Raw genomic sequence first — 141,558 nt, forward strand, 5'->3', positions numbered from 1 at the left:
CTCTTTTACATGTAGTAGTTAGCGCTGTGATTCATGAGTGGAGAGCCTCGGAGGGAGGCTGAGAGAAAAGGAGGAGGAGGAGGGAGAGGATGGGAGACAGAGACAGATTGCAGCATTTAACAGGCCGCCCTGGGGAGTCGCTGAAGGTGATAGAGAGAGAGAAAGACACATATGGAAGGAGAGGGAGGCAAAATAGAGAGAAAGAGACATGCACTGTAGCAAGAGGGTAATGATTAAAAAAAAACACACACTGCCACGGTGAGAAACATTGGAACGTACAGCGGTCTTTTCAGGATGCTGGCAGAAATAGAGTCCAGATGGACGGGCACGCGCGCACACACACACACACACATGCTTGTTCTGTAAACACACACACACATACAGAAGCTACAGACACACACCGCCTCCCTCGACTCCCTCCTCCTCCTCCACCTCCTCCTCCTCTTCTCACACAGTGCGATGCACTTCATTTACAACAAGGTTTTCCTTTGGGGGGATTCACCTCTCCAAGCTGTTTTCTTCACACTTCTGTCACATTTCCTGTCTCTGTGTTCACAGCCGTCTCTTCTCTAGCGTCCCCTGATCTCACAGCCGAGTTTTCGCCGAATAAACATTCCATTTTTTCTTCACACATGGTTCCCAGAGAGCAGTTTGTAATATCTCAGCGATGATTAAAAACCTAAGGCAGCCCACTCTTCCTTTGTCTTACACAAGCTAAATTTATTAGTCATGTGGTTGATTTATTGTCTTTTTTCTGTCACATAATTAATATTTGGGCTATAAACTGTGAGACATTAGTGAAAAATTGGACTAATCTAATCTAATCAATCATTGGTAAAAGAATGTATAGCATCTCTGTTCATTCCGTTATTGACTGCGCATGACGTTAACAGAGAGACATAAAACCACTACAAAGTGGCCCAGTGGCCTAAGTACAAAACATATAAAGAAGCGCAAAACTGCTACAAGGAGACAGTAAGACAGTAAAAGACAACAAAAAGACAAAAAAATGTACAAATTAACTTCAAAAAAACAATAAACGGTCACTACAAATAGATACAAAACCACTATGAGGAGAAAGAAAAGAACGACTAAAAAGGCAAAAGACAAACCACATACAAAAAGATACAAAACAACTATAAAACACAAAAGATGTGACAACTTTAAGATTTGAAAACAAATATGAAAAGACACAAACAGACAATATGTGCAAAAAAGATATATGACAACTAGTGGATGATACAAAACAGCTGGAATAAAAACATAACTACTATAAGATTAGAAAAAAATACACCAAGTGTAAGATGATAGAAAACTTTGACAAAATACTAAACTACGACAAGAACGTACAAAATATAACAACAAAAAGTCTGAAAGAGATCGAAAAACAACCTACTAAAACGATTAGCGCTGTTTAGCAAAGTGGGGAAAATAAATAGAAAATGGCCGTATTATCGTTAAGCTAACGTTTACGTTTGCACACAGACGCATACAATTTCTTTCTTTTTAAATTAATCTTAAGTCAGTTAAACTCTGTTTAAATGATGAACTGGTCCAATATTACTGCAGACAATCCTAATGAGGTTTTTAATTGCTAAGTAAAATGTCTCCACAATGAACACGAGACAACAAGATTCATGTGCAGCATTAACGGGACAATGAGGAGATTATGCAGCACGGGCAGCGTAATAAATATGTGTCAACACGAGGTGACGTCCTGGACTCGTTACAGATTGGTCAACAGGGAGGAAGCATTATTCGCAAAAAAAAAAGGGACATTGGGTTTTTGTGCAGAAAATCCTCCTCTTTTCTTTTTTTCCTTTTACATAACATTTTATCTGCCACATCCACCATCGTTTTCACGAGTGCTTACATTTTTAGCCCGAGTGGACTCATGCTCTTCGCTCCTTATCTCCTCCGCTGCACTCTACCCTTCAATTTTACACCCACCCAGTTGTTGAAGCCGTCTCATCCGCCGCTGTATTTACCCAGTCACTGTCCTCCTCCTCCTCGCTTCTCGCTCCTCTGTCCAGCTCTCTGTTTGGCTTTGGCGGCCAGATGTGCGTCATCACCGAGTTTGCGATGCTGAACATCTGCTCGCAACGTTGCCCTTACTGTACTTTAAGTGGATCAAGCTGTTAAGCTCTGAATGCTCGGTGCAGCATTCTTGTCCATTCAAACCGATACTTTTAGAGCCTAAAGTCAGAGTTTCTAATGGACTAACAATGGGCTTGAGGTTCTCGTGATCTTCACACTCATGTGTAATTTGAGTTAGAGCTGGACTTTGACCTGTAATGGAGGCTGATGGTCTATAAGATCCAGTCTGATGGACAGAACAAGGGCTATAATGGACACAACGGCCATAAGATTAAGTTTTTATCCTGGATAAAGGGTATTATTTAATGGACCTTCAGCTTTAGAGCTAAATGACAACTGAAGTGCTGCATGCATCTACGCTTTAGGTCCACTTACATTATCTCCATCCCTTTTTTTTCCCCCCATAAAACTGAACAATTGCATCCAAGTATGAGATCAACTTTGTGGCACACACTAGCTAACGTTAACATTTAATCTTCCACCAATACAAAAAGAAATACGAGAACAGCCTCGCTTCTGGTGCATTCAGCCCCTCGCGTCCACGCTGCTCCTTTGACCGTGTGACCACTTTAATTTTTTAAACCTGGGCCCATTCTTCCATCTGTTATGGCAGCTCTGCTCCCCTCAGCCTCTGTTCTCAAGCCACAGCAGTCTCTTCATGCTGAAACACACCGTACCTGCCCACTAAAAATAGCACAATGCCGGTTAATGGCTTTATATAAGTCAGTGGGTGTGGGTCTGCGCGGTGAGAATGATTCAGAGATGACTCCTGAGGGTAGATGGGGATAATAGCAGGTTTTGTGTGACGCAACTTGGCAACAATGAAAGAGCATGAAAGGATGCACCTAAGTATAGAATCTAGAGTTAAGGAAAAGTCTTTCTGTTTTATTGATGTATTGTTCGCATGTAGATGTAATTTGTTTTGCATGTATCTACTCTAAATGTAAAGTTTTGGACATTTTTCAAACCAACCAGCTAATTAAGCCAAACACCCAACCCTCCAGGTAATCCTAACTAAACCAACCAAGGTTCCAACCAACCCAATCAAATTAAACCAACCCATCAACCTGACCAAACCCAAGCATCCAACTAACTAACCGAACCTAATTACTCAACCAACTAAGCCAAATAGCCCAACCAGACAGCCAAGCACCCAACCACCCTGTCAGTCCTAACTAAACCAACCAACCTAACCAAACTGAACCAACCAAGTTTCAAATCAGGCCAACAAGCCAAACCAAACCAATCAAGCATCCAGCTAACCAACCAAGCTCAATGAGTCAAACCAGGCATGCCCAACTAAACTACAAACCTGCTAACTTAGCCAAACACCCAACTATCCAGGTAATACTAGCTAAACCAACCAAGGTTCCAACCAACCCAATCAAATTAAACCAACCCATCAACCTGACCAAACCCAAGCGTCCAGCTAACTAATCAAACCCAACTACTCAACCAACTAAGCCAAGTAGTCCAACCAGACCAGCCAAGCACCGAACCATCCAGGCAATCCCAATTAAACCAACCAACCAACCAAGTTTCAAATCAGGCCAACAAGCAAAACTAAACCAATCAAGCATCCAGCTAACTAACCAAATGCAAAGAATCAAACAAACCCAAACAACCAAACTAAAATGACTAGCCAAAGAAAAACAACCAAAATCCAAACAACCATTCAGCCTCCCCAAAAAACAAATCAACCCAACCAAACTCAAGTAAATGCACTAACCAAACTAAACCCAATTAAACCAACAAACCCAATTAAACCAAATCAACTAAACAAACCAACTAACCAATCCCAACCAACCAAACCCAACTAAAAAAAAGACCAGTAAGAGCTTGCTGTTGGCAAATGTTCCAGTTTCTCAAACATTTGGATTTGCATATGTTTATATGGTAAATAGCTTTTGGCTTTGTTTTTCATGAGACAACACAAAACCTATACCTGGAAACAAAGTAAACGCTTATGTAAGCATCATTATCATATCCTAAGTCCTAGTTTATAGGCTAAAGTGGAGGGAATCAGGGGGTTTTATGGTGCATTTTCCTCTTCAAAGACATTCTCTTGATTCATAGGGGATGAATAAGTGCAAGGTGTGGTAATAGAGAGGACAGCCAGTGCTAGCTTTGACATATATGAGGTAATTAGTCATTAATATTCAAACCCCACACACCCCTGTCATCAAATATTCACATTTGAGTCTTTGATAGCAGATACTGTCTCCAACCATTGGAAAATGGGAGCAAATGATTGGGTAGAAGGCAAACGAAGGGGACAAGATTGTGATAAGATGGTACAACAGCTCATGTGTTCTGACAGCACATATCTGGGTTTCAGTTAATGGACAAACACGTCCTGAGCTTGCCCCTTCTCTCAGCTTTAGCGTGTGTCTCTGTCCACCTTTGAAAGGTGTCTCCTTTGAGAACACACATTCCTTCAGCCGCACACTCACGCTGGGCTTAGTGCTGCACTTGCTGTCAGAGCGAGGAAGGAGCAAGAGGCTGCAGAAAGCCTCTAAAAGCTCAGCAGAAATGTATTTATAGACGGAAATAAAAGGATTATACCTCCACGAAGGAGTGGGGTGGGGGGAAACCAGTGATTTCCAGACATGCCAGATGCTGTGCGATCTCAGTCGGAGGGAAAGCGGGGGTGGGAAGGAGGATGCAAAAAGAGAGAGACTGACGGATTCATAGAGACGGACTGACAAAGAGAAACAAGGGCTGGCACTTTCTCACTTTTACTGCACCACTTTCAGATTGGCCTCGGAGCTTCGTCAGACCCTGGTAATTATACCCTGCCAGCTTGCTTGGAATAGGGCAGGTTTTAGTGAGGGTGGAAGCCTGCTAAGTGTTAATTACTGGCATAATGAGAAAGCTACCTCTGCTTATACTATATGAAGACGTGTTTGGATTACCGGGCTTATTCTGAAAGTATTAAAAAAACATGACTTATTTTTAAAGCCGTTCCTGCTTTTAGGGAGCGAACAGGGACAAAGAGAAAATCCACCAAACAGCTGTCAAAAGTGAAGCCCATGCCAAACATGTATTACATAACGTCTCAAAACTCATTTCAGTCCCTACATATTCCATTCATGCGCTTACAAATTAAACTCTATCCCCATCCTCCTCTATCTCTGTTTCCTCTCTTCTCTTTTTTGACTTCTTCTACGCCTCACGCCGTGCAGATGTTAGCTCCCGGATGTGCTCATGCAAGTGTTAATACCCTGCCCGAGCCACTCACTGTTGCTAAGGAGAATACAGTGAAGCCTTTAGAGGGAAAAAAAGAAGCACAGAGACTAAGAGAGATAGAAAGAGATGTGTTTGAATAGAAGCTCATGAAAATAAAAGAGGAGGAAATGAGGCAGTGGATGACAAGATCTCAGCTGAGGATACAAGCTGTCAAAGCAGATTCAAGGTGCATTGGTACGACAGCTCGTCGCCATGACTTCATTGGGGCTGTATGTATATTTTGTTAGTTGTGGCTATGGCTGGATTCACGAGAGAAGGCAGAAATCTTGCTGGAATTAGTAATCGTTTCGTATTTGATTGGTCGATTCATGAAACATCAAGCCTGATCTTTTAATATACACTTTTTCTCATCCATTACCCACATTTTATTTACTTAGAGTAACTTGATACTGGAGTGATACAGAGTGACTTGAAAATTCCACCTAGCTCGCCAACGCGCTGTCCTTGTGATTCACTTTGAAGTGCCACAAGAGGGAGCCGTCATATTTCGTAATTATTTTGCAATCACTGTGGATAATCGCGACGTTAAATTTATTGTCCAAAGACCACTGAGGGACCACCGGGCTCTTCTCCACCGAAGGCACTACCGGCTCATCTGCGCGCATCACCTCTGTTTCGGATGATTTTGACCGAAAAGGTTCTACGTAACACATTCTTATTACGTAAGAGTTGCAGTACCTGTTCCAAACAGCAGGAGGTGGTTGTCTGTATTCTCTACATGAAAAGGGGACGTACGGCTCATCTCCTCGCGCCACCTCCGTTTTGGACTATTTTTGACCAAAGAGGATTCATGTTACACATTCCCACAAGTGTAGAGTTGCAGTACCTTTTTCAAACAGAAAGAGGTAGTAGTCTGTATTCGCTACATGAAAAGGGAACCTTTCTCTACTGAAGACACAACCAGCTAACGGCTCATCTGCTTGTGTCACCTCTGTTTTGGACGATTTTTTTACCAAAAAGGTTGCATGTAACACACATTCCAACAGTAGTAGAGTTACAGTATGAGAAGAAGTCATGTTTGCACCACCACATGCTTACTAACCTATAGCTAATGCAGCTGCCAATTGTTAGAACGTTGTAGAAGAAGGCAGCAGACGCATTGACATTGCTGCTCATCATTATTTTTAGTGGAATGGAAGAGGAGGCAAAAAATCGGGACATTAACAATTACCATTTGGAATTTACCACGATGGAATTACAAAATGTTGTGATCTATGCCGAGAATCAAAAATACATTTGTTGTGAGACTATACTAGTTACTGTTTTAATGCAGTGTTTGAAATTGCCTGAAAAATCACAATTAGATATTTTTCTCCTAAATTCTTTGGTGCTACTAAGTGGGGAAGATGGCAGGCGATTTATGTCTGGTTTCATTTTTTGATTTAAAACCACTATCGAGACAGAAAAGATGGACTAAATGTGAATCACATCTGAGCAAAATTGGCATCGCCATTGAAATATCTCTTTCCGGATCCAGGTCGAATTGTGATATATTTAGCTGTTATTGCTAAGTATGTCCGAGTCCATGTGATATAAACGTATACCTGTGTATGTGTGTGTTCTATACGGCACAGGAGAAGGCTTCTTGCTCCACTTAGTGCCCCATCCATTGGGATTGTGCCACAGCAGCAGTCTAATGCGTGAGGTCATGGGGTCAGCTCATCTCCCGTCCAAATGGTGTGCATTAGAGGTATAGCAGCAGCACGCATGGATGGCCGCCAGAGATTACAGTCTTTCAAAGTGAGGCGCTAAACAAGCGCGTTGTTCGTGCATGAGAGATTCACCATATAAGGCCACATATGGACGTTCTGCCAGGGACTTAGATTCTGTTGGTTGTCAAAGCAAATTCGGCACAAATGAATGAGTGAGAGTTCAACTTGTAGTTTCAATATTTGGTCAGATAAAATGTGCGAAAGTTAAGCTCCTAATCGCATGGTCACGTCGACAAAGGTTTGGGTTAGGTTTGGGCTAGTTTTTGTCCCTCCAATCTGCATTCAGATGCATTTGATGCAGGTCATCAAAAACAAAACTTTATTATAATATTAAATCATCATCACTATTGTTATTATGATTAAGAACCCAAAGGTCCCAGCGGAGCCATTTCCTACTTCTGTAACTGTAGCAGGGAAAATAATCGTACTACGGGGAGTTCCGCGACTGTACTTTTATTGATGTGGAATAATGTGACACATTATCTTTAGTTCACATAACGTACTATAGATTTGTTGTAGAACGGTTTTCCTGCTGCAGTCAATGTAAAAAACAAAAAGCTTCAGGAATCAAAAAAAAAAAATCAAAAAAGGAATCAGCTTGTAATTGACTATTTTTTATAACGTAAAAAACTATTTTTTAGCTTCTTAAATTTGAATACTTTCTGGTTTGTTTTCTCCACGGAACAAAGAAATAGTTAAAACTGAATAATTTAAGTTTTTAGATGTTTTATAGACCGGTTAGATCGATTATTAATTGATAACTTAGTGAGTTGACAACTGTTTTGATCATCAGTTCATCGTTTTAAGTGTTTTTATTGGTCATTTTCAAAAAAAATTCTAACATTTTTAACCTCCTAAATGTAAATATTCCGTGGTATTTTTCCTCCATATGACAGAAGGAGAAAAAGCTTTGTAGATATTGGACTTTATGCCGATATATCGGGAGTGCGTGGGTCAATAACCAATACCGATATTAATTTTCTTTGTTGTGCAAAATAACTACAAAATAATACTGTTTTAGTTATTAGTCATATCAGGCAATTTTGCGAGTGTTTGCCAACATCCCATAAACAATAGAGCTGCAACGGTTAATCGATTACTAATCGATTACTAAATAAATTGTCGTGGTTTGAGTGTCAAGTTTTCAAGATTTTTCAGCTTCTTAAATGGGAACATTTTCTGCTTTCTTTAAAAATCCTCCGTCATTTTGGGTGTTTTTTGGTGGACAAAACAAGACATTCGAGAACATCAGCATTTTCAGGTTTGGTGAACATTTCCTGACATTTTACGGACCAAACAAGTACTCTTTTCCTTTGCTGCTTAGACGCAGTTTTTTTTAATTTTTTTAAAAGTTCCCTTTTATACACACTTTAATTCTTTTATTTTTATTCCATATCTGTACTCATTTTTACTCCAGATCTACAAGGTTTAGCCCTTATATCGATATATTATACATAAGTATGTAAGTTTGTTGTTGAAGCAGCAAAATGCAGTGAGGGGGGAAAATAATTATTATTTGGGGGGGGGGAAAAAACCTCCATTTTGTGGATCCTAACATATCTGCACCCCTCCCACCCTCGGAGGTTCCCAGGCACCGGGGAAACCCTCCCGCTGCTGCAGCAGCAGTCTGCAGATGTTCATGTGTGAGCTGCTCATTGCAGTACTGCTGTTACTGCTGCTGCTGTCACACTTGGGACCAAAGCCAAACCAAGACTAGAGCGCGCTGCGCTAAAACATCTTGTTCTGGTTCTGGTTCTCCACCGCACCTTCTCTGGCTGCTTCTGCTGCTGCTTGTGGTGGTGGTGGTGGTGGTGGACTTATATTAACCCACGCTGAGTCCAAACAGGTGCATTATGTTAGAAATAATACTAATAAAATAATACATACAGACATAGATACTGTTGCGCGCACAGACAGGTTGACGCTGTGAGCGCACGCCACATGCACTCACCTCGCTCATCTTTGGAAGTGTGCGCCGCGGGAGTTGAGAGCAGCTGAGGTGGACTTTGGTCTTCTGCTGCTGCCGGTGCTCAGTCTGTGCTCAGTCTGTGGTCCTGGTCCGCGCTCAGTGCTCAGTGTCCCGGTGTGAGGAAACCGCGGAGCTGCGCTGTGACTGAAGAGGAAGAGGAAGAGGAAACACACGAGACTGCGTTTGTGTCAGAGTGAATGAGTGAGTGAGTGAATGTGTGGAGGCTCCGGCAGAGAGTGAAGCAGTGAACTGACAGAGTGAAGTGATGAGCTGCTCTCTCTCTCTCTCTCTCTCGCTCTCTCTCTCACTCTCTCTCCCCCCTCCCTGGCTTGACTCTCTCTCTCGCTCTCTCTGACTCTCTCTCTGAGGCTCTCTTTCTTTTTAGACTAGACTCTTCCTCCCTCTTCCTGTTCCTTAGACTGTTCTTCTCTCTCTTTCTCTCTCTCCCTGACTGTCTATCTCTCACTCTCTCAGATTGTCTCTTTCTTTTTAATCTATCTCTCTCCTTCATTCTTAGTCTCTCCCTCTCTGTCTCTCTGTCTCTCTCACTCTCTGGTTTGGTCAAGAATAATTGTGTTTTGTTTGTTTGTTTTGGAGTGCGTCTTCACAACAATAGACCAATAAATGACTTGTTATAGGTCAAAGGTCTCTCTCTCTAAATCAACAATTCTGACTTAAACTGCTTTCATTTAATCGTCGCTAGATGAGCTTGTCTTCCTAAACGTTATGTGAGGCTGCTGCAATGTGTTTTTAACTGTCAAAAAAAATGTATTCCACTATTTCTAATAACTGAGTGTACCACAAGAGGGCGATAACGTCTTCCTGTAAAAGCTCTGGGAAACTTTAAGTCATAAACATGTCACACATATTCCGCAATGACAGTTTTAAATCGATTACATTTAAACCAAAATTGTCGGGATTTGTGTCAATCTAAATGTCGATTGAAGTGATGAGCCCATATTCTTGGATCACTAACTTTAAACATAAAGAATATTTGGCTTTTACTTTTTCTACGTTTTCTAACCTCTAACAAAAGTTTTAAGAGCCTGTTTCTTCTAAAAAGGAGCTTCCCCCATAGGGCCACAAGAGGGCATTAACGTCCTTTTACTGCAACGTCACAAGCAATATATACACTTAATCATTTTAGAGTTATTAGAACATAAACTGTACTATTTTTTTTTTTTAATTTCTGCTTCTTAAATGAATCCCTCAAGGATAATTCACAATTAAACCAAATGCATCTCAATCTGCTTTTGCTTAAATGTTGATTGATGAGCTCCTATTCATAACTTCATACATAAAGAATACATTAACCTTTCCCTCAGGTCAGGTAAAAAGTCAATTTTTTTGTTTTTTTTCAAGCCACAAGAGGGCGTTATTGTCCTTTTCTAAAAGCTCTGGCTAACTTTCACTCATTTACTACAGCGTCAAAAACAGACAAAAAAAATGAGGATGTGGCATTTTCATGCACTAGTTTTGGAGCTGTAATGTAATAACACTTTTCTAGTATTTGCTTCTAACGTGAAATATAAGAGAATTTCAACTCTTGTTTTCACCAGAATAACTGAATAATCACCATTTAGAACCTATAACAAATTTAAAAAGAGGACATGGGGTTTCAGATGCTCCCTTACAGCCACAAGAGGGCGATAACGTCACAACCATCACAAATCAAATCTGTCCAGTGTTCATGCAGAGACGTACAAAGTACAAAAAAAACCAAAAACACTATCATCATCTTTTTTTTGTTGTTTGTGTTTATTTATTTCTAATGTGTTTTTATTTTTATTTCATTTTTTTTTTCATTTTTTCAAATCTGTCCACAAAGTCATATTAGTCACTACTATGTTAGATCAGGTTTCCCTCACTGCAATGGCAGTCAACTACACAAGAGCCCAAACCCAGCACGGCCCCCCCGACTCGTTCAAAAACAAACAAAACAAAAACAAAAATCACCCATTAATACTGCGATGACGAGAGTCGTGTCCTTTTGGTAAAAATAATCCCTGATTTAAAATCAGGAGATGAAGGTGCAATTTTTTTTTTTTCCACAGCTGAAAAAATTCTTAAGGGCGCCACATCGTGTTGAGATGAGAGTGCAAATTTAAAGAAGCCGATGTCTGATAAGTTTCTGTTGATTTTTCTCGATGTTTCAGAGCCTAAAGGGATAGTTCGGGCTTTTAGAAGTCCGTGTGTTACATACAGTTCCATTAGAGTCTGCTCTTTAAGGGAAGGAGGCTGGAAAATCAGATTATTATTATTATTATTATATTTTCTCAACATATCTTAACGTGCATAATCGCAGACAGCTCACAAAGTTACTCTGCTGCAGATCAGCTGTTAGGGATCATAGTTGATTTAATCAGTTTAATGTTTTTTTTTTTTTTTTAACTCAGCTTCTCAAATGTGACTAATATCTGGTTTCTTTGCTCCAAACAACAAATAAATCATCATATAACATCATGACTTCATGACATCATCATAACTTAGAGATTTGGGAAACATTTTAGGACATTTCATGGACGAGGGAGTGAATCAAATCATCTACAGACTCACTGACTGGGAAGAACAGTTATTGCAGCCATGTCATATCAATGTCCTGTTTACAACACACTGACCTCATACAACACCCCCAACAAAAACTATCCCTTTAAATATGATCAAATCAGCATATTATGAAATGTTATGGGGGAGGAAAATTAGGAAAACGTCAATATTACTTTGAATACAGTAAATTATTGTGCAATTTTTTTTCACTCTAGGAAGATCCGCACTTTTACATTCAAATGTTACGTAGACAAAAGTTAATTTTCACCGTTAAACACGTTAAAATATTCCGGCAGGCTGTTTTATTCCCGTCTGCCACCGGGAGGAGTAGAAGGGACCATTGCTCAGGTTTGTGCTCTCTTTTAAAAAAACAAAAAAACACAACATCTCTAGTGCTATCTGTACAACATTCAACAACACATTTCAATTGATTTTTTTTTTTTTACTCTGTTTTTAACCGTAAAGCCAAAAACAATAATAATAATAATTATCATCATTATAAGAAGAGCATTTTTCCATCTCGACGGCATCGAACAAACACCACAAAAAAAAACTGAAATAAAAGTCTAATAATAATAATAACAACAACAACAATAACAATAATAAAGGCCTCAATACCAGATAGTACGCGTCACCTTCAAGTGGTGCTAGAGAAGATCGACAAGTTTTTACGGACGAGCGAGGGACAAGGAGGGAGGAGCAAGCAAGAGAGCGAGGAAATGAGGGAAGAAGAGAGGACGGGTGGATGATTGAGTTTATTTTAAAGTTGCTACAAACTTTAGTGTCACGTTGGACGTGTTTTGGCACCTCATAAGATTAAATATTAGTTAGTCTTGGACTTTGGGCTTTGGTTTACAGAGGGTCAGTGTGAAGACCAAAAAGTGGTCCAACCCTACGTCAATAAGGATTAATATATTTTCTTATTCGTCTAAAGGTTAGGTAGTCATTTCTGTCAAAAAGGTCTAGCCACGCTAGGTTGTAAATTAGGCCTAGTGAACTTGTTTAAGGCCGAATCTGGCCTGGAGGGAAGGAGGGAAGGGAGGAAGGATGGAAGAGTCGGGAGGTGAAAGATCGCGAAAATGTGCCGAGGTGATGAAGGAAAAGAATGGATGAAGAGAGGAGGGATGAGAGAGAGTGTTGACGTGTGCTAAGTGCTTTTGGTGAGTTTTTACAAAATACACCAGGAAGTGCTTGAGACAGAAGGCACGGTGGCGTTGACAGTAGTTGTTACGGAGACACCACTAAGGGACTTTCACTACAGAACTCATAAGGTGCTCTAAGAGGAGACGGAACTTAAACACATCAACAATGCACATGAAATTGTGGTTTTAGTCGAAAGATGTCCCATTGAAAAGTAGTCATGAGTAGATGCCACCCCACAGGTATCATTTTCAAAATTTACGCTGGGGTGTCACCTACGAGTTGACCACGTTTGGAAGTTTGGAAAACATCAAAGCAAACGTATCTCGGCCTAATTTAAATGGTTTAATGGGTTTAAATGGGGTTAAATTCTGGTTCTTTACAGATCAGACTCGACCCTAACCCAACGGGGAACACCAAAAGTGTGGACTCAGAATTCAGCAACTGTATCCACTCACATGCTCTGTGTGTGGAGGATAACATGAATTCTTAAAGCAATATGTTGAAAAACACAACATTTATGCTTTTAGAAAGAGGTCAGAACAGACCAAACACTGGACATAGGCTAGGTAATGATAATAAATTGCCGTTTTTTTTAATTTATCATCACAGCAAAATAATTGATCTCCTTAAAGACCAGCTCGGTGGTCCGATATTCGATGCACTGTCCAGACAGACTTTTGCTAATCGATGGGGCTAATTCTACTGAAACCACAACTTTACACGTTCAAAAAGAACCAAACAAACGAACAAAAAGTGACGACTTCCGTTGAACAAAATGTTTGGTCTATCGATAAAATCAAAATAAAGACAACTACTTTGGGAACTCAAACCTTGCACAGTGCTCTGTAATGTAGACATTCCAACTAGTCTTAGCTCAGGAACATTATAATCAATATTACCTATATTGATAACCTTTTCTGTAAGAATCTTGAAATGAAAATAAACACACACATTTTTTTTTTTCTTCTTGTCTTTACAAAAGCTACACTATCTACTGGGATGTCTATGCATTTGTTAGTGTTTTAATTATTACTCCTACCATTGTCTTTTCTTTTCTTATTAAAACAAAAAAAGAAGAAGAGAGGGAATCTACTCATCTAAAAGACACTGTACCCAGAGAGTACGGTCTGTTTCTCAGGTTTAGTCCTGTTTGGCAGGCATTTCATTCTCTACCTTGTCTCTTCTCTCCTATTGAAGAAAAAAAAAATAATTCAAATTGTTTTCTTGACACAGTTGCAAAGTCGCAGTCTCTTTAAAAACAATGTGTCAGTTGATTGTGTTCTGGGGCTCGAGCGACGTCCCTACAGCCCTCAAACCGACTCCCGCTTTTTGTGGTTTAGTTTTTCTTTGACGCGCAGCTACGCCGACCTCAAGTTGTCTTGGCAACTCTAACCCACATCCAGCACCATTGTAAACACTACATTTTTAACTATGACCCACACCTTTTTTTTTTTTTTAAATCTGCTGGGCCTTTGACCTCTTTCATTGCATTGTACATCTTGTATATCACCTACTCTTTTATTTATTATTTTTTTGTTCTTTTCAAATCGAGCCACAAACAGCTGCTGTCTGCGTCAGGACATCACGCTGCCGTGTGGCATTTCTTTTACGTCACTATTCACAACAATCTAGAACCACTTTTTAACAAATATACTGTACTTAAATTGTTTTAAACTTGTATATTCAGATAAAACAAAATGACCTATCGTGAGCTGAGGAAAAACAGAGACTCTCTTGATAACATACAGTACGTGAACAGGCACTAACTGAAAAGGAAGCCAAAAAAAATAATAACTTCTTTCGGTTTTTCTTGAGGACAATCATCTAGGAACACTTTTCAGACAAACAAGGCAGTGATATACAGTTGAAAGAAAGCACACAGCCTGCAACAGTTACCTCACGCCTTAAATTAATACCAAATAGCTTAGCTGAGGTTCACAGCTTGAAACGCCAGATCCTCCACATCTTTACACATTGAGGAGGAACTTGAAGCTTAAGGTTTTCAAACTGTTCAGCGGTCAGTCAGGAGAGCGTCTCTTCACAGTCAACTTCATAAGTATGACTATAGTATTCTGCCATGAACAGTCCTTTATAATTGTGAAATGAATGCATTGCAGTGCATTCTGGAATGATGCAGGCTCTGCCCGAGGTTTTCTGCTTTTACTTTTCAAACAGGAGGTCAGCCTTAAAAAAAAAAAAAAATCATCTGACAGAAAAGGGAAAAAAAAGTGGTCTAGAAATCCTGAAAAGATGCAGCCATGCTCTTGTTTTTACAGGACATCTACCATATGTTGAGGTGGACCACACTGTCAAGACTGAAGACAAATCATTTTGGAGGGAATGTAACAGCTGTGATCCTTCCATCTTTTCCTAAATTCCCTGCAACTTCTTTAGAAATAAAAGCATAAAGGGGGGAATTCTTCATTTGACTTAAAAGCCCCTTTCTTTCTGCAAAGCCTCCTGCTGATACTTCAGTTATATTTCAGTTATATTTAACCTCCTCGATTCAGTCATCCGAAATCCCGTTCAAATTCTTTCCTCCTCTTCCATCATGTGGTTGGAGCTAAGGATTGGTGAAAGAGCAAGGGACATCCTCAGATCCTGATCTTGTGAATCTTCCAAACTGCTGTTTTCCAAATGTTCTTCCAGTTCCTCTTCTTGGTCTTCCTCATCCTCTTCCTCCTCCTCCTCATCCTCGTCCTCTAACTTCTCATTCAGCCCCAGACTGTCCATTACATTCTTGGATGCTGAGGCCATGTTGTAGTCTGGGAGGTCAAGACTATGATCCAGATGTTCTGTTTTATCCTCAGAGACCCCATTGAGGGTCTGGGCCATGGTTGAGGACCATCCCCCAAGTGGTGCCTGGGACCCAGCATTACTTTCATGCCTCCATAACCCCAAGGAATCCAGTTCGGAGTGATCCATTCGGGGCTTGGTGGCCTTTGGGGGCCCATTATTTTCTATGATAGTGGAAGAGCTTCTTTTGCGTCTAGATTTACTGGTGTGGTTGACCTGCAAGTGCATAGCCATCAGCTCTGCAGAAGATGTACGGAAAGAGCAGAACAAACACTGGCTCAGTTTCACCCCTGATGAGCTATCACCACCATCAACAACTCCTCCTTCCCCAACACTCATGACACCATCTTCTTCCATTTCTCCAAGGCCAGGCGAGGGACGACGGGAGAGATCCAAGGGTTCAAACCCTCCACCTTGAGTTGAAGGTGCAGGCCCTTCCTTGTCACTTGAGGGTTGGACCATTCGGCTCGTAGTAAGGGGCTTACGCCGAGACACTTTAGGGGCCTTTGGTGGGGGAGACTCTCTAATCCAGCCACCTTCCATTCCTCCCTGGTAAAGAGCTCCCATCACCCCAGACAGATACCTGTATTGGGTCTCCAAGTCAACATCCCTTAGTGCAGCCAAGGCCTTTTGATGCTCGCGTTGGTCTGGAAGCCCCAGGAGCCAGGACTGTTGACTTGGCCGAGACGAGGCCTGGTCTGCTGGACCTCGGTTGAGTGGACCGTGGTTTATTTGGGATCGGCGCTGCTTGACCAACCCAGGGGTTCCAGAGGTCAAACTGTTGATGGTGGAGGTTAGGCCGGTGGAGGAGTTGGATGAGGCTGACAGGGCATTGCGTTGCTCCCTGTGGTGCCGCTGGAGATGGTACTTCAGCGAGCCTGATTGGGTTCCCGCATAGTCACAGTGCGGACACTTGTAGGGTCTCTCCCCTGGAAAAAATAGGATTGAGAAAACTACCATTAGAAATGGACACAAGTAGCAATTATCAGGCAAATTTACCAATTGGTTAAAAACTGCCTTTTGAAGAATTTATATCCAGTCTAAAACATTTGTTAGAACATAGCAATAACTAGTATTTAAAAAGCTGTATTTTGCAAATTGATACATTGTCATTGAAGTGGTCTTGAGTGAGAGATGTAGTTACACATTTCATAGGGAGATGGCAGTATTCCATCACTGAACAACAATTAGACTACTGGGAAAAGGAGGAGGGGGCATCATGCTGGAGGCAAATCAACACCAGAATGTACACTGCATTAGAAAAGCATAAATTATCTTATTCACAGGAACAAAAAGCAGAAGAATGAAGATTTATTGAGTGTAGATGTGGCTGTGTGAACAGTTGGATTTTGTTTCTGGAGTAAATTACAATGATGGTATGAAAGTCCTGATTGTATTTCAAGGGGACAGTAATATCAAGAGAGTATTATTATAATTTAATGCCTTCACTTAAATTACTGACCATGTGGTAATCACTTGATGGCAATGAGTTGCAGTAGTGTGTGAGGAAAAAGTGCTGTATGATTTTGTGAATAATACAAGTGTGCTGTGATGGATCCTGCCAAGTGTAGATGAGCACCCATGATGGAAGTACTAAATAGGTTTCATTTAATGCATTTTTGGGCACTGTCTCACTGAAAAGATTTGGATGAGGCCCATTTTGCAATAGCTGGAGATTGAAAATAGGAGTGAGTTCGTAGTTTTGATCAAATACATCAAGCAAAAGCAAATAATAAAAGACAATGACTCATGCTAATGAAGAAATATGAGTATGGATCGTTAATTTACAAGTGTGAGTAAGTGCTCAAGAGAGTCACCATTTTTCTTTATAGTCCTAATCACTTTCACAAAATGATCAGATAGTAATGCTACGTTTAGTTTTCTAAAATCTTGGGCATGCCCGGTTGAAAATTGGTCTCCCCTGCAGTCAGAATAATTTAGAAATTATCTCAGGTGAATTTAATTGGAACAGTTACAGATTGTCTTGCTTGAAAGACCAGGTCAGGGGATGTGAATCCCAGAAAGGATTATGTGTTATTATGGAGAAATCTGTGAGCATATATGCTGAACTGCCAAACTGTATTCACTTCTTGCTCCAATCAGACCTTTTTCTCTTTCAGTGCTGAAGTTACTATAAAAATGAAAAAAAAACAGAAGTGAGCCTTTACAGGGATTTTACCGGTTTTATTCCCTGAGGGACTCGATATATATTTAAAAAAAAAAAATAATAATAATAATGTTAATATACCCTCAAGCAGGGCACTTAAGCAGGAGTTGCTCCACTGGAGCTGCTCAATTGGCAGCAGTGGAGGGCTATGATTAGCTCTGGCCATCTCTCTAAGGTGATGTGTAAAAAAAAAAAAGAAAAAAGAAAACCGTTCCGGGGATTTGTAAAGGTTGAAAAAAAGTCCATGTGGCTTGTTAAACTCACAACAGTTTCTCACCTGTGTGAACTCTTAGGTGCACTTTAAGGTGGTGTGACGAGCGGAAGGCTTTACCACAGTAGGGGCAGTCTTTTATCCCTCTACCACGCACTCGCTCCCTGATGGGAACTGAAGGTATCGAGGAGACTGCCGTCAAGCCATTTTCTCCTGCGAGTGGAGTTAGAAAAAAATGTAAAGATAATAGCTGGTGTTAAGGGCCCCTTTGAGAGCTTATATTTACAACAGAGAAGCAATATAAAATAATATACTCTGGTGAGAATAGCACCTTGAGTTGTGTGCAAATAAACACAACTCAACAGACCAAATAGGAAAAGTAGATGTGATTTGTACCTTTGAAGCTTGAGATGACAGAGTGAAACCCTGTGGCTGCACTTGGTTGTTGTGATCCACCACCATGTAGTTTTGATTCCTGTCTCACTTCTCCGGCATGTTGGGATCCACTACTGTGTAGCTGAGACTCCTGTCTTGCTTCACTGCTGCCTCCTCTTCCTAGCCCCGCTCCTCTTCTACTACTGCTTCCCTCCTCCTCACCGCCTGCTCCTTTCTGGGGTCTTTGAGCGTGGACCCGAGCATGAACGACAACCTGCTGGAAACTGCGAAAAAGCTTCCCACAGTCTGGGCATTCCCATGGTCCTCCTGCTGCTCCAGACTGCTCTCTTGACTCCAGGCCTGCAAGGTACGCTCTGACTTGGTCAGACTCGGTGATCACTGAGCTCCGACCCTGGCCTCGCTGGCCTTGCTGTTGCTGTTGCTGCTGCTGCTGCTGTTGCTGCTGCTGTTGCTGCTGCTGCTGCTGCTGCTGAGCAACTGCAAGGCTGCGAGCCACCAGTTGCCACCATGTTGCCTGTTCCCCTCCTTCAGATACTGATGCTGTAGCGTCGCTTGAGCTTCGAGCTGCTCCCCCTCGTCTTCCTGGGTCGCCTCCTCCTGGGCCACCAAGCCCACCACCACCATTTCCCATCTCTGCCACCTGAGCCACTGCTTGAAGTCTCTCCATGCAGCTGGCCCCACTGCCATCACTGGGAAGCCCAAGGTAGCCTAAGATGGCTGACTTACTTGAGCCCATCTCTAGTCTGCCTCCACTGCTCCTGTCTGACCTCCCCCCTCTGCCACCTCCTCGCTGAGCCATAAGGAGACTAGAGTAGAGGGCATTGAGGGAGTGATTACTTCCAGAGCCTTTGGCCTGCTGCTCAGCAGTCCCTGGTCCCCCAAGAATTCCCAGCCCAGCTTTGAGCCCAAGCTTGTTGAGATGTACTTTCATGTGATTTTTGAGGAACCAAGGCTCCTTGAAGCCACGGCCACATACCTTGCACTTGTGGTCCAGGGAGTCTTTGTGCTTTCGCATATGTCCCTTGAGGAACCAAGACTGGGTAAACCGCTGTCCACAGGTATCACAGCGAAATGCTGGCAGTGAAGAGGATGCAGCCGCTGTGGCAGCTGACGTCACCTGTGGGGTGCTTGGGGTTGGGGCTGGAGTGTGAGATGGGGTGGGAACAGGAGTGTCGGGGGTTGCGATAATGGGCCTCGAATTGAAAGCCAGTGGCAGAGCAGGTACCTCGGGAGAAGGGTGGCACTCTTGCAAATGGGATGCCAGGCTCTCTTCTTGACTGGCAGAGAAAGGACAAAGAGTGCATTTATACGGGTTATGGAGAATGCGGACATGGCGTGCCAACTCTGAGGCTGTGCGGAATTTGCCTTTGCAGGCATGACAGCGAAATGTCGTTGCTGTGGGCGTAGATGCACCCTCCCCTATGGTAGAATAGGGAGAGGTCACAGAGACAGGATCCTCTGTAAGTGGAGGGGTCAGTGGTGTGCTATCATCCAGTAAAAAGTTTGGGTTGTTGTCTGTCTGTAGACCTTCGTCAAAACCTTTGACCCCGCCATCAACATCCTCTTCCTCTGTGAGATGCTGGATGAGTGTCCCTGGCAGTAAACGCTGGTTTGTGTGACTTCTGTGATTCTGTATTATGTCTTTGTGGTTCTGTTGGACCTTGAGGTGCTGCTTTAGCGGCGCTGAGGGAAGTCCAGACCGGTAGAGGGCTGTAGCCCTGCGGTCTCTGTCAAGACTATGAGCGCGGGCATGAAGAGACAAAATACTTTGGAATCTAAATCTCTTCCCACACACGTGACAGGGAAACCTGAGTGCAGGCCCTGATGAGGCCCCTCCCACTCCAGGTATTGCCCTGGTAACAGTATCCTTCTGGAAAAGCTGGAGATCTAGCTCTTCGCTGGAGTTTCCACTCTGTCCAGAGGACAGGGCCAGCTCCAGGGCTCCAAACCCAAGGAGTGGTGCTGATGGAGTAGCCGGAGGAGAGGTATCCAAACAAGGGCTGCATCCAGCTTCTTGTCCACCACTTCCTGGAAACAGAGCCACCGCTGGGGTCGGGGATGGTGGAACTCCATCCAGCCCTTCCTCATCGTCCTCTTCGTCAATAATGTGGTGATTAATAATGTTGTCGTTCTCGTGGAGAGGGGAGGGAGAGAGGGGGAAATAGGGCGTGGTGTCCGGGCTCTGAGGAGAAGGTTCGGGGCTGTGAACAGCCAGGAGAATGGGGCTGTCGGGTAGAGAGAGCTGCGTGTGGGGGGACGACGCCTGGGGGCTGTGGTCTAGGGAGGGCAGTGTTGGGGGAGACTGGGGCTGCTCACAGGAAAGCGACAACACACATTCTGGTGGAGAATCCATCCTCTGTAGGTGCAAAACACAGACAAGGGACATACGTTTAGCGAAGTTACAGTGTTGGAAAACCAGACGATCTATTACATATTGACAGATCCAAAAATAGCTGAAAAAAGAGACAATCGTGTTGAATTATTCATACACCTGCAAGAATGTGTGCGTGTATATGCAAACAGTGAAGAATTACCTTCACTGTGTGTGATATTATGCCATTCTTTGTTGTCTCGGCTGATGGGGGACACACTTCTGCTGCGGCCTCCTTTGATTTTCTAGGGACAAAAAATAAAGAAAAACAAATGAATGCAAGACTGAACTTAAATATGAGGTGCATTAAAGTGGCTGCTATTTAACTAAACACATGAGTTACATAAGCAATATCAGTGTCAGTGTAGGCGTAAATGCCTTTGCAATATTTAGTGATGAACCACAGGTGTGGGATTTTGAGGATTTAAAAGGCAGTTTCACATCAAGAGTCTTCATCATAAATGCAGAGAATCAAATACGCTCTAATTATCACCGTGGATGTTTTTTCTTTTTTTTAAAAATGTAAGTAAAAAAGCAAATCTGAAGGTATGAATGCTACATTTCTACATACAGTAGGTTGTAGATGATGTGCACACACTTCACAGTGTAACAGGTGCACACCTGTTTATGTGTTCACACAGCACTCCAGCATAATGTTACCACCATATGGGGCGATTATTGCGAGTGTGAACACGCATATCAGCGTCTGTCTGTGCGTGTGTGCGTTTAGGAGTTAAGGGCACCACCACCACAGGACATGGACTGTCCCAAACAGGATGGGTGCGCAATGTTTTGACTTCCCCTCACGCCCTTCCTGTGCACTCACACAGTAGCAGCATTTTCTTTTTGCGTATATCTGGATTGTAACGACACAGACGGTCACATACAGGCATTATTTCTTTAATCTGCTCCCTGGGTGTGGTGGCTCTGACCTTATGCAGTGCTTAGTCACGGTAACTTGTTTTAAGGAATATACAAATAACTGCTTCTTCTTCTTCTTCTTCTTCTCTTTTCTGTACAGCAACCCAACGCATAACAACAGTCAGCAAAAAATGTAATGTGTGATATACAGCCAACTAAGCACACAGGCATTTTTGGGCAAACACGCGCACACACCCTGAATATTCTGAGAGCACAGCAGTTTGTATCAGTTAGACTGGATTTAGGCACATGGGGCTGGGTCCGTCTGCTTTTTTTTCTTTTTTTGAGGAGTTGAAACGAAAACAAAAGGTCATCAGTCATTGTGGCAAAACAATGGAACATCTGTGTTCGCAGGTGTGTCGCCCACATTTGTGTTTTCGCACGGTGGCACGGTCACTTAAGTGTTTATATGATCTGTTAGATTAGTGTGTGTGTGTGTGTGTGTCACTGTGCCTGGATGACAAAGAGATTCTCATGTAGCCAGTTGACATTTTAGCTCAGCTATGACTCACAGGGATATCACACCATATCAATCACATAAACAGACACACAACCACAGACACACACACACACTGAGTCCTTTCTTAATCCACCATTATTGTTCCTCTCTCCCTGTCTTCCTTTGCCTTTCTGTCTTTCTTTCTCCCCCTGATTCATACTCCTCCCATCCCCCTCTCATTCTCTCGCTCCCTCCCTCCGTCTATTATTCACTAATTTTCTTTCATTCTCTCCCCCTCTCTCCCTCACTCTCTCTCTCTTTCTCTCCCGCAGTGTTGCCAGTTGGCCAAGTGCCAGGGAATGCTGATATCAGCTGGTAGATTGGGCCCTGCCAACATGGCGAAGAGCAAAAAAAGAGGCAGACAGAGGGAAAGAAAGAACGACAGAGAGAGAGCGACGGAGAGAAAGATACAGTGCGGTTACAAACTGAGCAGTGAGCATGAAAAAAAAAAAATACTGTCAGAAGCCGTGAGACTGAAAATGATTTAACGTGATTGCCAACATGGTGTTGAGAGGAGGGGGAGAAAATAAAAAAAGGGTAAAGAGGCAGACGTGCTGGAACACAGAGTCGGGGAGAAACAACAGTGGTATGACATGAACAGAGAGAGAGAGGGAGGGAGAACAAAAAACATTTAAAAAAAGTAGACACTGAAAATATACAAGCAGACGCACAGAGAGGGGAGAGGAAAGACAAATGTATCTGAGGCATTGTTGAGTCTGATTGCATTATCATATGAATATCAGCATCGCTATGCATTGTTCGCTGGCCGTCGAGCCGCCAACCCTCTCATGCCAATAAAAAAATTTGGTTAGATGGAGAGATGAGGTGCAGCAAAGGATGCAGGGAAATGGGGTGTGGGGGGATGGGGCGACTTCAATCATCCGTGTCCAGACATAGCTGGTGACGTGTTTGTCCACATCATTAAAGATCGGAAATTGCACAGAAATTGACAGAACAGTCACACAATGAGGCACCGGCTACTGTAGGAAGATGTGATGCACATTCAATGCTTGAAAAGCAAAGTTTTTGGTTTAAATGATACAGTTTAAAACTGATCGCACAATAGAAAAGTCAATATAATCTGAGTTTATAATGATCCCTTTTGGCATGCATGGATGCAGTTTTTTTGGCGGAAAAATCACAGTTCGCTTCCCAGCACAAAGGAACTGTGTTATTCTCTGTCCAACACAAAGAAAATAATAGCGTTTACCTGCTTTCAGTTGTGTTATTTGGGTAGTTATTATGACACAAAACCAGCATCTTTTGCTAAAAGCTGCTTGTTTACGACAGTGACTAAGCAATAATGACATCTGAAACTGTTTGGGACATGAATGTTGTCTATTGCCTCTTGATAAAAATATATATTTGGACACATTCAATAAAACATTTCAACGTAGTTTGTATCACAATGTGTGTGTGTGTCATTAAAAACTACAGACGTCATCATTAGCCAACTCGTAGCCAATGGGCTAATGGGCTAGTTTTGCTTATTGGTAATTTGCTAAATTAAAATGTTTGGTGTAGTGTTGACATACTTGAACCTGGCTACTAAAATTAACACATTAGCAATAGTGTTAGCATGTGGCTCACAGCACAAAAGCCTCAGGGATAATGGTAGAGAAAGCTACTCTCCATTTATGGTCCACAATTTGTGCTCTATGTTGTGAATAAATAGAGAAATCCTGCACTTTTAACTTTTCTTATTGTGATGTATCGCTATATTTCAAATACATTGATTATAACAGAATCGTAATCGATATTATTGGCATCATGTATCGTGCGTATCACGAGGTACCCCGTGATTCCCACCCCATCATATTTTCACTTTTTTTGTACCTGCTTTCCCTCCTCACACGGAATTTATCAGTGTTTGTTAAGCTGTACAAAAACCACAATTTACCTTTTTTTTTTTTTTACAGTATAACCAGCTTCAAAGTAAACTTTACTGTTGGAGCTTCAACCAAGATGTTGACTTTATGGTAATTGCTGTGTGTTTCTGTGATAACCTGAGTTCCACCTTTTAAATTACAGAACAAACATTCATTTTTATTTATTTATTTATTTATTTTTTGGGCTCAGTTATCGCCCCGCAGCCTTTTTTAAATACTGATAACTACTCCAACACTTGTATGACTAAGTAACCCCCACTTAATGCATAATACACACACACATTGTGATACATCACATCCATGATAAATGGCTGCCAAGGGAGTAGGAGCACAATATGTTCAGACAAGTTTATATTTGGGGGGGGTTCTGGGATCATTGTGTAAATATACACTGAGTGGTAGAGCTTTATTGTGAAAGACAGTCGGAGCAGGTCTGTGCATGCCGGCATGCTACACATCGCCGCCGCCACACTACACATCATAATTGTAAATGTGAGGGCGTGAACAGCTTTCATTTAGTGCTTTATACACACATACACACTGTTCCAGTGTGTATGTGTGGGCTGGGAGTGCTATAGCTGCTCAGCTCTATGTTAATGATCGGAGTGTAAATACACGCCATATACTGGATGTTAACCTTTATGCCTCGACAGTGGCGCGATATGGACTCACGGCCCGCCGTTTTAAGTTAGCGTAATCACGTTGATGAGCTTTTAGCCGTGCAATATCCATAGATTCTGTAACGTTAATGATGATTATAGACTGTTTAATGCAAAATCTCTTCAGAAACAAGCTAATCATGGCACTGCTCCGCTAAATATGTGTCATTTTCTTAGCCTTTGACCTCTCGTAGCACTTGTCAATGGTTGTTTTCATTCATGCCTGTGTTGGTGCGTGTGTGTGTGTGTTGTACACATCCTCCTCCATTAACCTTAAAAAAAGCCTCTTCAAGGTTTAAGGCCTCAAGAAAAGTGTGTAACTGGCAGCTCTCTCTGTGTGTGTTTTGGACCTTTTTCTGGCATAAACACTGACCGTGTCAGGATCAGTAGTTCCCATCAAGACCAAAACCTGCTCCTAATGAGACCGAACCTTATTTCTGAGGAAATGTTTAGGGCTAGGATTTGAATTGTTGTTAAGGTTAGGCTTTGTTTAGGCTGTCCAAGTAAGTGAAAGTCGATGCTAAGAAGAATAGCTGTCAAACGTGTGTTTCCTGTGAATCCTCACAAGAAATCCCCCATCTATCTTTCCGCCGCACTACTCGGACTCATGTGACAAAGTGTTGGAGATGAGGTGTCCTTCGGGTATGAATGGGTGCATGAGAAGCCTGACCGCAAAAAAATTTGTATGAAGAAAGGGAATGAATCACCGAGCGGCGAGGAGAAGGGAGTTCTCTCTCACTCTCTCTGTGAGGTACAGTATAATTTGGACCTGTGGTTTTTTTTTATCGCATGGTCACGTGGCGAACTTCCCCACAGACGGTATTCATTTCCTTTACTTCACCTTTCCCTGAACCCCCTGCTTCACTCGCTTCTTGGTCTGCGCTCTCATCTCCAGCTCCAGCAGTGATGAGGGGGGAAACCTCCCACTGTGTGCCCGACACTTAACTGTGAAGAAGCGTCTGGTGGATTCCTTGAACAGAAAAACTTTGCTTTATCCCCTCTTTTTTTTTTTCAACCTCCACTTAGGAGGTTATGTTCTTGGCCGCTTTTGTCTGTCTCTGTTTGTGAGCAGCATAACTCAAATAGTCGAGGACAAATTTTGTTGAAGTTTTCTGGGAAGTAGGTCATGGCCCATGGATGAAGTTGTAAAATTTTGGTCACTTGATTGTATTGACACTGGGAAACTACTGCCTCATCCACACGAATACAGAACTTTCTCTTGACTTTTTTTTAAATGTTTTAATTTTGGCTTCCTTTTTGGATTTGGATGCCCTTCCTGACGCAATCCACTGGGATCAATTTAGTGTCTCAAATTAACAATGAGCAATGGGGTTTGAGTAACTTGCTAAGGGGTACCCCAGCCCTCGACCTGGCGTAGACTAAAACCGCCAATGGGCTATCCAACTTTCCCAATACAATCTTTTTTGTTCTTAACGTTTTCTGTAAACGTGGCATTGTTTCAATGAATTTGGGCCTTAAAAACTTTAGTGTATATACTTATATAGGCCTGGATGTGGCGCTGTAACGCTGCCACAGAAACACACCCAAAAAAGGAGGAGGAGATGTTGAGTATGAGCATAAAGCTACCAGGACTAGTACACCCTCGTACATGGCAAAAGACACCGCAATTATGCGGATAAACAAATTTAGCTCTTGTCATGCGAAAACGTGTTGTTTGCTAGCATAGTTCATGTCAGTCATACCACATTCGAATTGTATCACAATAATCGCAATAAGATGCTGTATCAAGCTACTGTAATTCATGGCACTGTTGGGGTAGAGCTGTCTATCAAAAATTGATGGTGGAGCTGATTTTAGCACTAAGATTGTGCAAGGCATTAGTTATCTGTCCTTTGACTCGCATATTCCCTTTAGCTCTTTCATGTTTTGCTAGATCCAAAAGTCAAAAATTGACTAAAAAAGTCCCACTGATGCCACTTTCTGCTCCCCTCTTCCCTGCTTTTGCCCTCCAACCTTACCGCTTAATTTATCCTACTCTACCACTCCCTGCTCTCCTTAACTGTCAAGCTGTTGCTTAAGCTCTTTCTCAATGAATTCCTCCTCCAGCAGAGCAACATAAGCAGTAGCAGCGCGCTGAAACTGGGAGCGACGCGGCAGAGCTGCCAGATCTGAGCGGTGGAAACATCACAGCGTCTTGGCGGCGAGACGAGACTCTCGCTCCCAGTCATACAGGCCGCGCTAAGTCTGAGGGGAGAAGCCGAATGCATAAATCCTAAAAGGATCACCTGCAGGAGCTGAGAAAGGACAAGCGCCTACCTACTTCTTCACAGATCTAAATTTGTACCAAAAACCCATCAGATAATTCATGTTCCATTACATAAAGAGCACTAAGACACCCACTACCCACAAACCCCAGGGACGCTGACCCCTCACTGTGACCTCCTTGTGGAATATCACATATATCAGACATGTGGGCACCTACAAGAACCTTAATCTGGAGAAAATAGTAACTGTTAACACAGGCTGATTCTTTGTTCAACCCAGGGGAAATATGCAGAACATGTGCTCTCCTACTTAGAAACACACGGTTAAATATAATGTACTGTAGTTATATATAGATATATCTATATATATAGATAAATGAGAAGGGTCAGCACTTAAATCTTCACTCTGCGTAAATCAACGCAATGTTCGGGCCGTGTGTATACGACGGTATTTGAGCCGTAAGGTAAAAACAGCTTTTGACCACACTGAAGGGAAAAGGCAATACTCTGTTAAATATGAGCGTAACGGCACTCACTTTAACACACTTCTTTTAAAAAGCTTTCACAGGGTTCCACTAAGCTGCACACACAAAAAAGAAAACGGAAAAGAAAGAGCAGAGTTTGATACGAGGTTTCAAAAAACACAAAAAAATCTACTGCATACTTTAACTCCTCCACTGAGTCAGCCAATTCTTGTATAAAAGAGAGCGTTAAAGTTGAATTGTCGGTTTCGTCAAGTTACAAAATTTGTAAGGATACAGCCTTTGACAAAGGTGTGTTGGTCAACTTTAGCTTTTTACTCACTTAGAGGCCATTCTCTGCTCAACGTCTCCCAGTGCCAGAACCAGCGTGGCGCTATCTTTTGTGTTTTTGAATGATGAAGCACATTTACTGCAACAATCCCTGCCAGGTCAAGGACTGGGGTTCCCCGGAGCAAGGTACCCAATCGTCATTGCTAATTGGACACTCTAAATTGATCCCAGTGGGTTGCGTCAGGAAGGGCATCCGGCATAAAAATCTGTGGCAACCACTAGACAGACCCCTGGACACTTTAAATTGACCCCAGACCTGGGGGGGGGGGTCCCAAGCCCGGTAAATGAAATCTCTGCCAATTAAAAATATGAGTATCATCCGCTGTCGCAGTCGTCACAAACTTAAAGATGCCACGAGGACGGCAGATGTTTGACGAGATGTCTTTATGACTGACCCTAGTTCATCGTTACTACTTAAACTTGCTGATTCTGTCAGTTTAAGTCACTGACCGTCATTTAATTCTAGACCTCTCACAGTGTTCTCACTTTACCTGCTCTACAACCTTTCAGACATAATCTGAAGCCCACCTAATGATTGTAAAGCACTCTGGAACTTCTCCCGGTCAAATTTTCCGAGTCCAAGCATGAAAAAGTTCCAGCTAATTAACGATGAGCAAGTGGATTAGGGCTCAAGCCTCAAGTCTCACCGGGATTTTGGGGAATGGACATTCTTCTGTTGTGAACGCGCCTGACAATTAGCCGCCGCCGCATGGCAAACTCCGAAGGATGTCCGAGCCCCAATAATCTGGACGTTTCCCTGAGTCTATCTGCTTTACATAATGCGAGGACGCAGGTTTGGGTGCAGTGAGAGACATCTTTGTGTCTCGAGTAGGTCCTCTTCAGTCACTGTTGCGGGTGGGACGCAAATTACCTCCCCTCAGAGCCAGTATACGCTGACCGGCCACTTTATTAGGTACACAAGAGGCTGTCTTTCTACAGTTGTGCGTTAGAGATGTCTTCAAACCTTGTGTCTTGGCATCAACAAAGTATTTGATGGCTTTTTGGGAACATCCACTGTAAACTCTTGATATCGTGTTGACTTGCTCCCATGTGATTTGCTGATTAGAGTGAACAGGTGTACCTAATAAAGTGGCAGACGAATGCAAGGTCAACAGGTTTTTTTAGAGATCGAATAATACCGTTTATTTGTGCTTTTTCACGTGAAAACTTAATGTGATTAACAAAGATTGCCTGTCTTTCACATCTGGGGTCAAATACCATAATAATATGAGATGAGTGCATATAGCTGTCTGTCACAGGTGGGTTTCAAGTCCCTCCCTGGCCATAAATAATTATATTACAAAACCAAAGCTGCAGGCCGTACAAAATGTCACGGAGGGCTGTGATTGGCCTGTTGGCTGGACTTTGGACATCACCCCTTCACTGTCCACTTTTACAACTCATCTTAAAACCCATTTTTATTCTTTGGCTTTCAACTCAGTAGAGACATTGGTTTTATCTTTTTTATAGTTATAGTATGACATAGTATTTTTATGACTTGTTTATTTGTGTTGTTTTTATACTTTCTGTAGTATTTTACTGTTTTATTGTTTGTTCTTAGGTCTATTAGGTCTCACGTTTTTTTTATAGTTTATTGGTTTTATTTATCTCCGCTGTACAGCACTTTGTTTCAGCTGCTGTTTTTAAAGTTGGATTGGATTGGATCGTAAAGACAACGTTAAAAAAGTGTCTGTTTCCTGCTTTTTGAGAGGAGAGTTGACCACCGTCAACCTGTGTGTGGCCTACTGTAGAGAAAGGTTCAAAACTAAACACAACAGTCACAAGTGGCGTACTATTTAAGTAAGACGCTAATACGCTCTAAATACGCGCTAATCCTGGGCAGCCAGCGAGAACTCTCCACAGTCTGAAAATGTCACCGTGCAGTAGATTCTGCCTAACTGAGGGCAAGCAGGTGCCTCTCCCACAGCGCACTAATGACCCAATTATATCAATCAGAAGCCTTGATTGGTGCTACACTCCTCTTTCTCTCTCTCTCCCTACAGTCTTTCTCTTTCTCTCGTCGGCACACAACCGCTTCCCCAAGAGCCACCTGGACGGGGCTGCGCGCGCGCACGTACATTCGTTTGCCCCCTCAAGTGCGGTACAGTATGTACAAAGATTGGGGAGGAGGCGGTGTTAGTGGAGGAGGTGGAGGAGGAGGATGCTACTTGAAGACAAATAAAAGAGAAGTCTGAATGAAGAAGGAGAGAATTGGGCAACTTCTTTAAAGGTACAGTGTGTAAGACCTCGCAGTGAAGTTGCAGGTTCCCATGTTAACGCATGTTGGAGAAACATAAAAGTTGGTAATCATAAGATTGTGAAATGATTGTGAAACCAAAATGGCGATCTTCTGGGGTAACGAGCAACAAAAAGGTATAAAAATGAAGTGCAAATACATTCCGTAGGTGGCGCCACGGTCTACGTCACCGCAGTTGGGACCCACCTGTAGCCGGTAATATAATATGGCGTCTTGCTCTTAGCGTAGGAACGTCGCTGTTTTGCGCGTTTTAGTCATGTGATTTTTAATTTATCGCCAACTTTTCCCTCAAGCATAAAAACCTTAATGCGATGTTTCAAGACTCATTCAATTAATGAATGATTTTACAGCTTTTGGCCTCGATGATCTTCAGATTTTTTTTTTTTTTTAATTTGTCTTATTTGTCTTGCTTTTATCTGTCCAAACGTTTACAAACACTGAACTTTATAATATAAACTTTTGGATGAGCATGTATCCAATGTTTGGGAACAAAATTGGATGATGCCAGTCAATAATCGTTGCATTGGGAACAAAAGACATCATTATATCATCATATAGACACTTTAGAGTAAAATGAATTTAGTTTATATTTTAATAAGCACTGAATCCAAGGCGTTTTTCCTTCTGCTTTCCTTTCCTGGACAAAGTGAACAGCAGGTGATACTGTTCACTGTATTGTTTTGGCATTCTTTTACATTCATTTATGTATTTGTGTACTTCTCCTTTAGTGCCGACATTAAACCTTTATCTTGACCTTTAAGACTGCATGACACCGCCAAAAAAAAATCAATAATTATCACAATAAATTGGATTTTAAAGAAACCAGTTCGTCGTGGGTTTTGAACTGGACAGAAACGTCTGCCTCACTGACGTCACAAACTGGCAATCACTGCTATGTTCAGTTAGTTTGCGCCGCTTATACACAATTTATCGATTAATACAGAAGACAATTGCTTCACGATACACATTGTTATTGAATGAATTCCCAGCCGTGAGAAAAAAAATCATGTTTTTTTTTAAAAATTAATTTCACATGTTTGTGTTGTTTATTTATTAAAACATAACATGTCCTTTCACTTTTTTTAAAACTCATACAAATGAGGGGGAAATGCAACGCATTAAAGTGGGTTTTAATGAGTCCACAGGACAGCTCTGCTCTCAACCTACTTCCACACGCTCTGAAAAGTATGACATTTTGGGATGTGGTGTAAAAATAGGGCATTTCAGGGTCTTTAAACCTATTCCAGCGGCTGTGGAGAAGGCGACGGGAGTGTCTGTGGTCAGGGCAGATGACACGTCTGCGCCTTATCTCAAGAGGAATTTCCTCCTTCAGCCGCTGTGATGTGCGTCAATAACGTGCAACCATTTTCAGTCGCTCTTTCCCCTCTTCCCTCTCTCGCGGCCATCTCAATTAGAGGCACGTTAATGGAATAAATAACCGTCAACAAACAATGCACTCATGAAAACAAACCCCCCCAACAACAAAAAGAAACCCTGCGCGCACACAGATGCTGCGGATGTCTCCAAAAAAAACCGCCATTAAAAGCCACAAACAGTGGTGGATAGTAGTTATGTTTTTTTTGGGGAGGTGAAGTCGTGTTTGTGTGTCATGTCAGCGTATCTCTCTCACTCACTCACTCACTCTCTCTCGCTCTCGCTCTCCCCTGCTCCATTTTGTTCTTAAATTTTCTATACAAAAGATTAAGGGAGGGGAAAAAGACGAGTGAGCGAGAGCAGAGCGGAGCAGAGGAGAGGGGAGAAGGACGGGAGGAGGAAAAGAAAAAAAGTGCCATCATGGATTTCATCTTGCCAATCCAACCATGAACCGACATCACTCCCAGGAAAAAGAAAACACACACCAGTGTCCGGAAAAACACACGTTTTTAAAGCAAACTTAGCACAGATTTTGGCAGCGTGCGCCACACACACACACACACACACACGCGTACATCGCAACAACGTAGACTTACTACGCTACTTTGTGAGCTTTGAGGTGATGTTAGGACAAGTAGTAAAAGCGTTGTAGTGAAGGAAGTGTGCGGGGGAAAACACAAGGTTTTATTTCACAGCCTGCGGGTGCGTTTTTTTTTTTTTACGCGCACACGAAAGTGACGGTGGGCTTATCTCGGAAAACAATGCGCTACACACACACAATGCCCCAGTGTGTGCCCGACAAAAGAATTAGTCCCGCTAATCGCGTCTATCTGCAAATTACGCCGTTTCTGAATTAAACTTGCCAACACGCAGAAATCCACTTTTTAACGCCCGGACAAAACGTCTGCGGCGTATCGAAATATGCTCCGTTACGCACCGACAACTTGTGCCTCTTTTTTCTTCTTCCTCCAGTAAATAGCGACTCTTTTTTTTTACCTCCCAGGTTTGAAACAAGGAAACACTGTGACCCTCCTCGTCTTCTCTAACCTGCTACAAACACGACATTTCGCAGAAAGGGGCCGATTTCCCTCGCGAACGCAACTTTCAAAGTTACGCAAATAAAAGAATATACACATTTAACGACTCCGGAGTGACTTTTTCATGCGCTCGCGGTGGTTTTCAACTCGCACTTGGCGTCAGATTGACTTGATAGATCCGCTACATCTCACATTTCTTGCGGATAAATCGCGTCATTTCTTTTTTTTTTTTTTTTTGCTTCCTCATTTATATCTATTTTTTTTTTGTCACGTCACGGGTGTGCAAGCGAGGGCTCGCGGGGAGCTCCATCCATGTCGACCACGCGCGCACATACACCGGCTTCCACATACATGACACATACGTAAAGTGGTCCGGAGCGCGCGGTGCAGGTCACACACACACACACACACACACACATACATGCATCATGCCAGTCACTCCACATGCAAGTGCGTGCGCGTACGCACACATCTACGCCAAAAAAAAAACCCTCCACAAACACCCAAACTGAGGAATAAAGCAACAACAACAACTACTACTACATTGTCCATTCTCCTGCGTCTTCCTCGTGGAGGAAAAAATAAAACCCCCACTCAAAATGAACAACGCGTGAAAATGTTTTGACAACCACGCGCGCGGTGCACAAAAGTGCGCACGTAAACACAAGTGTTGGATAAAAATTGTGAGTAGATAGATGAAGATTTAGAGGGAGATATATATGTTGAAAGTAAAGACTCAGTGTACTTACGGGAGAGGCGGCGAGGAGATTAATGACACGACACGTCATGATTACGTTTCACTTGAATTAAATACATTACGAGTTGGGAAAAAAATGGAAATCAGGGTTGTATACAAGCATACGCCGTTTCCCCCTCCCTCCCTCTGTTTGGTCACCCTCTCTCTCTCTCTCTCTCTCTCCCTCCTCCTCCTTTTCTTTCTCTCCTTTCTTCTTGCAATTTTTTTTCCTCCCATTTATTGTACAGGAGTGAGTGAGTGAATAGAGAGAGAGAGGGAGAGAAAGGCAGGGGAGAGTAGGAGGGAGAGTGATGTAGGTTGGAAATGTTAATTATAATCTCAGCACGGGCACCATTTTACAACGCTGTCATCTCCTCACATTTGTAGCCTAAATATGGCATCTGTGGTAGAGGGGAGGGAGGGAGGCACGGGGGTGACACTTCACTTCAGAGAGACAGTTTTTTTTTTTAAATGTAAGGATGTGGGTTGGGGAGGGAGCGAAAAAAGTTTCATATTTAAAAGAAGTGATGATGGGGAGGAGGTTGGATGCTGTGGTGGGGATTGGGATACCCCGGAAGCACATGGAGTTGCACAGTTAGCAGAATGGTACGTTCCAGTTGTACTGTAGACAGAGGTGTAACCCCGAGATGGCTGTTCCATTTGGAAGTGGTGATAATTAATTATAAGAGTATCTTGGAACCCTATGTGGGGGGTTGATTACTGTAGGTTGCATACAACAATTCCCACTTCCGACTAAAACTATTAGTACTTGTATTTGGATGTTCAGATGCGTAAACCGGGAAGTCGTAGCAACCTCACCAAACCCTGACATGGGACTCCAAGATGGCTGTTCTGTCGGTACTGAGATCGTCAGTAGTGTGATTAATTTTAAGAGTATCTAGGAATCCTATATCGGGGGTTGATTAGGTTGCAAACGACAATTCCAACTTCCGACTGCAACTGCAATGCCATATTCAGCTCTACCAGTAGATAAATCGACATTACAACAACGTGGTAACATGTTAACGTATGACATGTAGCAAGTGCTACTAGCGCAACTAACAGTATGACTAGCGGAGTGTTTTTCAAATGGCATCCATCTTGGAATCTTGTGTCTGTGTTTGTTGGGTAGTTTCCGAGTCGGAGATACGACTATGGGCGGGCATTCCGGTTGAAAGAACGCCTCAATTAGCAACAACGCACCATTAGCAAAGTATTTGGATGTTCAAATTTCCAAAACCCGGTTCTCGTAGCTTCCCTCAGATCTGAGATCATCAAAAGTGTAATTAATAGCTTGGAATCCTATGTAGGGTTGATTAGGTTGGGACTTGAATGTACCGTCATTGCTGGGGTTTTTTTTTTAGCAATACCAGACAACAAAACAAATAAACACGAGTGGAAATTGAACCTCCTTGGTGGAGGAAACACATTTTGGCTGAAGATCTCAAAAACAAGCTGACAGACACAAATCTCTGGCTGCTTTCACATCCTGCTGACCCAGAATGAGATTATAATCTCTAACTGTCTCTTACCACCTGATGAAGTCAAGGCCTCACTTCTCCTATTTAGCTCTCGGATCTAAGAAAACAAGTGTTTTCCCTTATTCTCTTCACCAACTAATCACTCACGACAAGGCTGCAGGAGCTCCACAACCCACAGTTCAATGGGAAAATGCGTCTGCGTTGCGTAGTTGTCTGTCTGAAATGGTAAAAATGAAGTTTTTCTTCATCTGTGATCATACAAATATTGTTTTATGTCAAGAAAATGTAACCACGTCACCGAAACCGCCCTTTTCACAGGGCGTAGGTGACGTTTTTTTGTGTTTTCAGTCTCCTTCATCTCTTTTGTTCACATGAGTGAATTTTGGGCTCCGTCAGCCGATGTAGCCAAAATAGTTGAGTATAATCAGCAGCAAGACAAACATGAACAAAGGAGAACTACCATATGTGGTAAAGGTCCGAGTTTATGGTCTGTTTGCTTAGATGTTAACAAATGACAGCTAATGGCTGTGGTTTGAAGTGACCATGATTAGTAGAACCTGCAGTTATTCTGAGAAGAAAATAAGTCAAAAAATGTCTTCTAAATAGCCGACATATCCTCAAGGGGTGTATCTATAATATGAAGTATACAGTAATATATATATTTGGGGTATATCTCCCCCTGGTGGTTCAGCGTGCTTTTTCTAGTATGTTTCTGCACTGACACAGTTTTCTGCTTAAGTGGACAAGAGTTTTTTTGGGGGGGAAACCTCACGGTACGATACGCGATACATGGTCCACGAGACCAACAGTGTCCCAATACAACGATTCTGTGATAATCAACACATCGCGAGACAATTCTATAGCGATACATCACAATATCTGTATAAACTGAAGAAGACTAAACGTTAACGTGAAAAGTTAATAAAGATAAAGATATGGTTTGAGTCTGGTGTGGAAGAACTTGACTGACCTCAACCCCATCAAGCATCTTTGGGATGAACTGGAACAGGGATTGTGAGCCAGGCCTTCTTGTCCAACACCACTGTCTGACCTCGTAAATGTTCTACAGAATGAATGGACACAAATTCCCATAGAAACACTTCAATCTTGAGGAAAGTCTTCCAAGAAGTTTGGAAGCTGTTATAGCTACAAAAGAACCCTCTGAGGACCATCATGATATTCAGGCTGTCTGGATTTTTTTTTATGATTTTTATGGCTGTAGAATTGTCAAAAAGAATGTTCAATGAGTGAGTGCTTCTGCTACTTTTTCCAAGATAACTTTCACTTTTTCAACCCTTTAGAAATGACGGTACTGAGAAGCTGACTTCACGCTGGTGAATCTCGTCTGTGGTTGGACGGTCTTTCTGCTGAAGTCCGAAAGGCTACCGTAATGACAAGTATATGGGCGCCCATCCATCCATCTTCTACCACTTTATCCTCCACATAGGGGTCACGCAGGGGTGCTGTGGTTAGGGTTAGTGCAGAAGGCGGGGTCACACCCTGGACAGATTGCCAGTCCATAGTTTTTGAATTTTCTAGAATTCCAAATTCTGACGACAAACGACAAATAGTCTCCGTTTGTGTAACGTTCAGGCGTCCAAACGCTCATGTCCATATTGTGAACCTGTGTATGTGGTGACGTCCACTTTTTGTCAGATTTGTGACCCACTCTGTGTTAGTGAGTGGTAGGTATTGTATGTCGTGATAAATGCAGTTTTAAGTGGCACTGCTGTTGGTGTTCTGTGTCTTTCTTCCTCCTCGGACACTCGAGTTTCAGTCCGTCTGGCCGTGTGAAAATACTCAGTCTTAACACGTCCCGTCATGATGTGTCAGAGTTGACAAATTGGCAGTAAAAGTGTGCTGCTCACTCACTGAGGACTGTAATTTGGAGAAAACTAAAGCAGCAGTAGCCAGGATTGTTGAAAACAATGTTGGTAGTACAGTCCCATCTTCAGGTCATTAAAGCTGCAGTGCGTATGTTTCGGTTGTTTTTGTTGTTGATGTTTTTATGCTGCATCCCCCTCTGGAAACAGGCTGTGTCAAGCAAAACTATCAGTCCTGACAGAGGGGGCGGAGACAAGAACGACCACGCGTATAATTCAATTCTGAAAACTCTTGGCGGAGACTTGTGTTGCTTTATCGGCACCATGTTGCTGTCTGGACATAAAATAAGACAAACACTGCTGTAAAAACACAGAGAGAGTCATGTGGAGAAAATGGTTTGAATTTAATTTATTTGCTTATATTTAAAAAGCTGAAGCAGTTTTGTGCTCCTCCCATCACATTTAAACACCACAAATGATCTAAGACAATCTTGTTATGTTTGAAACAGTTTTAACAAAACTATTTTCATAATCAATTAATACATTTTAGTGTTTATTTTCAAATAATTTATACAAGTTCTCTGATTTTTCGGCTTCTTAAATGTGAATATTTTCTGTTTTCTAACTGAATCATCAATTTGAGGTTTTGGAAACACGAAAAACATTTTTCTGACATTTTACAGACCAAAGATTGAGAAAATAATCGTTAATTGCACTCGGAATTTATTGTCCATCTTTGTTTAAATTTTTTAGGTTTCTTTGCAGGGTATGCAGTCGTTCCCAATGCTTTTTTTCAAAAGTAAATAAAACGTACTTAATTTTTAGAAGTAAAAGTATTAAAAAGTGAGGAGTTATGATTGAGCCATGGCAGCTCAGTGGTAGGGCGAGTTGTCTTTCAACTGGAAGGTTGGGGGTTCAATTCCTGGCTCTGCTTGTCTATATGCGTCCTTGAGCAAGACACCGTGTTGCAGCGTGTGATTGGATGAATGGGTGAAGAACTGTAGTGTAAAGCAGCTCATCAAGACTAGAAAAGCTCTATGTAAATACAGACCATAATACCAACTCTTCTTCTGATTTTATTTGGTAGTAACGCGTGACAAAGACAGTTAGAGGAAATATAGTGGCGTAAAAGTGAAAGTTGCTAGAAATATAAATAACAAAGTAAAGTACAGATAATGTGAATTTTGTACTTAAGTACAGTAATGAAGTGTTTGTACTTTGTTACATTTCACACTGGTGATTTCCGCGTTGCCATGGTTACTATTTGTCGGCAGCAGCTTCGGGTTAGCGTGAGGAGCTAACGTGTCGCCGCGCTACAATGGCTACAACCACAACACTGTTTTTTTTTTCTTCCTCTGACACGTCTGCGGGACGTCACAGTGGGGGCGTGGTTAAATCCTCAATTCCACCTTTTGCGATGGAGATCTCGATCCGCCTAACAGTTACGACAAAAAGTCGCCTACCGCCGCTTTAAACCAGTCAGAATGTCTCGTTTTCTCAGGATCCATACGAACTTTCCACCCGAATCAAAGTGAATCCCGTGCTCCGATTTTCTCCTCAACTCAATCTTAATCCGGATGATCTCGATCCGGGACGCACAGCCGCCCTGTACGTGTTTCTATCGCTATGAAAGGATGAACGCTGATCTCTTGAATTTGCCATAATCTGCTCCATCACTAGCACAAGAAAAAAAGCGCCGAGTTCCCCACAGAATACATGAGTCGGCTCATAGTCTGTGAGGAACTCGCATGAGTGAGCGTTTTTTTTTTTGAGTGTGGTTTTTTTTTCAGCACAAGGGCAAACGACAACAACTTTAAAGAGAGGCAAAAAAAAAAAAAGGCGAGAGTATGAACTCGACAAACGTGGGCCGGGGATGTGAGTGGAGTGGAGAAGCCCGCGCGCCTCTTCCACCACCTCTCGGCCTCGATCAAAGAGAGTGAGATGCAGCGACAGAGAAAATTACCTTTTCATATTTTTCTTTGCCTCGTCCGCTCACTTTTAAACGCTTTGATATCGCTCTCTAATCCCAGCCGAGCCGAGCTTGCTTCCTTTTCTTTTTTTCTCTCTAAAAATATCAGATTAATGAACATGTGAATGTGTGTGTGTCAGTGAAGGAGTGAAAAGGCCATGGTTCTTTTCGGTTCTCTGTTAATATTTCAGATGTGGTGATGATGACGACGGTGATGTGTGAAGGTAGAAATTCCAATGTCTTTGCTGACGCAGGACGTATCTCGTGGATCGGCCATTGTGAGGCTGCTATTGTGTATCTGAGATCGACTAAGTCTGTGGCACGTGTTTGTGTGTGCGCGACATTTTGCATGTCAGCAGCTTGTGTGTGTGTGTGTGTGTGTGTGTTTAAGTGCACGCTCTGGCTGGCAATGTGTGTCTGTGCCACTGTACTCAGTGTGTGTGTTCTTGTATTTGTCGCCTCCTTAGGACCTTTTCTGTCCTCGTCAGGACCAGTAGTCCTCATGGAGACCGGAACCCGGATCCAAATGAGGCAGAACCCTAATTTCTGAGGAACTGGTTCACATTTGAATTGTTATTGTTAAGGTGAGCGGAAGTCAGTGCAGTGTCCTAAGAAGAATAGCTGCACAAACCCTTGTGTGTGTGTGTTCTTGTATTTGATTCCTCTTGAGTACTGTATCTGCCATGAGCACTGGCCTGGTTTGGACCAGCAACCCTCATGGAGACCAAAACCTGGTCCCAATGAGGCAGAACCTTATTTCTGAAGAGCTGGTTAAGGTTAGGGATAAGGCTTTGCTAAGGGTGTCCAAGTGAATGGAACACTGACCTTGTCAGGACCAGTAGACATCTAGAGACCAAAACCTGGTCTTAATGACGTAGAGCATGCATTCTAAGGAACTGGCTAAGATTTGAATTGTGGTTATGGTTGTGGTAATAGTTAAGCATTAACTGGTTATGGTTAAAGTTTGGGATTAGGCTTTGTTTAGGCTGTGTGTTTGTTTGTTTGTTCGGACCTTTTTTCTGACCTTGTGAGGACCAGTAGTTCTCATGGAGACCAAAACTAATGAGGCAGAACCTCATTTATGGTTAATGTAGTGTCCTAAGAAGAATAGCTGCACAAACCCGTGTGTTCTTGTATGTGTTGTCTCTTCAGGACATTTTTCTGGCATGAACAATGGCCTTGTCAGGACCAGTAGTCCTCGAGAAACCAAAACCTGGTCCCAATGAGGCATTTCTGCTAAGATTTGAATTTTGGTTAGGTATGGGTTCAGAGTTAGACATTAACTGGTTATGGTTAGGTATACGGCTTTGTTTAGTTAGTCCAAATGAATGGAAGTCAACTCAGAGTCCTAATTAGAACAGCCACCACAAACCTGTGCTTGTTTGTGTGTGAATTTGTTGTCCCTTTAGGACATTTCTCTGGCATCAACACTGGCCTTGTTTGGACCAACAGTCCTCCAGAGACCAAAACCTGGTCCTAATGAGGCAGATTGTAATTTCTGAGGCACTGGCTTAGATTTGAATGGAGGTTATGGCTCAGAAATGAACTGGCTGTGGATGAGGTTGGCGGTAAGGCTTTGTTTAGGGTGTCCAAAAATCAGTGGAAGTCCTTAAAAAGAGATGCTGCTCAAACCTCCGTGTGTGTGTGCGTGCGTGTGTGTGTGTGTGTGTGTGTGTGTGTTTTGAGCTCAGTCATATGTATGCGTGTGTTGTTTTTTTTTTGCTGCCACAGTGGCATCATCACCGCCCCTGACGCTTTGATTGTTTTCTCCGCCGCAGCAGAAATGCACCAATTAATATGCAGAGAGTGAGTGAGACAGGCACACACACACTTATACACTCACACACACACACACACAAAAACAGCCGTGAGGGAGGGAGACAAGCAGGGAGGTGTGATGAGAGAGAAGTGGGGGTAGGAGAGATGGTACAGAGAGAAAGAATAGGGGAGATGAAATGAAAGATGAGGGGAAGTGAGTGTGTGTGTGTGTGTGTGTGAGAGAGAGAGAGATGGAGTGAGATAAGGGGTGAGGGTGAAGGGGAGGAGGGGATGAAATCTGATAGATGTTTGAGTAACAACAAGAGATGGGGAGAGAGTGAGGGATGAGGCTGAGGGGAGGGAGGGAGGGAGGGAGGAGACGGATCAATATGTACATATTCAGTGAGATATGGTGGGAAATCAATCGGGAGGAGGAATTGATCTGGGCGGAGGAGGGAAGGGAGGAGACGACGGAGGAGGAGGAGGAGGAGGAGTGCAGAGGTGGAGTGATATGTGGCTACGGCTGCTGTCCTTTTTGTCGCAGTGTCAGGGTATTGATACTGTAATACACTCCCACCCTCACACACACACACACACACAGTCACCACAACTCTCACCCCCATCACAATGCTGCCGTGACAACGGCTGTCGAGGCGACGCCTACTGGCACAATGCAGCCACAATACTGAGGGCACTGAAGCATCACACACACACATACTCACACACAGAGAGAGGGAGAGAGAGAGAGAGAGAGTAAGGGAAGGCCATGAAAGAAAGAAAAAAATGAAGGAGGGAATGAACAAAAAGGCGGGTGAGAAGTGGAGATTAAGAGGGAGGAAGATGGAGGGATAAAATTGGGTGTGAGAGGGAAGAGGTAGAAGATGTGGACTGATGGAGAGGGAGGGAGGAAGGAAGGAAGAGAGGTGAAGGAGGAGAGATATGGCAGGATAATATTACATGTGTAAAACGCCTGCAGGCTGTGTGTGTGTGTGTGTGTGCGTAATGGCGTTCATGGCGGCGGTGAAGGTTGTGTGAGTGATGAGTGATGTATGAATGCGCGCCCGTGTGTGCAAACAACAAGGAGTTTATGAGAATCCATGTTGGATAACAAATATGCGACGGCGACGGCGCACGTGTACTCGTATTTATACTGTACACACACACCTGTATTTTTAGATCCCGCCGTGTGTGTGTGTGTGTGTGTGAGAGACACTGAAACGCACCTGTAGGGTTCATCAGTTAAAGGCTGTGTTGGAATTTTCAGGTTATTTTGTCAAAAAATGGCTTCACACATCACAAGGTTCTACATACGCATGCGCCGATAAATCCATGAATGAGTGTCGTCGAAGTGATAAAGACACAACATTTCTTAAACACATCAAAAGTTTGCACTTTTGACGGTTTGTCAAGAAAGAAAACAAAAAGTGAGAAGACGTCTGTTGACAAAGTCCATGCTAAGAACTCCAAAATGTAGTAAACAAAAACAAACAAGAATAAAAATGCACCTGACATCGAAACATTGAAACCTGCCAAATATGTAGCAAAAAAGTCCAAAAAAATCGCAAAGAAATCTAAAATTGTGACCCTTTTTTGCATTCACATAATCACAGCCGAATACTTCCTTAAAATGCAAAACAAAAACTTGCATAATTACAGTTGGTGAGGACAAAAAAAAACCGAAATTAAAAGGCGTGCGGCATCTGTCAAAGTGTTCCTGAGAGAATTCCTTAACACAAAAAAAGTCCTAAAATTCAAAATACCAAAATCAGCCAAATACCTCGTTAAAAATGCCAAATATATCGCAATATTCCAGTCACTCAAAAAAGGTCACGAGTTTTCAATCAGTTTTCAATAAATGCCATCGTATAAAATGTCACCGGAAAAAAAAAAAACAACCCAAAATTATTAATTTCATAGCCTGACACATTCTAAAAAACAAAAACTGCCATCAAATACCATTGCACACAAAAAAATCCTAAGATTAGCGTAATGTGGCGTAAGAAAGCCAAATAAATCACCATATTACAAAAGGTCACGTCGTCTTAATCATGCCAGTAAATGCCATCGTACGAAATGTCTCAATTCACACAAAATAACATCACGAAAACGTCCAAAAATGGCCTAATATGATGTAAAAAAATACCAAATATGTCGCAATATTGCAGTCGGTTGAAAGAACTAACAAAATAAAATGTAATGTGTTGAATAAATGACAAAAAAAACTGCCCTAAAACAACCAAAATGACAAAAATAGTAAAAAAAGTTTAGTCATGTTTGCGGCCCTTACGTCTATATCTTATAATATGCTTATGTCACGTTCTTCCTCTGAAATACTGAAATAAAGTGGGGGGAAAAAAACCACAAAAAAATCAGTGTTTGTTTAGATATTCGGTGAATAAAAAGCAGATAAATAAAAATAAAAGTATACGTGGTCTTGTATTACTGTATCTCCCCACAAACACGCTCCCTCATTTACAAAGGAAACGCTTGGCTGGCTGCCTGTAAGTCAGTTTATCCGCGTGAGATGACCAACGTCCTTCTCTCTTTCTCTTTTTTTTTCCTTCCCCTCTTGTCTCCACCTCACTCCACACACTCACACACATCTCATACAGTGTGTGTGTGTGTTTGTATGATCTATAGTTCCCTCCCTCCCTCCCTCTCTCTCCCTCCTCTCCCTCTCCCTCCCTCACCCTAACCCTTCTTAATATGATGTAAAAAGCTAATCGCATGCAAATGTCTGTTGTCCCGGTAACCAGGCCTGAAAAATCCCTTTGATGTTTCCCCCGACTCATTCTCTTCACGTTCTCTTTGTTCGCCACAGTCTCGCTGCTTTGTCAACATCCCCCCTTTTTACCCCACTCTCTCTCTCTCTCTCTCCTTCATCCATGCTGCAGCTCTCTCAGCCCTCTCTTAGTTCTCTCCATTGGAGGAAAAAAAAGAAAAGTTCTAAGTCTACTTTGTGTCTCCCTCTCTCTCTCTCTCTCTAAGCCCCCTCTCTATTCTTATTCTCTCATTTTTTCTCTCCCCTTGACTGTGCCTCTCTGTCTGTCTGCCCCTTCGCCCTCACTCATTTCCCATCATTCCCACCTACTGTCTCCTGCCCTTCTCTCTCTCCCTCTCTCTGTGTTCTGCCCCTTCCTGTTGCCCCCTCCCCTTCCTCCCTTTATCTCTCATTCCTCTCTCTCCGTGTCGCTCACATGCACAGATGGACACACACACACACACACACACACGTCCCCTCCCCTTCCCTCCTTTAGAGAATTTGATCCCTGGAACTATTTGATATGGCGCTGCACTGTAGTTATCTAATCATTCCGCTTTTCTTTTTTTTTTTTCCCCCCGTCTTCTTTTTCTTTTTCTTTTTCGGTGGAGGTGGCGGTGGCGGTGACGGTGGCGGCACAGCTGGCTCTTCAGAGTCGAGACCCCGCTCATTACAGGCGGTGAGAGGTTTGCGAGGTTACGGGCCTTGTTACACGTGTGGAGCGCGACCCCTTTAAGAGTGATATATGTTAAAAAAAATAAATAAAAAGGGGCGGGGATCGGTATCGGTCCGATACTGGTCAAAATCACCGGATCGGATATCGGACAGATGAATCCGAATATCCTACATATGTATCGCATGCTTATGCACAAAATCGGTATATAGAAGCGGACTGATATCGGTATCAGTATATACTCTTGAGGTCTTCTGGTAGCGGTATCGTCCAGTCTATACATTATATATATGTATATATATATATATATATATATATATATATATATATATACATGTAAGTCTATATATATCATGTCTGAAATATTAGAACAGCCAGCTCAGCGGTAGAGCGAGTCGTCCTTGGGAAAGACACTTGTGAAAAGCGGCATTGAGTGATCATCAAGACTAGAAAGGCGCTATATAAATATTGGTAAATTGGTTTAATTAAAACCAATCTGACCGGGGCTTTTTTCAAAGGGCGAGAGCACAGACGCGTGATAAATGGATGCCGATCAGCACGGACGCCACAGCTCCACAGCTCGTTCTGCGGTGGAAGACGGATGGACGGATACTAGAAAATAGAGCGAAGTAGAGCTCTGCGCCCATGTACTTAAATTCTAGTTATAGACGAGAGAAACAGGCTTTGGCTTCAGACTTACCTTCAGGACGTTTGTGACGTCAGCGTCTCAGCACCGTAATTCCCGAACGGGTGAATAACTGCCAGATATCTAAAGTGAAAGTGTCTTAGAAAAAAGGGGCAGAAGCACTCTTTTTTTGACGATTCTACAGCCATAAAATCTGGACCCGGCACAAACCAAAACAGAGTTTAAGGCACATGAATGAAAGTTTTAATTGTGAAAATACTGGCTGCCCTTGTTGTCATCAAGCCAGTATTCCAATTTAAACATTTTTCTTTGAATCTCTGATGACACATTGCAGTCAACATCATGCACTTCTTACGTATCACACCTTTAACTGAGCCTTTCTTGAATTGTTTCCATCCAGTTTTAATTCGACACCAAATAAAAGTAAAAGAAACAGTACAATTGTCAAGTAAGCATAACATGCATTTTGTCTTTTTAAACATTCCTTCAAACATAAAAATGTAAACATCAGGTCACGATAGAAAAAAAGGAGCAGGAGAAAAGTTTCTATCCATTAATACTGCCTCGATTAAAAAATAAAAGAAGTGAGGGATCCTGCATATGACAATCTATACCGCAGTAAGAATGAAAGATGGTGTTCATTACATCGCTTCCAATATAACGCAATGTACCAAACAGCTAAAGGCTATGAAGTATACGGGCAGAGGAGAAGGAGGTGGTGGTGGTGGTGGTGGTGGGGGTTGGGGGGTTCGTTCTACGAGCCAACAAATTACATATTGATTCAGAAACGGCTCAATAGCCATTTGCAATTTCTGAATTTGGATGCAGATATGGAACGTGCTAAATCTGATCGCGGTGACAAACTGCTGCCGCGTGCAGACGAGAGCGTGGCCCTCCCGCCGCTGCCGCCGCTGCTCTCATATTGTACCTGAAGGTGACGCGTGTGCTATACTGTACCACCACGTCCTTAAGTGGATGCTGATTGGTCGAATCTTTGCCGTCATAAAACATGAAGTCGTACATGAAATAATAACAAAACCATTTTTTCTGGCTGCGACATCTTAAAAGGACATATGTGGGACTATATATATATATATGTACACACACACACACACACGTATATGTAGTGTGGGAATCAGCAATAACATGTTTTTCTTCTCCACAGTGGTAAAGGTTAAGTTGCTACAGAAGTGGAAGTTATTTTTATCTTTTGCTCTATTCATTTTGAGATATTTGAGAGAAATAAACATGGATTGGATAAGTAGATTTATATGTCTTTACTACTTCTGGGAAGTGGACAGTTCAAGGTTTCAGTCGCGTTTCCATCTTGGTACAATTCGGTTTGGTACAGTACGATACAGTACGTGTACTGGTACACTGACAACAGACAACGGTTTGTTGCTATTTTCACCACCGAGAACAGACTGCGGTCGCAAATCTGTCGCCCAATCAGCTGACTGTCGTGAGTCTACCGTTAACTCGGTACCCCAAGGGAATGGTGCCAAAAAAATGGAACGGTTTGGACTGGTTATTTTGGGACTATTAACGATGGGAACACGCAAAAATTAGGTACCGAACCAAACTGTTCCACTCGGTGAAAATGAGGAGCCGTGCTAAATCTGACCTGCTAAACATGCATACCTGATCCCTCACTGTAATCCATGTCAGTACTGTTCTACCTGGAACTTGAGCAGTCAACACCATGACAAAATTTAGCTATGTTTTAGCCTTTAGCCTAGCTTAGCCCTATCAATGAAAGCAGAGTAAACAGCTGGCTAGCTTTCTGAAAAGTCACAAAATCCACCAGCTAGCACTGCTACATAAAACACTTTAGTTTTGGCATCTCCAAAAACACTGTGGTTTTATCTTCAGAGCTTTATGGTGCCGTAGGTTAGGCTAACCTGCTAGCCGCCCACACATTAACATGACGTAATCTCTTGAAAAGAATGTGTAAAATTTGTAAAAGGTAGTAAAATTCATATAATGTAGTCTTGTCAGTGTTTTGTTAAGTACTTGGCTAACATTAGCAGATATCGTTTTAGAGGGCGGTTTAGGTGCTAGTGGGTGTCTTTTTTGTTATCTTTGGGCATACTACACTTTCCATCTGCCTCCAGGCTTAATGCTAAGCTACGCTAACCAGCTGTTTGCTGGAGCTTCACTTGTCATGTGATATCAATCCTCTCCTCTTACACATGTAATGTAAAACATGCTAATCTCAAAATCTATAAGTAAAACTCTGTTTGTGTGTGTGTGGGGGGGGTTCTTTGTGTGAAACGACCTCAAAAGTCAGATTTGATCAAATTTCACGAAGGACAATCGGATGCGATTCATGTTTTCCGGCGACAAGGACGGAACCAGTAAAACTGGATTATATATGTGGCACATAAACAGATCCACCTTTGTCCGCTGTGCACGGAGCCCTCGCGCACGAGAGCGAAATGTAACGACAATACCTCTTTGTACACAAATCAACATTGCACAGACACCCTTTTTTTTTTGTTTTTATACCTTTGGATTACACAATTATAGCATCTTATACTGAAAGGTATGCTGTTAAAGTCATTCATGGAACTCAAAGTACACCAATCAATGACATAAGTTACAAAATACTAAATACACATTTTTTTGTTTTCCTTTAGCTTAGACAAACACATATAGGTTATGATGCCCTGTGTGTGTGTGTGTGTGTTTTCTGTCGTCGAGGCAGCGCGTACTGTACGTGCTCGGCTGTAACCTTTGCCCGTCGTTGATTTAGCCGCCGTACCGACCTCTGAAATGGCTGCAGTGAGAATGTGCGAGCATGTGGATGTGAACAGTGTCTCCACTGTCCTGTAACAATAAGAATGACTGCATGTGTGTGTGTGTGTGTGTGTGTGTGTGTGTGTGCTCACACCACCCCTGCCTCATTTACATAGATGCAATCACACCTAGGCTATGCCACTCTTTTTTCTTTTTTTCACACACACACACACACACACACAGAGGCAGGAAAACAAATCTCCAGTCATGCCGCTCGGCGATGTGAAAATGACAAAGTACATAATACATTCTAAATCTGCAATCCTGCGATGGATTTACGGCCTACATATTACTTCCTGTTTATTATCAGACGCTGGTGCATGTGATGCGTTGACTCGGCCCGGCCCCGTGCAGTCAGTGGTTCAGACCAAGTGGTTTGGCCTAGTGGGAAGCCGCGGGGCAGACAATGGCAGCTCTGTGTGGCTCAAGTGCCTCTGGTGTCAATGACTCTGCCAGAAACTGAGACTGGCAGATCCAAAATGGCGGAGGGCAGAGAGCCCTGCTGGTGCTTGTCATGCCGTTGAACGGGCGGGTACTTTTTTTTTTATTTTTATCCTCTTTGGACGCGGCGTTTTCTTTCATATGAGGGCCGGGGCAGGGGTAAAAAGCCGGAGCAGTGCTGCTCCCACTAATCTGCTGTTTGTTTCAAGAGGTGTGTGGGGAGAGAGAGCGAGAGAAGAAGGAGGAGAGCAAGTAGTGTGGGAGAAGTTCAAATAAAAGTCCCAGAGTCCTCTTGCTCCCTGAAGTCCAGTTTGGCTCGACCACAGGTGAAATAGAGATGTTTGAATCATCAGAAGGTCCAGTTTCTGATTGTTGGGGAGTTGTAAAACAATTATTTTCATAATCAGTTAATCATTTATCGTCCATATAACGTCAGAAACTGTGTCCAAACTTCGAAATAATGACGATTTGTTTTGTCCACAAACCAAAGTGATGCGATTGTAATGATTTTATTTTGTTATAAGAGGCAAAGAAACCGGAAAATATTCACATATTGACTTTTTTTTTTCTTATTTTAGCCTTAAAAGGGCCAGAAAATGTCTTGTGAGTAACTGTGGAGAATAACTTTGAATGTCTAGCAGGGATTTACAATTCACTGCATGTTAAAATAGTGCATTAACAATTAAAAACAAGGAAAAAAAACACTGATATTGCTAAATATGACCAGATCGCTGGTGACACAGACTCTGATTCGCCAGGTTCTTGCAACAGCACGGGCGAAATGACCGTAATAACCGCACGCTGTGCTTTGACGCACAACTTCTCAGCTTTCAGAAACCGTTGGGAGTTTTCCGCTAGCACAAACTGTCGCGTAATTACGGTGTCCTCTGCGATATGCTCGGTGTTAAAGGGTTAATCATGAAAAAACATTAACACACTTAATCAATATTATACCCTAGGACCGACATTGCAATATTAGAATAATATCTTGTCACATGAAAAAAATAATCTGAAATTGCCACCAGATTAAAAATCTGAAAGGCTAAATCGTGTGGTTTAAGGAGAAAAGAAGAGAGTATCATCTGCGTAGAGGAGTGTTGAACTACAGTAAGCTTCATTGTCACGTTAGGAAATGAATGTTAAATTCAACATTTTTAAAACTTAATCCCGCTTTGGAGTTTGTTGAGTCAAATACTGTTTAAATGAAGTTATAACAGAGTGACTGATTTTGTAGATCAGTCATGGGACCGAATACTCCGCGAGTTTTGTATAAAACCAATGACGTCTTTGATTTAATTGACCCCTTTTTCTTTTTTCTTTTTTTTTAACGGACTTGTTTTTCACGTATCGCAACGACATCGCTTAAAAAAAAACAACCACAAAAAAAATAAAACAAAGTGACTTACTTTTTTTTTTGTCGTGACGACAGTTACACGGCGGTGGAGGGAGACTGACTCTGAGGAGAGGAAACAGAAACAGTCACATTGTAGATTCCGTGCTTAAGCATGCGTACATACCCAGTGTGTGTGTGTGTGTGTGTGTGTGTGCGCGCACGGGCGGGCGAACCCTCCCTCTGTTGTTGAATATGTGCATATCGCTGTCTGTGTGTTTGCCCTATCTGTTTGTGCCGCGTGTGTCCGTCTGTCTGTCAATCTGCTCGCCGCACAGTCTGTTTGCCAATCTGTCATTTTCTGTTTGCTAGATAAGGAGATTGAGGGATTGTGTGTGTGCGTGTGCGTGCGTGTGCGTGTGCGTGTGTGTGTGTGTAGGCAGAGCAAATTCATTTAAACTCTATCATGGTCATGCCATTCAGGTCCTGCCGTTTGCCTACAGCCGAGAAGACGCACACATTCCTCACAAACACACAGGAATGCATGTCATGTTGTTTTTGTTTAAAGTCGCCTCACTTTCATCAGGACAACTCTTTGTTTATAGGAATCACATTTTTATGTGACAGGTCCACATGTGCAATAGAAGAAATGTGTCATTTTCTAAATGCCCCTTTATCAGCGACGTCTTTTAAAAACTAATTGATGAGGTATTTTATTAATTGCTCATCTGCTGGAGTTCTCACACTCAACCATCTCTGGCGTGGACAGAGGAGGGTCCGAAAAGGAGAAAAATAGCACTTCACTTTGGGTGGACATGGAGAAGAAGAAGAAGAATGTGCAGATTGTTTCAAACATGACAGAAAGGCAACGGCTCAACCTTGACACGGTTCCTAATGTGCCTAATAAAGTGGCCGGGGGAGTGCGTGTACTGTGAAAAGACGCGTCACGTCAGCAGTCGAGGCGAACTGACTGCTGATTATAAAAGGAAACATTTCAGGAATCTGAGGTCAACGACCATGTGATTGCAACATCTCCAGTCTCCGAGTCCAGCTGGGAAGCTTTTGTTGCGCGATGTCCCGTCTTTGTTTGACTCTCTTTCCAACTTTATTTCTAAAGCACTTTAAAACAGCCAGAGTAAGTGCATTCTGGGTTGTTTTTATATGAAAAGCACAGGACTCTACAATCTATGATATAAATCATTTCCTTCTGGTCAAACGACCACATCGTCTCTTTCGCTTCCCTGGAAGCCAAGCTCCACCCACGATTGGGCGATAGAAGAACGACCGGTGTCTCTTCAAACGCCCGCAGTCTGTTCTCATACAGAGTTTGGACGTCTTTGGACGGCCACAAACAGAGCAGGACACAAAGAGCCGCTGGACGTCCTCCATTGTTTTGTTTTGCGTCGCGTTCGCTGTTGACGTCGCGCTGGTAAAGAAACCGTCTCGGGGCTTTGCCGTTCCCAGACTGAACCGTACCGCGATGGAAACACGACATAGATGTAAGTCGGAACGTTTCCACAGGAATAATGTGGACGTCGTCGTACTGGTCATATTCAGTGTGCAACATTTCAGTTTTAAGAATTACTGCTCCTTCTTGTTCTTTGAGCGTAACATATGATAATAGTTGTTTTACATGACATTTTTTGTCTCCAAACCTGGCTGTCGACATGACGACGGCAGTGTTTTGATTTAGATATTTCAAACCAAACATTTAGTTTAGGTTAGCTGTCAACAGAATCTAATTGAACAAGTTCAGATTTTTTTCAGAATAAAAGCTCTGGACTTGATTTTTTGTCACTGGCGGGCCAGTTTTGGCCCACGGGCCGCCGACTTTCCACCTTTAAAAATGATCATATGATAGATGTTTGAAGACGTTGTGCATTCACTGTGTTGTGCTGAGAGGGTTCGAGTGAGGAGACTTTTTTTTAACCCACCTGTGAGAAGCTCGCTGAGCCGGAGCTTCTCTTGAGGTCCCTCCCAGACGCCGGGGATCCCCCCTCCTTCTGACTGCCCACAGAGGAGGAGTCTGAGCAGCTACTGTGGACTGAGAGAGAGACACAGGGTGTGTGTGTGTGTTTGTGAGTGAGAGACAGCGTAGTGGTGTGTGTGTGTGTGTGTGTGTGTGGGTTAACAGACGGTGTAACTAGCAGTGCAAAGAAAGACACGTCTCTTTTTTTGCTTCACTACGTTCCAGTAATGACACCATCCTGCATTCAGGCGTGATTCCCATTTCTCATGCCAGGATTGTTTCCTATATACATTGCACACACATAAACCTACATATCTCTATATATGTGATTTAATCATGTAAAAACCACTGTGTCATAATGTCTACTTGAAATTGAAGAGACAAAGAGAGAGGAGTCAGCGTGAGACGGCTTTTTTCTCCCCCCCCTCTCTCTCTCCTCATCCCGTTCAATGAATTTCTCACACCATGTTCTGTCCCACAGGACAATTCATGCATTGAGACCCTGAGCTGCTGCTGCTGCTGCTGCTGCTGCTCAACGAGCCACCTGGTGACCAGTATGTGCAATTACACCCGCACATGAATGGGAACTGACTTTAGCTCCAGGGCGACAAACTGTGGCCTGTGAAGAGCAGATAGAGAGTGTGGATTCTGAGGGAGTGGGTGTTTCTACTTGACTTAAAAATATAGTTTAACCCTGTAGATGCAGGTTATTCCTCCTCCTCCTCCCAAGGAGTATAATAATGGTTTTCTGTGATTAGACACACATTTGGACCATCAGGACCAGGTGATGCGTCCACAAATCCAGGATTTCATTTAGTTCAATCACTTTTTCTTATAAGAATAATAGTGATTAACACGTAAAAGTGTAGGAATCTGTTCTCCGTTTGATGTCGCTGTTAAAAAGCCCTTTCAGGTTGGAAACACTGGAGTCGCTGCTGCTGCTGCTGCTGCGTACCGTAAGTTCGTGTCACTTAAGGCAAATCCGAACAAAGGATTTCAAACACCGCAGTCACAACATGTCAGATTGGGAGTTAATAATGGAGGCGGCGGTGGATCAACAACTCCTGTGTGCATTGGTGTAAAATCGCTAATTTTCTCTATGGACTTTGGAGCAGGGGAGAGAGCGCACTTCTTAAATCTTTACTTTCTGACCACAGGAGCGCCTGCCGGCACCTGAACTACACCTTAAAACAACAATTTTGCCCGTTCAGGGTCACATTTTTATTCCAAATGCTTTTCTTTCAGCACAATTCCCCCCCAAAAAACTGTGCAGGTGTTTTACCTCTGTCATTGAGGCTGTAGATGGAGTCCAGCTCTGAGCCTGGACTCCCCGTCGCGTCCAGCAGCAGTTTACTGGAGATGCCCATGCAGAGAGACTCCTTCAGGCACAATTCTGGAGTTCAATAAAAGAGCAGAAATTAACATAATTCCAGGTCTATGGGTGATTTTATGTGCTTTTATTTCAAAAGGGCAAGAACTTGCTCCGACAGGGGAAGCGCGGTTTGTTTATCGCTCGGCGAGGTGAGAGCGACTGTTTAAACACAGAGTAACTGTGCGAGGGAAATGTGTCTGTGCCTCGCTCTCCTCCAGCTGCAGCGCATCCACAGTGTGATACTGTAATTTAAGCCAACTGCAGGAGGAAGCGGCGCTGAGACGTGAGCTTTCATAGACACACAGAGATGGATATACTCTATGACATGTGATACTGATGCATGGGAACTTGTGCTTGGAAGGGAATCTGAAAATCAAACGGCAGACTGGACCACTGCTGGTTATTTTTATCTCTCGAACCGAGATGAGAAGAAGCTGCTTTTTCATACTTTTAAAACCCAAAGTAAAACAAGTTTGAGCGGCCGAGCCGCTGATTTAACTGAAGCTCCACTGTGTTTTGACTCATGTTTTCCCCCGCGCTGTTGACATTTAGGCGGAAATTTAGCAACGTGTGGCCTTTAAACATCCTGCTTCACGATGAGTAAGAGCTGGAAAATGGGTGGGGTCAAAGGTCAAACAGAGCGAAGAGTTTACAAAAAGTCGGCGTCTGTATTATAACATAATTAGAGCTTGGAATTCTTATCAATTCAGTTAAAAATGCAGGAAAAACTGTGGAAAAAGTAGCTTTAGTTAAGTTTTTTTGTAATTACTAAATATTTCTAGACGTTTAAAGTGATGAATTTAATATTTTCAAAGATGTTTTCATATTTCAAATGTCATATTTCACTGTATTTATCATAATTAAATTAAACATTTCAAACCTGAACAGCATTTATTTGTCAAAAAGAACTTCAAATCCATACATAGATATAGATATAAATTAGGTGTCGGCATTGGCCTCAAAAATCCAAATTTAGATCTTGATGGTTTAAATGTTTCAGTTAACAAAATATCCGTGTTTGCTTACATTAAACAGTCATTAATATTCCATTTTATGGATTACAGCTAAATATCAGACCCTAAATGACATTTGTTTGTCATAAAATGTGATCAATAATTGCTCAACACTCGGGGTCAGAGGTCACAGCGTACCTGTGTTGTTGATGGCGTGCGTCCACAGCAGGTGTGCGACGTCGTGAGTCCACGCCTCCTTGTCTTCCCGGTTGCGCGCTTGCAGCGTGACGCAGTCTTTGGTGCGAGGAGCCTGACGCACCCACACTTCAAACTTTAGCCCGTCCTCGCCGACGCTCTGAGTCAGACCCATTTCACCCGTCTGTGGAGGGAGAATTTGGAAACGTCAGTGAACAAGATCGAAGAACCTTCTTCTTCACCTGCTTGGAGCTGTTGCCATCTTACATAATCATGACAAAATTCATCCTTGTCTCAAAGGGACTAGAGAGCTCCCCCTACAGTTTTGGAGTACATATACATCCATCCATCGTCTACCTCTTTATCCTCCCTTCCAGTCGCCTGTCCATTGTTTTCAACGGAGTTGACAAATACAAGCCCGTGAAGCCATGTCTGTGCCGGTTGGCGTCCGTTTTGCACACTTCTGTTAATCATTTCTCGTCATACGGAGAGAAAAAAAAAGTCGGCCCGATGTTTACTCGTGCGTGGCTCGGTCAAACAGTCGTTTCCTCTTCCTCGCTTCCATCGACAACAGTTTTCTCTCTTCTTTCTCGCCGGCTCTGCCAAGATCCATCCGTCCATCCAGGGTCGTGGGGGTGCTATGCCAATCTCAGCTGGCATAGGGCGATAGGCGGGGTCACACCCTGGACAGATCGCCAGTCAGACAACCATTCACTCTCACACCTATGGACAATTTAGAGCAAGGGTCCCCACTTTTTTCCAGTGAGGGCCACATAACTTTTCCCTTCTCTGATGGGGGGGCCAGTCAGTTTGTAACAGAAAAAGTGTGACGATCACAGGGGTGCCTAAATGTAAACATTCATTGTTTGAACGCACCTGGTGATTGTACTCGCCAACAGACTCACGGCATTAAAGATCTTTCTTCTTTCTTCTCGGGACACACCTCCTCCACGACAACATTCAAACATTTCTTGACAAACTCTCCCTCAGTGAAAGGTTTACCGCAGCTTGCTAACAGAAGCTGGCCCGAACTGATGATTGGTTCAGCTGAGTTTGGCGTACAAATGTAGCCTGCTGAGCTAACGGTCCACTTTGTAGCTTAGGGAGTTTGTCTGCTCGCATTTGGCCTTGCAAGCTATCATACTTTGTCTTTGTGACGGGATTCATAATGTCGGCGCAATTTATTGGGGGGGGGGCGTTCTATGACTGGGGTAAAGTGAGGTCGTAGTAGCAACATTTTTTTTAGTGTGGCTCACAATTCAATTCAAATGAGCGTCATTGACGTAAGGAAACATTTCCAGGGATTCAGTCAGGCAAGCCCACTTCACCCCAGTGTTCCATGCATGCTTTAGTCTCGATTGCGTGAAAAAATGCGTCTCTGGTATTGTTCAGGGGGCCGGGTCATATGTGGAGGCGGGCCGTGTCTGGCCCCCGGGCCATAGTTTGGGGACAACTGATTTAGAGTGTCCAATTTACCTCATCCCCAAATCTGCATGTCTTTGGACTGTAGGAAGAAAGTGGATAACCCGGAGAAAACCCACGTACACACAGGGGAAATCATACAAGCGACCACGTTGCGAACACAACCAATATGACCCAATTTGAAATCGGGACGCAACTAAAAGATGAAGCAAAAGTGGAAAATATGACACTATGTTTGTGTGTCGCCGCTCACTTTGATGCTGTGTTTGTAGCTGTAGGCGACGCGTCCCGGCCCGGGGCTCTTCTGCTTGGCGAAGATGACGACATGCTGGTAGAGGAAAACGTTCCTCGCGCCGGCCCGCTTCCGCCGAGCGCCGCCGCACACCATCAGCTCGCCCTGCCGCACCAGCTCCCCGCGCTCCGCCACAGGGATCTGGAATCAAATATTACACACACATTAGGATGTACTAATGTTGACATTAACGAGCCATATATCCTGAAATGGAGATCGGATTGCCCTTTTATTGCCAGTGGGTTGAAGAGATTATCCTGGTTTCCACTCAAGTTTTATTTGATTTATCAATTGAACTGAAACAAGTCGAAAAACTGGAATTACTGACTAGTAGATACAGTATGTGTTTCTGATGACCAATGCAGAGGCACAGATTTCGTAATGTAAGCTTGTCGATTGAAAAAGGAAATTTGATCTTCAGGAGACTATAATCATGATAAAGTCACCTTGACATTTGGCCTTTGGTCACCCAAATTTGAACATTTGTTCCTTAGATCTAAGGAACCATCTCTGCCAAATTTGAAAGAATTCTTCTCAAACTACGGCATCCATGAGGCAATAAGTTAACAGTTGACTCAATCTGTGATCATTGGCTGTCCAAATCTGTCCAAAATTCCTTGAAATGTTGTGGATTGGACAAACAATCCAAACACTCTCATGATGCTCTTACGCTAGCGCATTCAAGTTGCCTCCAGTCCAGATATGATGACCATTTCTTGAAGATGTTCTGACTATATCAAACTCAAGGTCACAATGACCTTAATGTTGGACCTTCAAACACCAAAATCCAAGTCTGCATGAACATTTGTACCAATTTTTTTAAGGATTCTCTCAAGTTTAAGTGAATGTTTGTGCAACATGTGATGGAATTTCCTTCGAGGTCACCGCGACCCTCAACCTTCAAGCACCAAAATCTGCTCGGTTCATGTTGGCATCCAAGTGAACATTTTCGTACCAGATCATAAAGAAATTCCTTTCGAGCTTTCTTGAGGTGTCGCTTTTACGAGATCATTCATATGTTCTGTGAGATTAGCACTGACCTTGACCTTCTACCTTCTCTAAGTCTTTTCAGTTCATCTTTGAGTCCAAGTGAACGTTTGTACCAAATTGTCAGAGGATTCCCTTGAGGTATTTGTGAGATTGTGAGGTCTCATGTGAGTTCACGCAGAGCTTACTTTTGACCTTTCACCACTACAATCTGTTAAGTTCTTTCTTGGACAGCCCCAGATCGTAGGATTGCCTGGAGGTCTTTCCGTTGTCACGTTTAGAGGGCAAAAACTCGCTCGATCTGCGATCTTTGGGTGTCCACATCTGTTAAGTTCTATATTGAGTTTAAGTCAACGTTTATACCAAATTGTCACAGGATTATGTGTGAGATTGCGTTTGCAGGGGAAAGAATTTTACACTGAGCTTTTTTTTTTACAATCTGTTCATTTCTTTGGGTCCAAGTGAACGTTTTTGAACCAAGATTTTACAGACGTTCTTGTCACGTTTTCTTGAGACGTTGCTCTCACAAGATTAAGAATTAAGGTTCTGTGAGATCAGCACTTAGCGAACGTTTGCACCAAATATTCAAAGGATTCTCTGGAGGTCTTTGTGAGCTGTTGCGTCTACAGGGGAAAAGCTAACTCAATCTACGATCTTTGGCTGTCCAAAATTCGTGCTTTCTTGAGTCCAAGTGAACATTTGTACAAAGTGAGATTTCCTCAAGGTGTTATTGAAATATCGAGTTCAAAATAATTCCTGAAAAACAACAGATAACATTTGAATTTTTCAAAAAAAACACAAACACATTTATCTTTTGACATGAGCTGTAATTGCTTTTGTTATAGAAATAAAAAAAACCTCCTCCTTTCACTTACTCAAACTTTCAGTTTGCAACAACTTTAGTCGCCGCTCAATCAAAGAAAGGACAAAGACACGTTTATTGTGACATTACGTCTTCTGTGGTGACACATTTCCCTCTCTTCTGTTGGATCTCGGCTCTAATTAACCGACTGACTCACGCCTTTTGTCAAATCGGGACTTTATTGTTCACGTCAATTACAGGGTTGAGACTTTGAGCGAGGCTGCCGCGAGGCTCCAACCACGGGCAAGAAAAAAAAAACAAAAAAAGGTTGATAAAAAGTCCACGGTTACACAACGCGCGATACAAAGACACGGGGGGGACGGGGACAAACAACGTGAAGAACTCGCTCCCACTGTGAAATTAAAGTGTGAAAATCAAATTTACCAGCTGCCGGTGACACGACTTTATTTTTACACCTCTAGAGACGAGTGGGTCATGATGTAAGTGATGCTTCATGAACACCCACATCCACACCTACACACACACACACACACACACCTGCACTTTATTTCACTGCACTGTAGTTTAAAGCGGTTGCAGCATCATTTGAAGTGGCTCACTGAGAGTGTTTGTGCTGCTGTATTCTCACCCCACGCCCAAAAGGTGGAGGAGGGGATGGTTTTTGTGTGTGTGTGTGTGTGTGTGTTTGTCACGACCAGCTCTGATTGATACCGTCGTATCAGCAGTGGTCTCAAACCCGCGGCCCTTCGATCGATATGTTTGTTTTTTGATGTTTACAGATTCATTTTGCATCATTATTGTGTCAGTGCATAGCCAAACTAACACCTTTGTTTCAAAAATATCCCCGTAATCGTTTCAGGATATATCAGGATATATCAGGATATATATATATATATATATATATATATATATATATATATATATATATATATATATATATATGTATCTATATGTATACATATATATATGTATGTATATTCCCTCTGAGGGAAAAACCAGCGGGTCATAAAACTGCGACGGGCGTTCTCACCGGACATCCTGCAATGAGGTCACTGGCCCTGAGGTCCTCGCCGTGCCGCTGGGCGTGTCTCAGGATTGATAGGGCGGAGTCCGAGGCGGGGTTTATCCCCCCCAGCTCCTCCAGGGCCTCGCAGTACTGCTCGAGCCGCTGAGTGGGAGCGTGGAGACAGTGAGGGAAGGCGAGAGGGGAGAGCGGGGAGGAGGCCGGGAGTTTGGACTGAGGGAGAGAGAAGAAGGAGAAGAAGATGTTACAGTATCTACCACTCGTCGGGGGCGGAGCCAATTTCAGCTGACATAGGGTGAAAGGCGGTTATACCCACAACAACCATTCACTCACTACGGTCTATTTACAGTGTCCCACAGTCAATTTAAAGTTTCACCAGGATTCAAACCGGTGACCCTCTTGCTATGAGGCAACACCTCTATCCACTAGTCTGCAGTGTGAATTTAAATGATTAATTTACAGTGTAAAAATATAGCTATATAGCTCCACCACCGTCCTAAAAGTGCAGTAAAAACTAGATTATTATGATTATTATGACTGATGTGAGCACAGTTTCTATGTAAATGTGCTTAAGAGCCAAACATTTTTGGGTGTTTTCTCTATCCATTATGTATGAATTCAGTGATTTAAAACATTTAAATGTTCATTTTCAGTATTTGTAAATAATTCTATGCACTAGTTTCACGTGGAAGGTTGTTTTTCTTTCTTTTTTTTTTTACTCTCAGATTTCATTCCATAACCCATTTCATTTGTCTAATTATTGTTTTGGTCACTGAATCTTAAAGGAGCCCCCAATTTTATTCTACAATTTACTGGTCAAAAAAAAAGTACTTCAATCAAACACATGCTGTTCCTGCTTCCACAACTATAACAATCCTCATCATCGTCGTCATCTAACCTCTCTCATTCATCACCATCACTGAATCCATAAACCTGCTATCTGCTGCTGTGTCAGCTCACACTGCCACCTGCTGGACACTCCTCACCACACCTCCTCCTCCTCCTCCTCCTCACATGGGGCTCAGATTACCTCCTCAATAATCCGCCATTAATTGGCTTTCCTTGTGAACGTTAAACATTGTAATTAACTTTTAAGTGTACACGCCTTGTTTTCTAATCACCGCAACGTTAATTGTTTTGCGCTTCATCCGCGGCCGTGATCTCACACTCACAGATTGTCCAAGAAAGGGAACTTGTTTATTTTAGTTTTTTTTGCTTATTTTAACCATAAAATGTGCTGTAACTCAGTGCTTTTTCAATTTTTTCTAAAATAACTGTCAATATCTGGCAGGTATTTACAATTTACTGCATTAAAATATTGCATTAACAGTTTAGAATGAATAAAACACACTGTGGTTGTACACAACCCCAGATTTAGTGTGTTAAATTTAACATTTGAACAGTATAACACATATTTAAAATAACATTTGTTTGAGTCTTTGTCTCCATGTGCAAAAAAAGGAATGAATGAAACTGCTGGAATTGCGACACTTTCTGTGTTAAAGGAGTTTTTAACTTCACTTACCTTAAAGAATTCTGCAGCCTGAGTGACCAGTGCAGAGTCCAGTTCTGGTTTAGTCCTGATGTAGTGGGAATATTGTAGAAACTGCTCCCTCTGTGTGTCAAAGAAATTCAAAATATTAAGTTGATATTTAACCATTTTAATGTTGAAGCAATTTAAAACAAAGTTATTTGATATTTTCTCCTTATTTAAAGCTCACTGAAAGTTGACTGTAAAACATTTAATTCATGATGCTTTAAAATATAATAGTATTTCGTTGACAAAAATGAATTTGCTTTGTTTCATCATTCTTGCAAGGTTTAAAAATACATTTTCATATTTTATTCTTTAAGTTTTATGGATTTCCTTCCAAAAATGAACAAGAATCCTAAATAGTGAAAAGTTCTGGTGATGTTTGGTGCCAAAAATCCTCTGCCTTAAAAAAATTAATTAAATCCTGATTCATTTATATTTTACACATAAATTATAAAGTCTTGGGGAACCTCTAGAATAGAATGTCAAATAATGTGAGAAGGAGAAAAATCTGTCTTTATTTGTCTTTCCTGAGCTCACTTACATATTTACTGAAGCAGTCCTGCTGCAGCAGGCTCTGCACGAGGGCGCCCTCCATGGCCGGGAGGAGGTTCTGCGAGTGGAAGGAGCTCAGGCCGGCCCAGATGGGGAAGAGCGAGTCCGCTCTGCCCCTGATGGAGGCCGGAGTGTCGGAGAGCTCCAGCAGGGGGAGGTACGTCTCCTCCACGCCTTTGAGCACGGCCACGTACTGACGCTCTGAGCTGAGCATCCTGCACCACAGCAGGTACAACTTACTGAAGAGAGACAGAGAGAGACAGAGAGGACAAACACTGTCAGTCATGGTGAAATGATCTGTCATTGTTCACCGGCTGATGATCAGGCCTTTTCCTTTTGTGCGTTTAAAACCAAGAAAGACGTTAACCCTGGATTGATTTTGATTTTATGGCTGTAGTATTGTTGAAAAAAAAAGTTCTTCTGAGCCTTCTGTTCCTTTTTTTCCAAAATAACTTTCACTTTCGATGTGTGGCAGTTATTCAACCATTTAGGAATGACGGTGCTGAGAAGCTGACGTCACAGACGTGTGACGCGCTGGTGAATCTCGTCTGTGGGTCGCACGCTGGACAGATCGCCAGTCAATCGTTTTTGAATTTTCTAGATATCACAAACGGTCCAGGAGTTACACTAATGAGAAGTACACATGCCAAATCCTGTCAGTGACAGAAGGGTTAAAGGTCAAACTCAAATGACCTGTGGGCCAATCAGCATCTAGTCTGATCAAAAGGGGGCCGGTCTAAAGTGAAAAACAACATTAAAACATTGAAAGTCTGATGGTATTTGTACAGATCCCTTTCAAAGTAAAAGTGTTTGTTATTGAGATTAAATGATTTATCATTATTACAAAAAAAATAAATAAATAAGGCATCTGGAGGATAAAGCCATAGACGATGGATGTAAAACAGCCTTGGGTTTGGACAGTTGAACATTTCTCAACTTCTGACGCACGTAGCGCGAGCAACAGTCGGACGCAGCGAAGAAGGAAATTTAAAGACACCTTTGGGGAGTCGTGCCGGCTCTGTCCGTGCCCGTCTCCCTCTCCGTCCTCCCCAGCAGCACGTGTTGCCGCGGCGACCCCGTGTGATCCACTACCTCCTTGCTGCTGACCTCCACTCCTCGAATCAACACTCCCCCACCGCCGCCGCCGCCACCGCCGCCACCACCACCACTGGCCCATCCAGGAACAGCCGCCGCCATGCCGGTCGCGACCACCGGGTCGGCAAACGCCCGCCTCCCCAGCCACGACATGGGAGAGTTGCGGCTGGCCCCGCCCACCGGGGACTCGGGTTTGGGCGTGGCCGTGCCTCTGCGCGGCGCCAGCAGGGCCTGGAGGTCGAAGCTCGGGTGACGCTTTCTGGGAGGCTTGGCGGGGGGCGGAGCCTCTGTGGGCTGAAGGGATATGACACATGACGTTAGCAGCGACAATAAAAAAGAAAAAGTAAAGTCCTTTATCTGAGAAACGCTGCAAACTCACACTCTTCTTCCCAGGATTCAGCAGGTTCTGCAGGAACTTCCCTCCTCCAGCTCCTGCTGCTGCTCCTCCTCCACTTCCTCCCCCTGCTCCGTTACTCTTGCTCCCCTTATCCTCTCCGATCTTCAGTGTGGAACAGGTCTGCGGCCTGAACAGTGAGGCCAGGGACCCCCACGTCTGCAGGCCACCCTCGCTGCCTCCGGCCCCCAGTCCCCAGTCGCCCTCTCCCTCGGGACCCATCAGGTCCCACAGGCTGCTGGCCGACGGCGTCTTGGACCTCCCCTGGTTCTGGTTCTGGCTCCGTTCGGGCTGCAGGAAGCGGGGTTTGACCTGAGCTACGGTTCTCTGGTACCGCTCCACCGTCTGCGTCCAGAGGTCCAGCAGCACGCCGCCGCCGAGCTCGATCGCGAGAGAGCGGGCGTCCTGGAAGCGCGACGGAGGGATGGGAGGTAAGGAGGCCAGAGGGCAGGTGGTAGGAGCTGAGGACGGCGAGGAGGACGTGGAGAAGACCGCGTCACACCACTGAGTCGCCTGAACAGGAGACGAGAGAGAAATAAAAGGTGAGTATCATTTGCTTTAAAGGGATATTTCAGGTTCTATAGGTGGTCCCGCTGTCCAGAACCAGGGGAAAAACTGATTTTTGCCACTAATCAAAAGTCACATTTAATAAAACCCTAACCCTCAAGTCTACGACATCTCAAGAACACGTTGACTGCTTTATGTCACTGTTAAAGAGTCTTTTACTGACTGGGAACTGAAGTTTTCGGTCGCTCACCCTCCTGCACCAAAGTCCATTGAGAAAATCAGCATTTTTCACATCACGGCACACAGGGGTTGTCGATCCACTGCCGCCAGATTTACCTCAGTGACACAAACTGGCCACACGAGGCAGCAGTGGACCAGCACCTCCTGTGCACTCCTGAGCTAAAATCACTGATTTTCTCTATGAGGTTTGGTGCGGGAGAGTGAAACTTAATTCCCCAGCTGTTTAATGATGAGATCCCCTGTTGTCAGCCATGTTTTGACCTTTCTCTCGGTGTCTTGTGTGCTTATCAGACGCCGTACCTCCGTCAGCGTGGACAGCAGCCTCTGCGTGTTGTCCAGCGTGGTCCAGCAGTCGGAGAGACAGTGGGACATGTCTCTCAGCTTCTCCCTGACCGGAGGAAGCCGTATCTGGACGTCGCTGAGCCCGGCCCAGTCCAGCTCGCGCCAGCCTTCCAGATCGCTGAGCACGGACAGCGTCTCGCTGTGCAGGTCCTGAGAGAATTCAGAGGAGAGTCACTGCGACGTCTCTGTCCACAGAAAGACCCTCAAGTGTTCAACTTTGGAAATGGTAAGTGTTCTCAACAAAACTTACATATGTCTCAGATCTGTTTAGTTTTTGACTCAATGAGTTCGTAAATAAGACTGAATCCGCATGAGTGTAAAACCTGATTTCCTTTCTAATATGGAATAAACTTCATCTTTAATAGTGCATTCACATGCTTCTGTTTCCTGGGTTGTGCAAAATTGGGTGTTTTTCTGTGGAAGCGTAGAAAAAACATGCGCTTAAGTGAAAAAATGTGGTATTTTCAAAGTAAGTTTGATGATTACGTGACCAAAAATAATCAAAACGCTGCTTTATGTATGTAATAACGCTTTTACTACACTGGGAATGTATAAAATGGTAAAAATGACTCTTTTTCAGCATGTAAATAAACTAAAAGAACCCCCTTTTAATGAAAATGCTAATATCTTCTTCTTCTACTATGTTATTTTGGCAGTTTAAGCGATAAGACGCTGCATTTTTTCAGCCTCAAACTACGAGTTTATCATCGTTTTAGTTTGAAGACAAAAACCTGAAAACACCTGTTATAGTCTCTTATATCTCGATATCTTTGGGCTAATTTTGACAATAATGATATTAGTCGATATTTTAAGTCTTAAATTGTTGCACAGTGTTTCAGGAAAACAACATTTATAACTGTTATGGCTGAACTACAGCGTAGAAACGTTGACCTCAGAGTAAACTCACACAAACACGTCGACGTCAGACAAAAACATAATTTAGTTCTTCCAAAGACAGATGACGTCAGTGAGAACAGGGTGGGGGAAGTGAAATCCGGTGATGTGCGGTCACAGGAGACAAATCCACAAATTCAAGGCCTTAAATCCATGTTATTTAAATTTTGCGACATCACTTGCGAAAACCAAAACTTTAGCAGTTCCAGTTTTCTCTCGCTCTTTACTCACGTTGGCCGTTTCTCTGAACGTCTTAAACTTCTGCTGTTTGAGCGAGAGTCTGCTGAGCGACAGAGGAGGGTCTTTGTAATGCTCCAGCTGGGACTGGACTTGCTCAATCTCCTTATCGCACTGTGAAATGAAATGTGAGAGAGAGGGGTGAGAGGAGGACATGACACACTTTACTGCACACGAGGGACAAATAGATACAGACGGGGGGAAGTGAAACCCGACAGAAAGTGTTGAGAAATGTCCGTGAAGCTAAAATAAAGACACAGATGAGGCCACATCCCCTTTATTTTGCAAATCTTTTGATAGAGAGTATTGTTTTGAAGGCGTTAGCGTCCACTGTGTGGAAAGAAACTTAACGCAAAACTTATAATCATATCAAGTCTGTAATTCAGTGTTTGACAGACTCTGCCCCCTAGTGTTGAACACGCAGAAAAATATGTCTTTCTGATTCCATTTTTAATGTTACTATCATGATTAATCACGACAGAGTTTAAGGGCCAAACTGAAGAGTGGTTATTTTTAAATCTTTCGAGAAGGAAGTCGTGAAATCTCTGATGACCTGCGTCAAGATCATTTCATCAGGTTACATTTTGATTTGGGATTCATTTATTCTCATAAAATTGCGACATTATTCTTGCAATTATAGGACTTTATTCTTGCATTACTATGACTTTATTCTTGTAATATTACGACTTTATTCTCATAAAATTACAATTTTTCTTGTAAAATTACGAATTTATTCTTGTAATATTCAGAGTTTTTTTATATTACGACTTTATTCTCGTACAATTTTGACTTTTTAAAAAGAATTCTCTTCTTAGCATCGCACAAACAGCGTCTGACGCTCGAGTTGAAATATTTCAGCTGTACGTCAATTTATCTCTGGTGGAAACGTCTGCAGAGAAGAAACCGTCTCCATATGGCGCTCCCAAAGTTAGCGCTAAAACTCGTCACGTTGTGTCCAGCTCTGTATGGTTGCTGTGAAATGCTATGTTAAAAACACGCTAAACTACTGCAGTTGCTAGCATGTAGACGCAGAACTGTGTCGAAATGAGGCGCAAATTTGAACACACACACCTTTTCCAGTTTGTCCACCAGCCCCGCTAATCTCCCGAGGGCCTCCAGGTCGCGACCTCGCTGGTTGGACACCCTTACGAGCCTGTGGAGGGCGTCGTCCACGCTGTCGTAGAGTTTGGCGGTGGCGCCGAGCGCAGCCCTGAAACGAAGGTCAGCACACAAAAAGTTTGTCATCTTTTTTTATCCCCCCCCCTCTTGTTTGTAATATTCTGATCAGCTTTCAGGCAAAAATCAAACGAGTGTCGGCTGCGAGAAAAGATGTAATTACGGAGAGCAAAAGTCTCAGCCCACCAGCTGTCACACGCAAACAAAAAAAAAGAGCCTTTACTTTGTCATTGGCCTCGATCTTCATTCACGCTGAGCCAAAACTCATTACCACAGTGGAAGAAACACGAAATACAACAGAGTTTGGATCATCTTTAAGCCGCAGTCGCACACAAACAAACAAGCTACATCTCTCCATCTTCTGCTTCATGTTCAGCTGGGTTTCATTTTCCACCACCACCACCACCACCAACCTTTCTCTCTCTCTCGTTTTGGCTGAAAACAAACAACTTTGTTCACACAATGAGGAATATTTTTAACCAATAACTCATCGTGACAAAAATAATCCCTCAGTCTAACTTGAAGGGAAGGCTTGTGGGAAGAAAAGACGCGTCGATTCGTCTTCTGCCCCTCGAGACCGAGCTGCTTCTGTGTTGTGGTGTGTGTGTGTGTGTTAGCGCGCACGTTTTTGCCTAATTACTATTGTTTTGTGTGTCACAGCTTCTTACGAGCGCGCAGCGTACGCGAAGTCTATTATTATCTATAACTTACAGCTGTAAATATCGCTTGTCAAATGATTGATCGGTTACATTTGATTTTTTATCCGCACAAATTCAAAGAGAAAGCACAAAAGGCAAGAATTATTAAGCATTTTAAAACGACAACGACAAAGCCAAAAAAAGCAGGACATTTCCGCTTTGGTTTCCATGTTCATAAAAACTTATAAGACACAAATAGGTTCACATCCGTTCAAACATATTTAACGATGCATCTGTTTTCTCTTAATTTCATAACCCATGGTGGCAGCAAGTCACAATAACTGCTGGTGACCTCTACTGGTGAGACTGCAGATTGCACTAAACGCAGTTTCAATTAATTTGACCTGCTTCCTGTGTGGAGGTCATGGCTTGCAGACGTGTTCAGGGCGGGCCCTTGGTCTCACATATCACGTTTCCGTCCATATCGGTGAAGTAACAGGGCACTTCCTGTTTTGTGGCGACACCAGGGTGAAATTCCAAAATGGTTGACTTCCTGTTCGGTCAATTTCATGTTCGTAGACGTGTCTCTTGTGTCACGTATGAAATTTTAAACCGATTTCAAAACTCTCCCAAAAATTCCGATGATAGCCGTGGCCACGCCCTTTTGATAACTTTTCAACGTTGATGCATCTCGCGCAAATTGAGGTGTTTTTTTTTTTTTATGTTGGAGTTTGTTCATTTACGAAACGTGAAAACCGCCACCATGGCCGACTTAATGTTTGGTCAAACATTCTCAAATAACACTGGGAGGCACTAGAGTTTTTATGCTAACCGCCTTGTTTGTTTAAAGTGAACTTTCAAAAACAATGAAGTGGTGAATCTGGACGTCAAAATCAGTAAAAACCACCGCGGCGCGTATTAAAATCAAACATACCTGCAGTCTGGCGACTTGTGTGCCAGTCCCGATGAACTGTTGGTCAACCCTGCGAGCCAGGCTCCGCCCCTTTGCTGCAGCTCCGTTAGGCGCTGGTCGGCGAGGACGCTCACCATGAGCTGTCTGTGTTTGCCGATGCTCAGAGGGACGGCCTGAAGAAGAAGAAAAACAAAAATGTGCTTCTGTAAACAATTATCAAACCACACATACTTTGTCATCAAATCAGTGGAAAAAATACCTTGATGTTGTCTGGCATTGGCTCCGTTTCCATGGACTGCAGTGCCTCGTCCAGCAGAGTGAGGGCGCTCTCACAGCGCTCTGTGAGGCTCTCCAGGCTCTGAGAAGAAAGGAAGATTTCACTTATTCAATCAAAAGAAACTTGAAACATGAATTTCTTTTCACGAAATCCCGTCTTTCCTTTTCATTTTCTTGCGGAGTTCATGAGAGAGGTCAAAGAAAGTGCAGAGGACAGGAAGATGCTTTGATCTGTTTGGATAACGTAACATAAACTGTCTGGGAAAAACCCATTAAGTCTCTTTAAATGTTTTTTTTTTCCCTTTTCTTTCTGCGTTTTATCCTCCGCACTGAGTCAGTGAAATTGTCGACCACCACCACACGACTTATTATCCCTGCGCCTTCCTCTCCAGACTTTGTTTTTATCCTTTGAGAAAGAAGAAAACACTAGTCAATTCTGACCTTTAAGGTCTTTGTTTTGTTGCAGAATGGAGGATAATGACCACACGAAACACACAACACCTAAACCAAAAGTATTTTTGTTCCTCCTCTTTGTTGACTTTGAAAACTCTCTTAAAGCAGACGCACAAAGTGGCTCATTTTTACTTTCAATATTGTGAATTTGAAGTATACAAATGTAAAATTACAACTTTATTTAAGTGCTGTCGTTTCAGTGGTTCCTCTGCCCTCTGTGTACATGTTCACTTTTAATTAGAAATACAAAATAATATAAAATAATAAATCGGAGATTTTCTGGAATTATTTCAGTGAACCAAAACTAAAACAATAAGACATATTTATTAATTTTAATTTAAGTTTTAGTTAAATATGTTTTTTAATATATGTATAGTTGTCTTTTTTTTTTACTATTTGTCTGTTTCTGTTTATATAATTACACTCAAATGTAAACAAATTTCCCCCAAAGAAGTCCTGAAGAATTTCCATCAATCAATACTAAAATAACATGATAATAAGATGCAAAATGTAAAATATTCAAAGATACTATCTTTGTGAAAAATGCAACCCTGGCAGACTGCAACAACTTCTCTGTGACGGCGGAAACGCTGACGTTTAATTCCCACAAATGAATCAAGATTTGATTAATTGAGCAGACGCGCACATATCAGTCGATCTGAAAATGCCTTAAGTGATCATTTCCTGCACAATTTCCCCCGAGAACATTTCAGTGCTCACACCGGGGTCAGTAAATGCGGCAGCCTCAGCTGAAACCATCAACCGTGAAAAGAGAGGGGAAAATCTACTTTAACAGCGTATTCTCACTAGTCTGAAGGCCAGCCAGTCTGAGTGGCAGTGGGCGAAGTCTCCGTCCATCTCTGCGGGCAGCTGTTGTTTGTCGACGTACTGCTGGAGGACCGCTGTTCCCTGCACCGTGTGGATCTGGACAGAAGGACATTTACATTTGACACACAGGAAATGGCTCAATAAGTCATCAGGGGGCAGGGAAAGTTTAAAAAAACAACAAAATTAGGCTAAAAAAAGCTTCTATCTGCTTTCGTTTAAGCCAATGACTATATATAACACTTTTTATCTGTATTTTATTTAAAATAACCCCCTAAAAAAAGCAACTATTACAATTATATCCATTTATTAATTCATCACGGGATTAAGAACAGTTTCAGTTCAATTGTTAACATATTTTTGGTGGGTAATTTCCCATTAACATGCAGAGTTCCCATGGTGCCAGGTTTGAAACGCAAAACACATGGCGCGGAGAATTTTCTCATGCCTCCGCAAAAGCAAGATCTCCGAAACATCAATGCCGAGCAACGAGCTGAATTACCGGTACAATGGGAGTCATTTGCTAACATTTGCATTCTGCCAAAAGTGAGTTCCAACGAGAAAAGCATCTGATGTTCATCAAGGTTTTAGCAACCGGCGTAAACAAAGCATGCTTTCTGAAATGTTATTTCTACTTTTGTTTGCATTTCATATACGGAAAGCCGTCCGTGTTGCCATGGTCGCTGGGATTCAGGAACATTCTTTTTGCTCATGTTTCCGCAAACACTTCATTACTGTGGTTCGCTGTAATCATCATGTGATTTGTATGCAGTCACCTCTGCTCCCTCCACACTGTGAGAAAGGGACGACTCCTGCTGCTGCTGCTGCTGCTCCTCTTCCACCAAAACCAGAACGGATCCCAGACCATCAGGAACCAGCGACTGGAAGACACGCACACAAAATGAAAAACAAAACACATGTGCTTCAGCTACTCGATCACATCTGCGGTCGAATTAAAAGCACATGAGCAAACATTTAGCCGTTTGACGAAAGACTTTTTTCCCCCCTCGTTCTTCCTCACCTGGAATGTTTTTAGCGCAGAGAGGCAGCAGTTGGACGGTGAGGAGCGTCTGCTGTCCATTAGCACTGTGAGACCTTTTTCTTTGGCTGCAGGCCTGATGAGGATGGATGGCATAAAAACAGGAGCAGGAGTCAGAACGAGAATCACCAATGCACACAGTGACTTGGAGAGAGTTTCATGTTCAAGGAGGCTACCCGTGACCTTGATTTTGAACCTACGGTCACCCAAATTTTACCCGTCGATCCAAGAGTCTAATTGAACTTTTGTGCCAAAGCATTCAGAAGATCTTTAGGTCATCCTTGAGGCCAAATGAATGTTTGCACCAAATTTGAAAACATTTCCTTGATCTTTTACAAGATCAGATTTTGAAATGGTCATCTTTGTCCTTCAATCTCCAAAATTGAATCAGTTCTTCTTTAGATCCAAGTGAATACGTGCACAAAATGTGGCGAAAGTCCCTCGATTCTTCAAGTTTGTACCAAATTTTGAAAGTATTTTTCCTAGAGCTGTTCACAAAGTAACAGTTGTGATGTGTGAGGTCACCGTTCAACCTTTGGACATCAACATCTAATTGGGTCATCCTTGGGTTCAAATGAATGTTGGTGCCAAATTTGAAAAAAATGATTCAAGATGTTCCTGAGATATTGCGTTCAAAAGATCCAGCACACTTGTAAGGTCATCAGTGACCTTGTCCTTGAACTTTCAACCATGAAATTTAATCATTTTGTTGTTTAATGCAAGTGAACGTTTGTTCCAAATTTTCGAGAGGATTCCCTCGAGCTGTTCACATGGCAAAAATTGTCATGAGAGGTCAGAGTTTAAGCTTTGCTCACCAAAATCAAATAAGGTTTTGTACCAAATCTGTGGAAATTCCCTCAAGGTATTCTTTGGATTTCTTTTATCAGCACTTTGAAATGCTACATGCAAATTTGTCCAGAAGAGTCCAGTATTTACCGAGTGATTCTGTGGTAACAGGCCAGGACCCGGGCCATCTCCTCCTCACAGAGATCCTCCTCTGACACGTCCATCTCCGTGATGACCAGAGCACGTCCCAATCTGTCCACAGTACCTGTGAAGCGTAAAATGAATGTTGAGTGGGAAAACCAAGGAAGACAGAACATGTCAAGACAACAATCTGACTGTTGACATTGCTTTATTTTTGCTTTTTCGATGGAATAATCAAGTCCTCTCCCTGGGAACAACATTCCCATCAGCCCCTTGGTGACTGCGAGTTGAAACAAAACAAAAGAGTGCCAGATCTGAAGAAGCCTCTCTGGATGAGATGTGAAAAATCTTCAGAACTCAAGCAAGTCCAGTTGTCGCTCTTGAAAACACTACAACCATGGATGTACTGATTAAAAAGTACTGGATACTGTTTATCCAGAACAATCCAAGAAGAAGAGGAAAGGGACTGCCAAACCACCAAAAAAAAAACACAAAAAAACTTAATACGGATGTGATAACCATATGTAGGTATAGTAGGTTATGAGATTGGTTCCTCATAGCTTGAATTTTTTTATGACAACATTGACTCCAGAAGCTACTTGCCTGTCAACTTCAGCTTCCCTGATTGGAGAAGTTCCGTGTCCACTTCCCTGAGCAGTGGAGGCTCTTTGGTTGTGATGCCGTTCATTTGGTCGGGACCCGTCTCCACTGATGCTGGCTCTTCGTTTGAGTGGTTAAATAAGGATGTGCCTGATTGTCCGTTGCAGACAGGCGACGATTCAGCTTCTGTCTCTGCTGAGAGAAATGAAAGTTACAGAAGATATCCAAGTGATTAACTTACCGAGTCTGACGCTCACCCTAACAATCCTTCCACGAACCTGCACTGCTTTTCTTTGTGTTCTCAGCTTCAGCTGTAGTGGAAGCACCATCCGCTTCATCGGCCTGCTCTGTTTGTTCCAACTGGATCTCTGCTTTGATTGGCAGCTTTGTTGAAGTAGAGTGATTGGCAGGACCTGACTGAGGGGCTTTGCCCTGTGTCTTCAAGCCCTTCTGATGAGCACGACCACCGGACCTGGCCCTCCCTTTGGCCCCCTTTCCCCTCCTTTTCCTCCTAAGAACACAGCACAGAAAGGTCTTAAAGGCATAGAACGGAATAACAATATTCTACCAGATGTTTGAGGCCTATATGAGTGCAAGTTCAGACAATCCATACCTTGTGCCGAGGTTTCACCTATGTGTTAGCGATCTGTATTTTCACATGTGAGCGTGAAAAAAAGAGAGCAAACAAATGAAAGAGTGCAGTGTATGTTAAAAAGTAAATCTATACCTGGGTGCTCTGAATCCCGCAGTTTTAAGCTCCTTTCCTCTGGGACACATCCTGTCCTCTGTCTTTCCTTCATCCTTTTCTTCTGTCACCGTTGAGTTTGACAAACTCCTCACTTTAGACCCACTGTTAGGAACCTCTCCACTCTCTGAAGCTCCAGTGAAAGGTCTCTCTGGTGCATCTGATGTTGGAGTGGTAGCGTCACTGTCCCCAATCACTGGTTTATCAGTGTCCTCAAAAACTGAGTCTGATTGAGATCCGTGATCCGAGTGGCCCTCTATAACATGCCCAACTTTGTGGTCCCTCGACACTTGGATTTCATTTGCGTCCGAACTCTTGCCACTTTCCGAGTCTTTACTTCTGTGATTGTCTCTGCATGGCAGTGTAAGACCAGTGCTGTCTCGCTCCCTGCCCACCCCGGGCCTCCTCTCTTTGAATGGGCCATCGAAATAAAGCTGTCCACTCTCTAAGCCCTCAGAGTCCCTCCTGGTTTTATCTCCTTCGTCTGAGTCATGGACAGATGAGGAATAAGTCCGCCTCCCTCTGCCACCTTCAGCAGCTCCTGGTGGAGGTGGAGGTGGAGGTGGTAATCGGCCACCCTTACGGGTCAGAGAGTCTCCTTTAGCACCAAGGACAGCGCGAAAGCTTCCTGACCTTTCCACTCTTCCATATCCCCAAGCTTTCCCCTTTCGAAGTTTGATGGCTTTACTTCTCCTGCACAGAGGCAACGTCTTGGTCTTTGAGATCCCATGCATCTCCAGGTACCTTTGCCTTGGGTCAACCCCTCCATCAGGACCTCCTCTGGGCTCCAACAGCTCCACATAGTCCCCGTCAAGCTGAGGGTGCCTCCCCGTCCGTCCAAGCCCATCTTCACTGCGCCTTCGCCGAGTAAGTGCGGACTCAGAATCCAGACCATCTGGTGGTAAATCATCTTCCTCCTCGTCCCAGGACCAGGAGTCCAGTTCTCCAGAAGATGAGCCTCCCCAACCTCCGAGACTGCTGCCTCCATCACTGGGCAAGCGGCTGGATAAGGAGCCGTCGCAGTTGGACATCAGGCCCAGCTCTTCAGAGGGGTCATGAATGAATTTGGGGTAGACAACCTCCTTCCATGGAAGTCGAACCACACCATCACATGTGCTGACCAGACAGGTGTCAAGTCCTCCTCCAACTGTGCAAAATAAGAGACAACATTTATGAGCACTTCAAGAAATTCACATCTACAAAACATTAATGATGTCGATATATAGACTTTTAGACTTTCTAAATTTCTAGCTATACTGACTTTTACAGCTGATGCATTGTACCACCTCATACTGTGTGGTAGACATTTGAAACCCTCACTTATGTCCTTGTCACATGGGGATCGTGGTAAACGGCGCATTGCCTGAGTTTAGAGAACCACTCGCGTCATATTTAGAGATCACTGAACCTCAGGGATTTAACTTTTCCAATATCAGATCCAGTAACATACTATAGTAACAACAATATTTGTAGTAACAACAATAAAGGACAGGGCTTTTCAATCTGTTGATCCCCAAATATGGAGCATGGACGACCTTGATTAAGCCCTTTTATTATTTATAATTATGGCAAATTACCCAATAAGCAAACAATGGACTCAAATTTACTCAAATGAGATAGTTTCTTATTTGTATTTGTTTTTCTTTTCTTTTTTTTTAACATTTGTGTATCTGCCACACTGATGCATTGTCAGTTCACAGTGGCGGTTAACTGTGGCTGCAACCAAAATAACAGGCTACGCTAGCGGCGCTAACCACCCACTTCCTCGTCCGTCCCTCACCTTCTCTCTTGTGGCCTCGCTCTTTGTTGATGCTGTGCAGCCACTCAGTGGTGAACACAAGGGGGTGCTGTGACTCGGGCACCAAGACCTCCTGGACAGTGCGCCCCCCGGGGGCCAGACATTTCAGAGCCAGCCGGGGGCAGCGCGTGGAGAAGGGAACCACCTGCAGGTAGAAGTCGTTGCTGCGCAGGAGCCTCCAGTCTAACGTGGAGAGCTGGACGACCACTTTCTCTCCCAGACACAGAGGCCAGCCGGAGTGAAGGAACAAGCAACCCAGGTACTGAGACTGAGGAGACGAGCAGACAGTGACAAAACTTCAATACCAATATAACCAGGGTTTGATCATATGCCTTAAATATCTTTTAGAATACGGCCAATATGGGTTTCCGCTATGGTTGGTCCCAAATGTGGATCTTTAGGAAGTAGAGCAGCCTGATATGTTCTTTACTTGAGTAAAAATAAAGTGTAAACTCAATATAAGGGTCAAACCTACAAAAAATTGAGTCAGCCAATTTAAAAAAACAATTATTGATAGAATCCACTGATAAATCGGCCTACCCCGTGAAATGTTTTCTGTCCATTAAGTGTTTTAAAACCACATTAAACTGGTTTCTTCAACTTTCATTCAGGAGCAAAAATCTGCCATAAATAGTCAGGTATAAAATTATCGATATAAACTGATTTGAATGTCTTTAATCGTAATCGCGAACGTTTTGCCTCAGTTTTGTGAAACGTCCTTAGTTAAACTGTTTTATCATGATAACATTATTTCGTCCAGCCCAAGAGTTAGATCCATAAATTCTCCCTCTTTACGTCCTGTCGGTTGCGCAGTATTTCTCTCACTGCACTTCAGGAACCTATTGCTCTAAAACTTTATAGTCTAAGAAAAAAAAAAAAAAGATTCTGTTTAACGGTCATGCACGAACTCACGCTCCCTTTCAAAAACCACAGCCCACACCGAGCAGCTGCAGCTCTGTGTGTTTCTCTGCCTCGGTCGCTCAGATGAGTTTAATTTCTAGAACTAATACCGCACCAGCCGACACTATTCAGAAGCTCCGCTGGCACCGAGCCGGTGCCGCACACAAATGTCAGACATGTGACTCGCGCAGGGTTTTCCAAAAACGCTTAGCTTAGCATCATGACAGAGTGAGAAGCCTCTGGATTGCCGCAGAGGGTCGGAGAGTGAGTCAGTCGGAAACAAGCCGACGATGACCCGACTCTTCACAACGCTCCACTGTTTTCTTTCACAGGAGGGAAACAAACACACCGTGAAAAAGTTGAACTGCGTCTAAATATAGAGGAGAGGAATCACCACAACAAACCAGAGGCGTGTTTGCTCTAGAGTTCAAAAACAAGAGGAGGTCGTATGTTGTGTCTTCTGCCCCAAATAACTAACACTCTGAGGTATGAAACCCGTCCAGAAGTTCTCTCTGCTGTTCCCAGTCACATCTAATCGACTGACACAGCAGCGGCTTCCCCCTCCTCCATGCCCTCCACACTCATGATCAAATTATACTCTCTACTCGAGTTCTCCTCCATCTTGCCTTCTCCACCTCTCTGCCCCTTATTCAATCTCCTGTTATTTTCATCTCTGTTATGTGTCGAGCTGCTGTATTACAAAAGCATGTGTGACTTTTCCTTGTCTGTTTTGAGTCAGGCCACATTCTGTAAGTGCCTGTGTCCTTCAAACCCTCCTCCCTCTGCCCACGTCTCCCTCAATGCACCCCAGTGTTTTGCTCCCTCGCCCTCCACCGCCCATTCCTCCAGAAAAATCCCTCAATCTCCACAACCTCCAGCATCTTCTGCGTTTTTATCCCCCTCTGCACAGGCATGCGCGTGCACGCCTCGGCAGCCGTGAATGAAAGCCATGTTCGCGAAACTCTCTCGACTCCCACTTGGACTCCCACTCCTCCGCTCTTACTCATTCTTTCTCTCTCTCTCTCGCAGCAGCAACACGCTCACATATGGAAGGAATTATTGTCGTGACTCTCGCCGTCTAACTCCCCGTCCGAAGGCAGCTCCACTTGGCAACAATGAGAACACAGTTTGCTCACAATGCTCCGCACACGTCTGTGTCTGTGATGCTAGGAGAAACTGCAAAAAACAAATATAGGAGACAGTTCTGAGACGGCAAAGTTTGGAAACCTGTGAGGCAGAGAGTACGCGACACAATCACCGCCTACTGAGCTTGACGCGTCTGTAAACTACTTTACTTCACTGCATTTCTCTCATCCTTCAACTCGGTCGAGCCCCTGACACAGGAAACGACCTCTTTTGTCCACTGGGTGACACCATCTCGAATTTCAGCAGCTACTTTCACTCATTTTATAACCTGGCCTGTCGAGAGTTTCTGGGGCGGACTCGACCCGCCGCGGTGCAGCTGAGTGACTTGTAAAGAAGGTCACGCATGTGTCGTATAATATAAAGCCCACCTTGAACTTTCCCTTGGTGTGACCTGGTCCTGTGCTCTTCATCTTCTTTTTTTTTGGGAAGGCCCGGATAAGATCCAGCTACTGGCTTGGACTTTATTGGACGATTTGCGCAAGAAAGTTCATACTTCATACTTTAAACCAGTGAGAGCCAAACACTGGGGTGGGACCCACAGATGGGGTCACAGGAGATTTCTTTTGGGTTTTTTGGGTCCCCAAGCAAATTTGCAGAATTTTTCTTCAGTCGAAAATGATGTGTATATGTTCTGAAAAACATGCGTAAGATGAAGTACAGTAGCAGTCTAAATTAGACTGCTTTTAAAGACCTTAAGGCGTCTTTATTGGCGGAAATAGAATATACTACTCATTGAGTATGTTTGTGTAAGTGTAAAATAATTTGATTTTCTGAGCCTAAGAATTTGCTTTTTATGTCCACTTTAGACGTTTGGGAATGCTAACGTCAGCAATGGACAGGAAGTTAGCTCAATTTCAGCAAAATAAGGCATCAATGATAGCAGTTTTAACGGGGGTTAAACTCAACTAACCCAAGTACAGGAAGACCGTTGACGGACATAGTCTTTTGACTTTTGAAGCCTCGAGATTCGCCTCGACAGTTTTTGCGACCGGAAATTAAAAGACGTCACCAGCAATCGGCCACCTAGTGGACGGTATTTATAATAGACAAAATGAACCTCATCTTAAACGAGCGCGTGATTGATTGAGACCCTTAACTCAAGTGAGAAGTAGAAGCTTCCACTCCTTTCAAACCTCATTCTTTTTGCAAAAAAAAAACTGCAGCCGCCCCCTGGTGGATAACTGCCAATTGCCTCCAAACGTACAGTCTTTGAGGGCGACCTGACAGCCCGATGATTACGACATGGGCAGACGTGCCCTGTGCGGCTCGGTCCCTGGTTGAACCCGCAGCCATCTGGACCATTTGCTGCTCGTCAACTCCCCTCGTCTCCAATTACATTTCCTGTCTGTCTCCACTATCACTGTGCACTGAACTGTACTGACTTCACGTAAGGTTTCATGAGACGAGGCTTTGGACTTTTCTTGGTTGGTTTCAGCTCATTCGGTGGCATCACGAGTGCAAACATAAAGTCTTACAAGGCCTTTGGACCTGACTTATGACTTGTCTCGTGTTGGACAAGACGCCCACGAACTCACTCAGAAACAGATGCTCCGAAAAAGAGTTTTCACCAAAAGAATCCGAAAAGGCTTAACAGCTGATACATTTCTCACACAGCTCTTAAAGGATATGACAGATGCTTCTGCTTCTCATTATTCTGAGCGTGTGTTTTGGTGTGAAGCCGGGTTCTCAGCGAGGAACTCACGCAAGCGTGCTGCTGCAGTTTGTGCAGGAGATGCTTGGCGGGAACAAAGTAGTCCAGTAGGTAGCGGAGACTGTCGTGTTGGTAGGTCGACTCCAGGACTGAGAAGACCTGGACAGAGACGGACAAAGGAGACAAAAACTCCTGAAGTGAAAAACCACATTCCTTCTCATTTTGGACTTGAAAATGTTACTTGTTACTGAAATGTTACAGGAAAGGCACAATAAATTGATTGTGGGGAATACTCGCCAAAATACAGTTCTAGTGATTTATTTTGAAGTGATTTATAATGAAAAAAAAATGTCTCACTAAAATGTTAGCTAACGTTATTTCTGATGTCTTTTTGCTGGCGTAAATTATGTTTTTTCAAACTTTAGTTACATTTTCTCAATGTTTACGGATAAACCCGATTCAGACACTAAAACTGAAGTATTATAATAGTGACATTCTGGTATTTTTGCAACATTTTTTTTTTTATGGTTTTCATGAGTGAAGGGAATTCATGGCGCCTTGATAGCATAAGAAAGTAAAACAATAACAATCACCAAGGCGGCCTCACTTGATCCATATTATCCATATTTTCATCCATAGCAACAAAGACATTTCAATGGAATGATGGAAAACTATGGAAAAACATAGTTATCAAATTCCCGATGAATGAAAGCTGAGATTGGTCTTATCTTCAGTATAAAGCCAACAGGGAGGTTAACCTAATACGATTATTGCGCTTTGTGATGCTAATTTTCGAGGTGACAGGCAGTTCCCACAATGCACCTGTGAGCAGTAACTCTCTTATAATCGATGTTGACTGGAAGAAAAAACAAACAGCTTGTAAAAGTAAAAAGGTTGGAGTAAAAGGCTTTGGCTGTAATCGAGCCGCTGCTTGGACGTTGTTTGCGTTGGCGTCCAGCGTTAGCTGTTATCATTATCTGCCCATAGCATCGCCTTCCTCACGAAACCCAGTGTTGCCTAATCATTCAATTACATATAATTCCCTGTCCATTTAGTAGAGGACGATGAGGAAGAGGATGTGTGATTTTATCGCACGTGTGGAAAAAAAACTGTCAAAAAAATGTTAGCTTAAGTGATTTCAGTGTGTTTAAGAGACATTTTCATGAGTTTATAGCATATTTTTAACAGTTTTGGAAACAATGGAGTGAATTCACTTCCAAAACACAGGATGTTTTTTTTAGTAGCGCTTGTATATGTTTTTAATAACATTACGACGTTGTGTAACTATGTCTGTATTTGTGCTTATTTTTAGATAAAAAAAAACTGTCACACTATTTGAGTTTTTCAGTTGAATTGCTTACAGATTTTTACGATTATGGCACCGATATCCCGAACCCAAAAAACAGAGGTACGTGGACGTTTTTTGGTAACACATCATGAATTTCCTCTGTGTCTGTATTTGTGCCAATTTTAGCTAAAAGCTATAAAGTTATTTGAGATTTTCACGAGCATTTTAAGAGTTCAAATCGTATTTTTTTTTGTCACAAACCACAATTATTTAGATCAGGATTTTAGGACTGGAGTGAAGGTGTACCTGGGAGAGAAGGGGTGGCGCCGTGCTCTCGAAAGGAGGATACAGTGACGAGAGCGCCCCCTGCACGCAATCCTCCATCGCCTCCGAACCCTGACAGAGAGAGAGAGATGGTAGGAAAGGGTTAATCCAAACCCGGACGCTGAATCAACTCTGATGTCTGTGTTTGCATTTAACAGCCAACATGTCTCACTTTTTGCTGACACACACACATATATATACACATATATACACATATTCTACTTTCAACTTCCTGTTGTATGGTCTGGGGAGTGTCAAACATTTCCTCCAAGGCCTTAACCCGTAAGAACCTCCAGAACAAAAGAGTCCAGCAACTTTAACTCTTAACGCTAATACACACACACACATGCTGGTCTCACGTCCCTTGTAAGGACACTCATAGATATGATGTATTCCCTGGTTCAGGGCTCTGTAGCATTTAGTATCAAAAGAGACATTTTTGTCCCTTCTACACCCAAATAAATGTAATCCGGATAACGTCATGTATAAAGTTTTATATATAGATTTACTATGTCTATGTATTGAGAATATATAATATAACGATAATTATGTGGATCCAAAGATGGACAGGACTCTTAATATGTACGTCTTCATGGACAAATGTCCTCACAAAGACAGGTTTGTTTGACAATTGGTCCTCACAGCTTATTTAAGACATGCACATACACACACACACGGGACTAGTGAGGTGGAGGGTGACAGAACAGAGCACACAACACATAAAGTGTTTATTTTTCTACACTGGCTGTTGCCTTGACAACCGGCAACTTTTTTTCCCCTCCCACTTCTCTCTTTCACTCTCCCTCCCTTTTCCCCAAGCCTGCTCTCTCCCCTCCTCCCCATCTCCAGAGTTTCTTCTTCTTCTTTTCTCTTTGTTTCACCTCCGTACGACTCTCTCGGCCTCATCTGACAACGATTATGTCGGGATTCACACACACACACACAAACATTGTGCTGAATAACCGTGAGGGATGGATCCAATGGGAGGAAAAACCGGAATGGGAGAACAGAGTGTTCGGAAAAATGGAGAGAGAGGGAAGAGAGAGCGAGCCAGGAGAGAATGAGCTGGTGCTGGTGGTTTATGGAAGAAGACCTGGGTTCAACAGTGTTTGAAATCATTTTTTTTTGTTTTTCAGCCGGGGGGGTTTGGTTTGCGGTTGACCAGAGAAGAGGGTAGAATGAGTATCACACAAGGAAACAAACTGTAGTTTTTTACAAGTTACGCAACTTTGTCTGAGACGTCTGAATAAACTCAAAAAAATCGTGACGGGGGAGACAAAACCGAGGAGACTTGTTGTTGACAGCAGATGTGTTCATAGTGTTAAGATGTGTGTGTGGATGGGAGTGACGTGACCACGGGCTAGCCGTTGTTAGCAATACCAAGTCAATTTTCTTTCTAGAACAACCAAGGTTTGACCAAAGTGCTTTAAAAAGTATAAAACAAAAAATCAATCAAAGTAAAATAGTGACATAATAGAATAGTAAAGCTTACTCCACCATTATCCCGCTATAAACTCCCTCTTCTTCAGTCAGCTAACTTCCACCCAAGTTTCCCGTCATTCATTTGAGCAGCGCCACCGTGATGAGACATGAAGTAATGACGCTCAGTGAGTGAAACTGGCAGGGACTGTTTTGTTAATTAAAAATATTGATATTTATCGTAAAGGACGACGATATATCACCAAATCGATATTTAGACCCACCCCTATTTTTGAGCGACAGACTAAACTAAACTAACTAATGCAGAGTTAAAGATTGTTTGTTATTGCTTACATATACAGTATGATATGAAAGCTCACTGGCTGGTTTGTCCCTTCAGGCTACTGTAGAAGCACAGTGGCACAAGATGGCGCCCTTTGTAAATCATGGTCCTCCTTTGACGCACATATAAAAGGAGTTTTAAAGAAGTTTTTCACCTACACAAACACACTTATGGGTAGTATTTTCAATTCCCGCTAATAGACCCATGCAAATATTACACAATGGTATATATGCTTGCCCAAATGTCCATGCTATTTTATTGAAGTGATGGACATTATGGTCCAAACGACACAAACACAAGTTTTGAATTAGGATACAGGTCCGATTATCAGTCTGCGTGAACAGGAGGAGGAGTTTCAGTCGCAGACTATGGTAAACAACCGTCTGTCCGGGAGCGTGTTGGAGTAGGTGTAGTGGTCGTAAAAAGAGGTTCAAACAGCCTTTTGGCTCAGTGACAGAACATATTGCGTCTAGTAAAAATCCCTGCAGGGGGTCTGGAGGACTCCAAGGCAAGTCAGCGGGAACTTCCTCTTAAACTGAAAAGCATCCCACACGAGTTGAGTTAACACTAAATTAAAGTGTCCACCGACCTGGTCGTCTGGTCTCTGGTGTTAATCAACTCTTTGTGTATCGTCGCGCTGTGTGGTTCTTTTCCGTCTCTGCAAAGCCTCTGCAATATGATTCCATCTCTCTCCATATACAACCACTCGGGGTCAAATATGTAGCTCTTTTTTTTTTTCCAGAAAAACAGTCATTTTGTGGGGGAATATCCTGCTCAAAGGGCTTTGTTGCTTTTATGCTGCTCAGAATCAGAGTGGATGTATTTAGCTTTTTCAGAGTGTTAGCACGCTAGCGTGAAAACAAATGTACTTTACACTTTAAAGTCGAAGTCAGCTCACAAAGTATTTTAAATAAAGTTAACCAAGGCGTCACACATGAACAAATTAAGCTAATTAGCTTGCTTTATCAAGTCTTTTACACATGTTACCAAAACATTAACTTTTAAAATATGTTTATGAACAAAAACAATGGCCAAACCTATATAACTCTTTCTTTTTGGTCACTTGGTTAGCACAGTCAAGCTAGCTGTAAAAACAACTTGTCAGTCAAACATGACCAAATGCAGCTAACGCAAAGGTTCTTGTTTCTTGCTTTCAGTCTTTTACACAAAAATATAACATACATTAAATATATTTATTAACAAAAACAATCACTGTTTCTTTTTGGTTTCTTGGTTAGTAGTCAAGCTAGCTGTAAACACAACTTCAACCTCTTAAAAACGGTGTTGTTAGCATGTTAGCAGACTCTTCACATTAGCATTTATGCTTGGAGTAGTGGCGTAATCTCACAAAATCTTAACCCGTAGCTCTCTTTCAGCGACTTAATCAAATCCTAATGCAAACGTCTCGATCTGTAGATGCTAAATGTTTGACTGTGTTCATTGTTTGGTTATTTGTTTGTTAGCGCTTTTACACTGAGGGTTTTTGAGAGCACTAATGCACCTTATGTGTTGCTTTAGTGGTTGATGTTGGGCTTTAGCCTGACACCTGTTGGAAGTTAGGAGAGCAGTGACTGTTGTTGCTAATGCTAATGTTGTAGTAGACAGGATCACTGGAAAAAACGCTGTTATTTAAAATGTCAAGAGTGTAACAGTTACATGGGTTTATCTGCAACAAAAATTGAACATAGAACCCCTAAATAAGTTCTTTAGTTTTTGTACTTTTATATATTCTATGTCCACTAAAGTCTACGATATTTTAAGAATATATTTTGTTTGGATTTACGCAAGTGACACAAACTCGAGGCAGCAGTAGAGCAATAGATTCTGTGTTCCGTGAACTAAAAACATAGATTTCTTCAATGGACTTTGGTGCAGGAGAATAAGCTTTCATTAGGTCAGAAAAAGTGGTTAAACAGCAACATCCAGCAGCAAGTAGATACTTAAGATATTTAGGAAGCATATATTTGACTTTTTGTGTCCACACCAACAACCATGTTTTCAGTGAGACAGAACTAAGGGCCTGTACACACGAGAAAAGATTTTATGAGAATCTGCAAAGGTTTTCGGCTTTTCGTGCACATGGAACTGGTATTTACTTTTGGAGCCCTAAAACACTATTTTTGGAAAATGGGTCCCAGAGTGGAAAAAAAACACAAAAAGCCACCCATGCAATTTTGTGAAAACATCCAATACGTCAGCGTCCCACCTCTCTAACCCTCCATCCCACTAGACGTCATCTATATTTTTGAGTAGGTACACAGCATGCAAGCTTTATGCTCCACGTTGTCTTTTTTTTGTTGACAGCATTACAGCGCCTACAGCGTTTAGAGTCATTTTGCTTCTTTTGTTTGAACCGATGCTTTGTCCATCTTTACTTTTGTCCAATGCTGTTTGCACCCTGTGGATGTTGAGTCACCAGGAAAGTGTGCGAGTTCATTCAGTATGTGCAGCGAGTACAGGATAGGCAAACACTGTGCATGAGTGTGCATCCTCGCCATTGTCTCAAAATCTGGGAGCGAGGACAGAATCAGAGCGTGTCACTCATGCGTCAGACTTCCTGTCTTTCTTTCCTGTACGTGGACGCGAATGACGGAGACGCTGGTTGTCATCCAAACAGAAAAAAAAGACAAGAGACGGGGGCAAAAAAAAAGAAATGTGGAGAATAGAGATCAGAGAATACATGCAGAAAGGGAAATTCACATGGCTTCACTTTGGACTGTCACACAGCTTATTAGAGTCTGAAGGGAGTTAGAAAAGGAGACAAATTGACAGAAAGAAGCAGACAGTCTTGTGAGGGCTCAGACAGAAAGAGCTGGAAAAGAAACCTGGGGGGGGAGGAGGAGGAGGAGAAGGCTGACCTGAGGGAGAGATCGATGGGAAACAAGAGCAGCAGTAACCATGATAGAAACCAGATGAAGACCCCCGCCGCTGCCAAGGGAAGAAGAGAAGAGGAGAGCGAGAGAGTGGAAGGAGTGATGGGAGATGACATGATTAGGAGAAAAGGATGCTGTCGCAGGAAAGATGGAGGTGAAATTTAAACTGAGGGTGCAAAAAAAAAGTAGGTAGACAAAAGGAAAAGGAGGCCTGAGACTAATTTCCGTCTCTAAATCTTCCCGTATAATCTCACCTGACCTACAGTAGGTCAACCAGATTGCGGGGACATTTTAAAGGGATCGTTTTAGACTCCTTAAGCTCCGTGGTCTGTCAGCGAATACAGTCCACGGCAGCTGCGAAACCCGCACCGTTGGTTCTGCTGTGGGAAAATGGGACACAATAAGGGCGTAACCTAGAGAAAGCACTCAAAGAGCGCAAATGTCCGCCAAGTCTTCTCAATTTTCCAAATCGGCGCCAAAATGTAATCATCCTTTTCTAAAGCCATAAAGCTACATTCCTAGTAAATTTCATCAAACTGTGTCCTTAAAAAATCAGACAAACAAATCTAAGAAACCCAGAACAAAACCTCTCGAGTGGATGTATTTAGCTTTGTCAGAGTGTTAGCACGCTAGCAAAAAGAGCCAACAGTTTAGTCAAATTATGTCAAAACAAATGTATTTTACACTTTAAAGTTAAAGTCAGCTCACAAAGTATTATAAATAAAGTTATCCAGGGAGTCAAACATGAAGGAAGCTAACTAGCTTGCTTTATCAAGTCACATGTTACCAAAACATTAACTTTTCAATTATATCTATTAACAAAAACAATGGCCAAAATTATTATTTGAATTGAAACAAACCAGGATTCACTCTTGCCTTTTGGTCACTTGGTTAGCACAGTCAAGCTAGCTGTAAACACAACAGCTTGTCACCTGATAATAGGATGTTAGCATGTTAGCAAATGTTTGGCGTAGTGGCGCAACCGTCTCAAACTTGAGCTGCTAAACGTTTGTCTGTGTTCATCGTTTGGTTATATGTTTGTTAGCGCTTTTACACTGGGGGCTTTCAGTGTCGCTTTAGCAGTTGACGTCGGGCTTCAGCCTGACACCTGGTGGAAGTTAGCAGAGCAGTGACTGTGGTTCCTAATGCTAAAACACGGTTAGGCGCACTTTGTTTGACAAAAAAAAACAAAACACAGACCATGATGAGAGCGGCTTTGTGCGAGAACTCAGTTCAAACAGCGTACTAAAGTTTGTGGTGGAATATTAGTATGATTTCATTATCTGGCGCCAACAACGTGTGACACACCAATTCTTTCAGCTGAAGCTCCACTGTGAAAACCAAAACATAGTCTTACCTATTTAGTTCCTGAATTACTAAATAAATGAATAAAATCCACTTTTTACGTCCTCAACTGCAATGCATGAAGTTACTTGGAAATGCAAGATTATTTTATCGACGCATGTCATTTACGACTGACGAATAAAGTTGTACTATTGCAGAAAAAAAGTCATAATATTATGAGAAAGAAGTCGTAGCATCACAAGAATGAAGTCGCAACATTAAAAAATATTATGAGGAAAAGAGTCATATTATGAGAAAACGTAATATTGCAAGGATAAAGTCCTAAAATTATGAGATTATAGTCATAATATTATGAGGAAAAAAGTCATAATATGACAAGGAAAAAGTCTATAAATAATGACTATATTCTCAAAAGATAAAAAAAAAAAAACTTCAGTTTGGCCCTAAATACTCTCGTTCTCTTGACAATCACAGGAAACTTAGATTCCCGTGAATGACAACATCACTGATCCTGTCTGGATTGTTCTGCTGCTGTTATCTCCTACCGCTTTGGGACTGCGAGCCGGGTAAAACAAACACACACACACACACACACACAGAACACCGGTTGCTACAACTTTCATCAGACTTCTCTGTGGACGGTTTCTTCCCATTAAGAGTTTCAAAAGCAGTGCGAAGCAGACATGAGGAATGGAAATACCCTCTGCCACACAAACACTGTTGTGTGTCTGTCTGTGTGTGTGTGTGTGTGTGTGTGTGTGTGTGTGTGTGAAGTGTGTGTGTGTGTGTGTGAAGTGTGCGCATAAGTGTGTATTAATGCATTTTAACCCCAAAGTGCACGGGTTAGCAGCACCGAGCGAGTACACGTGAGCCCAAGTTGTCATTCTGGAGGGTTTGTTTTCCTCTTATTTAGTCTGTTATTATAGAAAATCTTTACGTTTATGACTTCTCCGCGTCTGTAAAAGTTCTCACGTGTACATCTGTTACTCTTCTCAAACCCCCAAACTTTCCCTGTCAAGTTCTGACGAAGATAAAAATGGGTTCGTCCTCCGCTCAAGTCCATGCCATCCCTTGTTCCCGTTTCTTTTTCCCTCTTTTTTTTTTTTTTTTTTTCCCTCCTCTCATTTCCCCTTTTCTCCCAGGTCCCGATGTGGAAAATGCGGCATCACCGACAAAAAACCACTGCTGCTGAAGTCCAACTCTCCTAAAATAAAAAAAAAGTAGCCCTACCCTCCTCTTTTATTACACTTCTCCCTTTCTCTTTGCCTTTTACTCTTCCTCTCTCTGCCAAAAACTGCTCCACCCTTCCCAACACACAGAACCTAGACTTTGTTTTCTGGTCGTTTCTTTCTTCTTTTCCTAATTAAGTTGAAATGTATCTAGAGTATGTATACTCTGTACGTGTGTGTGTGTTCGTTCATTGATTGGACCACATGTGGGTGTGGATGGTAAACAAAATCCCAGGAGATGCAACAGAGATCTCTTTTTTTCTTTTTTTTCAGCTCTGCAGCTCGACCACAAAAATCACTGGCGTCACAGCGTTTTAAATCACGTCGTTCTAAACTGCTGCCACTGGGATTTGACAGCTCTGTAGGCTGCTGACAGAGGCCTGCTTCTTCTGAAGTGTGCTGCGTGCTTTAGTGACAAGGGAATGATTAAAATGCACATAAATTTATAGCAGTGCAGCAATAATACACCAACAATACTGTGTATATATATATGAAGTCATGTCGTCCTTTTTCCGAATTGTTACGTATAAAGGACCTGAAATCTGCAAAGAAAGAGATGAATAAATAAAGTACATTTATCTAAAAGTATGTTATATTTATGCATTGCACTTTAAGAATCTCGTAAAATAACACGTATAAATATTTTATCTCTGATTTTTGTCTGTTTTTGCTTTTGAGGAAATCTGAACCTAGCCGTAATATTATGAGAAAAACGTAATATTAAAAAGTTATATTATGAGGGAAAAAAAGTCGTAACATTATGAGAAAAAGTCTCAATAATAAAATAGTACGAGAAAAATGTCAACATTCAAGAAAAAAGTTGTAATATTATGAGGAATAAAGTCATAATATGCTGAGAAAAATTCGTAATATTCTGAGGAATAAAGTCGTAATATTCTGAGAAAAAGTCGGAATATTCTGAGAAAAAGTCGGAATATTATGAGGAATAAAGTCGTAAGTCATAACATTATGAGGAATAAAGTCGTAATATTATGAGAAAAAGTCGTACCATTATGAGAAAAGTCGTAATTTACGAGAATAGAGTCATAATAGAAATCTGAGCCACCAAAATCTCAAACTCTCATTAATTCCTCACGGAAAGTTTCCAATTTGGAATATTCCCAAACTAAAGTTCCCATGAAGTTTCTGGAAAGTTTCCGCCCCCTTTGCAACCCCAATCCCTAGTAAGTGCTTTTGAAGAAATATGAACCACTAGCTTTACTTATCGTGATAATGATCGATATCAACTTCATTGTCGTTGTCATTGTAAAGTTTATTGCCGTTATGGTGAAGGTGTTTTGGGTTTTTTTGAAGTGTATTTAGTCAAATAATCCATGTCAACCTAATGCAAATCTTAAAAAAATTCCAATATTTTGAATTTAACATGTACAACTTTGTGTTTTCATGCGTCAAAAACAGAAAAGTCATGTGATAGCTTCCTTCCTCTCGACTTTGAATGTAATGACTTTGAGTTAAAAACGTGTTTCCTCCTTTTTAATAAATGACATTTTTAGCATGTATTTGTCATAAACTTCACCATTTTATTACAAAAAATAATCCACAATTTATTGGAGGATTTATGAAACAAAAGTTGTGTTATTCAGTATTACGTGACTTTTTTTTTAACATATATTGTCAAAGTATCCATGTCAGGCTCGTGCAAATCTTAATAAATGTCCAATATTGTGAGTTTAACATTGTGTTAACAACAGAAAAATGTGCGATATCGTCCTTTCACAGGACTTTGAATGTACTGAAGTCACTTTGAGTCCACATTAAAGTTTAAAACGGTCATTACATCACTTTTGAATGCATGAATTGGTCATAAACTCTTAAAAAAAACTTCGAAGTTGTCCAATTGTCCAAAACCTTGCACTTTAAGAATCTCATAACACATATGATTTGCTAAATTATTGTCATCGTATATTGCTAAAGTATCTGTGTCATGCTAGTGCAAAGCTACAAAAAAAACTTCCAATATTGTGAATTTAACAGAGAAAACGTCATGTTTTCATGCGTTAAAAACAGAAGAAAAAACGCGTGACATGTCCTTCCACTGGACTGAAGGTAGTGAAGTCCCTTTTTTCATTTATTGGTGAGAAACTTTACTTCGAAGTTTTGTTCTGAAACAACCTTTTATTGGTGGAGGGTTTTTTTTTTCAACATAAACGCGCAAAACTCGAGCTTCACTTATCGTGGTTTAAGGTTCAAACGGTCATTGAGTTGAGTTTTTGTCACTTACCATGACTTCAGTCGGGAATTCCTACATAGTCCCCAACTCCTTGACTGGATTCGCTTCCTCTGCTCATTCTCCGCAGGAAAAACAAAAACAACAACTTTGTCCTCTGAGCTTCAGTCAAACGTGTCCACGACTGTCTTCACGTGATTCTCTGAGTTTGTCTCTAGTTTAAAAACACACTCCTTCTGTCTTCACGTCCACACTGTGAATGTCCGACTTCTTCTTTTCCTTCACTGTCCCACGCACTCCCACTCCTCCTCCTCTCATCCAAACAAGAGCTCCACAGTCTCTCTCTCTCTCTCACACACACACACACACACACAGTCTCTCTCTCTCTCTCTCTCTCAAACTTTCCATTTTTACCCTCCTGAGTTTCTCCAATGAATAAACAATAATAATAATAAAAACCGTTACACCCAAAAGCTCTGATGTTTTAATCTGCGACAATTGGTGAAATTACATGGGGGTTTTTAGGCCTAAATTCTTCTCAAATTGACCAAAATTACCCAAATAACAAATGTCAAAGTGAGCACGTGCTCCAAATTGATGTGCCTTTACAGCCACACGTTAATTTACTGTTTATAAACTGTCTCCAAGAAGGTCGTAGGAAGACTTGTGGTCAAATGTGGAACTGCAACTAGCAGATTGGTCTTGACAGTGAATGACAGTGAAATTAAAAAGCCTTTAAACTATGTTGTGGCAACCAATTCCTTATATGTTTTAATCTGCAAAAAAGTTTTTTATCCATACATTTCTCCTAAATTGACCAAAATTACCCAAATAACATACGCTCCAAAATGATGTGTCTTTATAGCCACATGTTAATTTACTGTAAATGATGATGGATTATTGTGTAGAATATTCCGTCTGTTTATAATCTCCAAGAAGGTCGTAGGAAGACTTGTGAATGTATTGAAGTCCCTTTGAGTCCACATTAAAGTTTAAAAACGGTCATTAAATCACTTTTTAAAGCATGAATTGGTCAACTTCTAAGCTGTCCAATTGTCCAAAACATTGCACTTTAAGAATCTCATAACACATATGATTTGTTAAATCATAAAAAAAACCCAATTTATTGCTGTTTTTTTCAAAATAAAAGGCGCAAAAAAACATGATCTTTACTTCTTATCTCAATAATGTCTATGACTGTGTTGTTGTGAGCGTATATTACCAAAGTATGTGTGTCATGCTAGTGCAAAGCTACAGAAAATGTCCCATGTTGTGAATTTAACAGAGAAAACTTCATTTAGTTTACAACGGTAATTAAATCACTTTTTTAAGCATGAATTGGTCATAAACTCCACTTCTAAGTTGAGTTTTCACTCTGGAATTCCTTATTACATGTTTAACTCTAACTAAAAATTGTCCACTTTTAAGATTGTTAAAGTACATCTATCTTTATAATTATAGTTTGACTTAAAATCGCCTCAAAAACTTTGTATAATGTGTTTTTGTTCCATATATTGAACGTTTTTTTCTTTTCATTGCTTTTCGTCCACATTTTTAATACAAAACCACAGTGAAAGTTTTCCATGACTCACACTTAATTTTTTAATAGCTCCATGACCCAATTATTATGATAATTGAGTAAATAACCTCACTGGTTGCTATGACATTTGGCACTTTTGTAGTCCTCACTATAGATGAGTCACTACTGTGGTTCAACACCGCCTCCCTGTGTTTATTCTTTGACATTGCGGTCAGGTATTTTTTTTTTGTATTATTATTATTTGCATAAATGATTTAAAAAGGAATAAATCAAATTCTACATTCACCTCTTGTTTGAAATGATGGTATTTACTGATATATTTCTGTTTGCATGCTTTTGTTTTGAAACTGCCGTTATTTAAATGTAACGTACTGACTTTGTTTTCAGCACTTTTTTTCCACTAAATATAGCATCATTCGATAGTTTGGCTTCATGTGACGTGATTTAAAGCTTCAGCGCTCAGTGGAAGTTGTGCCTTGACCCCACGCGCACACACACACACGTGCACACACACACAAAGTCAAAGACACCAGACAGGAAAGACAAGAAGAGCAGTGGAAATTCCCTTTCTGCCCGTCCTCTGGGTGTGTTCATCCACAGTACATCAACACTTATGTTTGTATAACTGTTGTATAACTATTTCTTCCTAACAATTGTTTCTCTTCCTCTTCTTCGTTTACCGATTTGTTTTGTCCGTTTAACACCGTAAATTACTCCCTTAAGAAAAAACTGGATTAAACTGAATAAGTGCGACGTGTTTTCTTCCAATAAATCAAACTCTCGAGAAAGAAAATGATGAAACCCTCTCTTGTTTTAAAGTATCTCAGTCATTGAAAAAAAACCCAGGAGTTTTATTATCAAAACAAAACAGAGCTGAAGTGTACTTTTCTAATGACAAATCCACCTCTTACTTAGTAAATATAGAGAAACAAATCGTCTCGTTAATCTGTAAATACGAGATGAGCTGAAATGTACTCTTCTGATGCAAAATCCTCTTCATATAAAACAGAGGTTACATTTTTGTTTTTTAATGACACATCTTCTTACTTAGAAAAAAACTGTTTTCATGAAAATAGCTTGAGCAAATTCAGAAAAACTGTAGAAATGTATTTACACAGAATGGAAAATGTATACGTCTTGTTAATTCATATAAAAACAGCTGCGATGTATCTGTTTAATGAATATCATTCAAGTCAATTCAGAAAAACTGTTTAAAATGTTTTTGTAATTTAACCACCGTTTAATAAAAAATACAAAAACAGAGAAGAAATGTATTTTTGAATGGAAAGTTCAGAAAAAATATGAATGTGGCCCAGGAAATACTTTATTTTGATCATTCTAAAAGCTGTTTTAACAGTCACTGGGCCTGCAGTCTTCCAAAATGATAATATAAATACAAGTTAGCGTAAACACGTTATTTTTTCCTTCACTTTTTCAAGATGACGTAAAGACGTTGTTTAGGAATATCGTGAAAATAATAATATTGTAATGAGCTGAGTTAATGTGTTTCTGTTCACCAGTTGTGTTTGTGTTATTGCACTACTGTTGTTCAGTTGAGACTTATTGGGGTGGGATTGTCTCGCGAGAGTGGGAGAGACAACGCGAAGTTGACGTGGTTGCTCGCGCGTGTTGTTGTGCGGCGAGAAATGTACGGCGTGGTCAATATAAAGACGTCAAGCCATGCCGCTCGGATGTGACGTCACTTCCTCTTGCCACCTTGATACGAAAAAATCGGCGCGGGTTGAGAATCTGTCGCCAAACCGATGGTCGTTTGATCTAAGTTGGAAAATAACGGAGCTTTTCTTCCAAAAAAAAAAACAACACCCGAAATTCACGGTAAGTGTCGTCCAGTTTCCCATTTTAGCTGTCAGTCACGTGACAGCGAGAGACCGAGGAAGCCTTTAAACGGGAAGTCGGTGCATGTAAACAGACATTTGTTTGGCTGCCAACATTTATCACGGTTTCGCTGTAAAGAGCACTTTAAAAAAAAAGAAATGATTGAAATCTCACGTTGTGGAAATGTTGACATACGACAATGAATAATAATAGTAATAGTAATAATAACAGCATTAGCATTAGCATAACTAAGCTAACTAAGGAAGTGCGTCACACCCTTTTTCTATTTGATTTGAGTTACATGTTGGTGTTTATTCTACATTATAATAATGTAAATAATAAACGTAAATCAATTTAGTCAATAGCGTCATGTAACCCACACACTAGGTGATTAATGGTCGCCAAACTCAAATCTCAAATGTACTTGAGTGCTTTTGAAATTTGACATTAGCAGCAAAACTGCTTTTCTAGCTTCTTGAGCTGGACACAGCAATTCAATATATGAACGAATACAATTTTGTATGGATATAAACATATATTATGTTGGTGCTTTGTGATTTAAACAATAAAACTGTTTTCCAGTAGCTTTTAATGTCACGGGACAGGTCATAACATTTACTATTCGATACGAGTTAATTTCAGTGTTTCTTGTATATTACATTAATGTAAATATTTCCGTGTCATTCCCTGTCATGTCACCCACATACTGAGTGATCAGTGCTAATAACAAAGAGCTGAACCATTTCGCTCTGTTTGTGTCTCACTGTGTAATAGATTAGGACAAACAATGACTTGACAAAATCTCAAAGAACAATCAAATTGCAGTTTCGAAATGATCAATTGTTCAGCACTCATAGCTTCCATGTCATGGGCTAACTCCTAATACTACTATAGACAACAGAACTACTCTTTGTAGTGCTTCTGCCATTTTTTATGTATATTTATTTAAATTGGTATGTAAACAATACAATTTGTTTCAGTAGCTTCCATGTCATGTGACCAAAACACATTCATGAGGCAAAATGAATCTGTAAGTAACAAAAACAGACAAAATGGAATCAAATAACATATAGACAATTGTAATTAAAACACTAGAAAAGCCTATATGTGTAATTAAATGTTGACTTTAATAACGTGATAAATATAACCCAATGTATTAGTATTGTTATTATAAAAATATTGTTCACTGTTGGTCCGCTCGGGCCACTTTTCATCGACTATTTAGTGCTTCCAGTATTTTATGTGAATATCTTTCATTGTAGTGCTATTTTATATGAACGTAAACGTGAATAAGCAATAAAAAGAAAGTCATTTAACTTTATTTGTATCCATAGGTAGATTTTTTTTTAGTTTTTATGAACATAAATACATAATCAGCAGCCAGATCATCAGTGCAATCAGATCATGAGTGTTTATAAACCTTTATTTCAAAAATTACAATAAATGTATTACTTTTAGATAATGTGATGTGCAAAAAAATATTTTCACTTACACGCACGCACGCACGCACTCTCACACGTAAAAAACATCAGCCAATGACGGCTTCATTTTAAAAACAATCTACGGAACACACATTTACATGAAAGGAAATAAGACAAAAGTACACTTCTGCCATTTGCTGGCACCATATGTGTAAATACAACAATTCAGTGCCACTAGGGCTGCAATGATTATTCAAATAATTGATGACTAGATTAATCGTCAACTATTTTGGTAATTGATTAATTAGTTGGAATTTTTTAAAAAGTTTCTTCTTAAATGTGCATATGTACTGGTTTCTCTGCTTTTTCTTTTGAGACCGTCATCGTTTCCAGGTTTGGTAAAAAAAAAACGCTCAACATGATAATCGTCAGTTGCAGCCCTAAATGCCACATGAATTCATCTTCATGCAAGACATTTTTTTCCCTGACAGTAACAGTCATGTTGACATCCGCTGGTGGAAGCCAGGCGCTGGACCTAAGGACTAGAGACACAGAAACTCACAGGACAGATATCCAGCTGTCCTATTGCAAAACAAGTTTGACTATATATAACATAGTGAAAGTTATATGAAGTGAAAATTAAAAGAAAAATGTGTTTTGTTGTCTGTTTCAGATTTTATACCAGATGCGGCGACAGTCAGGAGGCTGTAGAAGACCCGAGCGTCCACTTCTACTTTTATCTCCAGTGAGTTGACGTCCTAATAATCTAACGTGTTTATAGCAAATGTCTCTCCGAGATGGGTATTGCGTAGATTATTTGAAGTGAAGGGTTTCCATAGTTTTTAGATCATTAAGTTTTCATTCTCTTCAGACCAGTGTCAGACCCAGGATGCCAAATGAGATCAGGAGCGCTAAAGGTGATGAAAATAAAGCAATGATTAGGGTTTAAACAAACATGGCTGCTTTAAAGGGATATGTCAGTACCTCATACAAACACACACACACACACACACAGTTGTTCCAGACAGAAAAAAACCCACTCGTCTTTTATTCTTACCTTGCATCAGCGTTTGCTGGAAAGTGATGCCATGGTTACTAGGATTTGCGGTCGTAGTCGTGGTATTGCTGTTGGTGGTGTTGGAAATGGTATTTGTGACGGTGGCATTAGGGTTTGCCAGATCTATAACGTTGCTCTTAAATTGGAGGTTGGGGCTTCCCAGATCATCGGTACCTGAGCGAACGGAGAAAAGAACCAAAACGTTTTAGCGCGATAACACAATGTAGATATTTTATGTGCCTCTGTGAATATAAGCTTACTGCTGTTGAAAGGTCCAGTGGAGATTGCCACCGTGACTCCCGCAGCTCTCGTCTGTGCAGTTATTGCATCGGCAACAAATGTACACTGGATTTTGTTTCCGTTGACGCTGCCTTTCACAGAGCCCACGTTCCTCTGTAGAGAAAAAAACAACAACAAAGTAGACTGAGTTTTTAGCTATTCAAAAGCTTGAATGAATTATTTTTGAGATTTAGGTCAGGTTTTTTGAATTGCGGTTGAATGGGGCTACTCTCACAAAAGTGGCATCTCGTAAAAGCCGTACTAGCTCAAGTCTATGAAGTCTTAAGAGTGTGTTTGCCTCTTTATTTCTTTGGTGTAAGCGACACTCACCTCTGCCCGAGTCAGCTGGCCATTGTTGAGGACAGTAGAGAAGAATTTAACTTTGCCATTGTTGTTTGCGCACACATAGGTCGTGTCGTTGTTTCCCTGTGGTGGAGAACCAGAAACGACACATTTAGACGGATGACTTGACAGCAAACTACCACGTTGGATTGACACAAACGTTGCCGCTTTCATGAGCGATAGACGACGTACCACTGTTTCGTCGGTCGAGAGGCTGACAGCAATGTAGCCCTCCGACTCCCCCGAGAGGCCAAAGGTGAAGTTGTTGCCATTTTGTGTCTCGGCTGACAGAAAGTAACAACTTGAATCTTGCGAGGGGTCGCAGTCCGCAGGCTCAGATGCACAAAGCTCTTCGGTCCCACATTGTGTTCGAGTAATGGACGTCTGCAAGAGAGACAGAAGACATTTGAGTGCACGAGAAGGATAAAGCGCATTTTGAAATAGTCCGGCCCCAAAACTGAACCAATGCCACTGATGTGACAAACGCTATGTCTTTAAAGTCTTTAGTTAAAAGTAGGGATGAGATTATCACGATTTGATCATATTCTACTTGGATGTTGGTCACTGCTTACGTTAAGAGTTTCCACTGTGATGTTGGCAACCACTGAGGGAGCTTCCGTTGCAGGAGCTGCTGTTGTTGGCATTGGTGTTGACGTGTCGTTCACCGGCATTGGCGTTGACGTGTCGTTCACCGGCATTGGCGTTGACGTGTCGTTCACCGGCATTGGCGTTTGTTGTTCACCGGCATTGGTGTTGACATGTTGTGCGGTGCCATTGGTGATGTCATGTTGTGCGGTGCCATTGGTGATGTCATGTTGTGCTGGCATTGGTGATGTCCTGATGCATTTGTGATGTCATGTTGTGTGGTGGTGGTGATGTCATGTTATGTGGCATTGGCGACGCATTGGCGATGTCATGTGGTGGCATTGGCGACGTGCCTGATGCGTGGTGGCAATGTCATGTTGTCGCGGTGCCATTGCGATGTCATGTTGTGTGCTATTGGTGATGTCATGTTGTGCGGTGGCATTGGTGATGTCATGTTGTCAGCCATCATGTTGTGCGTGATGGTGGTGATGTCATTTGTGGTTGGCGATGTCATGTTGTGCGGTGGGTGGTGATGTCATATTTGTGCGGTGGGGCGATGCATTGGCGTTGCGATGTCATGTTGTGCGGTGGCATTGGCGTGTCATGTTGTTGGCATGCGATGTCATTGGCGATGTCATGTGTGCGCCATCGGCGATGTCATGTTGTGCAGTGGCATTGGCGATGTCATGTTGTGCGGTGGCATTGGTGATGTCATGTTGTGCGGTGGCATTGGCGATGTCATGTTGTGCGTTGACGTGTTATGTGATGTAGTCGCGGGTGCTGCTGTGGTAGTTGCATCGGTCATCATGGCCATCCAGGACAGCGCCACAAACAGGACGGTGAGCACCAGTCTGTTGTCCATATCTACAGTAGATGGGATGAGATCATTCACTTTAAAATAAGTGTCTCAGATGCTGTGGCAGTTCATTTGATGTTAATAAAACATAAAATGTGGTCTTAAGATATCGTCTTAAGAAAACTCATAAAGTTACAGTGTGTCACTATCAAAAAAAAAATGAGAATGAAAAATGTTGCATTGTCAAAAAATAGTAACAAAATCCCCTACATGACTGGTGTTTTGGGCCGGAGCTTTAGTTTTTCAGTGTTTTTGTCATTTTCCCTAGAGATGCATGATATTGGTATATATATATATATATATTGACAAACATTGCAAAATTCCCCCAATATGGGTCTGAAATATTATTTTGATTTCACGACAGAAGAGGCTTAATTACCTCTCCAGTCGGGGGGATTCATCACAATAATTATGGACTTCGATGGGTTCGATTGCTCAACCCAACTACTGAATTCCTTTGTAGCAGCAGATCATGTTACACCAGCCTACAGCGACTCCTGCAGTTAAACCTGTAAATGCAGTAACTGTGTTTACACAGTAAACGCGTAAACGCTAACAGACTCACTGCAGGCATCCTTTTAAAAAAAACACCAAACTAATAATATGCAACCATCTGTAAAAGTACAAAACTGTATGTATAGTTTAAATGTTTTTAGACTTTTTCAAGTTTTACGAATCAATTTGATTGGTTTTATTTTTTGATACTGTATATGTCAAAGCAATTAAGCAACTGAAGTTGTTATTGCACATTTAATTGAGGTGTCATTAAGGTGTCGTTGACTGAAAAGTAATGACAATTCAAGATAGGAGAGATCAAACTTCAACTTCAAAAAAATACTTAAAATAATCCTAATTAGCAGAATTGTTAGTTGCTTTTAATATTTAATTCAAATAACAGAACATTTTTATACGCATTTGCTTTTACTAATGACAAAAATAGGGAGGGAAAAGTGGCATTTTATATGAAAGTGAAGTTCCATTGTTAGTATAGATTACATGTACTTAATTGTTAATGGTAAATGTGTGTATCTGTATATAATTGTTCTTGTTTTCATGACTCACTCGCACATTCACACAGCACATGCATAAATCCCAATCCGTATATCCTAATTTTATCCTACCTGCAGTTTTTCTCGTTTTTAATCCAAAAGATGAGTGAAACAGGTGTAAGCAGTCAAAGGGATTTGCAGCTCCTTATAATTGTATTCTCAGGTGTAGTTTCCCAGGTGCTTCTCTGGCGCTGCTTCTTTGTGTCCTTAACAGGCTGCTGCAGGTAAAGATGTGACACCTGTTCACTAATGTGTCACTATATAAACTGACATCACAGGAGGGTGGGGTGGAGAGAATGAGTTTGCGGGGCGTGTGTGATGGAAACTGCGTGTGAATTCTGCCTCAGTGTGGGACCATGATGAAATTCTTATCGTATTACTTCCCTGTGTGTTCACAATGCCTGTAACTGACGCCATCAAACAAAAATGGGCCACATTTATTATACACAGCTTCTTCCTGAACATCTCTCCTAAACACAAAGTAGCATTGTTACATATTCACAGTCATTTGACATTCCTGCCCGTTCATTTTTACTTTCTTGTTACTTAAAGGTCCATTTGGTTGTATCAATATAATCTTAAATTGTCCCTGTTTCGTTTGAAATTGTGGATTTTACCTAAATTGTGTAGTTTCGAAAGAACTGGTGAAATAAAAAACGTATACTTCTTATTTATACCTTCTGGTGTTCTGGTAATTTACCTGTAACACTATTCCATTTCGTGTAAAATTACAATACAGTTTAATTCCCTGCAGTCGTTCAATACTTTGTGGTTGTTTCATTTTAACGTGTTCCATTTGGACACATGAATAACGGTATCTTAAATGATATACTGTTTTGAGAAAGTTTTTTTTTTGCCCAAATTCTTATTTAGGTGTGTAATCTGAAAGAATTGGCAATCCCCTTTTTTAACTTGGTCCAAACTTTTGCTTTCCCTTTTGCATTTAAGTTGATTAACTTAAACATATTATTTTTGGACATGTGGATAACTGGTGTTAAATTTGATGTAAGTAAAAGAATTGGTGGTCTTAAAAAAAAAAAAAAAAAGATTCTGTGTTTATCATTTCAAGTTCAATTATTGCACAAACCTCACTTTTAATACCCTGTGTTTGTCGTGAGGGGTAACAACATGCTGAACACAGGTGACATAAGAGTGTGTGTGAGTCTGTTTAAACTAAGTCATGAGACCAGGAACACAATGGCAAGAACTGGCTGTGCAAGCTCTTGTGTTTGTTATGATATGCCCATTGTGTTTCAATGGTTTCTTATGTTCATTTATCCTCCCTAATTATTGAAAAGGCAAGTCCAGGCAACTGTGAACTGTAAGCCTGTGTTGACTGTAGCTGCTGACAGTGGCGATCATTCAGTTTGGAGTGCACTTTGCATGGAATTGTGATGAGAGGATACAAGTGACGTTATACTGAAGTTATATATTATCAAAAAACAGAAAAAGAACATGTATGTCAACAAAGTCAGAAAACATGATGGACTTTTTGAGTTCTTCCTAGGAATCAACAAAATTGGTTAAAAAGTCACTTTAAATTCAGGACATTTTAACAAATTGGTGAAAATATTAAATTGTGATCACAGGATATAACTGAGGTAAGAACGCGTATATCAATGAAATCAGAAAATATGATGGACCTTTTGAGTTGTTCCTAGAAATGTTACGAAATGGGACGTTAAAGTAAAACAATTACTTTAAATCGGGGAAATTTGAACAAATTGGTAAAAATATCAAATTGTGATCGCAAGATACAACTGATGTCAAGGTATATTTTATGAAAAAGGTATTGGAGAAGTTGTTTGTCAACAAAGTTGGAAAATATGATGGACAAAATCGGTTTACAAACAACAACAACAACAAAACCAAACCAACAAATTGGCGATAATATGTAATTGTGACTTTATTTGGAATATGATTTATGTGATATAACGTCGTGCTTTAGTTCAATGTTCACTGTGTAATATATTTAAAAAAAGATGGATCATTACGGCGTGAAACGCCATTGAAAATATCAAGTAGCCTCATCCAATTTGCCTGCAACTGTCGATTATTTTAAATATCAATTAATCTGCTAATTATTTTCTTGTTTAATCTATTTGTTAAAAAAAACAAACAAACAACGAAATTGGAGCAAAGAAAGCAGAAAATATTCAAGTTTAAGTTTCATTATAGAAAACACTCAAATTGACAAATCGATGTTCAAAGTAGTTAATGATTCATTTAGTAACGGATCAATAGTTGCAGCCATGTAATCTTACACTTTATTATTAATTAATACAAGGATGAGAATTTAAAGATTTTTTCAAATACTTTTCGAAACAGGAAGAAATCATTTCAACTACACATATCCCGGGGGTCTAAATTGTTCGGTGACTCGGTGAAGCGCGTCAGATTGTACATCACGAAAACTGTGGCCTTTGGCTATACAGGAGGAACACCGTTCTTTGCTGGAAGAAACGTTATACCATAGCTGCTTATTTTCCGCCACGTTTAACTCTGTCGAAACGTGGTTTTCCTGTGAGTCACACTCCTGAGGTGGAAATTCCACAACATTGCAGATTACATTAGGGCCTTGTCCACACGGAAACAGAACTTTCCCTAGGATCGGTTCCTTTTTTGTTTTCCATAAACACGGCGTAGTTTCGAGAATTGTCTCCTTACCCACATAAACCCCCAAATCTCTCTCACCGTTGTTGCAGTGAAAGTAAGAACATTGTATTCATGAAAATGCAAGGGTGGCGTCTGAGGTCTTGCACTCGTTTTCTCAAAACGGGCATTGTATTGCTCCAAAAACGTCCGTTTTCTAGGCCACAATTGCGGTATAATCTTGGAAATACATTTCGATGGAGGAATCTTCTGGGCGAAATGGTAATATAATAAACAATGGGACCAACAGTGAGTCACAGTCACGTTAGTGTCGGCGATGTTGAGTTAAACCTGTTTGGTTACAGACTGGTGTCAGTGGTGGTTTCTATGACATTTATTCAGGTTTCAGAGTAGATGAGGAAAAGAGAGTTGATTGATGGTTGATCAGCAACTTTTTGATGATTGAATAAAGGGTAATTATGTTTTTAAGAACTAAAAGCAGCTTCTTAAATGCAATTTCTTTTCTTTGCTCTCTCTGATTATCTGGTTTGTAGAGAAAACAAGACGTTTAAGTTCCTCCTAATTTTGAGTTTTGAGAAACCAAATGCTTGTTTGGTTCGTTTGATAAAATGTGTCTGGTCCATAAAGTATCAGAACATGTGGATCAGTTGATTCTTTGTTATGAAAGACTTGGGACCCAACGCCTAAAAGTGTAAGAGTGATACATTTAGGGAAATTAGCAACTTGCAATGGCTGGACATTTGGATACATGTTGTGTTGTTTTAGATGATTAGATGAGCAAGAATTAACACATTCATTGCCAAATCTTTTGATAGTTTAATATCTGGTTTACATGTTTTTTCATGTCAAAAAGGTTCTGCCAGCTATGAAGACGTAATCTGTTTTTCTCTCCCGGATCAAGGAAACCGGAAAAGGATTCACATAAACTAAGAAGTCTGAGAACACGCAAAACTGATCAATCGATTATCAATACAGTTGACGATTCATTTAAAAATTGCTTAATAATCGATGGATCGTTGCGGCCCGTATTGCTCAGATTAGCAACGATTAAATGCTGTGAATGCGTGCGTTGAGATTAATTGCCAACTCTTTTGATAGTTTATTTGGTTTTTGTGTTTTTTGCTCTTTGGTTTGGTTTGTGTGATTAGTTCTGTAAAGACGGAGCAGTGGCTCTGGTGAGGACGCGGTCGTTTTTCCGTCACTCTCGGTGCCGCGTCGTGAAATAAACGCCGAACAACACAGCGCGGATTAAACGCTGGTCGAGTCGACATTTTACCACAAAGAACTCCATCCCAGTAAAGAACAAGACAACTGATGTCATTTTTGTTTACCGCGTAATCGGCTTTAACTCGACAATGGGGCATTTTTTCTGCTCATTTCCTGATGAGTCAGTCTCATGAAAGGACGCGGCAGTGACAGTAGTACGCGAGTATCTACGTCAGAGCGGAGAGTTATTATTGTGACATTGTGACAGTCAGCGCCTGTGTGTTTAAAAAAACACTACAGATTATTCTCTTTGATAGTAGCGTATGTGGAATATTGCTGTTCCCCGGTGACGTACATTGAGTCGCCATTTATTTCAATGGAAACCTCGTCCCATTGTTCACGAGGATGATCTAGTGGCAGCACAGTTTATAGGGGATCTGTATTTAATTGTTTAACCACTATTGCACTGTGCAATCAGTTTTTAGCATAAAAATGACATCTTGAAGACAAAAGGTCGTGACAGTTTTTGTACCTTTTTACCACCAACTTTTTCCTCAGACTGCATACATGTCGCTTAATCTTTGATCGTTTATTCTTAAACTTGATTGAGAATATTTTTGAAATGCATACGTTTCGAAATAAGAGAGCTTGTTTTGGTTATTAAAAAAACCTCAAAATAGTTATCAATTAATCGTAACATATATACTGCATACATTTATATAAAAACAGAGAGAATAAATACAAAAACTATGCTCAAAATAAGGTGAAGTGACTGAAATAAAATGGTCCCATTTGTCTTCTGCGCGGTCTATAGACGGAAACACCTTGCTGATGACAGAGGTGAGAGGGGAAAGGTCAGACTGAATGGAGCTAATCATTCTTTACAAAAGTGAGGAGCACAAAAGCTGCTCAGAAATGGCAACATCACATTCCTGTCAGCCAAGAGTAGAAATGTGAACAGTGGCGCTTAAAAAATGGACCGTTGAAGAAGCGCCATCATAATTTTAAGGTCGAGGAAACAATTTCTGACATTTTAAAGCGGTAGAAAATGGATGGATGGATTAGCTAAAACGTGGTTGGTCAGTAAAATGTCAAAAAATGTTAATCATTGATTCTTTGTTTTATGGAGCAAAGACACCAGGAAATATTCACATTTAAGAAGCTGAATAACTTCAATTATTTGAAAAACACTCTGATTACCAAAATCGTCGACAATTCATTTAGAAATAACTCAACGGTCATTCGATTAATGATTGCAGACCTAACAAAGAGGTTGTAGCTAATCATTCTTGACAACAGTGAGGGGCACAAAAGCAGCATTGAATATTCTAAACTCCAGTGCATGAGTTAGTGAAAGTACTGCAGGCCTCACAGTGTGTTAAGCTGAGGAGATGCATTCAAAGACCCTGGTAAATCTCATAACTTCTACAGGCTGTAGATCAGGGGTCTCAAACTCACAGCCTGCGGGCCACATGCGGCCCTCGGCTTTATCTTGTTCCATAACAAAACAAACACCTTTATTTTGAAGTTCTGTGAGATATCGTTACTAATACTGTTATTGTGATATAAATTTAACATCGTATCGCTCACGCTTTCCCCCCCAAGAAGTTTGACTCTTTTTATGCTCAGTGGCCCCCAGGTCATTTGAGTTTGAGACCCCTGATCTACAGCCTGTTTAGCTTAGAGGAGCAGCTTCAAGATGCATTCAAGAAATCTCTTAAATTTGCCACCTCTCAACGGGAAAACATGTGGTTTGGTCACACTTTGGTCACGTTAGCGTCATTTTTGGAGCCCTTTTATGATGCTCGGCGTGAACTGGAGGGGAACAAATTTCGAAGAACGACCCGGGCCCCGTTGAGAAATCTACATCGCTTTATGCCACCGTTCCCCCGTTATGCCCCATGTCCTATTGACGGAAAGTCATCTTAAACTGGTTTTCAAGAACATGACAAAGAGTTCACTGTACTCCACTTGCCTTTTGCGTATCATAGTAGAAGCTCTACGATGCGGTTGAGCAGGATATTGGCACTGTGACTAATGGAGCTGACGCATCACAACCGAGCTCATGTAATTGTGCAGTCAACATGGACCAGAATCTCAAATGGAAGGTTTCCAACTTCTTGTGGAATCAGTGCCATTGAATAATGATGATGACTTTGATTTATAAAGCGCCTTTTCGCAAAACCCACGGTCGCCGTACAATTGAGAGTGTCGCTTCAACAGAGATTTAAATGACTCCAGAGTTGGTGGCTGGCAAACAGCCAGAGGGAGTGAGTTCCAGAGGGTTGGAGCAGCGACACTGAAAGCCCCGTCGCCAAAGCTTGAGAGCAAAAGGACGATCTGTACGTACTGGGCGTATTGTTTGCAAAAAGAAGTAGTCTTTTTTTTTTTTTTAAGCTAATTGCGAGAAAAGGTAACACTTCCTGGATGCTTAGGATGGCTGAGATCTTGTTAGACTTGTGAAAAGTTAGGTTACATTGACAAGTGAATAAATCTTCATTCCCTCGTTAGTGTGAAGTAAATATGTGAAAAACATTTGGGTTGTGCTTTTTAACTGATGCCGTTGTGCTGCCAAGAAATCAAAGGGAAGAACAGCACGTGCTAAGTATGCGCGACAGCAAAAGCAGCGACGGCAATTACTTGACCATAACGAAACAGCATTGCGGCCTAAAGGTTTCTTAGAAAAGGTAACAATTCCTTGTCCCGGTACATTTGAAAAATGAAGTGACTTTCTTCATTTATATTGTTGCTGTAACTCAAAGAAAGGACCTTTGACTCTTGAGGACTTTGACGTAACTTTGACATTTCTGCGGTATTGAAACGCGGTCCAAGTTTAAACCAGTGGTCGTCGCAGAGTGTAGGCCATGCGCCGGAGGCGGGAAGCAGCGCGGGATCGTGGGAATTGTTGTCTTGTTTGGTTTCCCTGTTTGCTTGCACTATAAATAGGAACAGTTTCAGTGGCAGTACCAAAGCCAAAGATGGCTCAACACCGATATCGGTACGATACAATCTTTTCACGTCTTTCCAATTACTTCCGTTGTATAAAGTGCTTTGTACAGAGGATTTTCCGGCTTCCAAAGAAGAAATGATTTCAGTTTGAATGTCGGTGTTACTGCTATTTGTTTCATTTTTTTCAGGGACGCATTTATGTGATATTAAGGGTTGACAGAAGTTAGGTTTTGTCTCTTTTGTCTGGAAACTGTCCATTTCCCTGAATAGACGTATGGATTTCTGTGGAGTTAAGAGGTTGTATATTTTAATGCTGAAATGTCACATGTTATATCTTGAACTCGCGTGTGCTCATGATCACATCTAAGTTGGAACTGTTGTCGAGGGAAACTCCGTAGTTGATTATATACGGTGCTTAACAAATGTAATGGAGCCACACCCAAAGTCACAGCAGCCCTAAATTAACAGCACTGGTAATTATCCAAATCATTCTTTTATGTTTCTGTAATGATAAATACACCAGTGTGTAGAAGCCCTTTAACCTAAATGATTATATAATGCTAAAATATTGTTATTGTCATCCATGAATTCTCAATTTTTTTTGTTTTATAAAAAAGCCTGAAAAGATAATATAAAGCACATTATTTCTTGGTTAACATGTGAAATTATATTTCCATTTACTTGCATTCCTAAATAGAAAAATGAGTTTACATGTATGTATACAGTATGTATATGTACACATATACATATATTATGATTCACCGCCGTAACTGGCCCACTTTTTCTAATCAAGTGACTAATTTTATGCCCCTCCCTGGCCGAGCTATATCACCCAAGTTGACACGAAACTGGCGTCACACCTGTGACTGGGTATTGATACTCGGCCGGAGATCCGACGTCTAACAGAGCGCTACTCGTCACAAAACTTCCTGCTTGTTTTGTCGTGTTTGCTCAAGGCTGGTTTGAGTGGCGTATGAAGCAATAACAAAAAAATCCAGCACTGCCACATTGTCTGGAGTCTCTCTGTGGCAGATGCCGAGCAGAGTCGTGGCATCTTCGTATCCCGTCGCTCTGTTGACCTTACCAGGTTGCGATCACGCACTCGTCTTGGCAACCCGTCAACATCATCGAACCCGCCGGTCGGGTCCGACCTGTGGCTCATGTCGTTGGAATGGAATTCATACATTGACGCAAACAAATGTTTGAGACAAAAGGCAGTCGATGTGTTCCCCCCCCCCAGTATGCACCGGGTTGGCAGTTCAGAATCGCCAAGCTCAAACAAATAATGCAAGATGAATGTGATAAATTCCCCTCGGAGGTGTGTAATCTTGGCCTTTTTAAAAGGGGATTTGGGGACGTGTCAGCCGTGTTTTGACGGATGTCGTGAAGCTTAAAGATGCTTCTGTTTTATCAGCCCTCACTGACATAATGGGATTGGAAACATGCGCATATAATAATAACAACAACAAATAAATGTTGAATCTTAATAACAGGATAATAATAGTACTTGTATCTTGAACTATACAGACACAAGTTATAAAAGAGTCAAATCAGTACCACTAAAGTGCTATTTATGTCTAAATCTAAATGTCAGAGTCCAAATCTGTGTGCGTTTGTTAACAATACAAGAAATTCTGAAGCACGTCAGACTCAGTGACGCAAGAGAAAAGTAAACGGTGAATGATTTCACCACATCCTGATCGCCAAGGATCTGCGGAGTGTTTACTTCACCGACAACAACTGAACCACGGACACGTTCAAATATACGGATTCATCCGTGCGACGGTCAGAAATACATTCTCTAAATCGTATCCTACATGTTAAGTTGATTGAGAAAATAATGCATATGTTTGAAATGATTGTATCAAAGCACAATGTTTAAATTAGGGATTATTAATTTAATCATAAAAATTGTCATGACAGTTAGTAAAAGACTGTAAAAAGTAGAAGTTTTTTTTTGAAGATTTAAAAGCTTTACAAGACTAATTTAATCCTGAAATACCGACTCGATTATTGATAATGTCTTTTATCTTTCGTGATAATTTAGTGAAACATAGGCAAATGAGGATTTTTTTGTTTTGTTCTAGTTTTTTTTCCCAGACAGTAATTATATGGTCTCGGATGCGTAGTTTTGTTACCTGTGGCGACACTTCTGTGTTCACAAAGTTGTTGTGGCTATTTACCGCCTTTAAATTGGGTCGTGTTAATGGGGCTTTTTGTGCTTGGACTTGACTGAAAAAGTTGTTTTTTTTGTTTATGAATAGCGATCGTCATAATCTTTCATTTTTCATTAGATGGTTATTTCTTTCCTAGGCTTCTATCCGCACACACCTATAATGCTAATATTTGCACCAAAGGGCCATTTTCTCATGACTTGATCACATGACTTTTTTTTAACCCAGTAACCAACAGGCTGTTGAACTAGATTGCAAACTATTTCAGTTGCAATGATAAACCATAGGGTTTACTGAATGACAGTTATTTATATATATATATATATATACAGTCTATATATTCTGGCACCGTGCAGGTCGTCTTCAACATGTTGACAAGGTGCCGTGTGATTGGCTAATTAGATATTTGAGGGTGAGTGTGACTGACTGTTTGTTAGCTCTGTGATAACACCCAGGATAAGCCAGTAGGTAATGGATGGATATTTAGTGAAGGTAAATATCAGGTCACGCATTAAAGGTCGCCCCAGCGTGCAGCAGCACCAATTCCAGACTTGCTAGATATTTGCTTAAAGTCTGAGAAAACATGTAAAGAGAAAACCAAACAAACACTGAAGCAATAAAATGTCTTTTCTTCTCTTATGCAAAAGTTGTAATTTATTACTTCTTCTAACTTGGTCTTGCTTGACAATGCATCAGTTATTTAAAGAAGCAGTTGACGTCTCAATGGTCATAAAACATAAACTATTTGTTGCGTAGCGATAACTGTGTGGTGGCACGTCTCAAAGCACACGCCGTATTGACGTTATATTGCTGTCAAGTGAAATTCCATTGGGATAAATGTCACTGAACTTGCTGACCTTCTGTCTGACGTAAGATGAAGTCGTTAAGAATGAACAGCCCATCGTTTCCTTCCTTTGTTGAAGTTGCTGAAACATTTAGATTAGATTTGTGGTTGCAAATTCATTGGGTTTTAGCACCACAGGTTTTGTCAAATGTGTGTCGTTTACTTGCTCACAGGAGTGTTTTATAACTTTTGAAATGGCAGACGTTCAAGATCTAATTGACACGGAGGAATTAGTCAAGGTCGCCTGTCTGCATTTTTGTCTTTCATGTGTGTACTACTTTCTGATAGTAAGTCATCTGATCAAACTTTGTCTTCCTTATCACAAATGATGCACATAAAAGTAATAAGGAACAAGGAAAAACCTTTATTTGAAAAAAAAAACATTTAATAGCATAGTCACAATAAAATATGGTAACCTCTAGTGAAATAATTAAAATGACTACAACAATAAATATGCACTACAGCCGTCGGTGATTGATAAAAACTGGTGTTTTTCTGTCGTGGTCAATAATCCTCTTCAAGCTCCACAAGTTTCTTCAGATCAGACTTCAGTTGCTCTTCGTCCTCTTCTTCTTCTTCCACCTCCACCTCGATCCCGTCCATCGTTTTCTGCAGCTGCCCCTTGACGCTGTTGAGCTGGAGCAGCCCGTCCTGCAGGCTCTTGCAAACCTCGCGTATTTTAGCAGCAAACTCGGTCTTGGCTCCCTTCCTCAGCTCCATGGAGTCCTTTGCCAGGAAAAAGACGTCGAGAGCCAGGAAGAGGCCCGACATCACTCCGGTGGTGACGCTCATCACCTGCGCCGCTTTAGCCGCCCCGCCGGCAACGGTCAGGACTTGAACGGTGTTGATGAGGCTCTCGGTGTTGATCACCAAAGACTTGCCGGCCCGGCCGCCCTCCTTCATGACATGTTTGACGTTCTGGTTGAGGTGCTTCTTTGAGATGCTGTCGGCGTACTTCTCAAAGTCCCACTCCTCAAGCGTCTCCATACCGTCCTGTCAAGCAGAGAAAGAAAGGAGATTTTAGATTAGTCTTAAAGGGACCGTTTAATGGACTAACTGGTTCCGTGGCTGCCAGCGGAGAGAAAAAACGTTTAGCCCCTCACCTACTAAGTCTGCGATATCCTAAGAATGTTTTCGTCGTTTGACAGCACAAGCGTCAAATTCTTTTTTTCCAGCAGTTTCAAGCAAAAAAAGGCTTTTTATCTGGTGAGTCTTTTGTTTAGGTGGCAAAAATCAAGTAAAGGCTTATCCTAAAAAGTTATTACCTCATGTACTTTGTTTATGAAAGACCACGAGTCGAACTATGCGTTTGTGTCTGACGAGCTGAAAACCCGTCTTCTCACCTGCAGAAACTGCAGACACTCCTTGATGTCCCTCATCTCCTCCTCATAGTCCCGGATCATCTTCTCCACCTTTTTGCGGTCCGTCTTTGAATGGACCGTGTCCGTGATGTTGGCGGAGGCCGACGTCAGCCCACCCGCCGTGGCGACGCCGATCCCCACGGCCGTGACGATGAGCGACGTTCCTGCGGTGAACGGCGCCAAGATGAGGCCGGTGATGGTAGTGACGGACCCGGCGATGCTGGCCACGCCCCCGCCGACGCTGGCCGCAACAGTCTTCTTATGAAAATTGTCGGCCATGTCGGCCAAAGCCAAGAGTTCCAGGATGCGCTGCTGGAGCGAGGCGCCGCGCTGGTTGAAAAAACGGACAAAAAGACGAGCCGCCATGAAGACGCGGTCGGCCGCTTCTTCCACCACGCTGAGACGAGGAAACAAGAGGTACACGTGTTCATTTTTTTTCAATTTATATTGACCAATTCTCCTAAGTGGACATATTCTTCTAATTGACAGCTAGTAGTGTCCAAAGAGTGTGTAGTTTGTTTAAAAAAAAAACCCCATATATTTGTAATATTTACTCACTCTTCAGGTTCATCGTCCTGGTTTGTTGCGTTCCACTCGTCCCATCCTAACATAAAAACAAAAAACAACAACTGTGGTTTTCGCCCGAAGCGTTGTAGCGACGCATCGCGCCAATCATTCCCGCTTAGAATCTGTCCAAGATCAGTTTGGAACGGCACCTATTAAAAGCGACACTTTGACTCGGATCCCCCAACGGACGCAGAATAAAGCCAGTGGTTACAAGGTTACTAAAGCAGTTAATGTGGTACAGCTTGTAGGAAATACTATCGCGCATACCGTCAACTGTTCTCCACCATGCCAAGAGTCCTTCTTCATCCTGGAAAAGAACAAATTCGAACGACTTTAACGACACACCACCGGCATGACACGATGACGTCGCTACAAGACAATAGAATTCCATACGTCCAGAGGGTCCGGAGTTGTCCCTTCGAGGGGCACCGGCACTTCAGCCAGGCGTAGAGTCTCAACTTCAACGGCCTCCTGCAACAGAGACGCGACAACATCAGTCACTCGTCTTTGGACAGAATTTCTAAAGAGCCGTTAAACGGTTACTCGTTACACACGGGAGACAAAAGGACGCTCAACAGTTACTTAGCAGCAGAAGGACTTTCCCTCTGTTCCAGAATGCTAATAAACCGTTGTGGTTTGATAGCGAGGGTGCTTTTAAGCTACTAAACATTAACCAAGAGTTCACCTTAGCCTCCGATTACACGTCTATCTATGGGCTAAGTCTCACAGGGGTCACGGTGGGGGCTGATATCCCAGCTGACCTTGGGGCAATTCAAACCCAGTCCATGTAGGACACACTACTCACTAAGTTTTTCCTCCTGGTAAAGTCAACAAATCTGCAGACTCGGATGTTGGCTAACGGCAAGATTAGCACAAGTACGACGAGATAGATCTAAGGACTTTATGAGTCACGTCTTCCCAATTAGATAAAATATTTGAACCCACGTAAACCTGCTTATAAAAGAACCCGCTGCCGGTGCTGCACAGCACAGTCATACTTGCGATACAGGTTACAGAAGTGAGCGAAACGATCACAGTTGGGTATATTGAAGAACAGGGCGTGTCGCGCATAGCAGAGAGTCCGCGGATTAAACAGAAATGCCTGGAGGGTAAAAGATGGCCTCCAATCACAAACCGTTCAGGCCCGAATTCTTAGGTAAATACGCCTCACCCTTGCAGCAGAACAAAGGCCAAATGTGGTTTACTGTACAGAACGTCCAATTAGTTTAGGATCCAGCATGTTGCGATGCGCTGGGCGCGTCGCTGTAACTGATAATTTATCTGAAAACGAAACAAGAGATTGCCTCCATCAACGTGACTGGGCTTCATTGTACTGTACGAGCGTCAGCGGCAGTTGAACTGTAATTAAATGTGTCGCCGCGAAGCAATTTGACTGACTTTACCGGTGAAATGCTTAACAAAGGTCGGTTCAAACTAAAATGATATGAAATTGGGTTCAAGACACAACACTACAGTAACAGGAAACACACCTGCCAGCAGGAAATGGAAAACATAGTTTTTAGATTACAATCAAACATGTTTAGATAAAGAAACTTTGGCTAGGTCAGAAATTAAACAAACTTAATTAAACAAGACTTTCCTTTGAACTCACACCCTCCAAAAAAAAAAGAGACGCCCACGCGGCTTATTAAACAAACGGCAGGCTTTTATGTCCGCTGTTTAGCTAAAGCCACTGTGCAAACAACGCCACACGTGAGAATTCAATTTGGTCAAACACTGCCCGCCGAGCTGTCGTCAAATCGGCCCGTCCTTCATTGAAAACACAGAAGCGCTGAAAAACTACATTCACATCCCGTTGCGCTTCTCTAAATGTAATATGCGATTTTAAACATGTATCAATTCATTACTGTATCTTGATACAAAGCAGGATGAGCTGATAATAGTTGAAAACAAACAAACGCTGGATCAGATATCGGAACACAGATGCTTCACCGAGCACGCGTGGATGTATTTTCGGATAAAAGCAGGCAGAACGTCGAATGAGAGGCAGTTGCGGCCTTTTCTTTTTAATTTTTATGGACTCAAAAAAAGGCTTTCCATCCTACTAACCTCAGGTAACACGTCTCCCGATGCTGGTTCAGAACCCTGTGGAGCGAAACAAACAATAGTAAACATTCAGTAATCACTTGCAAACTGCAACATTCTAATAGTGACTAAAAGTTGAACCCCCAGGTGACGTACCTTTGAGCCAAACAGAGCCCGGGGCAGAATCCGCTTTATTCTGAAAGTCTTGCGATTGAAAAGGAAGGAGCGTCACTTACTTTAGTCACACTTTTAATTCACACGCTCCACTAACTCATTTAATTCCAATTCGACCGCGCCCAGCCCGCGCGTGACATACCGTGGTTCGCTTCTTTGGCGCCTCCACCGGTGCTGGATTCTTTACGTCGGAGCAGGTGTTGGAATCTACATACCAGGTAGACTAGTGACGGAGATTAAAAATAGTTTTACACAGTCTCACATGAGCGGTTTTAAAATAACATCAGACATGTACCGTTTGATTGGATTGCTTCCAAAAATATTAACTTGAGAAGCTGAAAACGGTTTCCTTATACGGCTTCATATAACAGAGAAGTCATTAAGACTGAATCTTTAGACTTTGTTGACAGGAACCAAAACCATTCATAATTGCAGGATTACAAAAAGAAGTCAGAATTCCACAAACAGCATGCATGGGACCTGCAGGCTCTCCCCTAGTGAAAACACTAGAAAAAAAAGGCTCACATAATAAAATACATCCATATGAGATGTTAAGAAAATGTGTCCCTGCTTTGTTTTCGCAGGAGACTGGAAACTGACCTCTCACTCTCCTGCACCAAATCCCATCAGGAGAACGCTCGTTTTTAGCTCACGGGAGACACGGGAGCTGCTGTTGTGCTAGTTCTGCTGCCTCGTCAGGCAAGTTTGTTCCTTTACTTCATTAAAGTTGAGCATGGAATTTCAAACACAAATGTCACCAAATAACACGTGTTAATCCACTGCTCCCGTGCGCCGTGATATAAAAATGGCTGATTTTCTCTGATGGGATTTGGTGCGGGGAGATGAGCAGATGAGCGGTTTACAAAACAACACAATCGTCAGTTCCTTTTCAGCCGATGAGATAAAGCGGTGAACACATTCTTAAGATGGCAAGCACCCCTATTGTTTTTCTGCCCCGCACCTTGTCGAATGCTTGTCATTCTTCCGACTAGACGGTTCAGTTTTACCTTACGGGTACCGTCAGTCCCTCCGTACGGCGGTAAAGGCAAAAAGAAAACAAGAACACAATAAGCTCTCTGTTAACGTTAACGACCGTGCTGAGCGGTCCGTCTGCGAGGTCAGACATGAGTGAGGCCATTACGTGTACTCTGTGGCTTACATGTCGCTCTATGGCACTGTCGTCCAGACTTTCAGAGCTGGACGAGTTCTCGCTGTGAAGGTCTTGAATTTCCTGATGAGGAAGAAGTGAAAGGAGGAAAAGGAAAGAGCTGCTCAGTCTTAGAACATTTAATATACATACATATGTGTGTGTGTGTATATGTATGTATCTATGTATGTATGTATGTATATATATATATATATATATATATATATATAAGTATAAAAACCACCGTGACCTTTGCCCGTACCTGCTTCTGGAGTAAGGAGCTCGCGTCGGGACCCACAGAGTCGGTCTGACAATCATCCACCGGCGTCTGCGTCGTAATATAAAACAGATAATCGTCAAGGTCACGGTCCAATTTACTGTATTTATATAGCACCTTTAAAAACAACCCCAAAGGGTTGCCCCAAAGTGCTTTAAAAAAATGCAATAGAAAGGTAAAAGTTGACAAATAAAAGGAGTAAAAACACACAATAATAAATGCAAAGACTTCAAACTTTAATTTGTTCAGAAACGCCTGCTTTCGCGCGCTGAGGCTAAAGTTGCATAGCCTTGCTTTAAATCAGGTTTTTCTAATCCAACTTTAAAAGTAAATAGAAAGTAAAGTAAACACTTTAATTTGATACAGAACCTGTGTGTGAGATTTAAAGGGGTTGACTTTCTGCATCATGCCTTTAAACATCCCCGGGTTCTGAAATAAAGAAAGAAAAGAAAAAGGTCAAATATCGGATGGCATGTGCACATCTTTCAATCCCATTATCAAACAGTGACAAAGTCAAATTTACATCAAAGGGGAATTAAAAGGGCAGTATGTATATATATATATATTTTTTTTTTTATTTATTTATTTATGTAGATTGGCGTCACTCAGAGTCTGGTCCTCTGGCACCATCTTGTGGTTAAAAGGAGAATGACGGTGGTGAAGGAGCTCTGGTCACAAATAGCTTTGAATGCTGATTTGGGCTTTAAATCCCCTGTATGACCTCAAAGCTTCTTTTTTTCTTCTTTGACAATTTTCTGACTCGTTATTGGCGAAATACCCAATCAATTAAATCGAGAAAATAAACAGATGATTAGATAATAGAATAGAAAGAATAATAAAGTTAATTGAATCCAACTTTTTCAATTCAGTGTTTTACCAATTCCAAAGTATTTGTACTACCTCTTAAGATTATGACAGAAAATACCTCGTTTGGAAAGTAGACTTGGCGCGTTTTAAGTAATGGCAGTTAATCTGATAGTTGAGGCTAATCCTGTAGTATAATCTCCACGTTCGGGTGGATGCCTGCGCACATTCACCTGCTTCTCTGGCAGATTATTGTTCTCTAAGCTTCCACTGCTGGAGGAGAGGTCACCGTGCAGAGGTCGAGAATCCTGAAAAACACCAAATCTGAGTTAAAAAGTAAAAGGAAGAAAATGAGAATATGAAATGAATCGCCGGGAGTTTTGTAGCTCGTACCTTTGGCTGCGAGGATTTGAACGGATTTACTTTCTGCATCATGCCCGTGATCATCCCTGGATTCTGAGTAATTCAGATATTAAAATTGGACAAGAATTCTTAATGACTTAATCCCATTACCGTATGATCGTACCACAAAGGAACACGTGTCAGTGGATTAAGTGGATTATGAAGCAGAACAAAACAAAATGTGCCTGTTTGGCCGGATTTTCTCTTCCAGTCTCTTGTGGATCTGCACAGTCTTCCCGAGGATCAGTCTTTGGCAACTAAATCAGAGAGAGAGAGCGAGAGAGAAAAAAAACAGCCTTACAGTTATTTTGTGGCCATTCGTCGTCATCGTCATTAACTACAACCAAAATTCCGAATGTGTTTTTGGCTTAATGTGCTCCAAAAAAGCTGTTTTCTTTGGTTTTTACCAAACTTCCTTTCTTAGGGGAAAAAGTGAAAGTAAGTAAGTCGCGTTTTTTCTGTAATAATTAAAAGAGGTTTTCTGATTTTTCAGCTTCTTAAATGTGAATATTTTCAGGTTTCGTTGCTCCAGATGACAAAGAAACCATTTACGGTTTGTGGACGAATCAAGAAAATAAAGGGGGAGAATTGTTAGTCGCAGCCATAATCCTTTGTCTTATTAGCCACGACTGTACGTTGCGTCTTTGCTGATGTTTAGAAATTCAAATTCATCAAGTTATCTTCCATCATCTCACTTGCACGTGAAAATAGAAACACAACAAACAATGAAGTTACGGCACGAGTTCAAACAATGCTATGGTGAGGGTTAAGAGGAAAGACAAAGTTTTGTTGCCATAGCGACCCAAGGGCACAGATCCAGTTATGGACATAGATTAGGCACGTTTGAAATGTTAGCGGTACCTGCTGTGCGGACGACTTGAAGGGGTTGACTTTCTGCATTACTCCTTTAAACACACCCGGGTTCTGAAATAACAACAACAACAGCTGATCATACAGTGCAGTGTCAGGTGTCATTTGAAATAAAAAAGAGCATTTCTTCTTTTTCACATTAAGAGAAAACTTTAAATGTGAATGTCTGTCTTTAAGGCTGACGTTAGTGTACTAAAACGTGTTTGGAGGGAAGACGGGGACGTTTATATTTATTTACCAACAAACAGCCTAACCTAACCTGATTAGCTTCTCCTCGACTCCTAGAAGTCGATCACATTCCAGTACACTTTACAATAAGGGTACATGAATTAATTAATAATAAAAACAACAACTCATACATTGTCTAAGGGGTTCTAACGCTGCTGGTTGTCGGTGTCTGTGGGAGTACTGAATCAGAATGACTCAACTAGAACGAAGCATTTCTTAGCCTTTGTTTTGCTGTAAAGTTGGTCATAAATCACCTTTTCTTTCCCTCATCACACTGTACCTTTATTAATGCTCCTCGTGACGAAATACTTGAAAAAGACAAATCTAGTGTCACTTAGGGAAGACGATTTTCAACTTTACAGACACAGTAAACCTGCTTTGAATGTGACTTTAACTGAATTAACTGTTGAGAAATGCAGCATTACTTAATGTACCCTTATTGTAAAGTGTACCGGCACAAGCACGCCGTCGTATCCACGAACCAGTCTGACACGGGCACTCGTTTACTGATAAACAACTAGGTAAGAGGTTGACTGTCGAAAGTCTACGCCTGCTTAGCTGCAGCTCTACCACTGGTCCATTCGATCCCAAAGACATTTAAACTTAATGGTGGAGGCAGCAACGCGTGTCTGTATGGAGTGTTAGGAGTATGTTTTTCTGCTTTTAAGATGTTAAATAACCTTATTTCCTTCTATTTCTAATGTGTGCAGAGGGAAATCCTCGCCTGTCATCACCCACCTGATTAGAGTCTGAAGCTGTGCTCTGCTCCAGTGACTCAGAGGACGGAGCTTTTGAAACCTGCACGAGGGAAGAAGAAAAAACAACAACGACAGCAACAAAAACAGGTAAGAGAACACCCCCGTTATCTGACTCCTAACATGTTATTAGAACAAATGAAACACGGGGACAATGCTGTGGTTACCTGGGAGGTCGATTTGAATGGGTTGACCTTCTGCATCACTCCCTTCAGTTTCCCAGGATTCTGAAACGCAAAGACAAGAGACTGAAAACATACGATTGCACACGGCTAAGAAGAAGAATTATTATTATTATTATAAAGCAAACACAAATGAAGTAAAGCGGAACGAAATAAAAGGAATAAAATGACCCAATAAGATCAAAGTCAAGCTGACGGCATAGAAACCACTCTGCGTGCGATTTGGTTTATCAAACTCGTAAAAGCATCTCTACTTTTTTCATTATTTATGGTTCATGCGTCTTAAAACCAACCGCAACGTTTGTTGCCAGCGTGTCCTTTGCAGAAATACGTTTTATTTTGTCCAATCAAGGCAACCAATGTTCAGTTTTCCCCAAGCTTCCTTTTTCCAACGAATTCACAGAGAGACCGCGATGTGATTGAATTGGCATGGCGCCTGACGTGCCGATGTGTTGTGATTTGCATCCGAGTAATTATCCGCACTGTCGCGCTCCCGCTGCGCAAAGGCCTTTCGAGGCGAGAACTCCGAGTGTCGCGTCGCCCGAGTTGACCGCGTTCCAGTTGAGAAGTCGGGAACCGAGAAGTTCAGCTAGTAAATAATAAAGCAAAGTAAGTGCTGCGTCCACTCTCACCTGTGTGGAGTCTGTTCCTTGTTCGAGTGACTCTGAAGAGGAAGTGTCGCTGACTCTGGGCGGAAGCTGAATAAATATAAGAAGCAGAAGTAAAAACCATGCGATCGTTAGTTTGTTTGTTTTTTTTACAATAGTAATTCTAATTCTAAATGTTTAAATACCGGCGGCGTCGACTTGAAAGGATTGACTTGCTGCATAACTCCCAGCACCCCGGTCCTCTGATGTGTCATTTGTTAAAAACATAAATTAATCACCGACTTTTGAGAAGTCATGTTTGATAAATAAATGAATAAATACGTCGATATCACACCGAGTCATGACTTGTTCTCACCTTTGTCTTTGGGTTTACTTCGTTTGTGACTTCATTGTTGTTGTCCTGCAACAAACAGCCTTAATTTGTGTGTTTGACTGTGTTCACATTTGCAGGTGAGAACATATTTACCAGTGAGGCTGGATTCAGGCCGTGTGTGATGGGGTTTTCCATCTCCTGGTGATGAACAATGACGTAAGTAAACGGCAACAAACACACACATGTACACCCAGTCATTCCACTAACTTTTCAACTCACCTCCTTGGTGGGTCTCGGTGGAACCGCAGGAGTTTGGACTTTTTCTCTTCTGAACATGTTCATGCTAAAAATGAAATACACATAAGTTTTTAAACATTCCAAGTGGCGAAGAGGCAACAGAAACGCGACCACGCAAAGCAAACTGAAAAGAAGTGTAAACATTGCAGTAGTTGACGCCGTAAAATACGCTAGCTCGACCACACACCAAACTCCATTCAAATATTAGTCGATTTAGGATTTGACGAAGTGTCGTACACAACCAAAAAGCTGTCAGGTGTAAAATGTGCGATTTTCCGAAGGTGTTTGTACTAGCTGACGAATTCGGCTAAAGTCATTCCCACATTACATGTTGTTTTGACGTGTTCTTTTCAATATACAGGGGCTGCCTTACGTAGCAGCGCCCATCCTTTTAGCCGAGTCACGTTAGGAGAGTAACGTAATAAAAGTTAAAATCTATTAGTAAAGGTGTCTTTATTTCGTAAATATTGACGAGACGAATTGTTCAATGGGATCAAAATTAGCCGTAACACGTCCTAGATACAACGCTCTATGAGAAGACGCAACTTTTAGAAGCAGAAGTCTCCAAAAGTGGCAGAAATTCGAACAGGGTTTGGTTTGTCACTGTCCCCGGACCGACAACACACTCGGTGGATGACAGTGTTTCGGTCACCGTGTACGAAACAATGTAACGAGCAGAGAGCTTACCTTATAATGCCGAGTCAGCAAAAAGTCGGGGAAAACAAAGGCACGTCGCAAAGCGACAACGCGTTCAAATGTAAACAAGCTGAGTGTTTTTACTTGCCCTTCATTTCAAACAAACACACACTCACTCAGGTGAGGCGTCAAACAGGTTTGGCAGAAAGTGAGGCGGATCCTGGCGGAGTAGAGTTGCAGTCAGGTGATTCTTTAACTGATTTGATTTCAGGGGGGGAAAGAAAGAAAAAAAAAAAAGAGAGGAACAATGAACAGAAGAGACCAAAGATAGCCACGAATAATTGGGGAAAGTACCGCCCTACTTTTTCATTGAAATCACCTGGGCGAGGGGGCGTGGCCTCTGCTCTGCGGGACCCAATGTCATTTTCCTTTTCGTAAAGATTTTTCGAACAATGCTAGCACTCTTTCAAAAACCAAAAACGACATTACTGAGAGTCAGCAGATGTGTTTATTTAAATAAATAACCAGAATCCATAAGTGACACGGGAAAAAAAAGTATTTTATTGTACTCTGTTAGTAACGTAATAACTGAGTAGCTATTGTTGATTTTGCGATGAATACAACTTTTTAGGGGGGTAAAATGAACAGTCACACCTGCAAGAGAAATGTGATTTGCACATCGATAAGAGCACAGTAAAAAAATGCAAAAAGTATTTCTGGCAACACATTAGAAAAGGACAAATAACTCAAATTGCACTTTGAAAGAAAACATGTTTTCTTGTCCGACTAAACAGAACAAACCAAAAACAGTAGGTGTGAAAGCAAATGACGATGTGACAAATTAAATCAATCAATCAAACATGAACCCGTTGTAAGCATATATATATATATCATCAAAAAAAAAGTGCTGCTCCCTGTGTGGCCCATAAACATGTTACACATTTAATTACAGCAACGATAAGTAACAGTGACTCCAAAAAAACACACATCATCAATTTTGTACATAACTGTGAATAAAGCGATAAAAATTCCCTCATGCATGCAGGCAGCCAGGAGGGGTCACGCGGAACCCGTCGCGTCCTGTAGCTCCTCTCTGATGGCGTTGAGCTCCACTAACGAGTCATTGAGCTTGTTGGCCGCCGTCTTGATCTGACCGACCACTTCTTTCCGGCAGCCTTTCTTGAGCTCGCGCGACTCCTTCACAAAGTAGCTGTCCATCTCTTTGAAGAGTCCCCGCAGCATCGCCAGCGCGTCGTCGATCAACTCCACCGCCCGCATCACGGGTCTGTCGACGGCGGCGACGACCTGGACGGCGCGGCGCGTCTCCCAGTCGGACGAGTAGTGCTGCGTGCCGGAGCGGAGGAAAGGGTGCCCGCGAAGTCTGTAGACGGCCCTGTCGACAAAGTGGAGGATCTTCCCGATGTCGTGCAGGTGGACCTCGTACTCCTGCAGGACGATTTCCATCTGGGGGGGGAGGAGACATGGGAGACATGGGAGACATGTGAGAAAGTGAGCCGAGTAGTGGACTCCTGGAACGAGGCTAAGTGTCAGCAGGTGCGAGGGGCGTGGCGCACCCAGGTGCGAGTGAGTGAGTATAAGAGGAGAGGCAGGTCCGGGGGCGGCAGCCTCAGCGGCGGCCGAAGACAGGCCAAAGACAAAGGAGTCATGCAGGAGTCGCGCAGGGGAGCCCACGGGGAGGGGACTCCACGTTCATCCCCTTCTCGTCTCACTACAGGTGACAGCCAATGCTTGGATCGCACTTGCATATAGTAACTTCTTTTCAGGATTCGAAAGCTCCCAGCGCTTTCACACTGTCCTCTGATTGGCCAGATACCTGGAAGTGACCTCATTGGTAGGCCACCTCTCAGATACGCAGCTCCCCCTCTGGCAAGGTGGATGCTCTACATCTCAGCAGCTGCGACGAGAGTACTTCTTCTTCTGCGCTTCAGGAGGCGCTACGGTGGTGAGGTATACTGATGACGACGTACAGAAGTGCCGATCCGCTTCGCAGAGCCCGGGAAAACTATACGACACTGCTTGTTCTCAAACTTTAGGGTTTCACAAACACAGCGTTAATTGGAGCTTCTGTTTGCCCCCGGGGCGTCGACGAGGACGGGAGATGAGAATTCAATTTCAGTTTAACTGAACAGTAGCGGGCACAGGTGAGTTACAGGCAGATGATGAATGAACAACAACACGTGCGAGGACAGAATGAGCCTCGCGCGACACTGCAATTACAAACATCACGCACTATAGACATTTAGAGTCACTATTATATGATCGCCTCTTAACAATAACGTAGTTAACACGCTGACCTCAGTCGGCTCGCCGCAGTGTAGTGTTAAGTACACAGTAAATTAAACAAAAATTTTTAATGGAGTCATTTCGTTCATTTTCACAGCCTGTGGCACTCTTGGGGGCCGTTCTCAAACACTTAACGCTGAAGGCAACGTGGTGACAAAGTATAATAAACAAAATGCCACAAGACATTCTAACCACATGAAAACCTACAAAAGCAAATACACACCACAGTAAGTTGACTCGGGTCCTCCCTGCCGTTATTGTTTAACAGCACAACGGTGACTAGGCAGCTGTCACGTGACCTGAGGACGGACGCCCAGTTGTGTGAGTCGTAAACTAATCGTTTCGTTTCCTGGACTGCTGCTGCCGCTGCCTGCCATGTGGCCAAGGAGGGTACTGCATGACAATGAACGACTCGCACACTGAGACGACCCATTGCTCCAGAGTCGTACTAAAGATTAGTTCACATTGAACGAATCGTTCGCAGACATCGCTGACATCGGCCACAAGAACTCCCGTGGACACATTCCATCGCAGAGGGAGTACGATTGAAAAGTCATTGAGGCACAACAGACACTAACACAAGTAAACCTCTCAACAGCTTCACATCCCAATAAGCCCTTGACTGTAACAGGACATGAAGTAACACACACACACACACTGCTGCACTGCTGTGACTACATGCACCGGAAGACTTTGCACTCTTAAAGTGACACTCTACTGGGATGGAGAGTATTAAAGGAAATAATAAACAATTATTCAAAAAACATCTCTATCATCTGCTTGCTTTCCTGACTCTCTTAAAGGGCCCAGAGTGACACCCGTCTGAAGTAAATAACTGCAGACCTGTCTCTCTCTCTCTCCCCTCTGCGCTCGTCCTCTCGGACCTTTCTGCAACATTTGACACAGTTAACCGCCAGATCCTCACTACCTTCCTTCAGGACATAGGAGTCATACAGAGTAACCTGGAGAGGATCTGTGTCGGAACCCTGTCCTCTAACTACTGGGGTCCCTCTGGGTTCTGTCCTGGGCCCTCTCCTCTTCTCTCTGTACACCAACTCTCATGGCGAATGGCCAATGAAACACACGTAACAGAACGGATCTCTGCGTGTCTGACCGTCGTCTCGGACTCTATCTCGTTTCTTCTTCGCCCGGGAAAGGGCTCTGCGATAGCTCCGTCTCATACCGCGGGGGACACTCGGCGACCGTCTCTCCCTCACTGCCAACGTTGCTGCAACAGCTCGAGCTTGCAGATACATGTTGCACTACGTCTTCTAACCCTGAAGGCGACACAGGTCCCAGTCCAAGCTCTTGTCGTCTCGCGCTCGGACCACTGCAACTCCCTCCTGGCTGCTCTCCCCGCGTGCGCCGTACGACCTCGACTGGTCTTCGGCTTACCAAAGTTCTCTCGCGCTACACCGCTCGTCCGCTTCAAGACTCTAGGTATTTGTGTAGTTTTCATTAGGTGTTTGTGCCTTTGTGAAAATATTGTACAACACCTTACCTTCTTTCTGTCCTGTGTGTTGTGGAGATTGTCGGAGATGGCCGCAGACGCTGAGGTGATTCCTCCCGCCGTGGCGATCCCCACGCCGATGGCAGTGACGACCAGGGAGGCGCCGAACGTGAACGGCGCCAGGGCCAGGCCGACGATGGCGGTCGCTCCGCCGGCGGCGGACGTGGTGCCGCCGGAGATGACGACTTTCTTGGCTTTCTCGTGATATTCGCTGATGTCGTCTGCGATGGTGTGGAGCGTGATGATGGCCAGCCACAGGAACTCGGCTCGCTCTGTGAAGACCTGGTGGAACACTCGCAGGCCGCGTTGGACCTTGTCGGATAAGACGGCAAACGACCTGGAAGTCAAACCAAGGAACAACAGATTGAGCAAAAGACTCTAATCCCCCATTTTCCATTGTTAGTTTCAAGCCGTTACTTGGCCATTACTACAGGAAATAACCTCCCTTTTACGACGTTATTACTGTAAAGTGTTATATTGTGTAAACAGATGTACTTGGCTTCATCCTCCGTCGCGTGACCCTCGTCGTCTGACGGCAACTCGTCCCACTCTGAAACACAACAAGAGTCGATGACGTTAAAATCGCGTCCTTGTTGCTCGGTTTCTGCCACTCGAGCCTGTTTGACACAAAAATGAGCCCGACTGTGACTCACGTTCCACCGTGTGCCACCACTCCATCAGACTGTCCGTGTCCTGTCAAACAAGGAAATCAAAAACCCGATGGTTAACAAGTGGGAAAAGTGTCAAACATCTCTGTTGAAAACAAACTGACCCCTTCCTCTTCATCGTCCTCAAAGTCGCCCACAGCAGAGTCCTTCTGAGCAGCCGTCCACTCCGCCTGAACAAGAGAAAGCATGTGTGTGTGATTCAGATTTAGTTTGACTACTTTTTTACTACATTCACACAAGATACACACAAAATGAAGACTAGATTTGCCCCCTTCATGTCACAGATAATTGGCCATTTTTGACTACAGAGTCCATACAGAGAAACAGCTGGTCTACTGCTGCTTTGTTGGCCAGGTTTTATCAGTTAGGTAAATCCAAAAATGAAGGATTTTAACTTGCTGAAGGAGGCAGCAGGGAATTTAACAACTCCTGTGCAATGAGGTGTAGAAAGTTAGAAAATTGGGGAAACACTGCTCTGCAAGACGTAGCGACTAATTTGCAGCCATATCGGCGACAATTACTATCATTTTGAACTGGTTACAAACCAAGAGATGTGTGGTAAATGAATTAAAACTTGAAATATGTATTACACATAAATCATTAATAAAAGTTCTAGGAAAATGATACCAATTGGTTTGGGGACCCAAAACTAAATGTGACCCTAAACAAACCCTGTTTCATGTTAAATCTGGCAGAGATGAGCTTCTTGTAAAGTGTCACAAAAACACTACCTGGTTTTGGCCACAGGGGGGCGCTCGCAGATCAGGCCACACTGACCGAGTGCGACGTCATACGAGCGCACTTCAAATAACCCGTGCTGTTCCTTTAAAGCCGTCTCTATGCTCTACTTGTTGCACATGCGAGTTATGTCATCGATGTTGTTGAACCGGTTCGAGTCACGCGGCGCAGGAATGTGTCCCGTCCACAGACAGACGTCAGGAGACGACCGTTTCAACTTGACAAAATCCCACTTGGGAGAAACGGTTCGAGACAAACCGGTTACCGTGGCGACGTTGCAAGAGAGCAACTGAGTTTATAACGCTGCACTGTAAACCAGAGGGAGTTCATCTTAGGACCAAAGACGTGTTGTGATCAGATAGACGTCGTTTGCTAACCTGAGCAGCCTCTGACAGGTAGTCGCTCGTCGCAGCTTCCGACAGGTTCGTGGATTTGCTCTGGTAAAAAAAAAAGAAAGAAAAAACAAACAGAGAAAACGTCAGCATGTGCGTCGGTCGTCTGACCTCGTAACCTGTAAAATGACCTTGACCGCACAGACGGACCTTGGTGCGGAAAACTTTCAGCCCTTTGAGTTTCGATGACTTTTTCTGTCGGGAAGAAGAAACAGTTTGGAATGTTGCGTCGTTACAAAAATACGGGTGTCACGATTTCATTCTCCATCCTCTTTTTTTCCGCTTCTTTTTTAGTTGAGTCTGGGATCGCTGGCTTTACGTCGTGATATCTCATTCAGTTTTCTAATTTCCATCGTCTACACAATGTCCGTCTTTTGTTTACACTGTACCACGCTAAGGCCTTATTGTCACATTTAAATCAGCTTGGCATTCCGTAGCTCAGTGGCTCCGTACGTCAATTAAATGTTTAAGGTTTCGTGTCCGATGCTACAAACGCAAAGAGTTTTCTGTGTTAGTGGAGTTGTTGTCATGGAGACGTCCTGTGCTTTGCTGCACGCGCATAAAGTGTCAATGTGTCGCACTAATCGGCAGTTGGGGTTAGCAGCTTCGGTTTAGCGTGAGTGCTACGACGGCTACGACCGAAACGCTGTGCTTTTGTTCACGCTGGGGGCTAAATCCAAGATTCCGCGATCGTGAAGTCGTTCCGATTGATGCGCGACTTACAGTTGAGATCGTGACACCCCCTACGTAAAAAGGAAAAGCGGACGTTGTCGCGACAAGAATACCGGTTTGCGGATTTCGTCGTCCACGTAGTCGTTCGAATCTTCCGCACTCGTGAAGTCATTTCCTGTGATTTGGTCCTCGGTGAAAGCAGCCTGTGGAAAGGGAGACAAAATGTTGAAGGTTTTGTTCTTTTTACATTGAGCCGTCGCATCACCAGGTGTGAACTTTCATTGGCTACAGGGGAGTGGCCAACACAGCCAGACTCATCGGACAAAGACTGGGAACACAGAGGAGGCCGAGATCCTGCCTGCAATTGTTTGCCCGTTCCCGTTCATGTTCCTTCTCACAGATATTACAAACCTCACGTTCGCTCACGGCACCGCCGTCATACGTCCTCACTTATCTATACCACCCGCTCCACACACATCCGACGCCTTGTCGCAGGGGGCCTGTGGGACTGCCAGTTCTGAGTTCATCTCTGGCTTTGCTACAGAGCAATGCCTACACTTCCTTGCTCTCACTGAGACTTGGATAACACCCTCCAACACATCCTCCGCCCACTCACCGAGATCCACAGGCAGAGGTTGCGGGACGGGTCTGCTCATCAACCCCAACTGGACTTTCACTCTTTACCCACTGCCACACTTCTCTTCACAGTCTGTAACTGGAACTCATCCAGTAAAACTAATCATTGTTGTCATCTACCGTCCATCAGGCCCATTGGGACACTTCTTGGATGAACTGGATGTCCTCCTTTCAAACATACCAGAAAACGGCCCACCACTTGTTCTTCTTGGCCAATTTCTTTTCCTTTCCTCTCTTTCTCTCTCACTCGCTCCTTCTCCACCTCCGACCTCACGGTAACTCCACTTCATGTCTCTGATCATTTCTTCATATCCTCCTCTCTCCCACTCACCCAATCTGATGACCTCATCTCATCAGATACTGCACTTGTCCGTCGTAACACTCGCGCTCGCTCTCTCTCTCCCTCCCTCCTCTCTGTCCTCAACTGTACTATCGGCACTTGCACCTTCCTCTCTTCTCTGTCCTCCTCTCTTATGACTGGCACACACTATAGTTGGGCTTGCTTGAAGCACTTACTTCTAGCTCTTGTTTGTACTCAAATGTCTAAATGCACTTGTAAGTTGCTTTGGATAAAAGCGTCTAACCCGCCAAATGACATGTGATGTTATATTACAAAATGCATTAAACTTAAACTGTTCACCTGCTGCGGCGCGTAGTGACTCCTTCCGACCGGCTCGTCCCTCATTCTGTGTGTCCCGGGTACGTGGTTGGCCTTTGATTTACGTGAATTAAAACCTTTATGTTTGAATGTTTTCTGATGAAAGACAAGAAAAAACTTCTTTGTGGTAGGTGTTTTTAAAACAATCAAAGTGTTTAAAGTCGCCGATCCAGTTTACCGTCTCGTCGTCCAGTTCCTCGGCGGAGAAGCTGCCCTTCTTCTGAGGACTGAAGTCGTCCAGCATGTCCTCCTAATTCACGGCAACGGTGAAACAAATTCGGTGATGACACACAAACCGGCAAACAGGTCTACGATGGTGACACAAACATTTCACATTTACCTTGGAGCTTCTGCGACTTGAGACTGGGAATGTCATCTTCGACGGTTTCTTCTGAAGGGCCAAAGCGTCAGGTGAAAACAGGTAAGGAAATGTTGACGTTTAAAAAAAAAAAAAGGGAACGCGAAAGAAGGAAATAATCACCGGTCTGCGGTCGTCCATCCCACAAGGATCCTCATCTCCATATAATCCAGGAGAGAAATAATCTGGATGCTGAACGTGTTTGTCCTCCATGAAGGCAGCCTGACAATTAGAGAAGGAAAACGTTATTCCTGTCACTGAGGTAAGTCACACTGACAACTTCTGCTTCATTTATGCTAAATACAAATTTACTTTGTGAGGTTTATGTGAAGCCTGAAGGCAAAGGTTTTTGTTTTTGTTATTTTATAATGACTGAAGTTGTGCTTCAAATTCAGTTTGTGCTTACAGTTTATCTGATTAAATGTTTTCAAATGTATTTTATTTATCTTTGCATTGCCAAAAGAATGCGCACTCGAACAATAAAAATTCATCTTTTTGTAAAAGAGTACAGTTTGGTGCTTTAGTATGTCGTCAAAAATCGATCAAGAAAGTCATAGTATAGCATGTTGTCCAAAATCACTCAAAACTAGTCATAGTTTAGTATGTCATCCAAAATCACTCAAAACTAGTCATAGTTTAGTATGTGGTCCAAAATCACTCGAAAAAGTCATAGTTTAGTATGTGGTCCAAAATCACTCAAAAGTCATAGTTTAGTATGTGGTCCAAAATGAGTCAAAAAAGTCATAGTACAGTATGTCGTCAAAAATCACTCAAAAAGTCATAGTACAGTATGTCGTCCAAAATCACTCAAAAAAGTCATAGTACAGTATGTCGTCCAAAATTGATCAAAAAAGTCATAGTATAGTATGTCGTCCAAAGTGAGTCAAAAAAGTCATAGTACAGTATGTCGTCCAAAATGACTCAAAATAGTCATAGTACAGTATGTCGTCCAAAGTGAGTCAAAAAAGTCATACTTTAGTTTGTCGTTCAAAATTTCACCAAAAGGTCATAGTTTAGTGTCAAACATCAGTTCATGTCATGCAACAAAGAAATCTGGTACCTTGTTATGAGACTGAAGACTGTGGGCTTTCATCTCTTCTATATCCTCAAACGCATAATCCTGTGACTTTTTAGCATATGAACCGACATCATCATCATGTAGTGATTTCTCCTGAGGAAGAGCAACACATATAAATGACTCCACATATAGAAATCCTCATACCACAGATGTAATGGACATGAGTGCACACACTTAATACAAAAACACTATGCGTTCAATGTTATACTCATGCCTTTGAGCCGTTACGAGGCATGTATCCATGTGCACCTTTTGGTTCATCATCATTCTGGAGAAAAGGTTGTTGTTTTTATTTAAAGGACAAACGTCAAAGATGTCACATAGAAAGCAGTGTGATCTGATATTATCTCGTAAAAGTAGTTGACAATTACCTTTTGGCCACTGACGGTAAATCCTCTTTGTGGCACAAACTTGCTTTTCATCCCACTTTTTCGCCCCTGGAGTGACAAAAGATTAGGATGTCCAAATTATTGTCTTTTCATTGCCCATTAAAAACATTGAAATGATTTAAAATAAGGTCATTGAGTGTTGTATACATTATTGTCGGCTTGATTTGACAACATTTATACAACAAAAGCAAATGTTAAACCTCTCCATGATTGGCCTCCCCTCCATAATCGTCTTCACCAGCACTGTCATCCAACACTTTACCCTGTTCAAAAAAAAAGACACCGCATTAAAAACAGTATTTGGGAAAATATATTTTTTATAAAGAGCACAAGTTCCTAAAAGAACGTATTCCTTCAGGAGTGTTGAGTCCATTGAACACTACATATAAAATCTGAAAGGGTTCTTTCAAAGTATGTTTAGATAACAAGGCAAAAAGAGAGTCCCAAGGCAAGAAGATAAGGGTGTTTTATGAGGTCAAAGTGACCTTAAGCATCAACTACGATCACCAAATTCGTGTTCGAGTTCATCTATGAATCCAGGTGAAATTTGGTTTCCTCGTGTGGTTCCTGAGAAATTGTGTTTACAAGGAGAACAATGGTTTTTTGGGGTCACAGCGACCTTTGCCGTTGAACGCTGGTGAACACATGAGGGCGTTGTTGGGAATGTTTTTTCGAGAAGGCATCGTCAATGTCCTCCCGTGAAACCACACACGAACAACCACGTGAACGAACCCACCTTTGATTCCTGAGGTAAGCGTCCATTCATCTTCTTTCCCTCCGGCACTGAAGAAACTGTAGATGCCCTCCTCAGCAGCTGGTTCACTTTGGTCTTCAGAGGTTTCTTCTGATGACAAAAGACGACATGAAACCAGTACAAGTTTAGCGATCCTGATTCAAGAGTACAAAAAAATAAATAAATACAAAGACCTAAATGATGACATACTCTGTAGTCCAATCCATCTTCATCCTCTTCAGCCATGTGGACTTCTGAGAAATAGTCCTAAGAAACAAAAAGTATTCAACTCACCAAAACTGAGCAGTCAGACGTTCACAACTCATTTTTGATCCGCCGGTGGCAGATTTCACTTCAGTAAGTTTGTAAATCAAAACCTCCACCGAGGTTTAAACACTTTAGTTTTACAAATACCGCCACCTAAAACCTCTGTAAAATATCGGTTCCCCTCTAAAGTTTGATGGATTGTTCCTTGAGTCAACCTTCTTCCAACAAGTCCACCAAGACACCCATGCATACACGGGGAGAACATGCAAACTCCGGATCGTCTGTATCTTCTAGTTCCAGCTACACTATGTTGGTAATTGTAAGACTAAGCTTTGATTCCAGACACCCCGTCCGTTACCTTTGATGATTTACGGGGGTTAGGTAGAGTTCCTCCTTTCTGCATACCATCAGGAAATTTATCCTAAAAGAGTAAAAAAACAGGAACCAATTTAGTGACAAATACGCACGGGGACACAAAGCACAGGTGTTATTTTGCAGACACTGGATTACCTTTGAGCCTCTTCTGGAGAGTAGGGACATTTTGAATTTCTTGTCTTTTTTCTGCAATAAATGTTTGCACAAAACCTTAGGCTGCGATGTGGAAAAATACAAAACAGATATGGATTGAAACCGGTGAATTTGAGCTAAGACCATTGGACTGCACCTTGCTTTGAGTTCCGTAGCCATCCAGATCTTCACCACTGCCTCCGTCTGAGTCCGATCGCATCTAAGAGAAAGTTTTAGCCTCTTAAGTGAGTAAGTTTTTCGTTACTTAAAACGTGCTCCACAATGCTAACCAGAAGAACAAAGTCCCTCCTACCTTCATTGACTCTCGTCGTAATCTTAATTTGCCAGACTTGAACAAAGAGACAAACATCATCAGTTTAAAATGCATCAGGAACATTTCGGAGACTTCCAGAAAGTATTCCACAGAAACAGAACTTTTTTCGATCTTTTTTTAATTTCTTACTGGTTTAAATTTGGGGTTAAGCTGAGGACTGTCCTCTGGCCAGTCTTCAACACACCTTTCCTGTTTAGGGATAATAATAAAATAAAGGTTTGTAAAAATACTGCAAATCCTTTTCTAACAAACAAAATTACACTCTAATAAAAAAAAAAACACCAACACACCTGTCCAATAAGCAGGATGTCCTCAAAGACAACATAGTTGGAAGGCTCCACATCCTGTAGACGACATGTACGAAACATTAGCACCTCTCTGCAGTGTGTTTTGAAAGTAGCGCGAGGCGTGACTAGGCAAGATTCAAACAACATACGTACCGTTTTTTTAGGTTTGCGGGGAAAGACTGGCATCGGGAGGGGCTTGAATGCCAGTTTAGGAGACATTTTAGGTGCAGCTGGTTCATGTTGAATCTAAACACAATCCAAACCAGACAAAGAAGTGTAACGAGAATAGAAAATAAATAAAAACAGCGTTAGGGATTTAAAAGATCATGTTAAACTACGATTTCTGCATACAGGTTTTGGTGGTGGTGTGGGTGGATTTTCTGGTCTCTGTGGTTTTTCTGGTCTGGGTGGCTTTTGTGCCCTTGGCGGTCTGGTTCGTGGAAGTGGTCTTGGTGGACGTCTGAAGGTCTGCAAGTTCAATTAAAACAGTGTACTGCACACGTCACATATTTTAAATTTGTATGTAGTAACATCATTTTTTGAAGGCTGCGTGATACATGGTACGTACATGATTCAGTTCTGGAGACTGATCCGGAGAGACGGGCGCCTTCATGGCCTGGCTGAAGGGAGTGGGCTGAAGAATAGCATGTTTGGTTCCCTGTGGATGTGAATTGTTCGAAGGCTTTGGCGGGACAGCTGGAGGAGATACTGATGATGCTGCTCTGAACAGATTTGGCGGCAGCTTCTCTGACTTCACTCCAGACGGAACGTTGAGTGACGGTCTCCGGAATACAGCCTCAGAGGCAGCGTCGCTGGGGTTTGTCTCAAATAGATCCTTGCCGTTGGTCTTTGAGGAAAGTGGCTGGGAAATATCCGGTGTCCCATTTGAAATATGGAGAGTGTCAGATTGATTTGAGAGGGGAGTGGCAAATGGGTCCTCCAAACTGTCTGGGAATATGGATGAACCATTGAACGAAGATCTGGGGAATGAAGCCTTGGAGGCTGTAGAACTGCTGCTTGTCTCAAATACGTCATTGCTGTTAGTCTTTGAATAAAGTGGCTGGAAGATATCTGGAGTCCCGTTTGACATATCTGGGAAAGCGTTGTATTGTTTTGAGGGAGTGGCACCAAATGGGTCTTCCAAACTGGAGATGTCTTTGAATAAATCCTTTGCCAGTGGGCTTGGGAAGCAGTCAGATGTATTTGTGGATGAAGATGAAAACACATCGTAAAGTTCCTTAGAAGACCTTTGAGAATGCCAGTTACTTTCTGAAGATGATTCTTGTTTGTTTTTTGGAAAAGCTGGAAACAAATCATCTTCATTGGTGAGAGAAGTAAAAATCCGGTTCCCTGTTGTAGGCTGGCGCAGATTCTCCTCCTTAGCTTGTGCTTTACTCTGTAAATCCACTGTTTTAGAGTCTTTGAAAAGATCTCCCCCCTCACCAGAGTTTTTGGACCACAAGGACTTGAAGGGGTCTTGTGTTTGAGGGGTGGTGTTTGCGTTAAATACATCTGGCGAGCGCAGATGCCCACTGGCAGATGCCTTTTGTGCCAACGTAGATTGCATCGGGTTGCTTGTGAAGTCCTTTTCGGGTTCAGAATATGTTTTCATACCTTCATCTTCCGTCGCGTGGCCTTTGCTTCCCGATTCCTGACGGTAGAACACAAGGGTATTAGCCGTGTTCTCAAAAAAGTCTCGTTCTTGTTGAAATTGCTATACACTACGTACCAAATAGTATGCATAAAATGGGTTCACCCTCGACGAATCTGCGTAGACTCCTGTCTGACAAATAAAGAAAAGGAAGTAAAGAGAAGGAAGAGGTGTGAGATTACAATTGAACCTTTGGCCAACATTAGTGGGGCTGGCATCTAAAAAAATAAGCATTTCCTGCTTCTCATTCTCAACGACTGTGATAGATTTATCTCATTTGTAGGGCAAAGTTTGAGAGCAAGCACAAACAAAACAATGTAAAGGAATTGCTGGTGGTAGGCTATTGTGTAAAACAAACTACCAGACGGTGCAGCCGATGATACTGTTTTTCAGCGTTCACGCGCTGATAGTGCAGTGACTCAGTGCCTAGTTGGACTTAGTTGGTATGCAAACACACCTACATGCTGTGAAGAATTTAGGGAAACATGTAGAGCGATTGTTTTGTTGATGCAAGAACAAAACAAGGGTGTGGATTCCATCTGCACTGCAGAAGCAGGTGGATGACTATCGTTTGTTTCCTAACCATTCTGAGGGCAAGAAAGATTTGCGGTGATGAAAATGCAAACACTAGCCTCAACCATGGCGTTGATGCAGCTGTTGTGTATGAACTCTACCTGTTCCAAGTGCAGCTGTGAGTTGTCTGTGGCAGCTGAGACATCACGGAGAGGCTCACCATCCTGTAGTGGAAAATCAGAGCACGTTAGACGGGCAGAGGGACTGGTGCGGCATCTCTGTACCGGTCAGCTGTGGTAAAGAGGGAGCTGAGCTGTAAGGCAAAGCTCTCAATTTACCAGCGCATCTACGTTGAGCTCTGGGTAATGACCAAAAGAATGAGATCACGGACACAAGCAGCTGAAAAGGGTGGCTGGGGACAGGGTGAGGAGCTCAGACATCCAAGAGAGACTCAGAGTAGAGCTGCTGCTCCTCCGCATAGAGAGGAACCAGCCGAGGTGGTTCGAGCATCTGGTCAGGATGCCCCCCCGGTGTTTCCGGCGTGTCCGTCCGGCAGAGAGGACACCTTTGGACGCTTGTGGGAGTGCATGGGGAAAGAAGTGTCTGAACTTCTCTGCTTGGATTGCTGTCCCTGTGACGCAGGCTAGGACGGACGGAAGTGGCTGAAAATGACAGTGATGCTGCGTCCCTCGTTAGATATATTGTGTCAGCGACTGTCAAAAGGCAATAATCATCTGCCAAGACGACAAGACACGGAGATCTGCGTGACAGCAACTGGCAACCCATAGTGACGTCACCCAAAAGAATGTGAATTCCGAGAACCAAATGCAGGATGCGGACCACAATGCGGGGCACTGTGGGTAAACACAACCAAAACATACGCGCATTCATAGTATGTTCGGACCAGCTGAATGTTGCAACCCCCAATTGAACCGAGTGTCAAAACGACCTGATTTAAAGTTGCACAAACTTGGTAAATAATAACAGTCAACAGGAAATAACGACAGCTTACTCACCTACACTCTGGAGCAAACAAAACAAACCAACAGATGCGGGTGATCCCAATGATTATCACGCCGCACACCCGTGATGCACTCACTCATTTGCACACAAACACATTCCTTCCTATACCTTTGTCAATGAAGATAACGTTGACCAACATTTTTACGGTCTGTGTTAAAACAAAAACAACACAGCCAGGAGTGTCTTACAATCCAACGTGGTAGTACGCAGACAGATACAGATGTTTTTTGCCATTCAACAGTTCCTGCAGTGACCTGTTTGTTCCTAGACTCATTCACAGAAGATCCACAGGAATCAGAGGGCGACGAGACAAGGGGAAGTGTGTCAATTCATGGCTCGACCTCGGACCGTAAACAGTGGCCAAACCAGGCTTTGTGGGTATTTGGATGTGCGATTGAGATGTAAAATAAGGGGCGGATACTGTGTGTGACCGTTTGTTCTGCAAGTTTAGCCACTCACCTTGTGTTGGCTCTGGAAGGGGCTTTGCGAAACCCTCTTCAGCATATTTTGGAGCGCCACGATACTCTGGAAAGGAAACAGAAACTCGTGAATTGCACACATTCATAGTACAAGTCATGTTGGCAGCTTTGACTGCGTTTGAATGCAAACCACAGTACGTCAAAATAAATCAAAATGTTTTTGTTTTGACTAAATAGATGGAAATTGTTCTAGATAAGAATATAGCATGCAGTTAGTTTTCTAAAAAAAAACAAAACAAAAAAAACAATTACACTTGCAGCCCTACCAGGTTCATAAAACATGTAGTATATGAAGTATTTATTGTTGTTACCAGAGTTACTTTGATGAAGCATTTAATTCAAGCTGAAACACCAACAATAAGAATACAGAATAAGTACTTTTGATGTATTAATGGAAGACTAAATTATCCATAGTTTTATTTGTAAGTTCTGTGATTTTTGCTTCTGAAATATGAACATGTTCTGGTGTCTTGTCATTATGTTGATGTTTGGGAAACACCAATTTACATCTTTCACTAATGGACCAAAAAAACAACAATGTACATGTATGGACTTTGTGCTCAGTGTTGTCCAGTAGGAGAGCGTCATTCAAAGGGAAGTGTGATGACAGCAGATTCTTTTTCTCCAGCTGACATTACAACACTGGGTTTGGCTGCTCATGTCTGTCCGTCTGTCTGTCAATTTGTCAACTCACAGTGTGTCAGCAGCACAGTGTGACGCAGACAAAAAACACGGTGTCCTAAAAAGTCTGAGAACTGATTGGGGTTGTTTGCTGATTGGAGAGTAAAAGTCAAATATTCTAGAATAGTTGACTTCCACTTTAATGTCAAACAGGGACGGCTTTCTTCCGAATTACCAAGCGTCCGGACAAGTGGTGCCACATTTTTTAATATTCACATTCAGTAAAGTCTAATTAAATCGCAAAATGTGAGCCATGCAGGTGATGTTTTTAAATTCCCAGCCCAGCCTTCTTCTATTGATGATGAAGCTGCTGTCATCGGGTGATTGATTACGTTTCATATCTGTGTCACACTGATGAACGCAAAAACAACTGTGGAGCAAGTACTAAAAAAAAAGGTAAACCAGGTACTATCACTAATGGAAAAGCAGAAAAAACTGAGCAGTGCTAGAACTGTAAACTGTAAGTCCCTTTGCTATAGCAACATTAGCATCTCAGTAACAGTATACAGTACCGTCCATAAACTACAACCAACATTACAACTTTTTCTATGATACTTTTTCTCGTTTTGCTTTCCCTTACCATACTAGAACTATATAATGTAATTTAAGCATTGTTAGCTAATTAAAGTCACTTTGCTATAGCAACATTAGCATCTCAGTAACAGTATACAGTACCGTCCATAAACTGCAACCAACATTACAACTTTTTCTATGATACTTTTTCTCGTTTTGCTTTCCCTTACCACGCTAGAACTATATAATGTAATATAAGCATTGTTAGCTAATTAAAGTCACTTTGCTATAGCAACATTAGCATCTCAGTAACAGTATACAGTACCGTCCATAAACTGCAACCAACATTACAACTTTTTCTATGATACTTTTTCTCTTTTTGCTTTCCCTTAACACGCTAGAACTATATAATGTAATTTAAGCATTGTTAGCTAATTAAAGTCACTTTGCTATAGCAACATTAGCATCTCAGTAACAGTATACAGTACCGTCCATAAACTACAACCAACATTACAACTTTTTCTCTTTTGCTTTCCCTTACCACGCTAGAACTATATCATGTAAAAGCGTTGTTAGCTAATTAAAGTCACTTTGCTTTAGTAACATTAGCATCTCCTGTCAGAAAATAATGGTTTTGCAGTTTTGGCAAAAACCTCGAAAATGACAGAACCGATAAGTACCGGTATTGTACTGATGAAAACTAAATGGTCGTCCATAAACTCCATAAACAACAACAACTTTCTCTCGACACTTACAGGTCGTCTTTCCTCTGACGCAGCTTCTGTTGCTGATGTTCCCTCCTCCTCCACATCGTTCTCCTAAAACACATTTTTTTTATTATTATTATTTTAAAACATGAATAAGGAAAAAAAAGTCATACTTTCAAACACAGAAAACAACGTTTTTTGTCGGACTGAAATATCATAATTTCCCGGACTTACTGTAGCTGTGTCTCCCCTCATTGTGTTTTTTTTTTTTCTTCTTTGATATTTCAAAGTTACTGGAACGTGAAATTATGGATTATATCCGGATTAATTAATTCCCATGGATGAGATTTATCCGTTGAATTAGGAAGTTTATGTTTGCAGCAGTGTGTCCTCAGGATTGACAGGTTAATCTGCGGGTCTGACGCACCTGTGACAGGAGTTTGCGGCACACGCATGAACACCTACAGCCGGGATTTTCAAAATAAAAGGCCCACTGTTACCTTTCCTGTATTGACTAAACAAGAGCATATGAAGAAGAGTTGTCAACCAGCATTAGAGTTTATTTACTTTTTTAATAGTTATAATATTCGTTACTTTAAAGCAGAAATTCTCAGAAAATGATTACTTTTATATTTTGAGTCAAATTTGGGCCATTTTATTTTATTTTATGTATAAAATATATTATTTATATGTTTATGTAGTTTACATATGATGTATGTCTTTATGTGTGAAATAACATGCAAACAATTTAACAATATATTAATTCTGTTCATTATTTTATTTTTCAAAATTATTGATTTTGAAAATTATTTTGAAAAGAAAGGGGGAAATGACGTCATTTCTGTTATCTTTTTCTGGCAGCTTCAATTCGACCCATGTTGCTAACTATACCCACAAAGCAGATCAATGCAAACCGACCGGTTGTCCCCGCTCAGCTCGTCCGGGCGGACTACGGTCACGGAGTGTGTGCGTGTGTGTGTGTGTGTGTGTGCGCGCGTGCGTGAGGAAACTCATTCGCTTGAAAACGAGTAGAAAAAAAACAAAACACCAAAAACAACGTGATTAACAGCCCATTATGTAAAACTATTAAGAGAAGAGCAAAGTCATGGCTCCTTTGTTCACTGTAAAAACAAAACGAGTGACAAACCGTTGTTACATAATAAATGAAAGTTTGTTCTCTAGCTTTTTGTGTTTACATGTATTGCTTATGAAAAGTGCTTTTCAAAAAAAAACAAAGATTTATTAAATGCTCAAATGATGAGGTTTTTTTTCTCCAAACTTGACCATTATTTCAAATACACTTAAATGGATCATGTTAAAATAATTACAAATATATTCTTAAACTGTTTCTAAAGGAGATGTTTTTATATAAACATACATAAATAAATATTAATAATAATAAAATTGGTACACAGGCCTTAGATCCATCGAGGGTTTTCCATTCCAATTAGTTTTGTATTTGGGAAAGTGAATAAATGTATAAAATGCTAAAATACTTTTTTTTAAAATGATTTAATTCTAATTATATGTTTACGGGTATTGAAAACTCAAAAAGAAGTTACCATTTTTTAAATTTCGATTTTTCCTTTGGCTCCTCCCTCAGAGCAGATAATCCAGAGAAGAGTCAGAAATTAAAAATTAGAAACAGCATTTTCTATAGTAGTGAGAAAGCGGATGGTGAAAACTGTTTTTAATTTTTAGTGTGTATATATATATATATATATATATATGGTGTTATGGCAGTAGCTCATCGCTAATAACGTTTAAATATTCCAGTCCAGACTATTGCTGCAAAAACAGACAGATAATATTGAGGAAAAAAAGAAGAAGCTAAAAACAATAAATACAAACGCGTCAATCTCATTTCAAATTAAAAGTAAGTAAAATCTTGTTTTATGACACAAATGAGATTCAATCAGTGGCCCTGCCCACTGAGGCACCTGCAGTTACGGTAATACATCAATTTACAGTAAATCTAAACTTACAAATTGAAAGCATAGCCGGAGCTTGTGTTGTGGGTGCAGCCTGGGGGAATTCTGAAAAAAACGAAAACAACCAAAGGGAATAAAAGAAGACGAAGGCTTTCGCTATTGCAGATCTTCTCTCATGACATCCATTCAACAGGTGAGTGTAAGAATACGACCATAATATAACAAAATCAGTCAGACACAGTTATATAAAGCGTGAAATATGTATGTCTATTTTTCTATGATATGAGTGATAATACGGTGACAATATTTGACACGTTCATATTTAACTTCTTGAGACTTTAAATTTGTTTTTCGCAGTATATTGATTTTGATATTTTTTATTGACATTATTATTATTATTTGACTTTATCACTTTTCAGTCTGTAAAACTTTTTGTGATAAAATTGCTTGACACGTAAAAATGTGTTTGTTTGATTGATTACGTTTGGTTGGGGTATAACGGCAAAGAAAATGCACGATGACGGAGCAACTTTAATGCAATTTAAAATTAAAATGTAAAGTCAAATGGAGTAAACAGACATTATTCAATATTAAGAAAACAATAAATACAAACACATCAATCCCATTTCAAATTAAAAGCCAAGGAGTTATGACACTAATTGAGAGAGATTCAATCTTTTTGAAATGTGTAATTTTGAAATAAGTGATAATTCACGGTTTTTGTATGTACGTATGAAGTGATGCACATGTTTGAAAGTGTTACTGTTAAGAAAGCAAAAGTAAAACCGCGGTGGAGCTGAGGGTTCGTGTGGGGGATTTCTGGTGATATGGTGTGACTTTTTATCTGTCACGTGATCATGGTGGCACACCCATCGTAACAAAAGATTTTACTGTGTCTCAGGAGGTTCATTTAAAAGCAGAAAGTGAACATTTAAGTGAAAGCTAGTCAAATATATTTACTTTCAATCAAATTTGTCTTGTCTTTTTTTCTGTTTCAGCAGTTTTCCAACACAATGGCTGACTCTGACCATGAAAAGCTTCTCCTCGACAAGCTGAAAGGGCTGGTGACTAACATCAACTGGACACCAGCTGAAGTTGATGCCTTGTTTGAAGCTCTTCTGAAAAGATTCGAGTCAACAAACCGGGACAGATCACACCTGGTTTTATGGATGTTGAAAATGTTGCACTGCATACAGATTCACTTCATCACTCCCAGGTGGAAGTCAACAGGTCAGTCGGGAAAGACGCTGATCCAGCTGGTCCAAGACCAGGGAGTCACAAATGAAGACCTTAAGAAATGTTTAGGTGACGACAAAGAAAAGGACCTGGATACGATCATTGAGGAAATGCGGCAAAAGTTAGACGAAGATGACAAAAAGCTTTTGAACGAGGCGAAAGACATCGTATCATCCGTTTCCGAAGCACTTGCTTCGGACGAAGGGGGAGCACCGCTAATAGGCTTGAAATTAGACCTGCTGAGGCTCTGTGAGGCTGCGCGAAAAACACGCTTCAGACCACGACCGACTCAGATGGTGAGCTGGTGCCTCATGGCCCTTTCCAAAACAGGGCGCTTGATTCAGGTTGGTACAGGCGAGGGAAAGTCCTGCATCGTGGCAATGTTCGCGGCTTTCCGAGCGACGAGGGGAGAGAAAGTCGACATCATGACCAGCTCGTCGGTCTTGGCGGAAAGAGATTTAAAAGAGTGGAAAGAGTTTTACGAGGTCTTAAATATCAGCGTAGACTGCAACACCAACAAATCGACAGGTGAGCTTAAAAAGTGCTACAACTGTCAAGTTGTTTACGGTACCGTGGAAGAGTTTGCTGGAGACTGGCTCAAGCACCACTTTGAAAGGATGGACATATTTGGGCAAAGGAAGTTCCAGTGTGCAATTGTGGATGAAGTGGACTCGTTGATGCTGGATAAAGGTCTCCATGCGGTCTATCTGAGTAGCGATATGCCTGCTTTGAGACATCTCAGTCCACTCCTGGCTTTCATATGGGCCACTACAAACCAGTACGGTAAGACACGCTCGGGGACAATCCTCGGTCCCAAACTCCCCTTTCATCAAGTTGTCCTGAAAGCAACAGGCAAGGACGCAGACGAGTTCACTGTCCTTCAAATGGCAGAGGACACCGGTTTACTGGCAAAAGGTTCCGTCTCTGACATTAAAAGTGACTCGAGAATGAAGGAGAAAACTAAAAGGGGTACCGTTAGCCAGCTAGCCGAGTTCTTCAAGAAAGTAGAGAAGAACTTCCTCTGTTGCAGGTTTGCTCTGCGCTACATTGACAAAGACGGCGCGATCAAGGAACTGAGCAAAGAGTCGACAGGAGGAAATGAGGAGCGGCAAGGAGTACTTTTACTGGACGGGGGCTTGTGTCAGCTCATGTATCCTGATGAAGAAGGCGCGCACAGAGCTTCAGAGGAAGAAGTGAGAAGCGCCCTGTGTTTTACACCGTGTGAAGTCAGCAAAGATAAAAGTAGCTGCTACGTCCCGGGCTTCCTCTCTGATCTGGTGGAATCGAAGCTAAAGGTGTGGATTGAAAATGCGTTCTACTCACAAACTTTGACAAAGGGTCATGAATATACCGTGGAGGAACATGGGATAACCCCTGTGGACTACAGCTGCACAGGTGTTGTTGAAAACTTCAGGCAATGGACAGACGGACTACACCAATTTCTTGAAATCAAACACAAATGCAAGATGACTGACATGAAGGCCATCACAAACTTCAAGTCCAACGTTGGCATGCTTCAGCAGTACAAAGACCAGATCTATGGACTCTCTGGAACTCTTGGCCAACAAGCAGAGACTGAGACCTTTCAAAACATCTATGAAGGCATCAAGACCTGTCACGTGCCTTCATTCAAACGCAGGAAACTGTTTGAGGTTGAAGGAGTGATTGTGTCTGATGAGAGAGAATGGATTGAAGAAACCGTCAAAGTTGTCGTGGCGGAAATCAACCCGACTCCGTACAGGCAGGGGAGAGCTGCGTTGATCGTCTGCGAGACCATAAATCGAGCGCAGGCTCTCCACGACAGACTAGGAGAAGCTGTCCCGAGCAAAAAGCTTTACATCAACAACAACAGGGACAATACTCCAATCTTTGCTAAGAAACTTGACGCGGGAGAAGTCATTGTCGCAACAAACCTCGCAGGTCGTGGAACAGACCTTCAGGTTTCCGAACGTGTGAAGGCAGCTGGGGGATTGTTTGTTGTGCAGAACTTCTTGCCCAAGAATGCCCGAGTGGAGGCGCAGGCATTTGGCCGCGCGGCGAGACAAGGATCCCCTGGGTCGGCTCAGCTCATTGTCTGCAACAAATATCTGTCCGAATCACTTCAACTAAAGAAGCTACTACAGTCTTTAGAAGTACATGCAACATCACTTTGTCAAGATCTTTTTATGAGGCAGTTGAGGCTGTATCCAACAAGCCACAGCAATGACAGATCCAAAGATCTGTGCGAGACACTGTCACTGGTCTTGTCTGAAAACTCCATGACAGAAATAAAAGCATCTAAAAAGTTCAGAGACCACTCTGCGGCTCTAAAACTTGCCAGGTACTTGGAGCACGACTTCCTGCAGATAAAGAAGAAAGAAGACGTCTTCACTCACCATCTGGCCACACTCGAAGAGGTGTACAAAAGCGAAAACGGCAACCCGTCAGCTTCTTATGTGTCTGCACTGAATGAATTCTGGGGCATGTGGCTACTCACAGAGTTCAAAACAGATCAGAGTGTCACAGAACTGAAAAGCAGACTGAGCAGAGACCTGGACACAGCCCAGCAAAAACTGAAAAACAGAGAATCCCCGTCATCAAACCTGCACCACTACACCACCTTTGGCAATGAGCTACTCAAAGAGGGAAACCTTGCAGAGAGTATCAGGATGTACACAAAAGCCATAGAGCAGGATCACCACTGGGCAGCGATTGCATATTACAACCGTGCTTTTGCATCTTTAAACCTGCGCCAGGATCCAAACGGCCTCAACCAAGCTCTGGGAGATTTGAGAAACGCGCTCAAGTCTTTGGATCACTACAGTGAACAAGCTGAGGCCACGCGACGTTACGCCACACAACAAACCAACGAACCTGACAGGGATTCACGCACCAGATTTGAGGACCACATCAATGCCAGATTGCTTGTGTTGCAGTTTTTGAAGGACGAAATAATTAAGGCCACGGAGACGATAAACCAGGCCAAGATTGGAGATGGAATTCTAGCAGTGTTAAAGTGTCATTTCATGATCCTGCTTCCACTAGAACATATATCACTTTTAATAGAACGTAGCGTTGAAACTCTCCTCCATCGACACGACCATCTGAGGATCCAACAGATCATCAGTGGCCCAAAATTTGATATAGTCAGTGAATTAATGTCTCTTGCATCTCTGGGCCTGACTCACGTCTATTATTTACACATCCGGCTCCCTGTGAGGGCCCCAGAGCAAAGCAAAACAAGCTGTCATATTTCATGACTGGAGGATTTAGAATGGTTCAGTTCGGTACAGTATGGTAAGTATTTTTTGTACCAAAATACCTGGCCCCAACCGTTCCATTCTCTGATACCCTTTCCTTGGGGGTACTAGAGTAAAATGGTCTCATACAGTCAGGGCTCCACCCATGACAATCAGCTGATTGGGCAAGAGAAAAAGTCACTCGTTGCTTACGTTTACATTGAAGCATTTAGCAGACGCTTTTATCCTGTTAGCATTAGTCAAGGCGGGAGTTGACCAAAGCCTGTAGGCGGAGCTTGACGTCTTTTAGGGACAAACGGCCACAAACCGAGCAGGAACAAAAGGACCCGCAGGATGTCCTCCACTGAGGGCGTTACCACACTAAACCGAACCGTACTGTACCGAAACCAAACCCTAAGTCACTAAATTCAAATGAGTTATTTTCCTACTTGTTGGTGTTTGAAATCCTTTGTACAGATTTAGCAAAGTGTCGACAACTTACGAGGCAGCAGTGGAGCAGCCGCTCCTGTGTCCCTGCGAGCTGAAAATGCTGATTCTCTCGATGGACTTTGGTGTGGGAGAGTGACCGTTTTCAAACCTCACTTTCCCAGTTGGAAAAGGCTGACAAACAGTGAGATAAAGCAGAAAACAGTTGAACTACACTTCAAAAAAAAAAACCCTGTCATTTTAAGTCTTTAAAAAGAAAAACGTCGTACTTGTTAATCAATGCACTGATCAATTAAGCCAGGATGTATATTTTAATCCTTTGACGTGTTTCCATATTTTTTAAATTTAATCACTATGATTTTGACACGACACAAAATTGTTCTTTTTCCTTGTTGCTCTGCTCTGGCGCTGCTGAGAAGTCACATGACTTTTAAGAAACGGAGATGAAGAACGTCGACTCATCTTTGGTACGATTAAGATTTGATAAGAGAACAAAAGAATAAGTTATCTTTTGCCATCAGGCATTTTGTAATTGGGAAAGTCCAATTCTATTAATATCCAAACAAAACAC

General features: G+C 42.1%; 5 protein-coding genes and 1 long non-coding RNA gene across 9 annotated transcripts; 1 reads left to right on the top strand and 5 right to left on the bottom strand.

Moving 5' to 3' along the window:
* Positions 1-11,783: 11,783 nt before the first annotated feature.
* On the bottom strand, positions 11,784-33,222 carry znf219 (zinc finger protein 219). 2 transcript variants are annotated; one of them, XM_044021288.1, is made up of 5 exons: positions 33,081-33,222; positions 20,822-20,903; positions 18,288-20,643; positions 17,958-18,104; positions 11,784-16,442 (listed from the first exon to the last, which is right to left on the bottom strand). In XM_044021288.1, the coding sequence occupies exons 3-5, from the start codon at positions 20,638-20,640 to the stop codon at positions 15,244-15,246; spliced, it is 3,699 nt and encodes a 1,232-aa protein (XP_043877223.1). In that variant the 5' UTR covers positions 20,641-20,643; positions 20,822-20,903; positions 33,081-33,222; the 3' UTR covers positions 11,784-15,243. The 2 variants fall into 2 exon arrangements, with proteins under 2 accessions (XP_043877223.1, XP_043877224.1); XM_044021289.1 differs by lacking the exon at positions 17,958-18,104.
* Positions 33,223-47,639: 14,417 nt separating this feature from the next.
* Positions 47,640-87,922, bottom strand: arhgef40 (Rho guanine nucleotide exchange factor (GEF) 40). 2 transcript variants are annotated; one of them, XM_044021428.1, is made up of 27 exons: positions 87,694-87,922; positions 78,265-78,354; positions 76,722-76,829; positions 72,956-73,241; positions 71,158-72,322; positions 70,709-70,941; positions 70,434-70,622; positions 69,840-69,954; positions 68,886-68,979; positions 68,641-68,745; positions 67,847-67,963; positions 66,570-66,668; positions 66,332-66,483; positions 64,655-64,793; positions 63,578-63,697; positions 62,411-62,602; positions 61,349-61,876; positions 60,872-61,263; positions 59,864-60,113; positions 59,311-59,400; positions 57,792-57,998; positions 54,913-55,092; positions 53,241-53,421; positions 52,000-52,110; positions 50,683-50,792; positions 48,825-48,874; positions 47,640-47,783 (listed from the first exon to the last, which is right to left on the bottom strand). In XM_044021428.1, the coding sequence occupies exons 1-26, from the start codon at positions 87,694-87,696 to the stop codon at positions 48,848-48,850; spliced, it is 5,283 nt and encodes a 1,760-aa protein (XP_043877363.1). In that variant the 5' UTR covers positions 87,697-87,922; the 3' UTR covers positions 47,640-47,783; positions 48,825-48,847. The 2 variants fall into 2 exon arrangements, with proteins under 2 accessions (XP_043877363.1, XP_043877362.1); XM_044021427.1 differs by having other exon boundaries at positions 70,434-70,625.
* LOC122766505 lies at positions 73,094-76,972 on the top strand. Its single transcript, XR_006360075.1, has 2 exons — positions 73,094-73,232; positions 74,903-76,972. It is a non-coding gene; the product is annotated as an uncharacterized LOC122766505 (long non-coding RNA).
* A 4,495-nt stretch (positions 87,923-92,417) lies between the features above and the next one.
* On the bottom strand, positions 92,418-96,852 carry si:cabz01007794.1 (putative ferric-chelate reductase 1). 2 transcript variants are annotated; one of them, XM_044020504.1, is made up of 10 exons: positions 96,677-96,852; positions 95,388-95,563; positions 95,122-95,153; positions 94,866-94,923; positions 94,687-94,788; positions 94,307-94,498; positions 94,103-94,198; positions 93,754-93,886; positions 93,494-93,667; positions 92,418-93,347 (listed from the first exon to the last, which is right to left on the bottom strand). In XM_044020504.1, the coding sequence occupies exons 2-10, from the start codon at positions 95,559-95,561 to the stop codon at positions 93,304-93,306; spliced, it is 1,005 nt and encodes a 334-aa protein (XP_043876439.1). In that variant the 5' UTR covers positions 95,562-95,563; positions 96,677-96,852; the 3' UTR covers positions 92,418-93,303. The 2 variants fall into 2 exon arrangements, with proteins under 2 accessions (XP_043876439.1, XP_043876438.1); XM_044020503.1 differs by having other exon boundaries at positions 94,687-94,815.
* A 9,882-nt stretch (positions 96,853-106,734) lies between these two features.
* si:cabz01007802.1 lies at positions 106,735-117,332 on the bottom strand. Its single transcript, XM_044021565.1, has 23 exons — positions 117,234-117,332; positions 116,404-116,467; positions 116,278-116,322; positions 116,167-116,211; positions 115,997-116,053; positions 115,836-115,901; positions 115,189-115,248; positions 115,005-115,064; positions 114,030-114,092; positions 113,354-113,425; positions 113,160-113,222; positions 113,000-113,074; positions 112,332-112,391; positions 111,948-112,013; positions 111,698-111,769; positions 110,681-110,761; positions 110,521-110,568; positions 110,389-110,424; positions 108,712-108,789; positions 108,586-108,625; positions 108,310-108,355; positions 107,734-108,148; positions 106,735-107,383 (listed from the first exon to the last, which is right to left on the bottom strand). Exons 2-23 carry the CDS (start codon positions 116,464-116,466, stop codon positions 106,895-106,897), a joined length of 2,100 nt encoding a protein of 699 aa, XP_043877500.1. The 5' UTR covers position 116,467; positions 117,234-117,332; the 3' UTR covers positions 106,735-106,894.
* Positions 117,333-117,597: 265 nt separating this feature from the next.
* On the bottom strand, positions 117,598-134,570 carry si:cabz01007807.1 (nucleolar protein dao-5). The gene is made up of 32 exons (XM_044021564.1): positions 134,390-134,570; positions 134,204-134,266; positions 132,235-132,300; positions 130,914-130,976; positions 130,318-130,371; positions 129,157-130,239; positions 128,940-129,056; positions 128,742-128,834; positions 128,592-128,645; positions 128,431-128,490; positions 128,281-128,316; positions 128,125-128,187; positions 127,971-128,021; positions 127,819-127,881; positions 127,404-127,460; positions 127,197-127,304; positions 126,661-126,723; positions 126,443-126,508; positions 126,286-126,339; positions 126,054-126,164; positions 125,117-125,215; positions 124,976-125,026; positions 124,814-124,885; positions 124,618-124,731; positions 123,455-123,544; positions 122,820-122,864; positions 122,655-122,714; positions 121,644-121,709; positions 121,525-121,564; positions 121,367-121,421; positions 120,863-121,208; positions 117,598-118,521 (listed from the first exon to the last, which is right to left on the bottom strand). The coding sequence occupies exons 1-32, from the start codon at positions 134,408-134,410 to the stop codon at positions 118,117-118,119; spliced, it is 3,789 nt and encodes a 1,262-aa protein (XP_043877499.1). The 5' UTR covers positions 134,411-134,570; the 3' UTR covers positions 117,598-118,116.
* Between the last annotated feature and the right edge of the window lie 6,988 nt (positions 134,571-141,558).

Source organism: Solea senegalensis, linkage group LG3 (genome assembly GCF_019176455.1).
Source record: "Solea senegalensis isolate Sse05_10M linkage group LG3, IFAPA_SoseM_1, whole genome shotgun sequence".
NCBI lineage: Eukaryota > Metazoa > Chordata > Actinopteri > Pleuronectiformes > Soleidae > Solea > Solea senegalensis.

What these genes read in the sequence shown, in the direction of transcription:
- znf219 (XM_044021288.1), bottom strand. Translation starts at nt 20,640, where the DNA reads ATGGATTCTCCACCAGAATGTGTGTTGTCGCTTTCCTGTGAGCAGCCC. An exon ending in TGTCATCTCAAGCTTCAAAG is followed by an intron (nt 18,105 to 18,287) that starts GTACAAATCACA and finishes CTCCACTCGCAG; the next exon opens with GAGAAAATGGCTTGACGGCA. An exon ending in GCACCTAAGAGTTCACACAG is followed by an intron (nt 16,443 to 17,957) that starts GTGAGAAACTGT and finishes TATTTTTTCCAG; the next exon opens with GGGAGAGACCCTACAAGTGT.
- arhgef40 (XM_044021427.1), bottom strand. An exon ending in GCGGGATTCAGAGCACCCAG is followed by an intron (nt 70,942 to 71,157) that starts GTATAGATTTAC and finishes CTGTGTTCTTAG; the next exon opens with GAGGAAAAGGAGGGGAAAGG. An exon ending in GCTCAGCGAGCTTCTCACAG is followed by an intron (nt 48,875 to 50,682) that starts GTGGGTTAAAAA and finishes TCCTCTCCTCAG; the next exon opens with AGTCAGTCTCCCTCCACCGC.
- si:cabz01007794.1 (XM_044020503.1), bottom strand. Translation starts at nt 95,561, where the DNA reads ATGGACAACAGACTGGTGCTCACCGTCCTGTTTGTGGCGCTGTCCTGG. An exon ending in CACCAATGCCACCGCACAAC is followed by an intron (nt 95,154 to 95,387) that starts ATGACATCGCCA and finishes ATGGCTGACAAC; the next exon opens with ATGACATCACCAATGCCACC. An exon ending in GCCAGCTGACTCGGGCAGAG is followed by an intron (nt 93,887 to 94,102) that starts GTGAGTGTCGCT and finishes TTTTCTCTACAG; the next exon opens with AGGAACGTGGGCTCTGTGAA.
- si:cabz01007802.1 (XM_044021565.1), bottom strand. Translation starts at nt 116,466, where the DNA reads ATGAACATGTTCAGAAGAGAAAAAGTCCAAACTCCTGCGGTTCCACCG. An exon ending in CACCGAGACCCACCAAGGAG is followed by an intron (nt 116,323 to 116,403) that starts GTGAGTTGAAAA and finishes GTTCATCACCAG; the next exon opens with GAGATGGAAAACCCCATCAC. An exon ending in TCAAATCCTCGCAGCCAAAG is followed by an intron (nt 113,075 to 113,159) that starts GTACGAGCTACA and finishes GGTGTTTTTCAG; the next exon opens with GATTCTCGACCTCTGCACGG.
- si:cabz01007807.1 (XM_044021564.1), bottom strand. Translation starts at nt 134,410, where the DNA reads ATGAGGGGAGACACAGCTACA. An exon ending in CAAGTCGCAGAAGCTCCAAG is followed by an intron (nt 124,886 to 124,975) that starts GTAAATGTGAAA and finishes GCCGTGAATTAG; the next exon opens with GAGGACATGCTGGACGACTT. An exon ending in GTGGTGGCACACGGTGGAAC is followed by an intron (nt 121,422 to 121,524) that starts GTGAGTCACAGT and finishes GTTGTGTTTCAG; the next exon opens with AGTGGGACGAGTTGCCGTCA.